The sequence below is a fragment of the Prionailurus bengalensis genome, chromosome E1 (assembly GCF_016509475.1).
Source record: "Prionailurus bengalensis isolate Pbe53 chromosome E1, Fcat_Pben_1.1_paternal_pri, whole genome shotgun sequence".
Taxonomy (NCBI): Eukaryota; Metazoa; Chordata; class Mammalia; order Carnivora; family Felidae; genus Prionailurus; species Prionailurus bengalensis.
The window spans coordinates 54,249,893-54,389,741 of record NC_057347.1 but is presented as its reverse complement, the minus strand read 5'-3'; the positions used below and the strand labels follow the sequence as shown (position 1 = coordinate 54,389,741).

At 50.4% G+C, this 139,849-nt stretch overlaps 6 protein-coding genes across 15 annotated transcripts in view; 3 read left to right on the top strand and 3 right to left on the bottom strand.

Annotated features, from left to right (window-relative positions):
* LOC122484758 (CMRF35-like molecule 5) overlaps positions 1-5,109 on the bottom strand; it is a 6,608-nt gene extending 1,499 nt beyond the window's left edge. Inside the window, exons 1-3 of the mRNA XM_043582697.1 lie at positions 4,801-5,109; positions 3,090-3,419; positions 1,491-1,617 (exon numbers count right to left, since the gene is read on the bottom strand). Coding sequence (XP_043438632.1) covers positions 1,491-1,617; positions 3,090-3,419; positions 4,801-4,840 — 497 coding nt within the window. The 5' untranslated portion in view covers positions 4,841-5,109. The remainder of the gene's footprint in view (positions 1-1,490; positions 1,618-3,089; positions 3,420-4,800) is intronic.
* A 15,963-nt stretch (positions 5,110-21,072) lies between these two features.
* Positions 21,073-30,684, top strand: CD300H (CD300H molecule). The gene is made up of 3 exons (XM_043585181.1): positions 21,073-21,249; positions 25,005-25,362; positions 28,059-30,684. The coding sequence occupies exons 1-3, from the start codon at positions 21,117-21,119 to the stop codon at positions 28,318-28,320; spliced, it is 753 nt and encodes a 250-aa protein (XP_043441116.1). The 5' UTR covers positions 21,073-21,116; the 3' UTR covers positions 28,321-30,684.
* An 11,137-nt stretch (positions 30,685-41,821) lies between these two features.
* Positions 41,822-46,181, top strand: CD300C (CD300c molecule). The gene is made up of 4 exons (XM_043585179.1): positions 41,822-42,226; positions 42,760-43,095; positions 44,592-44,715; positions 45,818-46,181. The coding sequence occupies exons 1-4, from the start codon at positions 42,166-42,168 to the stop codon at positions 45,948-45,950; spliced, it is 654 nt and encodes a 217-aa protein (XP_043441114.1). The 5' UTR covers positions 41,822-42,165; the 3' UTR covers positions 45,951-46,181.
* A 3,289-nt stretch (positions 46,182-49,470) lies between these two features.
* On the top strand, positions 49,471-59,824 carry LOC122485857 (CMRF35-like molecule 7). Its single transcript, XM_043585178.1, has 4 exons — positions 49,471-49,644; positions 56,431-56,760; positions 57,964-58,051; positions 58,863-59,824. Exons 1-4 carry the CDS (start codon positions 49,608-49,610, stop codon positions 58,966-58,968), a joined length of 561 nt encoding a protein of 186 aa, XP_043441113.1. The 5' UTR covers positions 49,471-49,607; the 3' UTR covers positions 58,969-59,824.
* An 11,486-nt stretch (positions 59,825-71,310) lies between these two features.
* Positions 71,311-108,122, bottom strand: LOC122485856 (CMRF35-like molecule 8). Of its 7 annotated transcripts, none has more exons than XM_043585174.1 (10): positions 107,821-108,105; positions 99,326-99,441; positions 99,062-99,125; positions 96,525-97,911; positions 94,200-94,535; positions 93,375-93,540; positions 90,194-90,288; positions 86,280-86,317; positions 85,711-85,818; positions 71,311-71,834 (listed from the first exon to the last, which is right to left on the bottom strand). In XM_043585174.1, the coding sequence occupies exons 4-10, from the start codon at positions 96,583-96,585 to the stop codon at positions 71,661-71,663; spliced, it is 978 nt and encodes a 325-aa protein (XP_043441109.1). In that variant the 5' UTR covers positions 96,586-97,911; positions 99,062-99,125; positions 99,326-99,441; positions 107,821-108,105; the 3' UTR covers positions 71,311-71,660. The 7 variants fall into 7 exon arrangements, 6 of the variants coding, with proteins under 6 accessions (XP_043441109.1, XP_043441108.1, XP_043441112.1 ...); XM_043585173.1 differs by lacking the exon at positions 99,062-99,125 and having other exon boundaries at positions 96,525-96,731; positions 97,802-97,911; XM_043585176.1 differs by lacking the exons at positions 71,311-71,834; positions 99,062-99,125 and adding exons at positions 83,950-84,498; positions 84,713-84,879 and having other exon boundaries at positions 107,821-108,095.
* A 5,496-nt stretch (positions 108,123-113,618) lies between these two features.
* Positions 113,619-136,687, bottom strand: GPRC5C (G protein-coupled receptor class C group 5 member C). 4 transcript variants are annotated; one of them, XM_043585169.1, is made up of 5 exons: positions 136,562-136,687; positions 122,975-124,057; positions 120,048-120,142; positions 117,400-117,549; positions 113,619-115,464 (listed from the first exon to the last, which is right to left on the bottom strand). In XM_043585169.1, the coding sequence occupies exons 2-5, from the start codon at positions 124,023-124,025 to the stop codon at positions 115,432-115,434; spliced, it is 1,329 nt and encodes a 442-aa protein (XP_043441104.1). In that variant the 5' UTR covers positions 124,026-124,057; positions 136,562-136,687; the 3' UTR covers positions 113,619-115,431. The 4 variants fall into 4 exon arrangements, with proteins under 4 accessions (XP_043441104.1, XP_043441103.1, XP_043441102.1 ...); XM_043585168.1 differs by lacking the exon at positions 136,562-136,687 and adding an exon at positions 130,326-131,126; XM_043585167.1 differs by lacking the exon at positions 136,562-136,687 and adding an exon at positions 129,945-130,274.
* Between the last annotated feature and the right edge of the window lie 3,162 nt (positions 136,688-139,849).

The window sequence follows — 139,849 nt, the reverse complement described above, 5'->3', positions numbered from 1 at the left end:
GTAGTCTGGCCTTTTTCTCTCCTTCTACCTGCCTTGAGCAAGATTTGTCATGTTCATTTCACAGGGGGTTGTCTTGAGAGAGAAGACACGATGCTTTGTACTTCCTAGATTATCCTTGAACCCACTGCATTCTTTTCCCAAGCCCCACTTCCTGTGGAGCTGCCGCCCCATCTCTCCACCTGCAGGCTTCCTCCTGGGCCCCTCAGTCCCCTAAAAGTTCCACATCCTCCCCTCCTGACTCCACAGAAAAACTGGTCTTTAAATAGTCACGAGCAGGACAGAGGCCGATTGTGAAGCATGAACCAAGTGCCTGGCTGCACACATAACCGAACACACCGTCCAGCAGGGCAGCTCCAAGGAATAGGACCCTTGAGAAGGGAAGGAAGAGAGACTGTACCAGAAGGGAGGCGGTGAAGGGGGCTTCTGGTAGGAAACGCACCTTCACCCTGAACTCGGATGGGGTGAAACTGGGGCAGGGTGTTTGCCCTTTGAAGAAAGAGTTAATTGATTGTTCTTTGGATGCCTGTGGAGGGGGTGGGTTTCAGATTGATGGCCCAGCATGTCGATCGACCATGTTGGGAATGTGAGAAAGCAGAAATGTCAGCTTCCCATTCCTTCCCAGCATTTCCCTAGCAGTTGGGGAGGGGAGGGCTGGATCCATGGAACAGGTACCTGCTTGACTGTCTGTGGGCAGAATAATGCCCCCCCCCAAAGATGTCCTAATCCTCAGACCTGTGAATGTGTTATGTTACATGACATGGGGGAATTAATGATACAGACGGATTTAAGTTTGCCAGCAGCTGACCTTGAGATGGGGAGGTGATCCTGGGATATCTGGGTGGATCCTATAGAATCGCCAATGTCTTTATAAATGAAAGCACACAGGAGAGCCAGTGTCAGAGTAATGAGGGTGAGAAACACTTGACCACCCCTGCTGGCTGTGCAGATGGAGGGACCATGAGCCAGGGTGCAGCGGCCTCCAGAAGCTGGAAAAGACAAGGAAGCCCTTCTCCCTTAGAGCCTCCAGGAGGAGCCAGCCCTGCCAGCACGTTGAGTTTAGCCCAGTGAGACTCATCCCAGACCTTGTCTCCAGAACTTTAAGATCATAACATCGTTTTGCCTTCAGCCACCAGGGTGGTGGTGATTTGCTCCAGCAGCCACAGGGAGCTAATCCAGAGCCCTTCCCTTCTGGCAACTTGAGGCTGAAAGCACCTGCACCTGTTTTGGCTGCTTGGGGGTTGGGAGGCAGGTCAGAAGACCAGAAGCTTCTCTCCTGCAGCCCAGCTGAACAACTTTGCCTAGGTTTCTTGTGAGGAGGGGGAGCTCTTTAAGGACTCAGAGGAACAAAGAGGGGGCCCAGCGCAGACCTTGCTGTTTCTCCCCAGCAGAGGAAACATCAGAGGGGCCAATGGGGGTCCCTGTGAGAGTGTCCCGAGGAGAGCTGTCCCAAGGCAACAGTGGGAAAGGTCTGTGGGTCCAGCTCTGCTCACCTGGTTAGCGGGCTATTCAAATCCATGGGCTGGCTGCTGTTGATGCCCTGGGGAAATGGACGAGAGGAAGTCCAACTGGGCAGCGTTGTTCTCGCTACAAGCTTGGGAGAGTCTGTTGGATCAGGGGCTAAACACACAGAGCAGAGCATGGTTGTGAGTGTCACAGGTGGCTCCCATGGTCTCCACACCCCACCCCCAGGGGTGCAGAACCTTTCTGTCTTAGTGCCACTGCTCAGCCAAGTTGGTTTTCTCTTGCATCTTTTTGGCATTATTCCAAACAAACGATTACTGATTTGCAGAGAATCACCAGTTTACCGCCATGTGAGATATTGGGGTTGCTGGTTATGTGGGCAATTCCCATTCAGTTTCATCTCAGTGTCCTGCTGGGCACAGCTGAGCATGTCAGAACCATGTTCCCAATCCCTGGAGCCTTAAATCAGCCAGGCAGGCTCCTTTCTGAGTCTCAGCCTGGCCTGAAGCAGGCTCTGTGCCAGCTGCCCTGAAGCGATATGACCCAAGAGCTGGCAGGCCCAGGGTCCCCTGTCTCCTGGGACTGCCGAGTGCCTGCAGCCCCTGCTTCCCCCTGCAGTCCTTCCTGCCTCCCCAGGGCTTGCTTTCTTACTTCTCCAGGCCTGCCCGGGGAAGGTCATCTGGGTCAAGGGTCCAGACTCCAATTCTCTGGCACCAACTCCTCTTCCACTCATGCACACATCCACCACCTTTGTGGTGTTAATTTCTTTTCAGTTAATTTCCAGAACATTCTAAGACCAGCATCCGTCCCCACTGCACATATTTGCACACCATATTTGCATATTCTAAGTTTGAAGAGACTTTTCTCTGCTTTAGAAATGGAGCAATCAGTAGCAAATGTAAACCTCCCTAGTGTCTGTGTGTCTGTGTGTTGGAGACAAGACTTAGGGGTCCAGAGGCAGAGCTGTGGGGTGGGGGCTACAGCCTGACTCTCCTTCCAGGCTTGTCTCCAGGGAGGGCCTAGTGCTTCTGGGGCAGCTGCAGGGGAGCCCAGGGTCTCTCCAAGGATAGAGGCAGAAGAGAAGGTGTCTGCACCATAGTGGAACCTGCTTTTCATTCTCCTAAATATGGGCTCACGGTTCCTCACCTGCTCCCTTGTGCTGATGTTGCCAGAGGAGAGAGGGGAGCAGGGAGGGGGCATGGAGAAGGTCACTTGTTCTGTAGCTGAGACCATCAGGATCATGGCTTTCTAGCACCCCACCCCTCCCTGTATGCCTGATCCTAACCCTAACCTTAACCCTAACCCCATGCAGGCTGGGATGTGGTGACGTGAACGTGACCGGGAAAAGAGGAGCTGCCTTCCCTGGACAAGCCTGTCCTGGCTGAGTCTGCCCTTCTCTGCTCCCTCTGGGGAGACCAGATGGAGACATGCAGAGTTGTGGGGGCTCACACTTTCTTCCAGTCTTTCCCAGAATCTTGGTGTCCCCTACCCACACAAACACGTGCACACGTGTAGTCTCAGGCAAGTTTCAAGACTCCTCTCCCTCCATCGGGGAAGGCAGAGAAACAGTCCTGACTCCTCTGGGGGTGAGTCCCAGGACCCCAGAGCACAGGATGGGTGGTTCTTACCTGGATTGACAATCACGGAAAATTCGATCCCCACGTCAGTGCCAAATTGCTCGATCCCACACCAGTAAGTGTCTGCGTCGTCCTGCTGGAGATCCTCCAAGGTCATGGTGAATGTGCGTCGGCTGTGATTGTCCTGGATGGACACTTGGCCCTTCTTCACTAGTTGCTCTGACCCAGTGGTTTTCACAAGGATTTTGCAGGAATTCCAGTCATTCCCGCGACACAACCACTTCTTGTAGGATTCCCATCCCCAACCGTATGCACAGCGCACAGTCAGTGTGCCCCCCAAGGTGCCTCTCACCTTTTTTCCCTCACAGGTGCAGAAGTGGCCTAGAAAACAGAAACCCAACATACATCTTATCCTTCCTTGAGCCCAGGGCTGACCCGGGTGCCGCTTGGGCTTCTGGCCCTGCCCTGAAGACCAGCCAGGAGCCTCTGCCCTCTGTCTAATTGGCACATCCCGTCTGTCCCTTCATCCCCTGCAGGATTTATTTTCTGTCACCCCTCTTGTGAATCCCCCTTGAGGCTCCTAACTCTCCTAACCAATACAGGGCTGTCTGCATACTCATCATCCTACTGACCACTGTCCCCTGCCCGACCTCAAGCAGCACCTCTCCCAGCAGCACAGAGCGCACACTGCAGCCACAGGTGTATTTCTGAATCCCAGAGCTGGTGAGACAGCGTGACCCCCTCCCCATCTATGTCCCTGATACTCTACCTGCGCCCCCCAACAAACCCTTAGCCTCTGAATCACACAGAACTGGCATGGAACTAAATACACACACTCTCTCTCTCTCTCTCTCTCTCTCACAGGTGATTGCTTGTTTTGTTGTTGTTGTTGTTGTTGTTGTTGTTTTCTTTTTTTTTTTTTACGTATACACCTTGTTCTTCTGTGTCTTCATACCTTTGTACAAGCTCTTCCCTCTACCAGGAATGTGCTTTCTTCTTTGCTTGAAGGAATCAAACTCTTATATTCATCCTTCAAGGCTCAGCTCAAACAGTTTCTCCCTTTCTGTAGCCAACTTGGTCGCTGCTGGTGCCACCAGACCACTTAGTCCCTGTCTCAGGTATCATGCTAAGGACACTAGATGATGATCTGTCTTTAGATCATCCAGAGCAGAGACCCAGGCAGGCTGGTGTGTGGGGATGAGCAACTCTCCAGAGAGCCTGTCACCCTGGTTTTGCTGCTTGCCTTCCTCTCTGTTGTCTGAGGTCTTTGGAAAAAAGGATCCTGGCTCAAGCTATAGTTCAAGACCAAATGTACAGGCTTAAATGATCCAGATGCCTGATCTCCACCTTAACTGAGTGGCTTTCTGCTGGAGCCCGAGCATCTGGCTTCTTCAGAGTTCCTCAGGAATTCATGCATTTATGTGTGTGTGCATATATGTGTGCGTGTATGCAACTATCTATCATCTATCCATCTGTCCATCCATCCATCCCTCCACCCATCCATCATCTGTCTTAGGATCTATCTACCACAAGTTGACAAACTGTGCCCTAGAAAACGGACACCATTTGTGCTATTTATTTTTATTTCTTTCCCCAACACCTAACTTAGTACCTGTCAGATAACAAAACATTAAAAAAATTTTTTAAATGAATAAGTGTCTGGATGAATGAAAGGCTCTGCCACTTCCTCCCATGCAGACCCTGTCTGTGTTGCCCTCCTCCACCCTGCAGGTGCTCGATCCTAGAGCCCCGCCTCACTCACCCTGGATGACAAGAAGGAACAGAACCGGGAGCAGCCACATGTCCTGCTTGGTTGTCTCCCTGGTGCTCAGCAAATGCCAGCTGCCCTCTGGGGACTGGAACAGAGCTCAGAGTCAAACTGCCTTCTATTTCTCTAAAATATTCGTTTTCGTTTCTCTCATCTACTTTTCTTAATAATTTTCCTTCAGTTACTTCCTAATTTTATTCATCAATTGCAAAGTAGTGCTGTCCGTTGGGAGCTTATGGGTGAAGTGATGTGGTGTCCCCTCTCCTTGCTCTGGCTGCTCAACTCGGCACCCCCTGGAGGGTGACCCTGAGGACCTTCTCTCTAGGGAGAGCTCTGCCCCTCCCCTCCCTAGCACCACCTCCAGTCCGTGCACACCTACTTCCTGCCCTCCCCCCCCATCTCCCAGCCTAGTTCTCTACTTCAGTGGTATTGGCCCCTTTGTACAGCTGTCCACCCTGTTAGCGGCTCAGATGTGCTCCAAATGCCATTTCTTGTCATCTGCACTCCTAAAGTCAATCTGTCCCAACATGTGGTCCGTGGGCCTGGGGCTTCCTCTCCACCTGCCCCCACCACACTAGTCTTCCATAGACAAAGAGGATGGGGTCTTCTCCCTGCCACCTGCCACCGTCAGATTGCCTTGCAGGGGTCGGGGGCTTGGTGGGGGTTGGGGGGCTCTGGAGCAGCCCAGGGCTTTGCCAGAGGAGTAGGAGAGGGTGTGGCTGGCCAGCCCAGGGTGGGGGTGGGGGGGATGCAGAACAAGAATTCCTGTCCCTGGGGCCCCCGGGTGACTCAGTCGGTTGGGCGCCCGACTTTGGCTCACGTCATGATCTCACAGTTTGTGGGTTCGAGCCCTGTGTCAGGCTCTCTGCTGACAGCTCAGAGCCCGGAACCTGCTTCGGATTCTGTGTCTCCATCTCTCTCTGCCTCTCTCTCACTCACCTCTGTCTGTCTCTCTCTCTCTCAAAAATAAACATAAAAAATGAAAATAAAAAAAAAAGAATTCCTGTCCCCTTCAAGGTCCTTCTGGTTGGACTAAGAATCAAATTGACATGAGACAGATTAACAAGAGAAAATCGCATCTAATAGCATACGTGCAGGGAGTCCACACAGACATGGCAGTCAGGCAAAAAGAGGTAAAAATGTCATGGTGAATGAAGGAGAAGGGGGTAGGAGTCTGAGATTTCTAAGGGAAGAAACACAATTCACAGGAAGATGAAACCAGAAAGTAAGTGTTTGGTGCACAGATGTTGGCCCTGCCATGCAGCTGCGTTACTCAGATAACACTTGTCCTTCGTAATAACCCTTATTCTGCAAAGATCCTCCAATTGAGATTCTTTATGTCGTTAGTGAGGGGCAAAAGTTTCTCTGGAGCCCACAGGGTCTTGACTGCCTTTACCTCCGAATAATCTTCACATCAAGGTGGCCTACCTGGGGGCCTGCCTTAAGTTCCTATACTTCTGTTTGTGTCCATGTGTGAGGCTGAGCCTTCTTCTGGGATTGGGACCCCAGTGAGCCCTGAATTTATGCAGGGGTGGTGAGTGGGAACATTGGCCTCTCCTCAAAATTTCCCTCCCTCCCTTCCTTTCTCAAGGTCGACTGAGGTGTAATTGGGATAAAATAAACCACATACGCTTAGAGTGAAAAGATTCAAACGTTTTTCTTGTTCTTTTTGCTACTTCTCGAATCTTACATACAGTGCAACTTTGTGGTGCTGTTCGGTTCTATGTGTTTAACACACGGATCATTTCACAGAACCACCACCACAAACATGCAAAGCAATGCTATCACCTCGCGGGACAGGTCTTTCACTCTGACTTCCGTTTCTTTAATGGCAGGCAGTCCAGATGGTGAGATTAGAACTTCAAATGCTAACGTGGCTTCTGTGGACTGTGGTTCCTGCGTGCGCTGGTTCAGCTTTCTGGAGCCTTGCAGGCGCTCCCAGATGCCCCATGTGCGCCATCTAGTGGCCAGTCTGTGACTGGCGATGGCCTTCACCAAGTCTCAAACTCCAGTATTCTCCCCAGGGTCTGATCAGCAGCCCACTGGGGCGCGATCCTGGGAGATCAAGCGTCCCTTTCTTCAGCTGGTTTCTCTTCTCCATCCTCCCCCATTCCCTCCCAGCTTTCAGAACCGCCACCTCCTCCTTTCCTCGTCCTTTGGCTAGGAAGCTTGGAGAGCTGAAGCTTTACTCTCCCCAGTCTGCTGTGTACTTCTTGTGATTGGGTTTACATCTAGGGCCAAGCAGAACAAAGAGAGAGAAGATGCACTGGTATTCCTCTCTCTCTCCCCCCTCTTGGGGCCCAAGCTCTTCTGGGCAGCAAAGACCTTCCCCCTTCAGAGTTCCAGCTTTCGGCCCCCAGCGGCTGCAGGTGGAATTGCAGCTTCTGCCTGAGGTTTGCTTGCTGGGGACACCGTGGGAGGGAAAGAAAACACGAACACCAAGAAAACATGGGATTCCTCCCGCCCCCTTCCATTAGTGCTTCGTTTTTTTGTTCCTCTGGAGCTCTTAAGGTCCTGCTGAGAGTGCACTTTCAGGATGTGGGCTGCAGGGTTCCCGCTCGGGTAGGAGGATATAAAAGGAAATATAATCAGAAAATAATCAGAAAAACTCACAGCCGGAATCGTCTTATACTTGGTCTGGTTTCCTTCCTCAGTCTCTTAAACTAGGGCTCATTTTGCAGAATACTCAGTCGCTGCACATATTCTGCCTGGGTTCTTAGCTGTAGTCAGGGCACGAGGTCTATGGAGTGTTGTTGACTTCATTTTACCTGAGCTGGAAGGTTACTGCATAGATTTTCAAAAGTAAAATGCTGGAAACAGGGTCAAAGGCCGATAATACAGGAGTAGTTCACTGTGCTACAGCCACACAATGGAACATTAAGACAACTATTTCAAGAATAAGTAAGCAGAGGTGTGATGGCTTGGAAAGATTTCCATGATAAAACATAAAACTTTTTTATTGGAGTATAAAATACACACGGAAAGTGCACACATCAGAAGTGCAAAGATCAACACATTCGCACAAAGAAAACACACCCATGCAACCAGCATTGCGATCCAGACACAAATCCAGACACCGCAACCAGCACTGCGATCCACACACAAACAGTCCCATCCTCCAGAAGGCTCTTTAACTTCATGAAATATTTGGCAGTTAGAGAGGATGCTGGAAGGAAACCAAGGCAGTTAGAGAGGATGCTGGAAGTCACCTTCAAAACTCTTTACTGTGGAATTTAGAAGATGCCTCTACCCGCTCATGTGAAGACATAGCCTGTATATCCAGAAGGGATAGACGGTTGAAAGAAACTGGCACCATACGACACACCTATTTCACATGGAGTTTTGTCCCCACATACTCAGAACCCCAACCAGCTATGTTTTGGCTCATTATCAATTACAGTCAGATAACAAACAATGATCAGACATTGAGGCAGGTGTGTAATATGAAAGAGAAAAACCAGAGCAGACCAGACCAAACCAAAGCATGACCACAGAGTGAGGAGAGTTTTTGAAAACATCACCAAGCAGAGAACAAAAAAAAAGGAGCTTTTGAAATAAAAGTATAATGCTTAAACTGAGTATTTCATCAAAGATTACAAGAGAGAATAAAAGCACAAAATTACATTTAAAAAAAAAAAGACCTCCCAAAAGGTAGAACCAAACTCACAAAGTTGGAAAACATAAAAGAAAAACAGGAGACAAAAGAACTGATTCAGAGAGGAGAGGGAAAGGGAGCAGGGGACAGTCAGAGGAGGGGACACCTGAAGGAAGAGGAGACACTTGTGTGAAAGTCATGTAGGAATCATTAGTAAGAAGTTTGGGGCTGGAAAGTGACCAACAGCCCACAGTCAGGGGAAATCTGCCAAGGGTGACCAAGGAAGCATCCAGGGCACAATGAGGCTGATGGGAATGGGCGACTTCTCCTTCCTTATAATCTTCCCATGGCACCTTTGCCTCAGAGGGACTCAGGACTTCCAGGGGACTCTGAGAGGGAGGGGCAACAGGTCAGGATCTGGGCTGGACCAGGACCAAGGGAGGGAGAGGGTGGTCTGGGGTGCACTGAGGTGGGCTGCCCGGAAGGAGGTTCAGGATGGGGCTGTATGACCAGCAAGGCTGGGTGTGAGCCCTGAGCACTGATTCTTCCCACGTGCAAACCCAACGTGTGCCCATCCCTCCCTTGGACCCGGCCCTGAGGTTCTGGTGTCCCTTCCCTGCTGCACTGGGTCACCTGGTTTGCTGGCAGCTGGCTCCCCAGGTCCTCATGCACAATTGCAATAGCACCCTGGACAGTGGGATGCTTTGCTTCCGCAAATCATGGAAGACACATGATGACGTCAGCCATATGCTCCCAAAGAAGGCACTGATTTTCTTCTAATTAATAAAATTAGGAAGTAATGGAAGGAAAATTTTAAGGGAAGTAGATGAGAGAAACTAAAAAAGGAAAAAATTTAAAATAGAGGCACTTTGCCTCTGAGTTCAGTTCAAGTCCCCGGAGGGCAGCTGCCATTTGCTGAGCACCAGGGAGACAAGCCAGGCAGGCAGGACATGTGCCAGCTCTGCTCCTTCTCGTCATCCACGGTGAGTGGCATGGGGGCTTCAGGACCAAACCCCTGCAGGGCCAGGGCAGGACACAGACAGGGTCTGTCCTGGGGAAACGGCAGAGACTTTCACTCATCCATAGACGAATGATAGATAGATGCACACATGCACATATATATATGCACACACACATAAATGCATGAAATTCTGAGGAACTCTGAAGAAGCACAGGTGCCCAACCTCCAGCAGAGAGTCACTCAGTCAAGGTGGGGTTCAGGCATCTGCATCATTTAAAAGCACATCTGGTCTTCATTTGTCGCTCAAGCCAGGAAGCACTCTTCTGAAGAGCTCAGACAACAGGGAGGAAGGCAGGCAGCAAAACCAGGGTGAAAGGCTCTCTGGAGAGTTGCTCGTCCCCACACATCAGCCTGCCTGGATCTCTGCTCTGGATGATCCAAAGACCAGGACGCATCCAAGGTTTTTAGCTCAACTACCAAGACAGGGACAAAGTGCTCTGGTGGCACCGGGAGGGACTGAGTTGGCTGCAGAACTGGAGAAACCATAGAAGAGACTCCATTTGAGCCAAGGCTTGAAGGAGAAGATAAGGGTTGATTTCTTCAAGCAGAGAAGAAGGCACATTGTAAGCAGAGGCAAGAGCTTGTACAAAGGTATGAAGAAACAAAATAGCGAGGTGTGTAGGTAAAAAAATCAATCAATCACCTGTGGGACGGAGTGAGCGTTTGTCATGTGTGTGAGTGTGTGTGTTTAGTTCCATGCCATGTGTCAATTCGGGAGCTGAGGGTTTATAGGTGTGTGGGGGTTAGAGTGTCGGGGGCATGGATGGGGAGGGGGCCACACTGTCTCACCAGCTCTGGGATTCAGAAATACACCTGTGGCTGCAGTGTGTGCTCTGAGCTGCCAGGAAGAGGTGCTGCTTGAGGGCGAGGAGGGGTCCGTGGTCAGTAAGATAGCAAGTGAGCGGAGGCCCCTGTATTGGGCAGTTAGGAGCCTCAGGGGGGATTCACGAGGGGGGTTGACAGCAAAACATATCCTGCAGGGGATGAAGGGGCAAGCAGGATGTGGCAATTAGACAGAGAGCAGAGGCTCCTGGCTGGTCTTCAGGGCAGGACCAGAAGCTCCAGCAGTGCCCAGGTCAGCTCTGGGCCAACGAAGGACAAGGTGCATGTTGGTTTTCTGTTTTCTAGGCCACTTCTGCACCTGCCAGGAGGAAGCGGAGAGAGGCACATATGAGGGCACACTGACCACATCCTGTGTGTATTGCCCAGGATGGGAATCTCACAAAAAATGGTTGTGTCGTGGGAATGACTGGGATTCCTGCAAAATCCTTGTTAAAACCACCGGGTCAGAACAACTGGTGAAGAGGGGCAGAGTGTCGATCCAGGACAATCACAGCTGACACACATTCACCATGACCTTGGAGAACCTCCAGTGGGACGATGAAGACACCTACTGGTGTGGGATTGAGCGGACCGGCATTGATATAGGGTACAAATTTTCAGCGATTGTCGAACCAGGTAGGCACTACCCCTCCTGTGCTCTGGGCCCCTGGGACTCACCCCGAGAAGAGTCAAAACTGTTTCTCTGCTGATGATTGGATGGAGAGGAGTCTCGAAACTCACCTGAGACCACATGTGTGCATGTGCCTGTGTGAGCATGTGTGTGCATGTGTGAGCATGGATGGGGAACACCAGGAGTCTGGAAGGGATTGGAAGAAAGAGTGAGCTCCCAAAACTCCGCATGTCTCCACCTGGTCTCCCCAGAGGGAGCAGAGAAGGACAGACTCAGCCAGGACAGGCTTGTTCAGGGAAGGCAACTCCTCTTTTCCCGGTTGCCTCCACTGTCAGCACATCCCAGCCTGAGTGGGGTCTGTCGGGCATGCAGGGAGAGTGGGGTGCTAGAAAGCCAAGATTCTCCATCTCTTAGATGCTCTCATGGCTCCCGGCTTCTCCTCCAGGACAGAATCGAGCTTGTCTGGGCATGTGTTTCTCTGCACAGCTCATTGTCTGAGTCTATTGCCCACAGAGATCAAGGTGATGGTCCCAGTTTCAGCCCATAGGCTAAAGGGACCTCCTTCCATGGGACCAGAGACCTCAATTCCTTCCAATGTTTTCCTGGACCTCTGGTGCCTTGTGTCCTGCTCTTTCTGGAGTTTGGGGCCAGGACTTCATAGCGGCTGTTCCCACCCCCTGTTCCATGTCGAGTATCAGAGGGAAGGAGCCCAGCACAGTCGGGGTGCTGTGAGGATTCCTGAGGTCCAGAATGGCCTCCATGGTCAAAGTGCTGCTTAAATCTATCAAATACTTTTGCCTGTGTCTGTGAGATGATCATATGCCTTTTCTCCTTTAGTTTGTCAATGTGGCATATTATACTTACTGATTTCCTCATGTTCAAACAATTTTGTATTCTGGGGTCATAGCTAACTTGACAATGATGTACTATCTTGCATATATATCCCTAGGTTCAGTTTTTTTTATTTTTTTTTGTTGCAGACTTTGGTATTTATGTTCATGAGTGATTTTTGCCTATATATACATTTTTTTTTTTGCACTGCCCTTGTCACGTTTTGCTATTAAGAGCATGCTAGTCTCAGGACGGCTGCGTGGCTCAGTCAGTTAAGCATCCGACTTCGGCTCAGGTCATGTTCTCATGGTTGGTGAGTTCGAGCCCTGCATTGGGTTCTGTGCTGCCAGCTCAGAGCCTGGAGCCTGCTTCAGATCCTGGGTCTCCCTCTCTCTCTCTCTCTCTCTCTCTCTCTCTCTGGCCCTCCCCTGTTTGTGTTCTCCCTCTATCTCAAAAATCATTCAATAAGTAAAAACTTAAAAAAAGTAAGGATTTGGTTCATTTGAATCGTAAGACGATTCAGGTTTTCTATTTCTATTTGCGCCTATTTTAGTATATCACATTACTTTTGCTAGAAATTTGTTTATTTTGCTAGAAACAAGTTTATTGGCATAAACTTGTTTAGGTATCTTTTTATTATCACATCCCATTTTTATCTTTCTTTTTAAAATGTGCAGGGTATTGTGTGATATACCTTTTTAGGCCTGGCATCAATTATTCAGACCTCTCCTTTTATCACCAACGTCTTGCAAGGGTTTTGGGTTTTTTTACAAAACAATGTTGGCTTTTTTGGTCTTCTCTATTTTTTTAATGTTGATTTATTTTTGAGAGAGATAGAGAGACAGAGCACGAGCAGGGGAGGGGCAGTGAGAGAGGGAAACACAGAATTGCAAGCAGGCTCCAGGCTCTGAGCTGTCAGCACAGAGCCCAACATGTGGCTCGAACTCACAAACTGTGAGATCATGACCTGAACTGAAGTCGGAGTCTTAACCAACTGAGACACCCACGTGCCCCAGATCTTCTCTATTTTATATTTCCTTTCTACTTCGTTAATTTTTTTCTTTTCTTCATTATTTCCTTCCTTCTCCTTTCCTCTGCAAGTGACCCTGCAATGTCACTATGGCCCAACGTGGGAGACCTACATGAGGTCCTGGTGTCCAGATGCTGATCTGAGTAGCTGCACCATCTTTGTTCAAACCGCTGGATCAGAGCTGAAGAAGAACCTTGTGTCCATCAATCAGAAAATGCACACATTCTCCATGACCATATGGGGGGAGTAAAACAATTTTTGAGAAAAATGACCTGTTGTGTTTCTGAGTTGCTCCCAGGCGTTTTACAGAATGGCATCCCTGTTCACACCCGAAATTTGGAAATTCAGAGAAGGACCCAAGCTTAGAATTCTTCCATAAGTTCCTTCTTTGCTTTTTCTGGGGAACCTTTTAAATTAACCACTTGGATTTCATTCTGTGAAAAATCAGTGACCTCTTCCCCAACCCCCTTGTAAGTCACAGGGGCTCTCAGTCTCCTGCTCTCAGTCTCCTGCTTGTTCGTGGTCCAGGATGGGGGACTGCCCTTCCTCAGGCTCTCCCCTGGATCTGTAAACAATAAATGTTGTGACTCTGCTTCCATCGTGTGGGTGTATTGAAACTGCGCCTTTCATTAAAATGTCCCTGTCCCTGGGTGGTTCGTGTCCCTAAAGTGGGAGTGTGGCTATGGAGGGAGCTACCTACCTGCCCACCCACGTGGGTGGTTGTGCCTCCTCATGCAGCAGGTCGTGATCTGCATCTTCTTAATTCAATGAACCAGCTCTGGCTTCTAAATACACACGGAGGAACTCAGGCAAGTCAATGCAGACACAGGCTGGTGTGGGATTAGGAGGGTTGGAGATGACCGTGGGTCCAAGTGACCATTGACCCAGGGAAGTACTCTTCCCTCATGCACCACTGGCATCTCCTCAGCAAGAGGGAGCTCGTGGAAAAGTGAGCAGATAGGCCAACTTTTATAATTATTTGTGGATTTTTAGAAAGAGAAATTTTATTTTATTTTATTTTATTTTTTAATATGAAATTTATTGTCAAATTGGTTTCCATACAACACCCAGTGCTCATCCCAACAGGTGCCTTCCTCAATGCCCATCACCCACTTTCCCCTCTCTCCCACTCCCCATCAACCCTCAGTGCATCCTCAGTTTTTAAGTCTCTTACGGTTTGCTTCCCTCCTTCTCTTTTTTTTTTTCCCTTTCCCCTTCCCCATGGTCTTTTGTTAAGTTTCTCAGGATCCATATAAGGGAAATTTTAAAAGTATACAAAATGTAGAATAAAACAGTGTGTTCTGACTTCTACCCTACTTCCCTACCGAAGGCAAGGACTGTAATGTGTGTGTGTGTGTGTGTGTCCATGTCCTTTGGAGAAATCCTATGCATCTAAAGCATGTATTTGTGCATATATTCTTTCCCTCCTTCAAAGAAAAATCACACACATTGTTCTACATCTTGCTTATTTTCACTGAATGTATTTTTTTTTAATTTTTTTTTTCAACGTTTATTTATTTTTGGGACAGAGAGAGACAGAGCATGAACGGGGGAGGGGGCAGAGAGAGGGAGACACAGAATCTGAAACAGGCTCCAGGCTCTGAGCCATCAGCCCAGAGCCCGACGCGGGGCTCGAACTCACGGACCGCGAGATCGTGACCTGGCTGAAGTCGGACGCTCAACCGACTGCGCCACCCAGGCGCCCCTCACTGAATGTATTTTGAAAATCATTCCGTATCAGTATCTATAGATTTTTGTTTGCAAGGGCTTTGTAGTATTCCATGACAGCTACATACCATGATTTATTTAATTGCTTCAGGGGCACCTGGGTGGCTCAGTCGATTAAGCATCCGACTGTGGCTTAGGTCATGATATCACGGTTTATGAGTTTGAGCCCCGCGCTGGGCTCTGTGCTGATGGCTCAGAGCCTGCTTTGGCTTCTGTGTCTCCGTCTCTCTCTCTGCCCCTCCCCACTCATGCTCTGTCTGTCTGTCTCTCTCTGTCTCTCAAAAAATAAAAATTAAATAAATTAAAGAAAAAACTTGTTTCACTCATGACAGGCATTTCAGTTGTTTTGGGTACTTTGCAACTACATGCAATTGTGTAGCAAATCTCCTTGCATATGTGGCTTGATGCACATTTACGAATATACCTACTGGGCCATTCCTATAAAAAATAGCTGTGTTAGTGGTTTGTACATTTTCCCAATTTTGGTGGATATTACCAAAGAGGCTGGGAACATTTCTACCCTTGTCTGAATGTGACAATAAACGGCCATCCCCCACCCCCAACATTGGGTGTTGTCAATTTTTTATCTTTACGCTCTGATTGGCAGACTTGGCATATTGATTGCACATGACCTGGGCCCCCAGGCAGTGGAGAATGATGTGGGGGGTGGGGATGAATGAGACAGGGGAGAAGGAGTGGTTCTAGGCAGCCAAGCAGACAGCCACTGGGTAGGTGATGCTGGGTGAGCTGAGAACCAACAGGACACCTGCCCTCAGCACAAGGGGAAGGTTCCAGGCCATCACCTGCTCCAGCTTGAAGACTCTCCCAGCCACCTCCCTCCCCACACTAGACTTTGGCAAATACCAACTTTTATTCAAAAGGGGAAAAGCACCTTCAAAAGCTTATAAGTGAGGGGTGCCTGAGTGGCTCAGTCGGTTAAGTGGCCAACTCCGACTCAAGTCATAATCTCGTGGTTCGTGAGCTCAAGTCCCACATCAGGCTCTCTGCTGACAGCTTGGAGCCTGGAGCCTGCTTCAGATTCTGTGTCTCCCTCTCTCTCTGCCCCTCCTCGTTTGCACTCTGTACCTCTCTCTCTCTCAAAAATAAACATTAAAAAATGTTTTAATTAAAAAAAAGCTTATAAGTGAAAAAAAGAATATAAAGACAAAGCAAACTAAAGAACAGACTTCATGAAAGGATATGTCCAAAGAAACATAGAAAAATCGGCACATAAATAGTTCGACTCAGTCTCAAGGAAGTGATAGACAACAGGAGGATTCTAGAAAAGTAAAGAGAGTGAAGTACAAGATAGGGCGATGGAGAGTCAGCAGGCTGACCCCAGGAAAGAGAAGGAGCGGAAGAGAAGGAGTCAATGTTGCTGGAAAGAAAGAATCAGGGAAAGAACCACAAAACCCAAAGACAATCGTACCTGAAAACGCACAGACGTGGTGCCTTGTGGATATTTCCTGAAGTGACATTTACGTGAACACAGTATAACGTGTGGAGAGGCAGACATAGGTACAGGAGACAGAGAGGTGATGTCACAAATGTACCCCAGCTATTCCCTTGGAGGAGAAAAGAGAAGCCAAAAGTAAACATAATTGAATTGAATTAAAAACTATGTGGAAACAAAGAGATCTTTCAGGCTGTCATTGAAAGCCCACCTGGGGACCCAGGAAAGGAACTGATACAGATGATCCACAATCAGAATGGTATGAAGTTACTGAACCTTGTGGATAAACAGAATCATCTGGGGCGCCTGGGTGGCTCAGTCGGTTGAGCGTCCGACTTCGGCTCAGGTCATGATCTCACAGTTCGTGGGTTCGAGCCCCACGTCCGGCTCTGTGCTGACAGCTCAGAGCCCGGAGCCTGCTTCCGATTCTGTGTCTCCCTCTCTCTCTGCCCCTCCCCCACTCACACTCTGTCTCTCTCTCCTTCAAAAATAAACATTACAAAAATAAAAAATAATAAAATAAAATAAACAGAATCATCTGGGCTGGTATCAGAAACTATGATCACATCAGAAGGTCCTACCAGAAGGATCACATGGTGTGTGACAGAAATACTCTTGCTTCATTACAACACGGCATCCCAACACACAGTGAAGGAGAATCTATATGTTCTGAGCAAATGACAGAATATTCCGGAATGCTCTGACAACTGTCTCGTGAATGCAAGACCTTATGAAATACAGCACCCATGAGCCCTTTCAAAATAGAAAATATACATCATGATCAAAGTCTGCCAACAAAGGGTGAAGTTAAATAGTGAAAAAAGAGAAGCTGTGGTCAGCAATGAGTGTTTTACCCTCAGCATAAAACCCCTAAGCAATGGTGGGAACGATTACAGAAGAGAGTGTATAAGTGTCATAGATGCAAAGAACACCATTCTGAGAAAATCAGCACTGGGAAGAGGACGGTGGGCCATGGGTGAGATGCAGAAGTCTTCGTCTTTTAGGGCACAGAGTCCAGAGATAGTTTTAATGTGTTGTTCAAAATCAGATGGTATTGTGGGGGCTGGGAGTCCAGGCAAGTGCAGAGGGCATCCAAGTGAGAGGCATCTCGGCATGGGTGTCAGGGTCCAAGCCGGCTGAGGAAGCCCTCCCCACTGAGGGTCAGCCCAGGCTGGGGTGGCAGAACCCAAAAGGGGTGAGAAGAGCATCTCCATGGGTGGTGGCTGGGTGTAGGACATCAAATCCCACATGGGGTGAGGCTGGGGCAGAGTGGTGGGGGTGGGGGCGGACATGGGTGTGGAGGCGGGGTCAGACACCATGCTAGGCTCAGCTTTTCATCTCAGCACTCTCTGATCTGTGGAATGCAGGTAAGGACCCCCCAAATCTCCTCCACTGTAATTCTAGACACTTGGAAAGACTTCTCAGTGAGTGGGTCCTTGGCATTACCCCTGATTAGGGCTTCGACATATGAATTTGGGGGAGGACACAGACACGCAGTCCATGGCAGGTGACTAACAGACACCTTCAATTCCAAACCAGAATCTGTTCTTCCTGCAAGCCCAGCTTTGCCCATTTTGGTTCATTGCATTCCCAAATGCAATGGTGCTCAGCCTTGAACTTAGGAGTGGCCCCTGATTCCTCTCTTGCTCATATCTAATCTGTTAAGATATCCTGCTGCTCTGGGCGCCTGGGTGGCTCAGTCGGTTGGGCGTCAACTTCAGCTCAGGTCACGATCTCATGTTGCCTGGGTTCGAGCCCTGCGTCGGGCTCTATGCTGACAGCTGGGAGCCCGGAGCCTGCTTCGGGTCTGTGTCTCCTTCTCTCTCTGCTCCTCCCCTGCTCTCACCCTGTCTCTCTCTCTCTCTCTCTCTCTCTCTCTCTCTCTCTCTCTCAAAACATAAATAAACATCAAAAAAGTTTTAAGCTATCCTGCTGCTCTTTCTTCAAAATATCAATGTCCAGAATCTAACCATGCCTCTACCTGCCCACTGTTCTGCCCACTATTCTTAAGTGAGTGCCTGTCACCATCGATGCACTGAACATTTGCAGACTAAGCAGCCTTCCAGTTCTCTGACTTCCATATGCTTCTCAGCAGCTTCACATGCCTCCATGTGATTCCTCAAACATAACAGGCCTGCTCCTGACTCTTGTGTCGTGACCCCAGCCCTGAGTGACCCTTGTCTTTCCAGCTGCCGCCTCCTCCAGCCACAGGGGAATGGCTCTTCAGGGGCTTTGAGGGGACGTGCACCCCTGCTGTCACCCCAGACCTGCCTCTGTGGGGAGCTGGGACCTAGTCTTTCTCCTTCTTCAGATTGCTGGCCCATGAGCACGTGATAGGCACCATGGTGGGAGAATCTCTAAGTGTGCCCTGTAGGCATGACGAGGAATCCAACACATTTTAACCAATACTGATGACAAGAACCGTGTCATCGGCCAAGGAAGGTTGTGAAGACTTTGGGGCCAGAGGCGGTGGCAGCCAGAGACCAAGTGTCCATCTACGACCATCTTTGGGACCCAACCTTCACAGTTACCATGAGGACGATGCAGGCATTGAATGTGTGGGGTTAAAACGGGGCTTCTACTGTCAGAGTGACTGTCAATTCTCCCTGGCAAGCCCCTCCTTGGTGCTGTCACCGAGGCTTTCTGGAGGGTCCATTGGGCTTCTGGGTAAAAGCCAGTTCCTGTGCACTGCCGTGTCCTTTGCATATGGCCAAGTGTCCTGTCTGTAGCTGAAGAAAGAAACACACAGGGTAGCTGAGTGCACCCTGCAGCCTCTTCCTGCTTTGACCTGAGACCAGCAGGGAGCCATGAAGCCTGTGTGCCAGCGATGAACTGCCAGCTCATAGAAGCCTCTGGTAGTAGGTTTGCTATTCCTGCCTCCTCCCTCTGGATGGGATTGTGTGACTCCATCCTGTTAACATCAGGCATGGCCATGTGACGTGCTGTGGTCCATGAAGGAGGAGCCTAAGAGGCATGTACCTCTCTGAGTGGCTCCTGTAGGAGCCACTCTATTGCTTCCCTCTTCCTGCCACAGACAAGGGCTGCTCCTTCAGGCTGGGTCCCCAAGCAAATGGGGCCCACTACAGACATGTAAGACGAGTGAGAGAATGGCCTTCATGGCTCCAGCATTCTGAGATTTGGGAGTTTTGTTACAGCAGCATCACCTAGAAAAAGCTAACTGATACAGTCCTGTGCACAGCAGGTAGCTTGTCCAGGATGAGGATACCAAGTGTGCCTTTCTGGGAAAGTCTGTAGCTCTGAACTGTCCCCTTCACAGACTCAGGCACTGCCTCCCAAGGGAGAAGTGGTAAGCAGTGCCCCCTGAGTCTGCCTCGCCCCACTGAGGCTCTTGCAGGAAGACTAAAGAGCAGGCGACTCTTCCCTTAGTTCCCAGAGCCGTGAGCGGCTCCGAGGCTCTGCCCTTAAAGGGCCGCTGGTGTCAAGAGGGCAGTGGAGGAAGACTGGCCTCTCACAGGCAGATGACAGTCACAGAAAGGACAGGCCTGTCCCTAAGCACCCTGTCTGAACGGCCCAGACCAATTGCAGACAGAGCCACTTCCGGAGGCCAAAAGAGAGATGCACACATTTGCACACACATGCCTCCCTGCTGCCAGCTGCATCCAGGCTGTGTGAGCTGGGAAGGAGGGGGTGAGTTTGAATCCTGGGCTGAGAGCAATCATGTGGCTCGCCTAAGGTTGCACAGCGAATAAATAGCAACATGGAACTTTCCAGGGCATTTCACAAATCCCACCTGGGGAGGAACAATTTTCTTTAAGGGCATGTTGGAAAGAAAATGAAAACTTGCAGACAAAATGTCACAAGGACTAGTGAGGAAAGGAATGGTCTTTTTATGATGTGTCCAAAGTCAGGGTGGCTTTTGGTTGACCACCCCCCCATCGAGGTGACGAAGGACAGGAGGCATGCAATGACAACAACCATGTTCTTCTCTCCGGGAGGAGAGTTTTGCCCTCCTGGCAAAGGAAAGGACACAGGAGGTCGCATAGCCACCCCACCCCCACCCCCAAGGGTCTGAGCGGGAGCCGCGGAGCCCGAGTAAATGGAAGTTCACAAATTGAAAATTCTTCTGCTTCTGGCAAACTCCTCCCTCCCTAGCTCTGTCTGTTCTGTGTCATCGTTGAACACGTCGGGAGGGGGAGGTGTGTGCCCGCGCGCACACACACACACACACACACGCATCCGTGCACGCACACGCACAAAACCTCAGAATACATGAGATCTCCCTCTGCAGCAAGAAACGAACCAGCAGGCTGTTTCTTTATTTACTGAAACAGCCAGTTAAGAGATGCTTGTCAATAGGATCCCAGAATTTTAGACTTTTCCATTTACGTGAGTCTGGGTTCGTGGATAAGACTTTCCAAATTGGTATCTGCCTTGCTAAGTCCTCCCTGGCTGTTTCCTGTCATGGGGCATAATGCCGGCCAGGTGCACTCGAGTTGCCGTTTGAGATATTGAAAACTTTTCTGTCCGTGGGAAGCTTGGCGGCTCATTTAACCAGGTTAAAGGGGAGGCTTGAGGATAGCTCGGTGCCAGAGCGAAGGGGGCTGGTCGGGAGCATGCGATCAAGGCAGGAGCCCATTCAAGGCCTCTGGGGTCTGGTGAGGCCAGACCAAGAGTTGGGGACTGACAAGAGGAGAGCCCACACCAAAGGTGGCCCCAGCCTCACACTCCACCCCACCAAGAGCAGGAGACGAGGCCAGCTTCACGGGGGGCCCCTCTGTGGTCACACCGTGCCCCACTGAGAAGGGCTTGATTTAATGCTCTGTTGTCCTGCCGGCTCGAAATGGTTGGTGATTCTAGGACAAAGGTGTTTTCATTTTGCACTGGGCCCTGCAAACGGCTGGTCTTGTCCAGAGGAGGCTTCGTCATGCCTGTACCCGCCAGCCACGCCAGCCACAGGACATTTGCTATTCGTAGAGGGAAGGGCTTGCTCGGAAAATCTAGAAGGAAGTCAGCTGAGCCCTTCCCTGTTGTGGCAGGCGAGTGTGTTGGCTGTGGTGGAGTCATGGTAAGGGTGTTATCCTCACAGGAAGCAGAAACCAGAACTGTGCATTCAAATGTTTCTGAGGAAAACTTTAGCAAGTAATCGACTGGTCACGTGATGCCCTGAGCCCCTCGCTTCCCCCATTTTCTGACCAGTCCTGAGAACAGAACCAAGAGGCTGAAGAAGGAAGCAGAGAAATGCCAAGAAATGCAGAAGAGGGGGGACAGGGTGAGCGGCCCCTGGGTGAGGGGTTCCAGCTGCAGCAGGAGAGACACCAGAGGGACGGGGCCATATGGCTGCCATCGGCTCTGCTGCTGCTCTCTGTCCCAGGTGAGCGGGGCTGGGCAGGTCTGGGTGACAATAGTGTGGGGCAAGGTTGGTTATGGGGAAGGGAAGAGATGAAGACACAAGCAAAGAGAGGAGGGGGTGAGCTCGGAAAAACCTCACCCAGACGAAGAGGAAGAGGAGTTGATGGTAAGATGCTTCCCACAGGTGAGCACGTACCGAGCCCTAAAGAAATTGGCTACTTTAATCCTGATGACCACCATTTTGAAAATGAAGCAGGCTGTTTTTTTTAAAAAATGTTTATTTATTTATTTATTTTTGAGAGAGAGAGAGAGAACGGACGTGGAGGAAAGGCAGAGAGAGAGGGAGACAGAATCCCAAACAGGCTTCATGCTGCCAGTGCAGGACCTGACATGGGGCTCGAACCCACAAACCGTGAGATCATGACCTGAGCTGAAATCAAGAGCTGGACACTTCACCAACTGAGCCACCCAGACACCCCCTGTCTTTTTTTTTTTTTAAGTAGGCTCCATGCTGGGTGTGAGGTTTGAATTTACAAGTCTGAGATTAAGACCTGAGCTGAGATCAAGAGTTGGACCCTCAACAGACTGAACCACCCAGACACCCCAGGAATACTGTCTTATGCACCAGGCCAGGGCGAGGGGAGCAAAGAACTAATACTAATTGGGCTAAATGATGTGTTCACCCGGTTTTCCCCATAATCTGATCCAATTTTTATTGCAATCCTATGAAAACAAGAGACCATGATGCAGAGACAGGCAAATAATTTACCCTAGACCAATTCATGCAAGGCAACCAAGGTTCAAAGAGAATATGTTTATTGCCAAGATCACTGCTCTTCTTATAACACTTATATTCAAGGTCATCACTTTTTAAAAATAATACAATGGTCACTTACTACATAAGCCTCCTTGTGAATAGCTGTTCATGTATCCCAGGTGCTGACGCACCCCCCATGGGGGGTTCTGTGCCTCCAACAGGTCTGGACTGGCCCCAGGGGCCCTGCACTGTGAGCTGCTGGATGGTGACACTGCTGGGGACTTGTCCATCCTTGTCTGAGAGTTCCCATAAACGATGTTTCTCTCTCTCTTTTTTGTTTTTGAACACTGGAAGGACAATATTTTATTATAAAAGGGGAAAGAAACAAGACAACTCACCAGTTTGCTCTGATCCTGTGAAAACACAAATGTAGCAATTAGAAATCAGAGTAATCTGATGTCAGCGCTAACCGTCAGAGCCCAAGGAGGAAAAATCTTTATTTCATTAATCCCATTTCCCCACCTCTAGCTGTATTAATCAAGGTGCACCAAAACCCTTAAAAATATCACTCCCGTGAGATTGAGTCCTGAGTCAGGCTCTGTGCGGATAGCATGGAGCCTGCTTGGTATTCTCTCTCTCTCTCTCTCTCTCTCTCTCTCTCTCTCTCCCTTCCCCTCCCCCACTCGTGCTCTTTCCCTGTGTCTCAAAATAAATAAACAACAAATAAAAGCCTTAATATAAATATCACTCCCAAAATAGGACACTAAAACTCAGAACATAAAGATACTCTGCATGATAAAGCTGAACAGAAAAACACACTTTAGACTTTTAAAACTTGACTAACTTTTAAATAATATTGTTTTACAGACATTATTTAATTTAAAAAATTTAGGGGCACCTGGGTGGTTCAGTCAGTTAAATGACGGACTCTTGATTTCAGCTCAGGTCATGATCTCACAGTTCATGGGTTCAAGCCCCCATGTTGGGCTCCGTGTTGAAAGCTCAAAACCTGCTAGGGATTCTCTCTCTCTCCCTCTCCGCCTCTCTCTCTCTTTCTGCCCTTCCCCTGCTTGGTCTCTCTCTCAATAAATAAACTTTAAAATAATAATAATGATAATAATAATAAATTTAAAAACTAATGCACATTCTAAACATCCAGTTTTGGTAGTCAAGATAAAGTAATTTTATTACAAATTTCAGGATCTAAAAGTAATTTGTTACATTTACTAAGATAAATCTGAAATGGCCTGTATCAAGCATGTGTGTCCTGCATAGTGACCCTGTGATCCTCAAGCATGAAAAGACACAGTCCCACCCCTCCCCCTTTATTGATGTGATCAGCCAGATGAAAAAAAAATTATGCTGAGTCTCAACTAGTACATACTGATTAGGATCATTTTGGTTTATCACTCTGGCATTTAGATTATATAGAGTTCAGGGAAAAAAGCCTCATTCTTGAATTCTGGTAAGCCAAACTAAAGTCTCAAGGGTGGCCTCCAGAAATTCAAGGTTCTCTTTTCCTACTTATTTCAATAATACTTAGGAGATTTTCTGTATTTATTTATTTTTGTTTAAAAAAAATTTTTTTTTTAATTTTTTTTTTTCAACATTTATTTATTTTTGGGACAGAGAGAGACAGAGCATGAACGGGGGAGGGGCAGCGAGAGAGGGAGTCACAGAATCGGAAACAGGCTCCAGGCTCTGAGCCATCAGCCCAGAGCCCGACGCGGGGCTCGAACTCACGGACCGCGAGATCGTGACCTGGCTGAAGTCGGACGCTTACCGACTGCGCCACCCAGGCGCCCCTAAAAAAATTTTTTTAATGGGGGTGCCTGGGTGGCTCAGTCAGTTAAGTGTCGATTTCAACTCAGGTCATGAACTCATGGTTTGTGGGTTCGAGCCCCGTGTCGGGGCTCTGTGCTGACAGCTCAGAGCCTGGAGCCTGCTTCGGATTCTGTGTCTGCCCCTCTCCTGCTTCTGCTCTGTCTCTCTCTTTCTCAAAAATAAAATAAACATAAAAACCTTTTTTTTAATAATAAAAAGAGAACAGATCAGACAATAGCTGTTCCTTGGCGTAATGAGGACTCCTCGGGTGCCTGGGACCGGCATGGCTCTCCAGGAAGGAAGCACAGGGTTTAGGGGGCTGGGTCCTAATCACTTCATACTGGAGCTTCCTGGGTGACTGGGGGAGGGAGGACAATGTCAAAACCTTGGGTTTGGCAGAAGAGCTAGAGATGAGGCCCAGGGCATGGCAAGGCTGGTGGGTGGCTGCCGAGGGGTGGGGAAGGGAGCAGTGTGCAGCAGGGAGTCCCTAAAGATGTCAGGTGATGGCAAGTGTTGCCACAGGTTTCTGTCCCAGGAAGGACATCGAGTGTGAATGTCCTTGAATCAGAGCCCAAATGAACCCCTTCCTGATGGTCTCTTTCTACCCCTGGCCGACTCCCATCTCCAGCATGACCCAGACATATGAACAGGAGGTCCCACCTATACAAGCAGGGATTATAAGCTTGGGACTTACAGGTGATCATTTGGGAAGGGGACATAGCCAGAAGCTGAAGGCTTCCTTCTAGCTCTCAATACTGTGCTTCATCTAGACTTCCTTTGTTCCCATTCTTGCTTCCTGTTTTCTATTCCATCTGTCCATCCATCCATCCATCCATCTGTTTATTCAGAATATACTCAGTGACTTCATTCAGTTCTTGGTAATTGATGGACACAGCCATTTCCTCTAGGTACTGACAGGTCTGGGGACCCAGAACCTATCTGAGGGCACCCAAAATCTTCCTCTCCCTCCACTTCTAAGTTGGCTGAGCCCACACAGGCTCTCTGTGTCTCAGAATCTCACACCAGGGAGCTTCAGAGGCCTCCCCCTTGTGTCCACCTACAACCCATACTTCTCAGTTCCTGACCCCTCCCTCCTTGAGCCTTAGGGTGACCTCTGGGTTTCCAGGGGATCTGACCCTCAAGGCCCCTCCAGTCGAGGCTCTTCAGGTGAAGAAAGCACCGATGGTCTTTTTCAGGCTTCTCATCTCTGAGTGGCCCCAGCACTGTGACAGGCACTGAGGGGGGATCCCTGAGCGTGCAGTGCTGGTATGAGGAGAAATACAAGGCATTTACCAAATACTGGTGCCGACAACCATGCTTGCTACTCTGGAACCAGATGGTGGAGACCAGAGGGTCTGAGGGAGAGGTGCGGAGTGGCCGTGTGTCCATCGTGGACCATTCTGCAGACCTCACCTTCACAGTGACCTTGGAGAACCTCACTACAGATGATGCAGGGAAATACAGATGTGGGATCGCGACAATACTGCGGGAAGAAGGACTCAATGGCTTCCTGCCTGACCTCTTTTTCCAGGTTCAAGTGTTTGTTTCCCCCAGGTAAGACCCTACTTTCCTCCGGTGCCCCTGAAGAAGGGATCTGAGCTAATTAATGCCTGCAGAGCACCTGAAGAAATCTCAGCTCGGGAGAAAAGAGCTAGCCCCAGTGTTTGTGCCTTAGAGACTCAGTGGGCGCGCTGTGTGGGTGTGAGTGTGTGGGAAATATGGGTGGGTGGGAGTGTGTGTGTGTGTGTGTGTGTGTGAAAGAACACGTGTGTGCATGCATGTGTGAGAGAGTATGTGTGCAAGTGAGGGTGTGAGGGACAGTGTGAGTGTGACATCCAAAGCCCCTGCTGTTGCCCCAGGTCCTGACAATATTTGTGGGCCTTGAGTGAGGCTGGTGTCGCTGCAGAGGGTCCTGTGACATGTGATTCTATCAGGCCCAAGGGGCTCCTGCCGCCCTCCTCTCCTCACAAGACTGCGTGTCTTCACCTTCAACCTTCCTTGAATCGACCTCTCCGGTGTTCTGCAAAGGGGGACCAGGCAGGATGGCTGCACTGGCTGGAGAGGGGGCACCTGAGGTCTCACTTTTGTGCCAACTTTCAAACACTCCTGTTTCCAGTGAGATGAGGGACACTTAAATGCTTCATGGGGAAGGCGATGGCTCTCTGGTCCTGGTTTATAACCTGTCCATCTACAGAGCAGATTGGGATAGCGTGGGGTGAGGATACGCCATGCTCTGGCCAGGTCTGGGTCTGGCAAAGGGGAGACAGTGGTCCCGGAACATCCAACCCAGTCCCTTCCCTGAGTTCCCCCTGCTTTGTGAACTCAGAACCCTGCAGGTGACAGGTGCCTAGCTAGGGAGAATCATGCACCGGGCACTGGGCCTCTGTTTTTCACCATCAGCCTTCACGATAGCCTCCAGCAGCAAGAGCTCTGTGACATTGGGACCTCCAACGTCCCTGGTAGTGAGCACAGATCCAGCCAACACCAAGGTAACATGCGTGTGTCCCAGTGTCCTTTACCACTGCCTGGCTCCTTCCCTAGGGAGGGGCTTCCTAGATGCAAGTTTCCTCAACTATTCACTTATTCAACAAGCATTTAATTTGCTTGTTATGTGCCAGGAACTGATGTAAATGCTAGGAATATGACAGAGAACAAACAGGCAAGCCTGTGCTCTCAAGGAAGTCCTATTCAAATGGGTGGATTTAGACAATGGGTAGATGGATAGAAAGATAGACAATTAGATGATACGGATAGTTGATGGATGGATGGATGATGGATGGATGGATAGATGACAGATGGATGGATGGATAGATAGATAGATAGATGGAAGAAAGATGTCCGTTAATAATAATTCCTACGGAGGAGAATTAAGCAGGTGTCAAGGATAGGGTGATGGGGCATGTGGGAATATTATGGGACATGATGAAAGGAATCAAGATTCATTGAAAACAAATAACCAAGAGACTGTTTCAGTCTGAGTTTCTTCAAAATCAGATCTTGAGACAAGGACTTACGTGCAATTCATTTATGGAGAGGTGATCCCAGGAAGTATAGTGAGGGAGCTGGGAAGTGGAAAAAACCAGCAAAGTGTAACTTTGACAAAGGAGCTATCACACTAGTAACTGGGCTCTGTCCCACTGGGTGCCCTGGGAGATACCACATAGGACATAGGACATTCCTCAGAACTCTCCCACTGAGTGGTGAAGAAGCTGAGGTAGTGATCCACATACACCTATTCTCATGGTGGAGGAAGATGGCGGGCTTTGCTATTTTCTTAGAGTAACGAAGGAAGGCCTCTCAAATGAAGAGACATTTGAGCAGAGACCTGAAGGAAGCAGGAAAACCAACCAAGCAAGAATCTGGAGAAAGAATATTGCAGGCAGAGAGAGGGTCACTCTTGGGACCATGGATTCTGTGGCACTTCTAGCCTATTCTGCTCAGCAACCACACACTCCTATAGCTAGAGAGAGCCCTCAGGCAAAGAGATGGGCGAGTTGGAAGTGGGAAACCACTGGCGGGTCCAAGACTACCCACAGCTGCCCAGAGCTCAAGCAGGCAAAGAGCACATGAACCAGGGTGCCAACAGGGTTTGCAAGAGGGGCCCAGTGCATCAGTGGAGAGGGGCAGGCATCAGCCAACCCCTCAGGCTGCAAGCCTGGCAAGGGGTTGGGAAGGTAGAGAGTTTAAACAAAAGCCCAGTGTGGGGGAGGGGACACAACAATGGTGAGGAGCTGAGGTGGTGCTAAGTACTGGGACCGAGGGTGTGAGAGGATTGCAATGAGCTGAACTTGGGGGGTGGGGGGTCACTCCTGGGGCTTGATGTTGTTGAACAGTTTCAGCAGAAGAGCTGCTCCCATGATGGACAGTATTGAAGGTGAGTCAAGATGAATTTGAGCGAGGAATTCACTCAAAGGGGGCATTTCATCCTTGAAGTCGGGGCCAGAAGGAGCTGAGTTCCTGTGAGTGTTGAAAGAAAGCTGTTTCCGGGGGTCTCCCTTCCTCTCCATTCTTCACCACTGCATCCTCTTGCGTCTGCTGCATCCTGACGCTCAAGGTCAACTCTTGAGCTGAAGGACAGGAGTCTGTGGCCCTCAGCATGGGGCTGTCTGGCCCTGATACCAACCAGCTTGGACATTGATACTGACTTTTGAGGCAATGGGACCTGAGCACAATAGCAGGTGGGGAAGAGGCAGAGCCTGGGCCTCCTGTGGAGGAGGAAACTCCTGCCAGTCACTGTGTTCCTCCTACAGGTCCCTGCCTGACCGCGTCCACTTCCTGCTCCTCATATTCCTGAAGGTGCCCCTGCTTCTGATTATGCTCAGTGCCGTCCTCTGGGTGAACAGGCCTCAGTGGGCAATTTGTGGGAAACACAGTCAGCCTGATGACGATGGCCTACAGCCCTCCTTGCCCATCGATATCCTGTCCAGAGACATCACTGTTCAGACTAGAGAAGGAGGAACTTCTGCCCCCAAACTTTATTTCTCTTCTCACTTTATTGCCAAAAACTTGTAAGCAAAGCAAAACAAAACAAAACAAAACAAAACAAAAAACCTTGAAAACATGTAATGAAATATATCACACATACAAAAATGTGTGTATAATGTAGATGTGCCTGGTGATTGGCTGGGCAGCACGCGGGAAACATTCCACAGGACCCCTAACTTGCCAGCAGAAATTGGTGCCAGGCACAGACTAGTTGGTCAAGGGATCCCAAAGCGAGGGCCCGCTTTTGGGTGACCTCCCCCTGCTGAGAACCCTCAAGGCAGCCTCTCAACTCAACATTCCTTCCTTTCTTCACTCGCTCACCAAATATTCACCAAGAGCCTATATAGCGAAGACTTATTTCTAGATTATGGGGATAGAGCAATCAACAAAACACGAGCTTTGTGTTCTCACAGTTGGTTTCAGAAAATAAAGAAATAAATAATACTGGTTTGTAATAAGTGTCATGGAGAAGAAAGGGTAAGAGTTCAGAGGATGGGGTGACAGGGGACAGGGACAGCCTCTTGGGTAAGAGCCTCAGGCAGGTGAGGGAGAGAAAGTGGAAGGGCTGAGCAAAAGCAAAGCTCAGGGCAGGTGAGCACTGTGACTGAGGCCAGTGGGGCAGGAAGCTGGGGAGTCAGGTAGATGTGGACAGGCCAGGCAAGCTTTGAGGGGGGGGGTGGGCTGCGTCTTCTGAGAGATGGGGAGCCACTGAAGGTTTTCAGCAGAGGAGGCTCCAGGATCAGATGTGAAGATGCCAAGGCATTCACTTGAGGATTGGTTCCTAAATGATCTCTGACCTCTGAGAAATCACCAAAAACAACCCCAATCTGAGCTGGGTTCCTGGGAGTGTTGATGGCAGGAGAAGGGGTGGGGCTTAGGGTAAAGAAGCTCTTTCTGAAAGCCAGGTCCTGCCCCGGGGAAACCCTCTATCTCCTCTCAGTATCACCCACCTAACCCCCAAAGTCAGCTGTTGAGCTGAGAGGCTAGGGGTGAGTATATCCAGATATCCAAGTCTAGCCCAAATGTGGGTTATTAGGTCTACTGGATCTTTGATCAGAGAGACTTGGAGTGGGGTAGAAAGGAGAGACCTGGGGCCTCGTCTTGAGGAAGCAGCTCACCGTCTGTCACCATGTTCCCCGCAGGCCCCTGTTTAGCAGCGTCCACTTTCTGGAGTTCCTGGTCTTTCTGAAAGTGCCCCCACTCCTGACCGTGCTCAGTGCTGTCCTCAGGGTATCCTCCCCCTTTGTGGGGACCCCAACTAAGAGATGCTTCAGTCCTTTGTGCCTTTTGATATGCTGCCCAGACATACAGCCCTTCAGATTAGAGAAGAAGATAAGATATATTACATCTTATTTATCCATTTTTCTGTTGATGGCTTTGAGTTGTTGCCCATTTGGGGCTTTTCCACAGCCAGTGCCGCTGTGAACATTTTTATACAGGTCACCTAATATATATGTGAAATAAGTTCACTAAGGTAGATGCTTAGGGATGGAATTGCTGGGTTTTAGGGTTTGTGCATGCTCAACCACACTAGACAATGCCAAATGATTTTTCCAACCCCATTAACTGCCCCAGTTAATGCTCCCATCAGCAATGGCTGAGAACCCCCATTGCTCTGCCTCTGTGTGACTACTTGGTTGGTCAGACATTTTAGTTTTGGGGTTTTGCCATTTTGAAATAGTTTTCATTTCACAATTTATAGGATGGCCAGACTGTGCAGCCAAGGTCAAAAGGCAGGTAAGCGTGACCCAGGAAAAAGGTCAGTGCAGGATTCGAGGTCACTGAGAACAGACAACATGCACACCAGGCTCAAGGGGAGCAGGGTTTACTTACAGCACAAGGAGAGAGAGAGGGAGCCAGGCTGTGCATCTGTTCCTACAGCTGGTGCGTCCACTCTACAGCCAGCATGGGCAGTGTGGTCGCATGCACCCCAGTTGTCTTGCACAAGAATCCAGACTCCTTCCCAGTGAGGTCTGAAATATAGGAAACTGGGGTGCTCCTGAGGGCCACTGACTCTAGCACTCAAGCAGAACAAAGTAGCATTCAGTGAACCTGAAAGGGATTTCCGCAAAAGTCAATAAACCCAGCACAGTCCGTGTGGGATCCTATCTCCCGGTGAGGATGTGTTCCAGGCACATTCTTTGTGGGCAAGAAGAAGTCACGGAGGAGGCTGCCATGCCCAACCTTCTTGTGGTTTTAATTTAAGTTTCTCTGGCTGCCATCATGTTGAGAACCTTTTCACTTTCTATTCCATTTCCCCTTCTGTTCAAGTTTTGCCTACCGTTCTTACGTTAGCTCTCTTTTCCTTACTGGATTATAGGACTTGTTGGAATCATACTCTTGTTTGGTAAAATTTTATCAATTATACATTTTTCATATGTGCTCACATAATTTGTGGCTTGTCTTTTCATTCTGAAGTCTTTTCATAAATATAGTTCTGAATTTTAGTGTATTTGAATTCATCAAAATTATTATGGTTTGTGCTTTTGGTACCATAATTTAGAAATGTTTCTTATCCCAAGGTTATAAAAATAACCTCCTATATTTTTTCTTAACAGTCTAAAATTTTTGCAGTTCACATTTTAAGTCCTTGATCCAACTGGGATCGGGCTTTTTTTTCTTCTATGATTTGAAGTGGGAAGCATTGTCCTTTTTCTCCATATGGATAACCACATATTCCAACATATTTATCAGTTTTCCTTCTTCCCCCATTTACCTGAGTTATATCAGGTGTCCAGGTAAAAACAGGTCTGGTTATGGGTGCTCTATTCTGTTTAATTGGGCTACTTACTTATCTGTGTTCATTACCATATTGTCCTAATCACTATAGCCATATAAAGGCCCTCCACATTTTTCCTTTGTTTAAAAACTAGAAATAAGATAAAAAGATAAGAAGAGAGATTAAATAGGGTCAAGAGACTCATAATATAATATCAAAAATGTTCAGGATCTAACAGAAATCATTCACCTTGCCAAGAACCAGCTGTCTATAGATTCAAGGCAATCCCTATCAAGATTCTAATGGGATTTCTTACAGTAGTAGGGAAAAAAAAACTCCTAAAACTTATGTGGAGCCACAATAGACCCTGAGTACCCAAAGCAATCCTGAGAAAGAAGAACAAAGCAGGAGGCATCACACTTCCTGATTTCAAGCTATATTATAAAGCTATAGTCATCAAAACAGTATGGTACCAACATATAGACAGACAAATAGACCAATGGAACAGAACAGAGAGCCCAGAAATAAACCCAAACATATATGGTCAACTAATGCTTGACAAGGGAACCAAGAATATGCAATGGAGAAAAAGCAGTCTCTTTAGCAAATGGTGCTGGGATAATTAGATATTCACATGTAAAAGAATAAAACTGGATTCTTTTTTTTACAGCTCTCACAAAAGTTAACTCAAAATGGATTAAAGATTTAAATGTAAGGTCTGGAACCATGCAGCTCCTAGAAGAAAGCATGGGAATAAAGCTCCTTCACATGGGTTTTGGTAATGATGTTTTGGATATGATACCTAAAGCACAAGCAACAAAATAAAAAGGAAGCAAGTGGGACTATGTCAAACTAAAGAGTTTCTGCACAGCTGATGGGAAACTATCAACAAAGTGAGAAACAACCTATGGAATGGGAAAAATATATTTGTAAACCATATACCTGATAAAGGGTTAATATCCAAAATACATAACGAATTCATACAGCTCAAGAGCAAAAAAACAACCCAATTAAAAAATGGGTAAAAGGCCCAAAGAGACACTTCTCCAAAGAAGCTATATGAAAGGTCAACAGACATGAAAAGATCCTCAGCATCACTAGTCATTACGGAAATGCAAATTAAAATCACAATGAGATATCACCTCATGCCTATTAGAGTGGCCAAAATAACAAAGACAGGATATAACCAATGTTGCCAATGGATATAGAGAAAAAGGAAACCTTCTGGTTGATGGACATATAAATTGGTGTAGCCACTACAAAAAACAACACAGATTATCCTCAAAAAATTAAAAATAGAAATACAACATGATACAGCAATTCCACTTTTGGGAATGTATCCAAAGGAAATGAAAATACAAACTCAAAAAGATATCTGCATCTCCATGTTTATGGCAGCACTGTTTACAATAGCCAAGACATGGAAATAATCTAAGTGTCCAGGGGCGCCTGGGTGGCTCAGTCGGTTGAGCATCTGACTTCAGCTCAGGTCATGATCTCACAGTTCGCGGGGTTCGAGCCCTGCGTTGGGCTCTGTGCTGACAGCTCAGAGCCTGGAGCCTGCTTCAGACTCTATGTCTCCCTCTCTCTCCCTGCCCCTCCCCCACTCATGCTCTGTCTGTCTCCCTCTCTCTCTAAAATAAACGTTAAAAATTTTTTTTTAAATCTAAGTGTCCAATGGATAAAGAAGGTATGGTATAGATTTACAGTGGAATATTGTTCTGGAATAAAAAAATTAGGAAATACTACCATTTGCAAAAGTAAAGATGGACCCTGAAGGCATTATGCCAAGTGAAATAAGTCAGGAAAGGCAAATACTGTGTGATCTCATATGTGGAATCTAAAACAAAAACGAAAACAAAGAATAACCAAATTCATAGTTACCAGAAGCAAAAGTGGTGGGGGGGAACTGGAGGAAGGTGGTCAAAAGGTACAAATTTCCAGTTATAAGGTAAATAAGTACTAGGGATATGCTATACAACATGATGCCTACAACTAACACTGCTCTATGATATATAGAAAAGTTGTTAAGAGAGTAAATCCTAAGAGTTCTCATCAAAAGGAGAAAACATTTTTTCTTTTTTCCTTTCTTTTTCTTGTATCTATATGAGAAGATATATATCAGCAGGGAAAAACTATACTGGGCTGAATGAAAACTTAAAAAAATATATATCAAAATGGGGCACCTGGTTGGCTTAGTCGGTTAAGCATCCAACTCTGTTTTAAAATTTTTTTACATGTTTATTTATTTTTGAAGGAGAGAGAGAGTCAGGGCATGAGTGGGGGAGGGGCAGAGAGAGAGGGAGACATAGAATCCAGGCTTTGAGCTGTCGGCACAGAGTCTGACGCAGGGCTCAAACTCATGGACTACAAGATCATGACCTGAGTTAAAGTCAGATGCCCAACCGACTGAGCAACTCAGGCACCCCAAACGTCCAACTCTTGATTTTGGCTCATGTTATGATCTCACAGTTCATGAGATCAAGCCCCATGTTGGGCTCTGTGCTGACAGCTAGAGCAGTGCTATGAGGGAACTTTATAGCCTCTAATTCCTGTACTAAAAAAAAAGGAAAAGTCTTAAATCAATCATGTAAACTCTTACCTCAAGAGTTTAGCCACTCTGGAAAACAGTATGGAGGTTCTTCAAAAAACTAAAAATAGAACTACCCAACTACCCAGCAATTGCACTATTAAGTATTTATCCAAGGGATACAGTGTGCTATTTCAAAGGGACACATGCACCCCCATGTTTATAGCAGCACTATCAACAATAGCCAAAGTATGGGAAGAGTCCAAATGTCCATCAATGGATGAATGGATAAAGAAGATGTGGTATATATATATACAATGGAGTGTTGCTTGGCAATCAAAAAGAATGAAATCTTGCCACTTGCAACTACGTGGATGGAACTGCAGGTGTTATGCTAAGTGAAATTAGTCAGCCAGAGAAAGACAAATATCATATGACTTCATTCATATGAGGACTTTAAGACACAGAACAGATGAACATAAGGGAAGGGAAACAAAAATAATATAATAACAAGGATGCAGACAAAACATGAGACTCATAAATATGGAGAACAAACTGAGGGTTAAGGGAGGGGTTGTGGGAGGGGGGATGGACTAAATGGGTAAGGGGCACTAAGGAATCCACTCCTGAAATCACTGATGCACTATATGCTAACTAATTTGGATGTAAATTATAAAAAATAAAATAAAATAAAATAAAATAAAATAAAATAAAAACCAGAAACAAAGAACAAAATAAACCTAAAGCAAGCAGGAAGAAAATAATAAAGATAAGAGCAGGCATCAGTGAAATTGAGAACAGAAAAACAGGGGCCCCTGGGTGGCTCAAGTAGTTAAACATTTGACTCTTGGTTTCTGCTCAAGTCGTGATCTCACGGTTTGTGAGTTCGAGCCTGGTGTCGGGCTCTGTGCTGACAGCTCGGAGCCTGGAACTTGCTTTGGATTCTGTGTCTCCGTCTCTCTCTGCCCCTCCCCTGCTAGAGAGTGCACAAATGTGCTCTCTCTCTCTCTCAAAAAAATAAAATAAAACATTAAAAAAAATTTTTTAGAAACAATGAACTTCTAGCAAGACTGACAAAGAACAAAAACAGAATGTACAAATGATATCAGGGGTGTCACTAAGACCCTGAAGCCATTAAAGGATAATAAAGAAATGCTACAAACAACTTTATATCCACAAATTTAACAAACTTAGAGGAAATGGACCAGTTTCTTAAAAGCCACAAATTACCAAAACTGACCCAAAATGAAATAAACAACCTCAGTAAGTCCAATTACCATTAAAGAGATGAAATATGTAATTTAAAAACATCAAAAAAGAAATATCCAGGCCCATATTCACTAGAGAATTCTAGTAAGCATTTAAAGATGAATTAACACCATTTTTGCACAATCTCTCCCAGAAGAGAGAATAAGAGTGAGAACTTCCCAATTCATTTTAAAAGCTAGTATTATCCAGATACCAAACTTAACAAAAACAGTACAAAGAAAACTAAAGACCAGTATGTCTCATGAGCATGGACACAAAAATCCTCCACAAAATATTAGCAAATGGAATCCAGCAATGCATAAAAAGAATTATACACCATGATGGAGTGAGATTTATTCGAGGTGTGCAAGGCTGGCTCAATATTTAGAAATCACTCATTGTAATTCACCATATCAAACTAAAAAAGAAAAATCATAAGATCATATCAATTGACACTGAAAAAGCATATGACAAACTCCAATACCCACCCATGATAAAAAAAACTCATAAAAATAAGAATAGAGGGAATTTCCTCAACCTGATGAATATCATCTAAAAGAAAGGCTAACATCATACTTAGTGATGACAAACTAAATGCTCCCCGTCTAAGATCATGAGCAAGACAGAGATGTCCTCTTTCACCATTGTTACTCATCCTAACATCATTGTTACTCATCCAGAAATTCTGGCCTTTGCAATAGGCTAGAAAAAGAAATAAAGGCATAGAGAATGGAAAAGAAGAAATAAAGCTGTCCTTATTTGCCGATGACATAGCTGTCTATGTAGAAAATCTCAAGTGATCTACAAAATCTCGTAGAACCAATAGGTGAGTTCATCAGGTCATGGGATCCAAGATGAACACACAAAAATCAACCACATTTCTATATACCAACAATGAACATATATGAACCAGAATTTAAAATGCAATTCCTTTTACAATAACTCCAAAGGAAATGAAATGCTTAGGTATAAACTTAACAAAATATGTAGTGGATCCTTACACCAAAAATTACAAAATGCTGATGACAGAAATCAAAGAAAATTTAAACAGATGCCAATCCTTCCCAAATCTGAGTTCTAATCTATTTTGCTGAAAACCAAATTTTTTTTCCCAAGGGGATGGAGACTTTCCCTGAGGCCCAGCTCTCTGTCTGAAGGGATCTGGAAGGATCATAACATGGCCTGATACCCAAATACAGAAGGCATTTCTATTTCCCAACCTCATGGATGAGAACGAAGGAAACAGCCAGAGCACATTTGTTGCAGTTTTTCAAGCCACCACGAGATGGTGATAGTGGCCATTTGCAGAGCTTCTCTGGAGACCCTGTTCAAGGACTTAAAAATAGTTCTACTCTGGGGTGCCTGGGTGGCTCAGTCGGTTGAGCATCCTCCTTTGGCTCAAGTTATGATCTCGCAGTCTGTGAGTTCGAGCCCCGTGTCAGGCTCTGGGCTGACAGCTCGGAGCCTGGAGCCTGCTTTGGATTCTCTCTTTCTCTCACTCTCTCCCTTCCCTGCTCATGCTCTGTGGTTCTCTCTCTCTCTCTCTCTTTCTCTCTCTCTGTCAAAAATAAATAAACACTAAAAAACTAATAATAATGATAATTCTACTCTAACAGGATTGCTTCTCAGTGGCTGAGTCCCTCCTGGGTGATTCAAATACCCTGATCCTGGCCACCCCTGGGTGCTAGAAACAAACCCATTGTACCCTCACGGCCTTTCCTTTTCAGGCTGAGTCTTACATCATCAGCTATGCGTGTGGGGTCACTTTGTCTCCTTTGGGACCAACCAGAGGTGGACCCAGACATTCACAGGTCCAAAGCTCAAGATCCAACCAGGGGTCTGGAGCCCAAAGGGCAGTTCAAACTAGAATAAGTCGGGGCCCTAATACCCTGTGCCTGGAGGATGGAATAGAACCAGGCAGAAAGACAAGACACTTCTGACTCTACCCAGGGCTTCAGCTTTATTGAGAAGCAGCATCCGCAGGACTCTTCTGGAATTCTTACCCTTGGAAAAGATAGAAGGACCCAGTGCCCCCTACTAAACATGGCCAGCTGGCTTAGAACTTGGTGTGGTGACAGCTGGCAATGCTTCCTCTCACCCCCCATGAACAAGGGAAGCAGCTTTTTCAAAGATATAATTGGTACCAGCAAGGTCTGAGGAAAGGCATCTGAGGAGGTGAGAAACAAGGAGACAGAGGTGCTGGGACCAAGAGAGATGGGCAGACATGGGCTGGAGGCTGGGGTGGGAAGGTCTACTTTGCAGCGTGGGGAGAGATGTCTGTACTTTGGCTCTGGCCTGGCATCCCAGGAACAGCCTCAAAAATGGTCTTTAACATTATCTCTATGTTGAATTGTTTACACAATCGCAGGGCTGCATTGAATTGTCTATCCTACGTACTTATACATGTGTTTTATTTCTACCAAAGCACACATACATTAACACTGTAATTCAGGAATCATTTTTATAGCCCAATTATTTATACCTTATGACCATTTGTGTATTAAAAAGTTGATTCATGAACTTCACACATTTAAAATATGCCATAAATTTTTTTTGGTCCCCCGAGTACTCACACTCTCCCTTCAGTCCCAGAGTGGTCAGCACCTCTGTGAGCCCCAGTGCCCACAGCCCAGGGGCCCCTGCTGGCATCCTGAAGACAAGCTTGTGCCATCGGAGCCACCGCACTCGGGGCACCCGGTCCTGGCAGATAGTGGGACTCGGCATCCTACAGGCTGGCATTGGGAGCCAAGCCAAGCTGCCACCTCTTCCAACTCTAAAATACACTGTAATTTTGGGGGCGCCTTGGTGGCTCAGTTGGTTAAGCATCTGACTTCAGCTCAAGTCATGATCTCATGGTATGTGGGTTCAAGCCCCACATTCAGGCTCTGTGCTGACAGCTCAGAGCCTGGAACCTTCTTCAGATTCTGTGTCTCCCTCTCTCTGCCATCCCCTACTCACACTCTGTCTCTCTCTCTCTCTCTCTCTCTCTCTCTCAAAAATAAATAAACATTAAAAAAAATTTTAATTAAAAAAAATATATATATATACCATAATTTTTGTAGCCCTATTTTGGAATCTCTCTTTTCTTAAGATGCTGAGAGCTTCACAAAATAAAAGTGGCCCAGGCTTCTCTGGACCTCAGGGGGACCATGAAGCCAAAGAGGAATAAAAAAGATACTTCTGATTCTAGTCCAAGGAAAGGCATAACATTTGCCTTTAACTTGATCTTTGTTTCATTATTTTTTGCTTGCAAAAGAGAGACCCAATTCACTGTGTGGATGGTTCCCATGCTATTTCATGCTCGGCCTGCTGACCTCCTAGGCTTTTACTCTGCATTTCTCTATAGCAGCCTTTAAAACACCAATGTTCCATCAACTCTGGCAGATGTAGTGGGAGGTGACAGGAGGTGGTGAGTTTTTGGATCCTCCCGTGTTGAGTCCTCACATGGATCTTCCCTCATGTGCAGGCTTGAGGGTTGGAGAAGTAAATCGCCACTGGGTCAAAAACACTTGTGTTAGTCAGGGAAACAGAGAAACAGAACAAACAGGAAAATTATGAAGAGTTCATTATAAGGAATTGGCCCCCATGGTTATGATAGATGAGGAGTACCCAAGAAAGCCAGTGGTATAATTCATTCCAAGTTCAAAGGTCTGAGAGCCAGGAATGCAGAGGGCAGGAAAAGATGGATGCCCTAGCGGAAGCCATCAGGCAGCAAGGGGCAAATTCCTCTTTCCTCTGCTGGTCATTGAATTCTACTCAGATCCTCAACAGATTGGGTGAGGCCCACCCACCCAGGGGAGAGCAACTTACCTCACTGAGTCTGCAGATTCAAATGCTAATTTCATCCAGAAACATCCTCACAGACACATCCAGACATAATGCTCCATCTGAACAGCCAGTTAAGTTGACACATAAAATTAACCGTCACAGCACATACTCAAACCTAAAGTCAAGTTTCTGCTGTTTTTGCCCTGCCCACCCGGTGGACCTTCCAACTTTTCAGGGCAATCAGGAGCTGACAGAAGCTGAAGTGTTTTCAGAAAAAGAAGAAGCACTTGGGAAGTGAGAGAGGAAGAGAGATGGTTGTGGGTGGAGAAGTTTCAGGAAACAGTGAGTCCCTGTCAATTTTCTCAATTTGGGTTACAATGGCCACTGGCTGCCTGACAAATCCTCTCATTCTGCTTCCTGGGTCTGAAGATTGTGCCTCTCCCCCTTGCTGTCTCTTGGCCACCCTCTCCCCACCAGAGTTATGATACGAGGGAAAGACGCTTGAGCAGTGGAACCAGAGGAATCTGGGTTCGGATCCTGACATCAACCCTTATAACATGCTTCTGGTCAGCTTATTGATCCTCTGAGCTGTTGGCAAGGTAGCTAGAAGGGGGAGAGATTATGTAAACTCTTTGTTATACGAAGAAAGACCAATAAATGACAACTGCCCCCCCCAAAAAAATCAAGCAAAGTTTCAGAGCTATAATTTCAAGGTTTGGTTTTTTGTGGGTTTTTTTGTGTTTTTTTTAATTTTTAATTTTTTTTAAGAGAGAGAGAGCAGAGGAGGGGCAGAGAGAGAGAGGGAGACAGGGAACCCAAAGCAGGCTTTGCACTATCAGCACAAAGCCCAACACAGAGCTCAAACCCATGAACCGTGGGACTATGACCTGAGCCATTCGGATGCTCAACCGACTGAGCCACCCAGGCAGAAGCAATAGTATAGGACTTTCAAGGATCAATCATAAATGTGTTGGGCCTTGCTCCTTCTGGGATCACTCACTGTGGGAGAAGCTAGTTTCCATATCATGAAAACACTCATGCAGTTCTCTTGCACAAGGAGCTGAGGTCTCCTGCCAACAGCTATGTGAGTGCGCCATCTTGGAAGCAGATCCTCTAGGCCAGTCCAGCCTTCAGATGAGTATAGCCTTGGCCAACATCTTGACCACAACTTCATGAAAGAGATGCCCTGAGCCCAAACCACCCAGATAAGCCACTCTCAGATTTGCGACTCTCAGGAAGTGTGAGGTAATAATTGTTTGATATTTTTATCTGCTAAGTTTTGGGGGAATTTGTTATGCAGCAATAGATATCTAATCTAGTTGGACTTGCCTGGGGTCAGTGTCTGCAGCCAATTCAGTTCTCGTTTATTTACTCAATCACTCATTCACTCATATGGCAATAAGCCGACCATTTGTCACATACTACAGTTGGGCACCGGGTTATTCTGTGGTGAATACAACGGATCCCAAATGCCGCTATGATATAAGCTATGATATATCCTAATGGGGTGGGAGAGTGGAAAGAAACCACCAAAATAAAACATAATAACAAGGTTTGGTGAATTATGGAGGAAATAAACAGAGACCAGTGATTTAGACAACAAGGTGACCCCTAGGAAGGGTGATCAGGGAAGGCTTCCTGAAGGGGTGACATCCAAGGTGAAATCTAAAGGGTAAGAAGGAACAAGCAATGAGAAGAGGTGGGCAAAGGATCCAAGGAAAGGAACAAGCAAGTGATAAGGCCCTGGGGCAGGACGGGCACTGTGGCTGGAGCACAGGGCACACTGGGGCAGGGGGGCAAGATGGAGTTGCAGAACCCAGCAGTGGCTGAGTCCTCTTGGGCTATGTGGACCAACCAAGAAGAGTGGATTTCATGTGAAGGGCATGGGACAAAGAGTGTACTAGCTACTATTGACTTCTGTTGAAGTACTCTCTTGCTGATGAGTGGGAAAGAGGAAGGTCAAGGCACTGGGGGGACAAGGAAGAACAGGGATGTCACCATCGCACTGGGAAGAGAGAGTACAGTTGTAATGTCAGGGGGAAGAGGGGAAATAGGAAGATGGAAAGTGCTAGAATAAACATTAAACGGAGTGACAGAGAGAGGAATCCCTGGTGTCGTGGTCTGGTTGCAATAACACTGGAAATATTGTTGTCTTTGATCAGGATAAGATAGTGTAGGAGAGGACCAGATCTGGGGAGAGAGTGTTTAGCAGGAAGTTGATAGACTTTGTTGTGTAGACCTGGTTGTGCATGACAATGCTGAGAAGCTGGCATAACCCAGGCAAGATGTTGGGCCCTGAACCTTGACCTGCTTCACTACCATTTCCAAGGTAAACTCATCCCAAATCCATCATGTCATGAGAATGAGCCACTCTGAGTTAAGATAGACTTGCCTCCTCACCTCCAGGCAAGGACCTTCCCCCATCCTGCACCTTGAAGAGACCCCCCAGTCACCACTGTGAACCCAAAAGAGACAGCAGCAACTTGTGTTTGGCAGACCACCATCTTGTTACACAACCACCCCTCTGTACCACTGGTTGGAGAGGACAGGCCCAGCCTCAGCTTCACGTGCCCCCATTTTCTCATCAGTACCTCCAATCCCTGCATCCTCTTGTCCATCCTCAGTACTCTCCCCTGCAAGTCACAGCAGAGTGGACTTTCCAAAGAAGAAAGTAAAAAGTGAGGTCCTCATGTTGGTGACAGCTGCTCCATGTCTATGTCTGGAGAACAGAGAAACACAGCCTGAGGGATTTGTACCCTGGTTGGGAACCCAGAGTCAAAATGAGACCTTTTTAAAAAATTTTTATTTATTTTTGAGAGATAGTGTGTGAGCAGAGGAGGAACAGAGAGAGAGGGAGACGCAGAATCTGAAGCAGGCTCCAGGCTCTGAGCTGTCAGCACAGAGCCCGAAGCAGGGCTTGAACTCTTGAACCGCAAGATTCAAGATTATGACCTGAGCCAAAGTCAGATGCTCAACCGACTGAGCCACCCAGGCACCCCAAAATGAGACCTTTGAAGGAATGTGAGGTCACAGTGCCAACATGTGTGGCTAGAGGAGAGCAGGGGTCCCATGGGGGACTGTGGGAGTGCTTGGAGCTGCAGGTTGGGGGGGTCCTAACACCACTGTGGTCACCACTGATGGGTGCTCTGGCCTTTACCCCAGAGATGGTGCCTCCTGAGCACAAGGAAGTGACGTGTCACAAGGGTGTGGATGGCCCACTGAGGAGGAAATGCTCTGATGTGGCTCCGTAGTGTGGGGGTGAATGTGGATAGTGAGAGGAACAGCTGTGGGCTGTGGAGAGGGATGGCAATCCCACGCCGGCCCTGGACCCGGATTGGGACCTGTCCACAGATTGAGAAGCACCCAGAGCACCAGGTCCTGGGCTCTGCACCAGCCCATGCTCTTCTGTCCCCAAGCTTCCTCCACCCTGACCAGTTCGAGTGACCATGGAAGAAGACTGTGGGGACCAAAGACAGACTGAACAAGGAACCAAAGAGGCCTAGGAAAGCAGAAGTGGGATGTGGAGACCAGACCTTCTGTGAGGAGGCTTGAAAGTGTTCCCCCTCAGGAGCCTGACATTGCTGTGGGTGACGTCTGTGCCATAGAAATGACCCTGGGGAATGGGAGGGCATGGCTGCCTACAGCTCTACTCCTTCTACAGGTCTCAGGTGAGTGGGGCTGAGCCTGGGCAGGGAAGTCGGCCCTTGGTGGGAGGGAGGGCAGGGGGAGGTGGGGAGAGAGGGACCCAAGGGGAAGGAAGGAGGATGTGGGAGGGAGGAGGGAGAATAGAGAAAATTTCAGAGCGGCCAGCTACTGCCTCAGCAGTGACCAGGAAGATTCAATGCATGAAGCAGGTGAATCTTGTCCACTGTCCTGGACTGAGCAGCACCGATGAGAGGGAATCTGTGTCCACCATTAATGTCATTGTCACAGTCAGAAGTGATGTCTTGGAGCATCATGTGCACATGCGGGCACACACACACACACACACACACACATACACACACACACACACCGTGAACAGCCTCTCCTTGTCCACTCTGTGACATCCTCTCCCTTGGGTCTCAGGAAAGGACTGTCTCCTGCCAAGGCCTCCTCCAGATCCTGAGGGCCCTTGAGGGACCCAAGAGGCACCTTGACCCAAAAGCCCACTGACCCAGGCCCATCTGATGAGGGGCCCACACTTGGCTGTGTTTTCCAGGCTGTTCCTCTATAAGTGGCCCCACCTCCGTGACGGGCACTGTGGGGGGATCCCTGAGCGTGCAATGTTCATATGAAGAGCAATTAAGAGAACGTTCCAAATACTGGTGCAAAAGGCCATGTTTTTGGAAAACTGTGGAGACCAAAGGGTCAAACAGAGAAGTGAGGAATGGCCACGTGTCCATCAGGGACCATCCTGCAAGCCTCACCTTCACAGTGACCTTGGAGAACCTCACAGAGGATGATGCAGGAATATATCGGTGTGGAATCGATACATCATGGTTAGGAGGATACTTGGAAGACCCCGCCGTCCACATTGTGGTGTCTGTGACCCCAGGTGAGCTGTACACACCCCTACCCCAGCACCAGTACTAGGGCCCCTGAGACTGGGGCCGGTCACCCCGAACCTTCAGGAAAGTGGTGACACGTAGGCTAGAAGAACAGGGAGAGGATGGGGCTGGTGACGCGGGACACCGGGGAGGTGTATGTATGTGCTCTTGTGGGCGTGTCCACATGTGTGTGTCTAGATGTATGTGCATTCATGTGTGCATGTGTTGTGTTGTCTGCACACTCACACAAGCACACCCCTGGCTGTCGTAGGTGCCTCTGTATGCCACACCCTGACACACTGTCAAGCCTAAAGCTCTCCCGGGAAGGGGGATGGGAGAGGCCCCGAGTCTGAGGTCAGCTGCCTTCCTGCCCTGACAAGAGTCCTGTCTACTCTAAAGGGACCCTAGTCTCCTCCTGGAATCTCTCTATCCTCCCAATGGGAGACAGGACCCCTCAGATATTGCTTCTTCACCCTTATAGGCTGCCCATGACCCTGGGGCCCTAGAGAACATCACTATGTCATGGATGGTTCCTGGGGCCCCAGCCTCACAGCTGTGATTTTCAAGAATGAGCTCCAGACCCTGATCTGGAGCTTCTGTGACCATTTGGGAACCACCCCGCCCTCCAACTTGACCCTCCCCCTCTTCTTCTGGGACCTCGTCCCCACAGGAGGGAACCCAGAGAAACCCCTGAAATGGCTCCCCTCAGACAAAGGAGAAGGAGGAGAAAATGCATTCTCAGGTCTTATGGTCCCAAATATACCAAATAAGTCTTCTTTAATAGAACCCTGTTTTTGTTTCCTAAGAACCAAATGAAGGTCATCCCTCCAAGTCTGTGGATTTTTATCTCGTGTTCTTATTCTGCTTTTGTCCCTGGTTCCTCTGTGGGAACTCTGAGGTCCTTCTTGTGGGTCTTAGTTTGTCTCTCATGCATGAGGCATTTCCCTCCCATGCCCTCTGTTGGTTTCTACTCAACAGTGAGGAGCTGAGTGTCCACAGGCGTCCCTGGGGACCTGAGGGAAAGATCTTCTTCTCATTGGCTTTAAGACAGGCCACTTTCTATGGGGTCCACTGGGTGTGTGTCTGTCTCCCTAGATCGTTCTTTCTGGTCATTCCCTCCCCCAGAGAGGACTGTGCAAGGGCCGCCCAGGTTCGTAGGCCTGGCTGACAGTTCTGGGGGCCGAGTGCACTGAGGGCCAGGGTTTCCGTCACTCATCGCAGACTCTGCTGAATGTGCTCTTTCGTGATCCTCACCCCAGACATCAGCCCTGCCTGAGGATCCTGGCTCCCCCAAGCTCTGGATCAATCTCTACAGAGTAAACCTCACCCCATCCTCTGCCGGGGTGCACATGGTGTGGCTGTGGCTGAGCCTGAAGCCATGTGTTCTGTCCATGCACTGGAATCTCTGAGTGACCAGGACTCTGTGAGTCAGAACCACACAGTTGACCGAGTGGGAGACCCAGGGGGAGGGCGGCAGGCCTGATGTGTTGTTCTTCCCTCTCAGGCTCCACTGAAGCCCCCAGCATCATGAGGTCCACCAGCCCCCCAGGCCTTCACAAGACCCTGCCAGCACCCACGGGGAGCACTGCGATCCAACAAGAGACCCCCAGTCCCAGCCGACATCCCGGGTAAGAGGCTTTCATGGGGACACTTATGACACCTGACTGATTTCTAGACCACACGGGGAGCTGAGGAATGAGGGTGCGTCTCTCTCAGCCCAGCACCCTCATTATTTACCAAGTCCACACCTAACTGTGAGGGTCCCACCTAGTGCCAGGCACTCTTCTGTGGATACAGCCCTGAGCCACTGAGACACATCCTGCTCTGACAAAAGTGGGGGGTGGGATTCACACAAGGACTAAGTCAACATGCTCATCATGATAAGTGCGTATTCATGATGAGTGCTTGGAAAAAATCCGTCAGAGGGGTCGGGGAGGGCACATGCGGGAGGGGGACAGGCAAGCTATTTAATACACAACCACGAGGGAGAGGGCATTTCACTGGGGACCTGCAGGATTTAGGGAGTCGCCACTCAGATGTCTGCAGAAACGGGGCTCCAGAGAGAGGTAAGAGAAAGCATCAAGAGTTTTACAAAAGACGCCTTCAGGGCTCGGCCCAGGCCAGGTGCTCTGGGGGCCGGTGGCCCTGCCCTGTGCCCCCTCCTTCCCCTGCCCTCCAAGCCCTGGCCAGAGTGGCATCCTGTCGAACACCAGGCCTCTGAGAGAGGCGAGAGCTGAGCCATGTCATCTGTCCCTTCTATCATCAGCCACTGAACCAGGTGCCACACAGGTGCCAGATGCTCATTGCGAATAAAGCTAACATTTCCGAGCCCTCGTGGGAGATACTGTTTACGGGAGAGCAGACACCAGACAAATAACCCTGATACTGATTTCTAGTCCACAGACAGGGTAACCCCCAATGCAGAAGGCTGAGGTAGAACCCTCTTCCTGGCCCAGGTCCCACGTCACTCCCTGGGGTCTCCCTCACATCACTCCAGGGGCTGGGCCCTTTTTCGTGTCCACCGTCCTGTCTCAAGGCCACCTGTTAGCCTGAGGGGTACGGGAGCAGTCTCTAGTGTGGGGCTGCCATGCCCATGGACCCTCCTGGGACTCATCTCCGCATGGGTTGTTGGGGCCTCAGGACATGGGCACAGGGACAGAAGGAAAGCGGAGGGTACCAGGGACTCTCCCTGAGGATGTGGCTCACTGTCTGTCACTGTGTCCCCCACAGGTCCCTGCTCAGCAGCGTCTACTTCTTGCTCTTGGTCTTCCTGGAGGTGCCCCTGCTTCTAAGCATGCTCAGTGTGGTCCTCTGGGTGACCAGACCTCAGAGGGGCTCTGGGGGACGGGCGGAGTCAGCCTAATTATGAAGACCAGTAACACCTATTGCCCATTGATGATCTGTCCGGGAACACAGCGCCCCTCATGGATGGGAACGGCCTTCTGACCAATACATCCAGCTGTTGTCCACATTTCTATCAGAATACTCTGTACGGGAATGCAAGCTGGTGCAGCCACTCTGGAAAACAGCATGGAAGTTCCTCAAAAAACTAAAAATAGAACTACCCTACGACCCAGCAATTGCACTATTAGGCATTTATCCACGGGATACAGGTGTGCTGTTTCGAAGGGCACATGCACCCCCATGTTTATAGCAGCACTATCAACAATAGCCAAAGTATGGAAAGAGCCCAAATGTCCATCAATGGATGAATGGATAAAGATGTGGTATATATATGCAATGGAGTATTACTCGGCAATCAGAAAAAATGAAATCTTGCCTTTGCAACTATGTGGATGGGACTAGAGGGTATTATGCTAAGCAAAATTAGTCAGAGAAAGACAAAAATCATATGACTTCACTCCTATGAGGACTTTAAGTAACAAAACAGATGGATATAAGGGAAGGGAAACAAAAATAATATAAAAACAGGGAGGGGGACAAAACAGAAGAGACTCATAAATATGGAGAACAAACTGAAGGTTATGGATTGGGGGGGGGGGTGCTAAATGGGTAAAGGGCACTAAAGAATCTACTCCTGAAATCATTGTTGCACTATATGCCAACTAATTTGGATGTAAATTTAAAAAATTAAATTAAACTAAAAAAAAGACTACTCTGTAAACTTTTTTTCTTGCAATGTATCATAGACACAAAAGAATGTATCCAATAAGTGCATACTCTTTTTAAAATATTTTTTAATGTTTATTTATTTTTTAGAGAGACGGAATGTGAGGGAGGGAGGGAGGGTCAGAGAGAGAGGGAGACACAGAATCTGAAGCAGGCTCCAGACTCTGAGCTATGAGCACAGAGCCTGATGCAGGCCTTGGACCCACAAACCGTGAGATCATGACATGTGTCGAAACCAGGAGTCAGGCGTTTAACCAATTGAACCACCCAGGTGCCTCTCCAACATATTAACAACAACAACAACAAAAAAGCCAAATCACATTATAGAAGTTGTTATTTTTATTGTTGTTATTGAGTTGCATGAACTCTTTATATATTTGGTATATTAACCCCTTATCTGATATATGACTTGCAAATATTTTCTCCCATTCTTTTGGCTACCTTTTCATTTCATTGATTGTTTCTTTTGCTGTGCACAAGACTCTAATATGAGGGGCGCCTGGGTGGCTCAGTTGGTTAAGCATCCAACTCATCACGAGCATGCACACTTATCTTGATGAGTGTGTTGACCTAGTCCTTATGTGAATCCCCCCACTTTTGTCAGAGCAGGATTGCGTTTCAGTGGCTCAGGGCTGTATCCACAGAAGAGTGCCTGGCACTTGGTGGGACCTTCACAGTTAGGTGTGGACTTGGTGAATAACGAGGGCGCTGGACCGAGAGAGACACACCCCCATTCCTTAGCGCCACCAACTCCCCACCCCTGCCCTTGTGGTCTAGAAATCAGCCAGGTGTCATAAGTCTCTTGGTTTCAGCTCAGGTCCTGATCTCACAGTTGATGAGTTCAAACCCCGAGTCAGGCTCTGTGCTAACAGTGTGGATCCTGCTTGGGATTCTGTTTCTCTCTCTCTCTCTGCTCCTCCCCCACTCACACGTGCTCTCTCTCAAAATAAATAAACATTTAAAAAACAAGCCTGTTTTTAATATGCAGCCCAGTCCTACTTATTATTAATTTTTGCTTTTGTTGCTTGCGTTTTTGATGTCATTTTGATGTCATTTCCAAAACTCTGTGCCAAGACCAACGTCAAGATGCTTTTTTCCCTGTTTCCGCCTAAGAGTTTTACAGTTTCAGGTGTTACATTTAGGTCTGAATCCATTTGGAGTCAACATTTGTGAGCGGTCCAAGTCCGTTGTTCTGCACGTGGTTCTCCAGTTTTCCCATCACCATTTCTTGAGCAGACTCTTCTTCCCCCCTTGGCCACTCTTGGCTCCCTTGTCAAAGGTTAGTTGACTTTACGTGTGGGGAGTTTTGTGGGCTTTCAATTCCGATCTAGAGGTTTTTATGCTGGTACCATACTGTTTTGATTACTGTAGATTGGTAATATGCTGTGTGTCACTACAGGACTGAGCCTTCTTCTTCTCAGCCCTTCCGAACGTGCCCCAGACCCCAGGACTTCCAGGAAGACCTCCTGTCTCCACAGCTGGCTCTGGACACCTGGGAAGAAATACCTTCATCTGTTCCCCAAAGTTGTTCTTCAAGGGGCACCTGGGTGGCTCAGTCAGTAAGCATCCAACCTTGGCTCAGGTCATGATCTCACAGTCTGTGAGTTCAAGCCCCATGTTGGGCTCTGGGCCAACAGCTCAGAGCCTGGAGCCTGCTTCAGATTCTGTGTCCCCCTCTCCTGCTCACGCTGTGTCTCTGTCTCAGAAATAAAATAAACATAAAAAAATTTTTTTTAAGTTTAAAAATTTTAAAAAAGGGAGGGGGGTGTCTCAGTGGCTCAGTTTTTTGAGTGTCTGACTTCAGCTCAGATGACGATCTCGCGTTTGTGGGTTCAAGCCCCATGTCGGGCTCTGTGCTGACAGCTCAGAACCTGGAGCCTGCTTTGGATTCTGCATCTTCCTCTCTCTCTGCCCCTCCCTTTCTTGTGCTCTGTCTTGCAAAAAATACAACAAACGTTAAAAAAAATTTAAAAAAAAAAACAAAGCTGTTCTTTAAGAGTTTTAGCTACTGGGTTATAAATCAGGATCCCAATTAAATTAGGCCAGGTTAAGGCTAGAATTTGCTTTATTACTAATTAGAGAACCCAGTTCACCAGCCTTCTCTCAGCCTCCTGCCCTAGGCTTATTATGTCTGACTGCCTATCTAGCATCTAAAGCTTCACCCGGGGCACTAATAATAACGTAGAGTGCTAGCCCCATCCCAGGATTGTGTCCTCAAAACTCTGCATGCCTTTTCTCAATTCCTATAACAACTCTTACGAGCCCAGTTTACAGATACAAAAACTGAGGCTCAGAAAGGTTCAATAGGTTGCCCGTGGCCACACAGCTTGTAAGCAGTGCTTGGGGTTAAAGCCCAGATCTGTCTGATCCTACAGCCTGCACTTTTATGCCCTTGGTTGTAACGCCTGAGCAAATGCATCTCTAAGTGCACCAAGGTTGCTCACCTGACACCTGAGTGGGAAGGAGGTTCTGCTCCCCGCTGCTGGGACCCACTGCTGTGGTAGAGAAATGTTTCTGGAGCTGACATGCAGGCTATTGTACCCCTTGGGCCCTAAGCCCAATAGGTCCGATGCATCCTGCTGAGACCTTTCTGCAGAAACACATCATCCTGCCCCTCCTCACTCTGCACAGCCCTGTCTCCTCTTTCCTACGTAGTGGAGACTTCCGTGCCCTGTGATCTGGCCCTTCTAAGAAATTGCACCCAGTTTGCTGAATAATTAAAAGCAGGAAATACTCTATAAAAGGAAGTGAATAGGTAAGAAACTCAAAGGCGGTCCAGTCAAACAAAGTGCAAGCTGGGGCTCCGGCAGAGCTCTGAGAGTCCAGCTGGGATCCGAGTGCAAGCTCCGGTTGTGGGTCCAGAGGGACAAGGAGCCCAAGAAGCAGGACCATGCCGCTGCTGCTAGTTCTTCTTCTCAGCCTCCCAGGTGAGCGCAGCTGGGGCCCTGGGGACTTCGTACTATTAGGGCAGGGCAGGGGATGGATAGCGACCCCAGGCTGAAGGGGAAGTGTCATATCTGGAGAAATGAGAAGTGGCTCTTTTTCATTTATTCAGCAAAAGCATACTGGGGTCTTACTCTGTGCCAGGCATATACCAGGCCCTGAGGAAGTGAAGGGAAAAGGGAAACAGGGCTGGCCATTAAAAAGAGGACCCCATGGGATGCCTGGGTGGCTCAGTTGGTTAAGCGTCCGACTTTGGCTCAGGTCATGATCTCATGGTTCGTGAGTTCGAGCCCCGCGTTGGGCTCTGTGCTGACAGCTCAGAGCCTGGACCTGCTTCTGATTCTGTGTCTCCCTCTCTTTCTGCCCCTCCCCTGCTCATGCTCTGTCTCTCTCCCTCTCAAAAATAAATAAACATTAAAAAAAATTAAAAAGAGGACCATACAGACAGCATCAGTTTGATGAACCTTGAAGAAAGGGATCAGCCCTTCAAGCAGAGAAGGGAGAAGAGCATGCCAGGGAGAGGGGAGTGCTTGGCCAAGACATGCAGGCTTGAGAAAGGATGGGGCATTCGTGGGCTGAGGGCCCACAGTGGGCAGGGGGCCCATAGTGGGCAGGGGGCCATGGGGTCACTGGTTGGTCGTGAGGTTGGAAACACACAAGACAAGATTACGAAAGCCCTTGGAGGCCAGGCCTAGGAATCAAGCCTTTCAAAGAGAAAATTGCTCAGGAACCCAGGTGGGAGATGGGAGATGGGTTGTGTATCTTTTCCTCCTTGGAAAGCCACTGCACACCGAAAAGACATTAGGGACAGTTCAGAGGTTTGCAGAACAGATGCTGCGTGTGTGGGTCACACAGTCTTCTCTCTGGGCCAGGAGACTGACCATCTGGCAAAACAGACTGGTCCACAGGGATCCCCCAAAAAGGGCATAGCTAGGGAGTGGGGAGACTGGAGTTCCAGTCCTGACAGGGGCATGTGACACGAGCAAGTCCCTCGTTGCTCTAAGACCTGGATTTCTGGTGTGGATGAAAGTCCCTGAAGCCCTTCCTAGCTGTAACGTTGTGGGACCCTGTTATTCGGATCAGATATAAATAGATGAGGACTGTGGTCATTCTCGAATTATTGCCACCATTGTTGATTTTATCCGTGATGAGGAAGCCCATGATAATGCCTGCAGATGGGTGGGGAAGGCAGCAGCTTCTCTGTGACTTTTATGCTCCTTAAGCAGGACTCCAAATGGCCCAGAATTCCCAAAGAACAGCAATTCAGAATGCCTGCATCTCCCCCAGGACTCTACCTGTGCATTTGAGTTCAGAGACCCCCATCTGCTCCTCTCTTAATCCCAACATCCAGCTCAGCAGGAGGCCAAGGGTAAGGGTGAGCTGCCTGGGCTCCCACACACAACACACACACACAGTGGAGTCAGATGCACACACCCCCATTCACATCTGTGCTCTCACACACTCATACAGAGTTAGACACACACTCACATGCACACACAAGCTCACATACAATAAGCCACACACACTGTCTTCTCCCCCAGACGAAGGCTGAGAGGCACAGTGGCTGCTCTGACTTGGGCAGGGCAGTGCCGCAGAGACAAGACAGGGTGTCCCTCATCCTCTTCCAACTCTGCAAGTTAATGAGGGAAGGGGGTGAAGTAGTCAATGATGCAAGAAAAGCCACCCCACTAGCAAATGGCCATTATACACTCTGGGGTTACTTCTGTGAAACAAAGAATGAATGTGGATGGGCTGAGGTCAGAATGACCCAACTTCCGGTAGGACGTTCTTGTCTGCTCAGTTTTGTGGTCCTGCAGCAACATAGAGGAGAAGGCAGGGTGCTGGCACAGATGGGTGCTCAGTAAGCATCTGCACGTAGAAGCAGAGAACCACAGACCTGTAGCCCAGAAATTACTCTTTGGAGCCCGAGCTGGTGCAGTTGCAAGGGGACCCCAGCAGGGACACCTGCCCCATCATTGCAAGGCAAGGTGGGCTCAATCCCCTCTGCACATCCCACACCCACATGAGCCCCTCTGCTCTGAGCCCTGCCCTTGGCTGCCTTTGGCCCATTTTGTGTCATTTGTCACTTGCTATCAACCCAGATAGCAACTGTTTTCTCGATTTTGACACGAGACTATTCACCAAGGATTGTGCATATGGGGCAAATTTCCCTGAGGGATTGACATGAAGGGAGAGAATTTCCATCTCAGAGTCAGGGATAGGAAAAATGGAGATTCAAACAGCTTAGGGTTTGAAAAACGCATGGTCCCACTCCTGAGTCCTCCTCTGAGCTGACTGCTGTCCTTCCTTCACACCAACTCTCGACAAAACACAAAGACTCGATGAGTGGTTCTGCCCATCGCGGGCTGTGCTTATAAAAGCCTCCCACATATTTCTTTTTATTTTATTTTGTTTTAAAAAATTTTTTAATGTTTATTTACTTTTGAGAGACAGAGAGCACAAGCAGGGGAGGGACAGAGAGAAGGAGACACAGAATCCAAAGCAGACTCCAGGCTCTGAGTCATCAGCACAGAGCCCAACGCAGGGCTCGAACCCACAAATGGTGAGATCATGACCTGAGCGCAAGTCAGATGCTTAACCGACTGAGCCACCCAGGCGTGCTGCACATATTTCTTTTTAAAACAAGCCCAATCACATTATGAATGCCTTACTGCCAGATTAAATTAACAAAGCTATGGTCAATGACACTTCGGTTTTGAAGGAGTGGCATCTCTCTTCCACTCTTCCATCTCTCTTCTTTGATTGTTGGCAAATACCATCTACACTGAGTCTCGGCTTTGGATTGTAGCTATATTGTCGATGTCTGACCGCTTCTGCTGACTCTTTTTTTTTTTAATATGTATTTATTTTTGAGAGAGAGAGAGAGAGAGAGAGAGGGCATGAGTGAGGGAGGAGCAGAGAGAGAGGGAGACACAGAATCTGAAGCAGGCTCCAGGCTCTGAGCTGTCAGCACAGAGCCCGACGCGGGGCTCAAACCCACTAACCATGAGATCATGACCAGACACTTAACCAACTGAGCCACCCAGGTGCCCTTTCTGCTGACTCTTGCATCTGATTTTAATTTACATCATTGGTGTCCCTTAGCAACCTTTTTCCTAATTGAGTTCTTCTGCTTATTACCATTTTTTCTTAGTTGTTTTGTTAGTGATGTTGTAAACATTTTCACGTAATAGAAATGTATGATTTAGAAAGTGACATTCTGGGGGCGCCTGGGTGGCTCAGTTGGTTAAGTGTCCGACTTCAGCTCAGGTCATGATCTCATGGTTCGCGGGTTCGAGACCCGCATCAGGCTCTGTGCTGACAGAACCCAGAACCTGGAGCCTGCTTCGGGTTCTGTGTCTCCCTCTCTGTGTGTCCCTCCCCTGTTCATATTCTGTCTCTCTCTCTCTCTCTCTCTCTCTCTCAAAAATAAATAAACTTTAAAAAAAGGAAGTGAAATTCTGCCCTCCACCCCAATTTCAGCACTGACCACTGATAAAAGTTTACAACAACTACTGTCCTGTTTTTTTTTTCCTACGCATGCCAGAATTGAATGATTCTATCCAAAGATCTTGATGTCCAGGTTCTTTGTAAAAACAATCATAAACTTGGGACACTTGGGTGGCTCAGTCAGTTGAGCATCCAACTTCAGCTCAGGTCATGATCTCACCATTCATGGGTTCGAGCCCCACATTACGCTCTGTACTGACAGCTCAGAATCTGGAGCCTGCTTCGGATTCTGTGTCTCCCTCTCTCTCTCTGCCCCTCCCCTGCTCACACTCTGTCTCTGTCTCTGTCTCTCCCATCTACATAGATATAGATGTAGATGTACACTGAGTCTTTATGTGTCCCTCTCTCTCAAAATCTCTGCTCCTCAGTGTCCTAGTGAGGGAGACAGTGAGAGAGGCTGGTAATGGTAACAAAATACCAGTGCAGCACCCAGGTTCCTATAAAGGCATGGGAGCCACGGGACGAAGCAGTTCTGGTTGGGAAAGGGAACAAGGTGAAGTAGGCAGGCTGGGCTTGGAGAAGGGTTTCCAGATGGAAGGAAGGATGTGAGCAGTGACATGGCCCCTGAGAGGGGTCAGAGAAGAGAAAATTGGGGGCATCAGGCTATAAGGTCCAGTGGAGGCAGGGAGGGGTAGGAAACAGTGGTGGACAGAGAACTTGGATATAAATGGAAGAAAGAAAACAATTGAATGCCCAACTAGAGAGTTTTAAATCATCCTGAGACAGTGGCAAGTGGTTGCAGAAGAGATCATGAGATCTGCTCATGACAAGTGCTGCTGAGGACAGGATGGGGACAGTTTTAGCACATGACTCCAGCAGTGATATGCAGAAGGCACTGGAGAAGGGGGTGCAGTGGAGAAATCTTGCTGGATGCCACAGCCATGATCTAGGCACCAGATGAGCTCCTGACCTGGTGACAGTCTCTCACTGGTGGGGCAACCTCCAAAAGATGGTCTGCGGTTTGACATGTACCCGAGTGTTACAACAACCTGCAGAATGGAAAGTACCACAGCCATTTTGCAAACCAAGAAGCAATACCCAGGGAAGTTAAGTAGCTTGCCCAAGATTTCCCAAGTAGCGTGCGGTAGACGTGTCTTTCTGTGCCCACATTCACTCTCTTTCTGCCGTGTCATGCTGTCATCACGAACGGAGGGGAGGAAAGAAGAGAATCATTTTGAGAAACACTTTTGAGGCAGAGTTGACTAACTTGTTTACCAACCAGTTGTAGAGGGAAAAGGGAAGGACAGGACTAATGAAGATGCCAAGATCTCCTTCAAGTGCGTTAGTGGCGCAATTGGTTTTTTTTTTAATTTTTTAATGTTTATTTTTGAAAGAGAGAGAGAAGCAGAGTATGAGTGGGGTGGGGGGGCAGAGAGAGAGGGAGACACAGAATCTGAAGTAGGTTCCTGGCTCTGAGCTGTCAGCACAGAACCCAGTGTGGGGCTGGAACTCACGAACCATGAGATCATGACCCAAACCAAAGTCGGACACTTAACCAACTGAGCCACCAAGGCTCCCTGAAACACAGTTGGTTTGAAAAGCATAGATAGAGCTCATTCTACTGATGGAATACTACTTTTATTTCCAAAGGCTGCTGTAACAAATTACCACAAACTTAGTGGCTTGAAATGACGACATTTACTATCTTGCAGTTCTGAAAGTCAGAAGTCCAAAATAGTCTGACTGGCTGAAATCAAGTTGTAGGCAAAGCTGGATTCCCTCCAGAGGTCCTGGAGAAGAATCCTCTTTCTCACCTTGTTCAGCTTTGAGAGGCTGCCTACATTCTTTGGCTTATGATCCTTTTGTCTTCCCTCAAAGCCGGCAATGTAGCATCTTCCAATCTCCCCCTGACTCTGACACCCTCGTTTTCATCTTATAAGGACCTTGGTGATGACCTCAGACCCAACTGAATAATGCAGGATAATCGCCCTACCTCAAGGCTGACAACTTAATCACATCTGCAAATTCCCTTTGGCCCTGTAAGGTGACATATTCACATATTCTTAGGATTAGGATATCAACGTCTTTGGTGGGGCATAATTCTGCCAACCACAAATGCAAACCTCATGTGACCTAAAATAGCATCAGGGAGAAGATTCGAGGTGTGAAGAGGTTCACCTTCCTGATACCACAGACCTGACTCCCTGTGCCCCATGCAGACGCCCCCACCTCCTTGGCCTGGCCCTGAGGCTCTCCATCTAAGACAGTCAGGAGAGGCTTCCATTGTGTTCCTCTGCTTCTCTGTGATTGTTCACATCCATGTGACCAAGGCACAAGTGATCATTGCCAAGGACAAAGAGTGTCTGTCCAGCCACATATGGTCAGCTTAGCTGGCTCAGTCCCCAGAGCAGAAGAATACCCTTTGCACTTGTGCTTGTCCTTAACCCGCCCACTCCCAGTTGACCTTTGCTAGCATGCTATGTGAGCCCTCCACTAGAAAAAAGAAATACTGAAGAAGACCAAGTTCCAGGTGGATTTAGTTCTGTGACTACTGATTTTGGGGTAGAGATGTATAGTGTGTGTCTGGAAATGGTAGACTGGAGCTAAGGGGAGAATTTGGGCCACAAACATGGGATTTGGGGGACCATTAGCATATTGACAGTAACTGAAATCATAGAAATGGAGAATCCTCCATGAGGATATAATAAAGTGGGACAACATGAGACCTGGAGAGGGGACCCTGGGCTACTGCTGAGGTGTTCTCAGACTGGATCACACTGACTCACAACAACTAACTTGGGGCCTCTCTTTCGAGCTGTGTGGCCAGTGACATTGCCTTGATTGTCTGAAACCAGCCAGGGTGGGAATAGTTACACTACAGAAATTGGAAAAATGCTACAGACAGAGATTTTCTCCCCCAGAGGCCTAGTTGTTAAGTATTTATTTACCAACACACCACTGTCTGCACCAAGATTTAAAGAGGGAAGAAGAGAAATCAGCAGAGGCCTCTGAGATGAGCAGTCAGAGAAGGAAGAGGTTAAATGAGGGCTGAGTTGAGAAGACCAGGAAAGATAGTGTCAGAGGTTTGGGAGTTTTGTTGCTGTGAACAGGGCCCATGAGATGAGGGACCCAAGAGGCCGGGACATTGTCACCAAGAGAGCTGACAGGGAAGCTGGATGGAGGAGGTGGATGTTCAGGGTGAGCCAGGGCGTGGCCCAGAAGGAGAGGACCCTGGATCAGTCCTTGGACACCAGCCTGGGGCCACTTGAGCCCATGGGGCTCATGTAGCAGAAGATGTATCTTGGGATTCTGTCTTCTAGGTTGCCTCTCCATCCAAGGACCAGAGTCCGTGAGGGGCTTAGAGGGCGGATCTGTGACTGTGCGGTGTGACTATAAACCAAGATGGGAGACCTATAGGAAGTGGTGGTGTCGTGGAGCATACTGGGAGTTGTGCAGGACCCTCGTTCAAACCACAGGATCACAGCTAGAAGTGAAGGGAGACCGTGTGTCCATTGGGGACAACCAGAGTCACCACTTCCTCACAGTGACCATGGAGAAAGTCAGGCAAGATGACACAGACACTTACTGGTGCGGGATCAGCAAGAGTGGACCTGACCTCGGGGCACGTATCAGAGTGACCATTGAGCCAGGTGAGAACTTTCTCATGTACACAGTGAGGCCCTCGTGCTCAGGACAGAAAGATTGAGGTTCCTCCTGCCGGAGGGCAGAAGGAAAATAGTTGAGTGCCTGAGAACAGCGTCTTCATCACCATCTGAGGTTCCCTGAGGCATCCAGCTGATGCAGGGAAGGGCTGGCCAACATTGGGGTGGGGGTGGGGATGTGGACCCTGCCTTCGATGCCCACAGCCCAGGCCTGCTTTCCTGTGGACCAGAAAGCCCTGGCAGCCCCCCATTCTCCCATCAGAGTTCTGGCTTGACCTTGGACGCCCGCAGACATTACTCTAGGAAGTGGTCACTTTCTGACAGTCACACTCCAGACCCGCCATTACACAGAGAGGAGAAGGGGAGACACCTGGGGAAACCCAGAGGGCCCCAGCACTGAACCCCAGGAGCTTGGCCAATCCATAGTGGCTGTGGGACCCCAGTCACTCTCTTCTCTATTTTTTCCTGGCTGCATAAGAGGGAGCAGGGAGTTAGAGGGACCCAGAAAGGGGCTGGTGTAACAGTGGATGCTTTAAGGCAAAAGGAAGGCTTTGACCATTAAGCTAATGTCACGGGGCCCCTCTGGCAGTCATGGGGTCTCCTCAGGCCTGGGACTCAACTAAAAAAACAGGTCATGGTTACTCAGGAATCTATGACCAAGTAGGCCACCATAAATCATCTTCATAGTGCCTCATGAAGATGTTTAACTTATCACAACCATTGCTCACGATTGAAGCAGAATGTGCCCTCTGGTTCACCAGTCCTCCAAAGTCCTCCTCCTCCTTACCACCCAAATAACTGGGGCACCTCACTTCCACAACCACCTGTCCTTGAGCCCAGCTCAGGCACCACTTGAAAGAAAAGACCAGGGACTTGCCCCCAGCCAAGAGCCCCACCTAAGAGGGATAAGCAGAGAGAAGGTGGAAAGATTTATCTCTCTCCCCCCAAGCAAGTACAGTGCTTCTTCTTATTTCATTTTTATTTCTTCTTGTCACACTTTAAAGTGATGGAAAGCAACTATGCTGCAATTCTGAAGACTCAGCAGCAAGGGAGAAGCATGGGGACTGTATCCAGAGACGCAATGCCCAGTGCAGGGGCAGGGCAGCTCCCGGGGAGGGCTAGCAGGGCACTAGCCGTGCACGAGTGCCCTGTCTGTGCCCATAACTTGTGACTGACTCTGCCCGTGTCTAGAGGGAACACTTCTGACCACCTTGGCGAACATGCTATCCAGGAGAACCACCAATGGCCGTGCAGGGGTATCGTCTGTCTCCTACAGCAGGTGAGTGGCTGCCGTCCTTACCCACCCCTACTTGGGGCCTCTCCTACTCTGCTTCTGTGCCCTCACATGATGCCAGAGCCGCCACAGCCAAGGTCAAGGCCCAAAGTGCCCCCCTCCATTGCTCCTGCCCATCACTCCTCACCCCTGTCTCCCCATGCCAGCCCTCCCCAGGAAGCCACTCTGTAGAATCTTTTTCTCTATAAACATCATCTGCCCATTTAGTTGTCAACAAAAAAAGCCTGATGACCTAGTGCGTGCCACTACATAGCGAAGTCACAGAAGCAGGCACACAGCCTGTTGTGAGGGACCCTACGGTGCCAAGAGGCACTCTGGGAAAGGGGAGCCACAGAAGGGGCGATTAGAAAGGAACATGAGCCCCTGGGGCACCTGGGTGGCTCAGTCAGTTAAGCATCGGACTTTAGCTCAGATCATGATTTCGCAGTTTGTGGGCTGACAGCTCAGAGCTTGGAGCCTGCTTCACATTCTGTTTCCCTCTTCTCTCTGCCCTTCCCTGCTCTAGCTCTGTGTCTCTTCTCTCTCTCAAAAAATAACGTTAAAAATTTTTTTAATAAAGAAAAAAGAAAGGAAGGTGGACCCAGAACAAAGAAAAACCAAAAAGTTGAAGTTACCTCTGAGATGCCCTTGTGGTTGGGCCATTAAGGTTCATGGCGGCCTTCAGAGTAGGGCTGCGGGGCTTGGCCAGAGTAGGGTCACAGGCTTGGCCAGGCTGGCTAGTGCCTACTGTGTCAGGGAAGCAAGCGTGACAGCGCCTGGGGTGCCTGGGGCCTGACGGCTCTGTCCCCTCTTGCAGGAACCGCTACATCCTTCTGGTGTTCGTGAAGGTGCCCATCTTGCTCATATTGGTTGGTGTTGTCCTTTGGTTGAAGGGCCTCAGTAACGACAGTCTATCTACATGAACTTGTCCTTGATCTTCTCACCAAAGACACAGCCGCTCAGAAAGACGGATGAACAGAACCTTCTGACCCCTGGACCCCATTTCCAGAGGAGACATGGTCTGTGGAAGAATTGCCTCTGAGTCCTTAGGACGTGGTGACTGAGGCTGGGGGTGCTAAGGTGAAGCCCGGGCACCCTCCTTGCTCGGCACAGCTCAGGGACAGAGCTCAGGGCCCTCCTGGGGAGTCAGGGGGTGCCAGAGAGCCAGCACCTGTTCCATTCCTGCAGGCAGCAAATGCCCCTGCCCCACGGGGCTCATGGTCAGAGCTGCTGGCCTGGAGCCCAAGCCCTGTCCTCCCTGACACCAGCTCAGCACACTTTATGTCCAGACTTCTGGTTTATAGGGTTGTTTCTTAAGTCAGGTTGGGTTCGGATGACTTGGGCCCATGAGAACCTGACAGATGCCCGTGTGCGCACGCACACACACACACACACACAAATGGTGGGCTCCTGGTTCTGGGGCATCGCCCCTCTGCCCTGGGAGCACACCGCTCTGACAGCCAAGCAGAAGAGGGACCAGGAGTCTCTCTGGGCCTAGCTCCAGTGCCGGCCTTCCTCCACCTCCACCCCCCATCTTCCTCCTCTGTCCTGGCTCCCCAGGGCTCCCTGCCCCTCATCCCTCCAGGCCTGGGGCTTCCTGGGTGCTGCCTCTGTTCCTCAGGGCTGCTGGGCCTCAGAAACTACCTCAAGGTTGGGGAGGGCATTCAGGAAAACTGTCTGAGGGAAGTGATGTTACCTTTCCTAAATGATGATGTGTAAATAATCTTAATAATTAATTTGTTTAAATAACCTTAATGATTAAAAATGTCTAAGATAGGGTGCCTGGTTGGCTCAGTCAGTGGAGTGTGCAACTCTTGATCTCAGGGTTGTGAGTTCAAGCCCCATGCTGGTTGTAGAGATTACTTAAAAATAAAATGGTAAAGGGGAGCCTGGGTAGCTCAGTTGGTTAAGCATCTGACTCTTGGTTTCAGTTCAGGTCATGATCTTACAGTTTGTGAGTCTGAGCCTCACGTCAGGCTCTGTGCTAACAGTGCAGAGCCTGGTTGGGATTCTCTCTCTCTCTCTCTCTCTCTCTCTGCTTTACCCATGCACTCTCTCAAAATAAATAAATAAACAAAAAAATATATCCACCATCAGCAAATTTCAAATATACAGCACAGTATTATTAACTATAGTCTTCATACTATACATTAGAGCCCAGAATTTATCTTAAAACTGAAAGTTTGTGCCCTCTGAGCAACATCTCACCATTTTCCCCATGCCCCAGCTCTTGGTTCTATGAGGAATATTTCCCTCTGAACACCTAGGGGACTTGTCCACCCTGCCCTTTGTGCTAATAAGTAGGCCCTGGTTCTCAGCCTCAGGAGGCCAAGGGAAGATGCCTCACCAGTGGATAAAGGAGAAGCGAATTCCTGTGCCCAGCCTGGAAGCTGGGAAAAACCCCCACCCACTGGGAAGCTATAGTGCCTTCCCTTTGCCCTTCAGCCAATGAAAAACCTTCTCCCACTTGATGCTTGGTTTGGAGCTCTGGTCAGTGGCGGGCCTGAAATTCCACTGTGCCCAGAGAAGACAGACTTTGAGTCAGACTAAGACCCAGTGAGTCACTCTTTTGGGGACCAAGGTCCACAGTCCACCAGCTCCAAAGGTCCACCTTTGTGAAAACTTCCCTGGATCCAGCCTCCTCAAGGTGCAACCAGATTCAGGTGACAACCAGCTCTTGGGGGGCAAGGCCAGCTGGCCCAAAAGGGTACAAGGCTACTGACAGTTGCTGCCCTGATGCCAGCTTTTCCCATAGTGCCTTACTGTTGATATTCAACAACCTCTATGTCTTTGTGAAGTTTCTGTGGTTGGATTGCTATTCTCAGGACTTCATCCAAGAGAATGCATTGGAGTAGGCATCTGTTGTCTGTCCTGAACACCTCCCCACCACCACACACACACACACACACACATTTCTGGGAACCCCTTTGGTTCCCATGAAAACTGTCAAGCAAAACTTGTCTCTTACACCCACTGTCCAGGGTACAGAGAAAGACAGAAATTATAAATTAGGTACTGGGGCCGGGGAGCATTTTCCAGCAAATGTGTTTCCACTAGGAGCCGGGTGCCAAAGCCCCCATGCCCTTAAACAGCTCTAGACTGGCACAGTTCCTCATGTGTTCACTTTAGCACATGTTGTAACCCAGAATTAGTGGAGACAGAGAAGTGGAGAGCACAGGGACACATTGCTCTTCTAAGAAGGAAACACGGCTGGGGCACCTGGGGGGCTCAGACAGTTCAGAGCCTGACTCTTGATTTTGTCTCAGGTCATGATCTCATGGTTTGTGGGTTCGAGCCCTGCATCAGTCTCTGCTGGCATTGTGGAGCTCCTTGGGATTCTCTCTCTCTCTCTCTCTCTCTCTCTCTCTCTCTCTCTTCTCTCTATCTCTCTGCCTCTCCCTCTCCCTCTCTCACTCTCAGAATAAAAAATAAACTTAACAATGTATATATTTTGAGGCACCTGGGTGGCTCAGTCTGGTTAGGCATCTGACTTTGGCTCGGGTCATGATCTTGGGAATCGTGAGTTCGAACCCCGTGTGAGGCTCTGTGCTAACAGCTCAGCGCCTGGAGGCTGCTTCGGATTCTGTGTCTCATTCTCTCTCTGCCTCTCAAAAATAAATAAACTTTAACAAAATTAAAAAATATATATATGTATCTATATTTTAAAAGTATGTTAGAAAAAAAAGAAAGAAACACAACTTCTCCTTCCCCATGAGTCTCCTTCTCGTGGATCCTTACTTCTTTTTTTTTCTCTCTCTCTCTCTCTCTCTGGAGGGTCGGTACTTCTGAGAAGCTTTGCAAACACAGAGGAAGTTCACCAAGAGCAGGGTGAAGCTGGTCAGAGCAGGAGAAGCTGTGGCAGCCCCACCCAGAAAGGACACCACATTGGGAAGGGCCCTGCCAGCACCTGGGGCATTGGGTTTGTTCTGTTTGATGCCAGATATGTCCTGAATGGAGTTTTCTTTTCTTCCTTTTTTCCCCAGTATTTTTCAATGCTTATTTATTTTCGAGAGAGAGAGAGAGATTGCACAAGCAGGGGAGGGACAGAGAGAGAGGGAGACAGAGAATCCAAAACAGGCTCCAAGCTCTGAGCTGTCAGCACAGAGCCTGACGTGGAGCTTGAACTCACGAACCATGAGATCATGACCTGAGTCAAAGTCAGATGCTTAACTGACCAAGCCACCCAGGTGTCCCCTGAATGATATTTTCTTAACCAATGAGGCTAAAGGATGAAGTTTCTAGCACTTTCCCTGCCTGGTCTCTGAAGCATCTCTCCCTACAGCTTACCGGTCTGGCTTGTTCCACCTGCCTTGGGCTTCCAGATCCTCATGGCTGGTCTCCTTATGTGCCCCCTGCGCCCCAGCCCGGCTGTCTGGAAGTCAAGTCTCCACCCAGAATGGGGTCCAGATTCAGCCCCAACAGCTCTCCTGGGCTCCTCCTAAACCCATGCCATGGAGGCTAACAGCGAAGAGGCCTGGGGGCTGGGCTTCCTCTGGGCACCACTGTCTCATCTCATCTTGCTGGAAGGGGACCCTGAATTCCTCCACCCCAGGTCCTAATTTGCTGGTCATCTTTCTTCAAATCTTTTCTTAGCTTAGGAACATCAGACCTACAGCTCCCTGCCCACGTCCTGCTCTGCCAGCTCCAACAGAGGTCATGAATCACCCTTGAATCTGTGCAGCCCCAAGACTGGGGCCAACTCATCATGGCCAGGACAGAAGGTGTCCTGAGGGTAGAGGTCAGCCTCAGTCCCCGAGAGATGGGACCACCGTGCAGTGGGGAGCTGCAGAGATGACTTTGGGGGAATGAGGGCCAAGGCTACTGTTCCCGCTGAAAACATGGGTCTGGGGCCAGGTCTGATCCTCACGCCCTCGTTTATTCATCCACTCATTCACTCATTCATTCATACATTCAACAAATGCAACTAAATTACCTACTGACTCCAGGCACCGTTTTCAGGGCACATTGACTATTGTATGAATGAGGGGAGCCCCCCGGATGTCTCCTCCTGTACATTTGGCTTGAAATGCAAGAACCTGACCTCATATCAATTGCCCCCCTTTTATCACTGAATAGAAAGGTTTCAGGTGAGAAGGTAAATCATGGGTTCTCCTCTGGCAGCCACCATTGGAGATGATTTAGAAAGCACAGCTTGGGATTCAAACAGTAATGAGATACTGCTACCCACCTACTAGAATAGCCAAAATCCAAAACATCCACAACACTAAATGCTGGTGATGGTGTGGAGCTATAGGAACCCTCGTCCACTGCTGGCAGGAATGCACATGGATTTTTATAGCAGTTTTATTCTCTTTTGTTTTCAATATTTATTTATTTATTTATTTATTTATTTATTTTGAGAGAGACAGAGACAGCATGAGTGAGGGAGGGGCAGAGAGAGGGAGAAAGAGAGGGTCCCAAGCAGGCTCTGTGCTACCAGCACAGAGCCTGACGTGGGGCTCGAACCCTCGAAACTGTGAGATCATGACCTGAACCGAAACTGAGAGTCAAACACCCAGGAGCCCCAGTAAGTCCCAAATTCTAAAAGAACTATGGAGGCCGCCCCTCGTTCCTCTGGCTGACCCTGACCCTCCTCTGGGGTGGGACCTAGCCTCACTTGCCCCCAGGCTCCTGGGTCTCCCTCCACCTTTGTGAGGAGCTCTAAGGGGTGACACAGACCGCATCTGATTCCCAAAGCTTCTGTCACTGGAACCCTCAGCACATCATCTAGGATACCAGAAACACTATCCGTGTCATCAGCCAGTCATCTGGTATACCCACTCACGGTGTCTGCCACTTTCAACAAGAAATAAGAAGCTAGAGGAGGCTGCATTTAGAATGAACCAGAAGCTTACCAACAGGTTTTAACAAGTTACCAAGAAATGTTGACCAGGATAAGAGGGAAGGAAGACAACTCTAGTTCAGGCACAATGAATAACAGATACCTGAAGACAGGAAGTTGGGGAGGGAGACACCATAGGGTGATGGTTAACATGATGGCATCTGAAACTGGACAGACCTGAGTTCACACCCCAGCTCTGCTGTTTCCTTGCCTGCCATCTCAGACCTTTTGCTCTCACTAACCATCAATTTCCTCACCTAGAAAATGGGGATGAACACAGATCCTGTCTCACAAAGCTATCATGACCACGGGGATTAAAGAACACCCTGCAGGCCAAGCGTTAGCTCAGAGCTCTCAGTCCACTCTTGGAAGTGCTTGGGGAAGTCAGTGAGAAACCAGGACCACTCAGGCTCTTTGAGACATCTTTCCAGGCAGATGAGAGAGGAGACCCAGAAGTTCTGGGCAATGGGACAGCTCCCTCAGGACACTAGCTCCTCACAGAGGACACAAGATAACACTAAATTACCTGAAAGCAGACCAGAAAGGACCTGGAAAGGGACTCATAAAAGAGTTTATCTGGTTTGGCAGGTAAAGCAAAGTACATTAAAAAAAAAATTCTTCTTGGGAATGCAAGCTGGTGCAGCCCTTCTGGAAAACAGTATGGATGTTCTTCAAAAAACTAAAAATAGAACTACCCTACGACCCAGAAATTGCACTACTAGGCCTTTATCCATGGGATACAGTGTGCTATTTCAGAGGGACACATGCACCCCCGTGTTTATGGCAGCACTATCAATAACAAAAGTATGGAAAGGGCCCAAATGTCCATCAAGGGATGAATAGATAAAGAAGATGTGGTATATATATATACACACACACACACACACACACACACACACACACAATGGAGTATTACTCGGCAATCAAAAAGAATGAAATCTTTCCATTTGCAACTACATGGATGGAACTGAAGGGTATTATGCTAAGTGAAATTAGTCAGAGAAAGACAAAAATCATATGACTTCACTCCTATGAGGACTTTAAGAGACAGAACAGATGAACATAAGGGAAGGGAAACAAAAATAATATAAGAACAGGGAGGGGGACAAAACAGAAGAGACTCATAAATATGGAGAACAAACTGAAGGTTGCTGGAGGGGTTGTGGGAGGGGGGAGGGGCTAAATGGGTAAGGGGCACTAAGGAATCTACTCCTGAAATCATTGTTGCACCATATGCTAACTAACTTGGATGTAAATTTTAAAAAATAAAAAATAAAACTAAAAATATTCTTCTGAAAAACATAAAATTAAATAAATTCTTCTGTGCTAGTTGGTCCCCAAGATAAAGCTTAACTCCTGGGAATTCACTATGTGGTTTAAACCTGGGTTTTACTGAAAGAGCCTCTTCCTTTTTAAGAAGGAATTAACGGTTTGGATGACTCACTAGACACAGCTGGGTGGCAACAGAGCCGAAGTGAAAGACAAGCTCCTAGATCCCTCAGGTGGAAGTGCACAGTGGTGCCAGCCCAGAGTGAGCCACCTGAGTTCACACCCAGAACTGGGAACTTGAATCTTATGTAATCCACCTCTGCAGGTAGCAACAAGAAGGGGACAAGAGGGGCGCCTGGGTGGCTCAGTTGGTTCAGCGTCCGACTTTAGCTCAGGTCATGATCTTACAGTTCATGGGTTCGAGCCCTGCATCAGGCTCCGTGCTCACAGCTCGGAGCCTGGAGCCTGCTTTGGATTCTGTGTCTCCCTCTCTCTCTGCCCCTCCCCTGCTCACACTCTGTCTGTCTGTCTGTCTCTCTCTCTCTCTCAAAAATAAATAAACATTTAAAAATAATTAAAAATGAAATAAAATAAAAAATAAATTAAAAAGAACAGAAAAAGAAACCTAGCCCCTGGGGCAAATCCAGACTTGCCCTACCATCAACCCAGAGTGATGTGATAGATGCTGCAGATAAGGGAAGCTCCCTGAGCCACTGCTGGCACCCCTCTTGGGAAGCTGGGCCTGGGCCCCTCAGCCAATCTCTGGTCCATCCCTTGGTCCTGGCCCCGACGTCGTCCCAGTCAGAGCCTGGTGGAAGGTGACCCGGAAGCCACACGCGGTCACCAGTCCTCTTGTGTACCATCTCCCTTCTGGCACATTCGGACTCTCTCAATCTCAGACACTCTGCACACCGGTATTGTGCACTAAGCAGGCAAGAAACACTGCAGGGGACACCGTGGGGGACTCCAGAGGAAACAGATCCCAAAGAAACCTGGCCACACCCCTCTCACCTGGCGAGAGGATAAACAAGTCTTGCTCAGCAATGAAAAAAAACCCACAACTGGGGCACCAGGGTGCCTCAGTTGGTTAAGCAACTCTTGATTTCGGCTCAGGTCATGATCTCACGGTTCCTGAGTTCAAGCCCTGCATCGGGCTCTGCGCTCACATCTCACAGCCTGCTTGGGATCCTCTCTCCCCTCTCTCTCTGCCCCTCCCCTGCTCTTTCTCTCTCTGTTTCTCAAAAATAAATAAATGTTAAAAAAATGTTTTTAAAGAAACAACCTACCAGATGCACTAGAGCAGGGAAGGGTCATGCTAAGTGAGAGAAGCCAGGTGCAAAAGACAAAGTCTACATGATTCCCTTCAGATACAATTCTGGGAGGGGCAAAAAAGAAGCAATAATAGAGACAGAAAGCAGACTGGTGGTTCCCCAGGGCTGGGGTACAGGGGGATGGGCAGTGACCATTGTATGGGGTTTCTTTTGCCGTGATGAAAGTATTTTGGAACAAAATCAATGTGGTGATTGCATGACATTGTGAATGTACTAAAAGCCACATGAAAATGGTTCAATTTATTTTGTGTGAGTTTCATCTAAAATTCACATTTTAGGGCACCTGGGTGGCTCAGTCAGTTAGGCATCTGACTCTTGATTTCAGCTCAAATTTTGATCTCAATGTTTGTGGGACTGAGCCCCACATTGGGCTCTGTGCTGACAGCATGGAGCCTGCTTGGGATTCTCTCTCTCCCTCTCTCTCTGCCCCTCCCTGCTTGTGCTCTCTATCTCTCAAAATGAATAAATAAACATTTAAAAAAATAAAATAAAATTCAGAACCAGAAAAGACCCCGCATAGCCAAAGCCATCTTGAAAAAGAAAACCAAAGCAGGAGGCATCGCAATCCCGGACTTCAAGCTGTATTACAAAGCTGTAATCATCAAGACAGTATGGTACTGGCACCAAAACAGACACTCAGATCAATGGAACAGATTACAGAACCCAGAAATTGACCCACAAATGTTTGGCCAACTGATCTTTGACAAAACAGGAAAGAATATCCAATGGAATGAAGACAGTCTCTTCAGCAAATGGTGCTGGGAAAACTGGACAGCAACATGCAGAAAAATGAACCTGGGCCACTTTCTTACACCGTCCACAAAATTAACTCAAGATGGATGAAAGATCTAATGTAAGACAGGAAGCCATCAAAATCCTAGAGGAGAAAGCAGGCAAAAACCTCTTTGACCTCAGCCACAGCAACTTCTTATTCAACACGTCTCCAGTGTCAAGGGAAACAAAAGCAAAACTGAACTATTGGAACCTCATCAAAATAAAACTCTTCTGCACAGCGAAGGAAACAATCAGCAAAACGAAAAGGCAACCAACAGAATGTGAGACGATATTTGCAAATGACATATCAGATAAAAGGTTAGTCTCCAAAATCTATAAAGAACTTATCAAACTCAACACCCAAAAACCAAATAATCCAGTGAAGAAAGGGGCAAAAGACATGAATAGACACTTCTCCAAAGAAGACATCCAGATGGCCAACCGACACATGAAACAATGCTCAACATCACTCATCATCAGGGAAATACAAATCAAAACCACAATGAGATACCACCTCACACCTGTCAGAATGGCTAACATTAACAACTCAGGCAACAACGGACGTTGGCGAGGATGTGGAGAAAGAGGATCTCTTTTGCCCTGCTGGTGGGAATGCAAACTGGTACAGACACTCTGGAAAACAGTATGGAGTTTCCTCAAAAAACTAAAAATAGGGCTACCCTATGACCCAGCAATTGCACTATTAGGTATTTATCCACGGGATACAGGTGTGCTGTTTCAAAGGGACACATGCACCCCCATGTTTATAGCAGGACTATCAACAATAACCAAAGAACAGAAAGAGCCCAAATGTCCATCGATGGATGAATGAATAAAGAAGATGTGGTATATATATATATATATATATATATATATACAATGGAGTATTACTCAGCAATCAAAATGAAATCTTGCCATTTACAACTATGTGGATGGAACTGGAGGGTATTATGCTAAGTGAAATTAGTCAGTCAGTGAAAGACAAATATATGACTTCACTCATATGAAGAATTTAAGATACAAGACAGATGAACATAAGGGAAGGGAAGCAAAAATAATATAAAAACAGGGAAGGGAACAAAACAGAAGAGACTCTTAAATATAGAGACCAAAGAGAGGGTTGCTGGAGGAGTTTTGGGAGGGGGGATGGGCTAAATGCGTAAGGGATATTAAGGAATCTACTCCTGAAATCATTGATGCACTATATGCTAACTAACTTGGGTGTAAATTAAATAATTAACTAATTAAAAAATAAAGAAATAAAATAAAATTCACATTTTAGGTGAATCCCACATAAAAAAAGACAAAAAAATCTATAATTTTTTAAAGCAGCTCAGTGGTTGCCAGAGACTGAAGGTGGGGTGTGGACTGACAGCAAAAGGGCACGAGGGAACTTTCCAGAGTGATGGAAGATTTCCACCTTATGAGTGTGGTAGTAGTTTCACAGTTATATCCATTTACTAAAACTTGTCCAACTGTGTACTTACAGTTAGGGATTTTCATTTTACTATAAATTACACGTCAAAGAAGCTTTTTAAAAAAAGTTCTCAAATGGAAGCACCTGGGTGGCTCAGTTGGTTAAGTGTCCAACTCTTGATCTCAGCTCAGGTCATGATCTAGAAGTCCGTGAGTTCGAGCCCTCCATCAGGATCTGCGCTGCCATGAGGAGCCTGCTTGGGGTTCTCTGTCTTCTTCTCTCTGCCCCTCCCCTGCTCATATTCTCTCTCTCTCCCCCCCCATCTCAAAAAGAAATAAGCAATAAAAAAAAAAATTGCCTCCCAACATTGTCAAATGTTCTCCGAGGGCAAAATCCTCCCAGTGGAGAACCACTGGAGCAGGCGCATAGTAGATCTTCCGTTGTGGCTTCTGTACCTCATAGCCTCACTTGTGTGTCATCTGCTGGTCTCTGCCTGCCTTCTGGGGGACCTGTCCAGATCACAATGTCCCCTTCGGTCACAAATCTGCTGTTCAGCATGATCATTATGGGGTTTTTTTAAATTAGTTAATTTATTTATTTTTTAATGTTTTACTTATTCTTAGAGAGAGACAGACAGAGCATGAGCGGGTGAGGGACTGAGCGAGAGGGACACAGAATCCGAAGCAGGCTCCAGGCTCTGAACTGTCAGCACAGAGCTCCACATGGGGCTCGAACCCACAAGCCCTGAGATCATGACCTGAGACAAAGTCAGATGCCTAACCGACTGAGCCACCCAGGCACCCCCAGTATGTTTTTTTAAATTTTTTTGACATTTATTCATTTTTGAGAGACAGAACACAAACAGGGGAGAGGCAGAGAGAGAGGGAGACAGAAAATCTGAAGCAGGCTCCAGGCTCTGAGCTGTCAGCACAGAGCCTGATGCGGAGCTCAAACTCACGGTCTGTGAGATCATGACCTGAACTGAAGTTGGACACTCAACCGACTGAACCACCCAGGCGTCCCTTTAATGTTTTCTTTTGTTAAGCCCATCCAACAGACTTTATATTCTTCATCAGATCATCTCAGCAACAGAAGTCTCCAGAGAATTAAACCTATAGTTGGTTCTACTGACTTTTATGGTGGCTTGTTTCCTTCTGTGCTCAATAATATTATAGTGGGAGCTTGCATTTGGCTAAATTTAATGTGGCCAAATGTGGATTGAGAATGGCTTCCCTCCGGGAAGTATTTATGTTTGCTTCTGCTGGGTATCATTTTAATTTAAGTTTTCCTGCTTTGGGTTTCCCTACGTGTGGGAAGGGTAAATTTGAATCCCAGCCTCATGCTTACAATTCTCAAAGGATGCTATTCATATTATCATGATTGTTCATACCGTTTTCTCCTTGAAGCTCCAATAAAAGCAGGTTATAGTTATCATTAATTATTATTACTATTACTGTTTGAATCATTTCCCTTTGTTCACAAGCAGGTAATTCCTAATCTACTATTTTCCTGAGGACGCAGACCCTTTAGGGATTCTGGTCTTAAATCGTGTCTTAAGTACAGCTCCTCCCTTTCAGTGGCCTGAGTCTACTGTGCCCCAGACTCTGAGTTCATTCCAGAACACTGACCTCCCTGTAAGAGCACTTGGCGGGAGTAGCCACAAGCTTCCTCTCTGGTTTCACTGGTAACTATTCATTTTGGAGTTTTAGTTGCTTTGTGTGGCCTTTGGGGATGCCCTTGGAGTTGGCTGAGGCAAGTTGCTTCCTACTCTTTGCATCATGGTCTCAGCATTGCCTTCATCGTGTGGCTGGTCCTCCCCCAGAGAGTGTGAAGTAAACAGTGATCACACCCAGACTCAGGGCTTCTGGGAAAGAAAATCGGGTGATCGCTCTGAGAAACCTTCCAGGAGCCCTGACCACCAGCTCTCCCATGACATCTCATTGGCTGGTTGAGACAAAGGTGACACCTTGAACCGATCACTCATTCACATGGGGAGGGGGGAGGACAGCCAGACAAGATGGTGGCTCCATCTTGGGGGAACAGAAGTTGTGTAGGAGGCCATCCAGATGTCTGCCACAGAAACCTTCCTAGAACCCACTCTATTCTCTGGCCCATCTGGTATCTTCTTGGATCCCTGTGCCTTGGTTTATGTAAACAAGACAAACTCCCTGATCTCACACCCACTTCTCAAGGCCTTGGGCTCTCTGTGAGCTGAGCTTTGGGAAAGTGACTCTTTCCTCCTCTCCTGGGTTTCCCAAATCAGTTTCCCCCTGGGCAATAGCAACTCCTTTTTTTTGCAAACAGAAGGCTCCTCGAGGGCACAGACTTCTCACAGCTCAAGTCTTGCCTTAGCCATCCTCTCTTTCCTGCTTTTTTTTTTAAACATGTATTTATTTTTGAGAGACAGAGAGAGACAGAGCATGAGTGGGGGAGAGGCAGAGAGAGGGGGAACACAGAATCCAAAGCAAGCTCCAGGTTCTGAGCTGTCAGCACAGAGCCTGATGTGGAACTTGAACTCAGGGGCCACAAGATCATGACCTGAGCCAAAGTCGGACTCTTAACCGCCTGAGTCACCCAGGCGCCCCCTCTCTTTCCCACTTTTAAGGATAAACCCAGGTGATTGTGGCCCTGGTAACAACAACTATTAATACTTTATTCAGCTGTTAATTTCTCTCTGAAATTTTTCCAGATTTCTGAGGGAACAACTGCCCTTTCAGGGCTAAGGCCCTTTAAGCTAGCTCAGCTCTCCTCCATGTTCCCAGGAAGGGTATGTCCTCAGGGCATCCTCACCTGGCATCAGCAGAAGAAAGATGGGGCATTGCTGGTGTGGGCCTGGGAGCAGGAAGAATCCGAAATTCTACGAGGCACAGACCAGAGTCCCCAGTTAGGAGGTCCCCAGTATATGGTGGTAGAGTTTAGTCTGATCCTTTGCCAGAGACACCTAATTGAGCCTCATTGACATCCCTGCTCAGCTACTGGTGATCATCCCTTCAGACAGAGCAGCCAGAGACAGCACAAGATGTCATCTGACATCTGGCCCTCAAGTTTATACAGGAAGTGGAGGACTTTTGGATGTGTCTTCCGATGTCTCATTTGGTGATGTGCACCTGCTGTGAGCCCTTGGTGTGCTGTGATTTGCTCCCCGCTCCAATCAACCTTGGGAAAAAACAAACAAACGTAGATTATATTACCAGGATTATAAAGAACTGACAGTCCCTCCCCATGTTGGTAACTCAGAGGCTACCGCAGAATCATATGGGTCTCCACCACCCACCATTTGATATCATGTTCCAAAGATAAGATGAATACCAGTGAAACTGATCCTAATAAAGCAAATATGGGAAGGGGAAAAAAATCCCTCGCTAACCAGAACCTAATTTTCAAACAGGAAACAGGGGCAGAATGGTCGTCTTTGAGACTTTTATTTAGGGCACAAAGAGAGAAAATGACAGCCTTGGAGAGGAAGGGTGGCTGGCCATAGGCAGAAGTGGTAGTGCAATAAAGAAACTTGCAACATGTAGAACATCCGGTGCATTCTCCTTATTAACTCACCAAGACAAAGCTCATGGCCACGTTTCCAAAACTCGACCCAGCTCTGTACATTTCTGGCACCGTTACCTTTTTTAATACATGAAATTAAGACGCAGCTGGAGGGGTGGAAGGAGAAGGTAGATGGAAAGGGATCTGGGCTGGGAGCTGGGTAATTAGCAACCAGACCAATATGGTAGCCCCAAGCCGCATGTGGCTACTGAGCATGTGACGGTGTGGCCGGTGGGCACTGAGATGCACCGTAAGCATCAAATATACACCTGGTGTTGAAGATTTATTATGAAAAACCAATTTTTAGTATCTCCATATCATCAAATGATAATATTTTGAGTGTACTAGGTTAAATCAAATGTACTACTGAAATTAATTTCACCTTTTTAAAAAGTTTTTTTAACATGGCTCCTAGGAAATTTAAAATTACACATGTGGCTCCCATTAGAGTTCTACTGGACATTGCTGGGGGTAAGATCCACATGAGGTTGGGATTTGCTGCCTTTTATACGTCAGGAGAAGCAGGAGCTGGAGAGGAAGGATTCTGAGCCTTCCCCAGCACTTCTTGGGGAATTATCCGGGGAAGGGGGTGCTTCTTGATGGCAGGAGGAGGGGACATGAGGCTAGAGGGACAGGTTTGGGTCAGAGTTCATCCCGCTAAAAAGATGATGATCTGAGAATAAAATCAGGATGGGTACTGTACAGATTTTCTAGTTTTTCCTCTCTGGGTAAATCTCTTGAATGCCGTTAGCCTCAAAAAGAATAATAATTTTTAAACACTAATTTTTAAAATAATAATTTTTTTAAAAAGGAACAAATAACTCTGCCTTGGATTGCACATCAGTTAATAAGGCTGAGTTCATCAAGCACCCTGAGAAAGCCTGGGGGGGTGGTGATCACATCAAGACAGACACCCCCAGTCCTGGGTAATGGGAGCCAAAGAGCGCTATAGTGAGGTCAGGACATGTGGATCCTGCTCCTGGTGCTGATGTGACTGTCTCCTTGATCTCCCTCCTCCTTTCCTGCCAATGTCCCATGTGCAGTGAGGGCATAGATGTGATGGCTTCTGACAGACTTTTCATCTTAAATTTCTAGAACTCCTGATCCCTCTTTCTGCACATCAGGCACCAACAAATGTTTGTCATTGGTAGCAACGAGTGGAAGGAGGAAGAGGAAAGCTATGAATCAGGAACTTTGTTTCAGTTACTTCCACATTCCCTGGGTGCGGGCAGCCCCTGGTACCTAAAACAGTTAGTAAATAGATGCAAAATAAGGATAAGGGAATGGGGAAATGACAGAAAATGGGGTGCCTGTTTGTACGAGGGCGGTCTGACTCTGAGAAGGACGAGGTAATTTATTAAGCTTTTATTTAAATTCCAGTTAGTTGGGGTGCCTGGGTGGCTCAGTCGGTTGAGTGTCCGACTTCAGCTCAGGTCATGATCTCACGGTTCGTGGGTTCGAGCCCCGCGTCGGACTCTGTGCTGACAGCTCAGAGCGTGGAGCCTGCTTTGGAGTCTGTGTCTCCTTCTCTCTCTGCCCCTCCCCTGCTCATGCTTTGTCTCACTCTGTTTCTCAAAAATAAATAAATGTAAAAAAAAATTTTTTTTAATAAATAAATAAATTCCAGTTAGTTAACATGCAGTGTTGTATTAGTTTCACGTGATTCACCACTTTCGTACATCACCCGGTGCTCATCGCAAGTGAGCTCCTTAATCCCCATTGCCTGTTCCACCCACTCACCACCCACCTCCCCTCTGGTACCCTCCAGTTCCTTCTCTATAATTAAGAGTCTGGTTTGGGGGGGCACCTGGGTGACTCAGTCAGTTAAGTGTCTGACTTTGGCTCAGGTCATGATCTCCCCGTTCGTAAGTTCGAGCCCCACACCAGGCTGTCTGCTGTTAGTACGGACCCCACTTCAGACACTCTGTTCCCCTCTCTGCTCCTCTCCCACTCATGCTCGCTCTCAAAAATAAACATTAAAAAAAAAAGTCTGTTTCCTGGTGAGAAGGGAAAGGTAATTTAAATTATATCTCAGCACTGGGGAGACAGAGAGAGGAAGTTTAGAAGGACACATAGAATGTTTTCCAGGACCGACGGATGAGTGTCATGATTTAACTTAACCTTGATAAGCCAAACCAACCCTCTAAACAAGAGGCTGTCAACCAGGGACAATTTTTCCCCCTAGGGGACATACTCCATTTGTATGCAGTGTCCAGAACAGGTCAGTCTATAAAGACAGAAGGTAAATTAGTGGCTACCAGAGATGAGGGAAGGAAAAGTGGGGTTCCTGGTACAAAGTTTGTTTGGGAATAAAAAAATGTTCTGAAATTAGATAGTGGTAGTGGTTGTACAACTTTGTATGTATGCTGAGAACCACTGATTTGTATACTTTCAAAGGGTGAATTTATAGAATGTGAACTGGATCTTCAAAAGCAATCACTCAACAACATCGAATAGTGCCAAGTTTGAGAGACTCTAATCTAGACAAAAATGGGAAGCCAATAGTAGGTTATCTGGTGATGGGACCCAGAGGAAGGGAGAGACCAAGGGGGCCATTGGAAGCCAGCCTGGCTGTGGAAGGGGAGCCCCCAGTGCAGGGACACCTGCTCTCACCCACGTTCCCGAGCTACCTTCTGCCCACTCAGGCAACCTGCCAGTGAGCTGACATCAGAAAAATGGGGGAGGGCAGGAAGGCATTCAGATCCCTGGGAAGGAATGTTCCCCAGATAAGTCCCTTGAGTTGAGTATCATAAAGCTGAGCCTTTCCACTTGCCTGGATGGAGTCTGGGTTCTAGATTTGCAAGCCTGAGGACCAGACTCGGGCAAATTCACCAGAGTGATGTTTCTGGAAAAGACTGTTAAGGACTCCAAGCCCTCATCCTACTCACACACATTCTTCTTTCCTCCCACCGCTGTGTCCCCCCTGCATGTTAAATGGCTGTGCTGTGCCTGAAATTCACAAGGAAGGAGAAGTGCCTACAAGAAGCATTCAGAAAGAATCCATGGACAGGTGGTCAGGGGAGGGAGGGGAAGTGACATCACAGGTCACCACTAACATTGGGTAATGTGAGCACACCGCGTTGACAGCTGGCACGCCTCAATCAATGCCCATCCCACTGTCCCTCCCGCAGCTGTAGCTGGTGGGTAAGGCTAGTCTCAAACCCACTTGGCTGGTGAAGGAAGTCAGCTTGAAGAAGGTGACTCATGGGGCGCCTGGGTGGCGCAGTCGGTTAAGCGTCCGACTTCAGCCAGGTCACGATCTCGCAGTCCGCGAGTTCGAGCCCCGCGTCGGGCTCTGGGCCGATGGCTCAGAGCCTGGAGCCTGTTTCCAATTCTGTGTCTCCCTCTCTCTCTGCCCCTCCCCCGTTCATGCTCTGTCTCTCTCTGTCCCAAAAATAAATAAACGTTGAAAAAAAAAAATTTAAAAAAAAAAAAAAAAAAAGAAGAAGGTGACTCAGGCCTATTTGGAGCCTGGTCCTGAATCCAGGCTCCGTAACAGTGTAGACTAGGGTGCGCCCCTTCACTTCCCCAGACCTCAGTTTTCACATCTGTGGAATGGGTGACGTCTGACCCCCTCCATCCCTTCCAGACAGACTTCTCATGAGTCTGAGTGAGGACAGGATACCTGTTTCCAGACACCTGGCCAGGCCTCTCCAATGATTGACTGGGCTGTGATTTTTATTATCTGTCCACCCCCTACTAGGGAACAAGGTAGAGAAGGAAGGGACACCATGTATCTTCTTCACTGCTTTCTCTCTGGTGTGAAGTACAGGATGCCCTCCACCCCTGCACATAATAGGTGTTCAATAAATATTTATGAAATGAATGAAAACAATGCAACCGTATATAAAAGAATGAGGTAGGGGCACCTGGGTGTCTCATTTGGTTAAGCATCCAACTCCTGATTTCAGCTCAGGTCATGATCTCACGGTTCATGAGATCAAGGCCCGAGTCAGGCTCTGTGCTGACAGTGCAGAGCCTGCTTGGGATTTTCTTTCTTTTCTTTCTTTCTTTCTTTCTTTCTTTCTTTCTTTCTTTCTTTCTCTCTGCCTCTCCCATGCTTGCTCTCTCTCAAAAAACAAATCAATAAAAAGTAAAAACAAAAAAGAATGAGGGGCACTTGCGTGGCATGAGTTGGTTGAGCGTCTGACTTCGGCTTAGGTCATGATCTCACAGTTTGTGAGTTCGAGCCCTGAGTCGGGCTCTGTGCTGACAGCTCAGAGCCTAGAGCCTGCTTCGAATTTTGTGTCTCCCTCTCTCTCTGCTCCTCCCCGGCTCATGCTCTCTCTCTCTCTCTCTCTCTCTCTCTCTCTCTCCTTCAAAAATAAATTTTAAAAAATTTTTTAAAGTTAAAAAAAAAAACAGAATGAGGTAGATTTATACATGCTAGTGTGGAAAGGTCACCCACATATATGCAGTGAAAATAGTGATCTTTTCAGAAAGAAATACTTTTAACATAACAATAAATTTACTGAAGGCTATGTAATAAATAGAAAACAAGAGTTACTTTCATGGAAGATTAGTATACTGGAGCCTGGGAAGGACAAAGAGAACTTTTCATTATATACTTTCTTGCAGTGTTAGAATTTTCTGAGCACTCTATGGACTTTTTTCTTTTACTTCACCTTTCTTTTTCCTTTCCTTCTGTATTTTTATGTTCAGAGACATTATCTGAGTATAAAATTATACGGTCTTTTCTGAATTAATGATATTTTAATTAAAAGCAATGAGATCTCAAGAGGCACCTGGGTGGCTCAGTCGGTTAAGCGTCTGACTTCAGCTTAGGTCGTGATCTCACAGTTCATGAGCTCAAGCCCCACAGGGGGCTCTTTGCAGACAGTTCAGAGCCTGGAGCCTGCTTCAGATTCTGTGTCTCCTTCTCTCTCTGCCCCTTCCCCTCTCTCTCTTTCTCTCAAAAATAAATAAACATTAAAAAAAAAAAGAAAAGCAATGCGATCTCATTTCTCTCAAATTGGCAAAAGTTTGTTTAAATAATTTTTTTGAGTACCATTCTCAGTAGCAATGGGATATGCTAAAGCATACTCATTAAACAGCTATGTGTCTGGCTGGAACCTGGCCACCATCCTTATGATTTGTTCTAATATGTTACTGTAAGACACTGGCTGTTGCAAATTGCATAAGGCAGCTGAGGTTGACCCTGTCACACCATCACTCTGCAAACAACCAATGTGCTCTGCTGGGCTCTATTGGTGGAGAGGGACGAGTTAGGCTCCCTCTTATAATTTATTAAAAGAAAGGTCACAAGGTCGGGGCGCCTGGGTGGCTCAGTCAGTTAAGCGTCACTAAAGCTCAGGTCATGATCTCACGGCTCCTGGGTTTCAGGCCCCAGATGGGGCTTTGTGCTGACAGCCTGCTTTGCATTCTCTGTCTCACTCTCTCTCTCTGCCCCTCCCCCACTCATGCAGGTGTCACATGGGTCTTATAGACTTACTTAACAATTACTATAAAGAAGAAGGAAGGGGCGCCTGGGTGGCGCAGTCGGTTAAGCGTCCAACTTCAGCCAGGTCACGATCTTGCGGTCCGTGAGTTCGAGCCCCGCGTCAGGCTCTGGGCTGATGGCTCGGAGCCTGGAGCCTGCTTCCGATTCTGTGTCTCCCTCTCTCTGACCATCCCCCACTCACACTCTGTCTCACTCTCTCTCTCAAAAATAAATAAACATTAAAAAAAAAACTTTGGGGCGCCTGGGTGGCGCAGTTGGTTAAGCGTCCCACTTCAGCCAGGTCACGATCTTGCGGTCCGTGAGTTCGAGCCCCGCGTCAGGCTCTGGGCTGATGGCTCAGAGCCTGGAGCCTGTTTCTGATTCTGTGTCTCCCTCTCTCTCTGCCCCTCCCCCGTTCATGCTCTGTCTCTCTCTGTCCCAAAAATAAATAAACGTTGAAAAAAAAATTAAGAAAAAAAAAAAAGAAGAAGGAAGGAAGGAAGGAAGGAAGGAAGGAAAAAGAGAAAGAGGGAAAAGAAGGGAGGAATTCACACACCTGGAGAGCAGGTTTTGGTTCAAGGCCTCTGCTTGGTGCATCACGGACTCTATCAACAATCCCGAAAGTAGACACTGTCAGCCCTTTTCCGCTTTCCTTCCCAGACACATGGGGCCCAGGATTTGCCCTTGGCCTGAATGTTAGGATGTGTTGTGGTTCATTTGCCCCAGGTGGCTCAGATTTGCATGTAAGGCAAAGGGGAGTCCAAAGGGTCAAGTTGAAAGTTGCTGAGGACTAGCAAGCCATAAATCAAAGGAATGGCAACAAAGAAGTCTCAGCAGTGAGAATCCAGGAGGGGGTGTCTGGAAAGAGTCTCAGAGGCAAAAAAAAACAGCACAGAGGATTGGGGTGGGGGTGTGGTGGGGGAGTGGCGAGAGCCTTTATAAAGAGCTTTCTTCTGACCAGCCTGGCGAGGGAGAAAAGCACCAGAGGACAACTAGGCCATCCTTGGTTATGGTTGAGCCAACAGACTGGGGTGGCCTTGAATGCCAACCCCAGAATGTGGAGCTGGTAAGGGCAGATGTGAGATTTAACACCTGTTCTGTCTGACCCCAAATCTGCCACACCGGCTACAGGTGGGGTGACTGCCCTTCCCTCTGACATGCTGAGGTCAGGGTGGGAAGAATTCAGGAACTGAGAAGAGGCAATTGGGTGCTAAATAAGGGAGCTCAAGTTTGGGGAGGAATGGAATCTTCAGCACAATGACATCCACGGGGTGGATGGTTAGGGGAACTGCAAAGCAAGCAGGAGTCTTCCCGTCCTTACCCTGTTTCAGGCCCTTCCCCTGCTCAGCCGCACTGACCTGGAAAACCCAGAATTCCCTCCAGATCGGCCTACCAGCTGGAGCAAACACGCCCCGCTTGGAATCCAAGATGTGTGATTCCAGACGCAGCCACAAGGTGGAGACATACAGTTGTCCAATCCCTCTGTCTAGCTCCAAGGCCAGCTGCACTAAGGGGTTCACCCAAACAGCCGACTTGTTGGGCTGTAAGGTTTAAAAACAAACAAACATAGTCTTGAAATCATTTTCTAAGCCCGGGTAAGTAAGCCCTGGGTCATCTTTTGAAAGGACTCAGGCTAATGTAGAAATACCTTCCACCTCCTTGGACCAGCTATGAATATACGGATACCTAACCTAATGTTTTTCATCCTGCAAATGTTTATCAGGCTGGCAGTCTGTGGAGGGGAATCTGAACTGCAGAACAAGGGCCGGGCACCATGGGGAGAGGGCGCCATCCAGCACCCCTGGACACACAGCAGGACAGAACCTGGGTGTCCCAGGCTTACTCCAATGGAAGCCATGTAAGCAGCCTACTCACTGAAGATTCTAGAAAAAAATATGTACAGATATTAGCATATTGAGAAACCAAATGTGGCAAAATGTTTTCAAAAAATAAGTGAATCTGGGTAAAGGATATATGGGACTTTTGGGTACTGCTTTCACATGTTTTTTGAAATTATTTCAAAATAGAGGGTTTTAAAACACTAAGAATCCAGGAGCCCTGGATGCAAGATTCAGACTTTCTTTTTTTTTTAATATTTATTTATGTATTTATTTTGAGAGAGAGAGCATGAGCAGGGGAGGGGCAGAGAGAAAGGGAGAGAGAGAATCCCAAGCAGGCTCCAGGCTCTGAGCCATCAGCACAGAGCCTGAGGCAGAGCTCGAACTCACAAACCCCGAGATCATGACCTGAGCTGAAGTCAGATGCTCAACCGACTGAGCCATCCAGGTGCCCCTAAATCTTGGTAGATTAAAAAAAATAGATATCATACGAAGTATTTTCTCTAACCACAACAGGGTAAAGCTAGAAATCAATAACAGAAGTAAAACTAGAAAATTCACAAATTTGTGGGAAACTAAACAAAACAGTCTCACACAACCAATGGATCAAAGGAGGAATTACAAAATACTCAAAGATGAATGACAATAAAAACACAACACATCAAATGTGGAATGTAGCAAAAGCAGTGCTGGGGGGGGGGGGGGTATTTATAGCTGGAAGGGCTTATGTTAAAAAATGAGAAAGATCTCTGGAGCGCCTGGGTGGCTTAGTCGGTTGGGCTTCCGACTCTTGATTTCAGCTCAGGTAGTGATCTCACAGTTGTGGGTCCAAGCCCTGCATTGGGCTTTGCCCTGAAAACGTGAGGCCTGCTTGGGATTCTCTGTCTCCCTCTTTCTCTGCCTCTCCGTCTCTCCCTCTCTCCCTCCCTTCCTCTCTCTCTCAAAATAAATACGTAAACTTACAAAAAAATTTTTTTAAATGAGAAAGATCTCAAAAAAAACCCTAACTTTACAACTCAGACAACTAAAGAAAAAAATAGAACAAAATAAACCAAAATCTACCAGAAGTTTGGAAATAATGAAGATTAGAGCATAGATAAACAAAATAGAGAATACAAAAAAAATAGAGAAAAATCAATGAAGCCAAACTTGTTTATTCAAAAGATCAACAAAATTGACAAAACTTTACCTAGATGGACTTAAAAACAAACAAACGAAACAACAACAACAAAAAACCCCAGAAAACTGAAATTACCAAAATCAGAAGTGAAAGTGGAAGCATTGCTACTGACTTCACAGGAACAAAAAGATTCATGAGATTGCTACAGTTGTTCAACCGTACACCAACAAAATGGATAACCTAGGTGAAATGGGCAAATTCCTAGACCCTAGCAAGACTGAATCAAGAATAAAGACTGTGGAGGAGCACCTGGGTGGCTCAGTGGGTTAGGCGTCTGACTCTTGACTTCAACTCAAGTCATGATCTCACAGTTCATGGGATCGAGCCCTGTGTCAGGCTCTGCACTGACAGTGTGGAGCTTCCTTAAGATTCTGTCTCTCCCTCTCTCTCTGGCCCTCCCCTGCTTGCACTGTCTCTCTCTCTCTCTCTCTCTCTCTCTCTCTCTCAAAATAAAGATACATTTAAAGAAAAAAATGAACAAAGAGAAAGACTGAACAGAGCAATAACAAATAAGGAGACTGAATCAGTAATCAAAAATATCCTGACAAGGGGAACCTGGGTGGCTCAGTCGGTTAAGCATCTGACTCTTGACTTCAGCTCAGGTCATGATCTCAAGGTCTGTGAGTTTGAGCCCCACATCAGGCTCTGTGCTGACAGTGTGGAGCCTGCTTGGGATTCTTGCTCTCCTATCTCTGTCCCCCTCTCAAAATAAATAAATAAACTTAGAGAGAGAGAGACAGAGACAGAGAGAAAATGAAATACTTAAAAAAATATATTCTGAAGAGACAAGCCCAGAACCAGATGGCTTCTCAGATTAATTCTATTAAACATTTAAAGAAAAACAAATACCAATCCCTCCTATACTCTTCTAAAAAACAGAAAAAGAAGCAACATTTCCAGACTCATTGTATGAGCCCAGAATCATCCTGATAGCAAAGCCGGAAAAGACACTGCAAGAAAACAAAACTAAAGCCCAATATTCCTGTGAACATTGATGCCAAAATCCTCAACAAAATACTATCAACTGAATTCAACAAAATACTAAAAGGGTTATGCACCATGACCAAGTGGGACTTATTTTTGGAATGTAAAGATGGTTCAACATAAAAATTGATCAATGCAACACACCATATTACCAGAATGAAGAAAGAAAAAAAAAAAACATGATCATTTCAATGGATGCAGGAAAAACATTTGGCTAAATCCAACACCTTCCCATTATCAAAATACTCAACTAAGAATAGAAGCAAACTATCTCAACATGATAAAAGCCATGTATGAAAAATCCACAGTGAACATCATATTCAACTGTGAAAGACTGAAAGCTTTTCCTCTAAGATTGCAAACAAGGCAAGGCTGCCTACTTGTGCTTCTTCTATTCAACATAATACGGGAAGTTCTAGCTTAGCAATTAGCCAAGAATAATAAATAAAAGGCATAAAAATTGGAAATGAAGAAGTAAAAAAAGAAAAAAAGAAAAAAGAAAAGGAAAGGAAGAATTAAAATTATCTGTTTGCAGATGATATGATCTTACATGTAGAAAACCCTAAAGACTCTACCAAAAACAAAAAGTTAGAATAAATGAATTCAGCAATGTAGGAAGATATAAAGACAACACACAAAAAAGAAGTCACATTTCTATACGTTAACAATGAACAATCTGAAAAGAAAATTATGAAAACAATTCCACTGACAAGAAAATCGAAAGGAGTAAAATACTTCCTGAAACCAATATTATACCATATGTTAACTAACTAGAATTTAAATAAAAATTTGGAAGAAAAGAAACAAACAAAAAAGAGTAAAATACATAGGAATTAATTTGACCAAGAGGTGTAAGGCTTGTACAATGACAACTACAAAACATTGCTGAAAGAAATTAAAGAAGACACAAATGAAAAGACATCCCATGTTCATGGATTGGAAGGCTCGATATCATTAAGATACATCCCTATCAAAATTCCAATGACATTTTTTTGCAGAAATAGAAAAACCCATCCTACAATTTATACTGAATCTTGTGGGATCTCGAGGGAATAGACAAAACAATCTTGAAAAAGAGGATCTGGAGGACCCACGTTTCTGGCTCCAAAACTTGCTACAAAGCCACAGTAATTAAAAGCCAGTGATGCTGACATGAAGTCAGGCATAGATACCAATGGAGTAAAAAAGAGTCAGAAATAAACCCTCACATGTGTGGTCAAATGCTTTTCAACAAGAGAGTGAAGGCCATTCAATGGGGAAAGGACAGTCTTTTCAACCAACAGTGCTGGAAAAAACAGGATATCCACGTGGAAAAGAATTAAGTTGGTCCTTTAACTAGCAACATATACAAAAACAAACTCAAAATGGATCACAGGTCTAAATATAGGAACGAAATCTGTAAAAAAAATTCGGGGCGCCTGGGTGGCTCAGTCGGTTCAGCGTCCGACTTCAGCTCAGGCCACGATCTCGCGGTCCATGACTTCGAGCCCCGCGTCGGGCTCTGGGCTGACAGCTCAGAGCCTGGAGCCTGCTTCCGATTCTGTGTGTCCCTCTCTCTCTGCCCCTCCCCTGTTCATGCTCTGTCTCTCTCTGTCTCAAAAATAAATAAATAAACGTTTAAAAAAAAATTCTTAGAAAGAAACACAGGTCAAAAGCTTCACAACATTCAATTCAGCATTCAATTCATGATAGGACATGATGAAAATTTTAAAGTTTTGTGCATCAAAGACACTACCAACAGAGTAAAAAGGCAACATACAGAATGAGAGAAAATATTTGCAAATTATACATCTGATAAGGGATTAATATCCAGAATATATAGACAACTAACATTCTACCAAAAAACCCAATTCAAAAATGGGTAAAGGAGTTGAATAGACATTTCACCAAAGAAGATATACAAATGGCCACCAAGCATGTGGCAAGTTGCTCAGCATCACGAATCACTGGGGAAACATAAATCAAAATTACAGTGAGATACCACCTCACCACCATTAGGACACTGCTATCAAAACAAACAGGGGCACCTGGGTGGCTCAGTCAGTTAAGTGTCTGACTTCAGCTCAGGTCATGATCTCGCGGTTTGTGGGTTCGAGCCCCGCATCGGGCTCTGTGCAGACAGCTCAGAGCCTGGAGCCTTCTTCAGATTCTGTGCCTCCCTCCCTCTCTGCCCCTCCCCCACTTGCACTGTCTCTCTCCCTCTCTCTCAAAAATAAATAAAACATTCACAATTAAAACAAACTAACCAAAAAAGAAAAGAAAAGAAAAGAAAAAGAACCAAAACAAAAAACGAGTTTCAAAGAGATATTTATACACTACGTTCCTAGCAACATACTCACAATAGCTAAAACACAGAAACAAACCAAGTGTCCATCAGCAGATAAAAAGATAAGCAGAGTGCAATATACACTCACAGTGGAATACTATTCAGCCTTCAAAACGAAGGAGCTTTCTTTAATAGAGGATTGCAGACACATAGCACGCATTGCTTAAATAACTTTTTTCTTCTCTCTCAAGAGATTTTGCACTTTATTGATATGTCTTAATATTAAAAATAAAGTCATCCAAGAGTCCAGAGAAATGTGCCACTGGCTCTGGAGCCATGGGCGAGCTTCTGCTCTCTCTGGGCCTCAGGGTCCTTGTCTCTGAAACCAGGGAGACTCGATCATCAGGGCCTTTGCCTTCTCCCAGTCTCTCTGCCAGTGCTCCCCATGCCGTGGCAATCCCACACTCTTCCACAGAGCTGTGATTTATAAAGGTATTCAGAGGTACCATCCTACATGGGTCACATCTTTTCCTGGAGCCACACAGGACTGAGCCTCTGCGCTCCACACACAGCTGAAATGAAACAAAGAGGAAGGATGTGCCAGGAGCCGGGTAGGGGGGTGGAGGGTTCTCTACAGGTCCTGCTCCTCCCCAGTCAAGCCAGCCAGGCTGATGGCACAAAAGCAACAGTCTGAGGGGGGCCCAGTTGCCTTGCTGGTGACCGTTGAGAGGAGCAGGCTGAGGGGGACATGGGTGAGGGTTCAGGGGGCCTGTGGCCCACAGAGACCTCCAGATGGTGGGGCCAGAGACACAGGCTTAGGTCTTCTTAATCACGCTGTACTCTGGCTCCTGTTCCAGGGTCCTCCAGGAGGGAATCCTGTTGGCCTTAGAATCCTGACTCTCAGGGTCAAATGCCACCAAAGAGTAGTGAAGTTCTTCCAGAGAAGGCTTCTTCTGCAGAGAGAGAGACTGGAGGCTCAGGGAGAGGCAGGGGAAGCACTGGTCCCCAGCTCAGGATGGAGACAAGGGACACCTGAGGAGACCCTGAGGGGCTCCATGGCGGTGGGTCCAGGCTTCCCCACTGTCCTGCCCCACCCTTGCTTCACCCCACCTGTTCAAACACAGCACAAAGTCCCAGGCATGAGACCTGGAGACGGGGCAGGGGGGGTGGGGTGCCTGGATCGACTTTGAGATCATTAATCACCAAGTTAGAAAAACAAGGATGCTGCTAGTCCCAGGGCCACATGTCTGATGCTTTTCTCCCTTCATCTTCTCCAACAACAGGGTCCCCAACCTCTCCCCGAACTCTTCCGCTAATGGGTGGGTCTTGACCCCTGCTGGAGAAGCTTCTTCCACGCTGCACTTTACAGTCACTGTGCCTAAGGGTTGGCTTGCAGCGGGGTCATTGATTAAAAACCTGAAACGCAGAGTTGATGCCAAAGAGATAATGGTACCAAAACAGTGGGAAATCACAGGCTTTAACATCGGTGTGTGGTATATAGTGGGTGCATAATAAATGCCCCGCTTCACTGACTGTTGACCATCACTGGCCACCCCAACAGCCCCTTCGTCTCTGCCCCAGCCCCCAGCCACAATGGCACCAAGCTCTGGCAAGGTCTACACTTGACCTAGGTTCTGTGTGGCCCTGTGTTGGTGGGGCACAAGGTCACCAAGTCAGCCCCTCCCTTCCCTCTCTGCCTGCTGCCACCCCCCAGGGCGGTGCCTCTCACAGAGCCCAGGCCCTCCCCTCCCCCCCTCCGCCAGCTGCCAGGCCCTCACACTCACCACAGTGCTGTATTCTACCTCTTCCTGTCTCGGCTGTGTGGGCTCTCCCTGAAGCGTCCTTGCCTGCAGCTCCAGATTCGCATAATAGAGCTCACCTTGCAGAGTATTCTGGGTGGGCAGAAGGTGTGGAGATTTAGCGGGTGTCCACGGAGCCCCTCCATAGTCCAGCTCAGAGGGACCTCTGTTCCTGCCTGCCTGCGGACATCTACCCCTTCTCTCAATGTTCTGGGTGCCCCAGCCCCAGTCTCCCCACCGTGCCTCCCCCATCCCCCACTCTGGTCCCCTCTGGGCAGTATTTGAATGCCCCCCCCCAAGTCAGCATGGAAGGACCCTCCATCATTCCACTTTCTATGGGGGATGGGGGTGGGGACAGACTAACCAGAGCTAATTAGCCAGAGACCCAACCACCAGATGTCCCAGAGATCATTCTCCCTGCTCTTGGGCAAGCACCCAACTCCATCCATCAACAATGCACTCAGACCTCCACTGGCCAGTGGGACTGTTGAAGCCCCCAACGTCCTCTGTTCTCTCCGCCAGCCACCCCGGCACACCTTCTGCCTGTGTCTTACCTGACTATGGGTCCGGAGTGGCTTTGGATTCTCACCAGCTAAAGAGAGAAGAGTTAGGAGTCTGAATCCGAGAACAAAACAGGGATAAGGATCCCCTATGATCCAGCTGGAGGAAGGACTTTCCCTAGAGACTTTGATGCTGGGGACCTGTCACTTCAGGGTAGGAATTGCAGAGAGAGTGAGTGGGTGAAGAAGGAAATGAAAAATGAATGCACGAGTGGAGGAGAGAATAAATGAACCAGCGGGAAGGCACAGGCTTGGGGAGAGTGGCCACACAAAGCTAGGTCTCGAAACAGTCACTCATAAAAAATGCTCTCAAGTGGGAGTAGACTGGAGAAGGACACCTGTTTACAAGGACCTATCCGCAGGATGAAACAGTTCCAGAGATTTCTTTCACAGCATCACCAAACTGTAAACTTAAGAATGGTTAAGATGGCTGGGCATCTGGGTGGCTCAGTGGGTTCGGCGTCCGACTTCAGCTCGGGTCGTAATCTCACAGTTCGTGAGTTTGAGCCCCGCATTGGGCTCTCTGTTGACAGCTCAGAGCCTGGAGCCTGCTTCGGATTCTGTGTCTCCCCCTCTCTCTGCCCCTCCCTGCTCTCTCTCTCTCTCTCTCTCTCTCAAAAACAAATAAACATTAAAAAAAATTAATGAAAAAAAAGAAAGGCCAAGATGGCAAATTTTACGATACGTGCTTTTTACCCAAATAAACAAATCGCAGATCCACAGGCCCTCCCCTAGACGTGTGGAACCAGAACTTCTGGGGATGAGTTCAGCAATCTGTGTTTTAAGGAGCCCTAAAAAATTTTTTTAATAAAAATAAAAAAGGAACCGTCCTTATGGAGACCTTAGTACTGCATCAAACCATGAGAGGTCACCGGGGTCATCTGCTCTGATTCCCCTGGCTTGGGGGTCTGTCCCTCACACACAGGAGGCCCTGTGGCTCCAGGGGAACCATGGTTCAGGGCACACGACCTCTGGCCTGTGGCGTCTTCAGTGTCGCTCTGCAGGAGACCTGCCTCTGAACACGGCTCTGTGCACCCCTGGCCGCTGGAACCCAGAGACCCAGGAGCGGGCCGGCAGTGGGCATTGTGCACACAGCCGGAATGCCTTTAGTGTAGCTGCACGGCTAGGCAACCCCAGGGCCCCCCCCCCCCCGCACTAGATGCACCAGGGACAGACTTTGCCCACCCCTCATAGAGCCCCAGAGTCGAAGGTGAGACACCGACATTCAGGAGACACACAGGATGGAAGTGCTAGCTGAGTGCTCTCGGGTGGCTTAATGGAACACCACCCGGGTGCTCTGAGGTGCAAACACATTCTGTTCCAAATACTGCGTGCAGGCTCCTGCCACCCTCTCTCTCCGCGGGCGACCTGGTGGCTGGTGGAGAAGAGATGGGTGGACATTGCTGGGGAAGGAATGTGGCAGTGAGAAAGTTCGGCCAGAGCCAGCTGCACAGGAAGATGGAACCCAGTCTCTCCTGGTCACGACTGTGTCCCCCAGAGCCCAGCAAGGGCCCGGTGCCACGGTAGGTGCTCCGGACGGCTGTGCTGTGTGCGTGAGCAAGGGAATGAATGAACTCATCATGAGAGGGCGGAGGGGAAGACAGGCCGTGTGTGACAGGCAGGCACCAGGCTGCAGCAGAGCAGCAAGGACAGTGTGGGGACAGGAGCTGAGACTTGCAGGGATGGGGAGGGAGTGTCAGCATCTTTGAACACAAGGCCTTTCTCCTGTGACAGAGGGTCCACGAAGCAAGGTGCAATCCCCCACACATCGTTAAATTCTGCAGTAAGAGACTTCTAGAACATTGCACAGCAGGGAAAATGATAATGGTAGGTTAAGTGCAAATATGTGTGTGTGTGCATTGTGTGTGTGTGCATTGTGTGTGTGTGTGTGTGTAAGAGGGATTGTGGTAGAAGCAAGCCATAAGTAAGAAATCATATCTGCATAAATAAACATTGAGAAGCAAGAGAAGACATGCCCCAAATGTCAGTGCTTGGTTTTCTCCAGGTGCTGGGAGTTTTCTTTCTTATTATATTATTATGGACAGTTTATTTCTTTCTTTGTGCTTTTGCTTATTTTTTGAATGTTCTACCATAATCTTTAAAAAAAAATTTTTTTTAATGTTTATTTATTTATTTTTGAGAAAGAGAGAAAGAGCACATGCGAGCAGGGGAGGGGGAGAGAGAGAGGGGGACACAGAATCCAAAGCAGGCTCCAGGCTCCGAGCTGTCAGCACAGAGCCCGATGCGGGGCTTGAACTCACGAACTGTGAAATCGTGACCTGAGCCGAAGTCAGACACTTAACGAACTGAGCCACCCAGGTGCCCCTGTTCTCCCACAACCTTATATCCCCCTTTTCCAGAAGGGAGGTTCTTGGGGCGCCTGGGTGGCTCAGTTGGTTAAGCATCCGACTATGGCTCAGGTCACGATCTCACAGTTCGTAAGTTTGAGCCCCGCATCGGGCTCTCTGCTGTCAGCACAGAGCCCGCTCGCATCTTCTGCCCCCCTCTCTCCACCCTTCTGCTGATTGTGAGAGGGCGTGTGCACTTGCTCACATTCTCTCTGTCTCTCAAAATTAATAAACATTAAAAAAAAAAAAAAGGGAAACTTTCTAGGTGAAAGGGCAGAGAGGGCTGGGACCCACGGGCCTGAGGCTGAGAAAATCCCAGAGGGAGGCCTGGCCTGGGGTAAGGAGGAGGGCACTCAGAAGTGATGTGGGGGAAGCAGAGGGGGAAGGGGAAGTGGTTTTCCTTCCCTGCATCAGGCACACACGTGCTGAGGTCGACTCCTCTTCTAAAGGCCTGACCAAAGGCCTGACCCCCACGGTGGGCCCCCGCCCCGATCCCCAGGATGCACGGGCTCCAGGAGCACCCACCGCCAGTTGTGGGGCATGCACCCCTCCTCCCATACGGCCGGGCAAGGATTCCCCTTCGAGGCAGCTGCTCATGGAGTCCAGAAGCTTTAGAGCAAAGAAGGCTCACCCTGCAACTCGGGCAGAGACCTGCGCCCCGTGGGTGACAGCTGGGCCTCCAGCCAGCAACAAGGTCACATCTGCATCCTTCTGCTCTTTTTATTGAATTCGCTCGTTTAGAGTCAACTGAGCACCTACTTCCTGAGTGCCAGACAGGGTGCTGGGGGTGCCACATGTGTTCTCTCTTTGTGTCTAAGCCCAGAGGAGAGCAAGTGGGCCCCAGGATGCCCGAAGCATCTGAGATGCCCTCATGGCTCGAGATACTAAGCAATACATTAATTCAACAAAAACTGACCGGCTGCCTTCTTGAGTTCCAGTCCCTGATCTTGAAGGAGAAGCACAGGCCGGCGGGAGACAGGCGAGGAAGCAGGCGGGGAGAGTCTGGTGTGAAAAGGGCATGAGGGTGCGTGCACACAGGTGCAGCCAGGAGGGGCCCCCAAGCTGCTTTTGGGGAGCCAGGAGAAGGTCCCAGGGGAAAGGGAGTCTGAGAGCCCCAAAGCCCACCAGGAGCAAGCCAGGGAAAGAGGGTAGCGAGAGGAGGTGCCCCCGGGGCCCAGAGCAAATGCAGAAGCACCCACTGATGTTACGGTTCCCACCATGTTATAGGAAGTTGGGAACAGCTGTCTTCGAGAGTGTGAGGATGGGCAGGGGCTGGGCGGGACAACACCCTCAAGAGTATGGGAGGTTCCAGAAGGGTATCAGACAGAAGAGGGTGACCGCTTCACGGACAAGCTTCCAGGGAGCCCCCTCCACGGCCTGTCTCCGCCATACCAGGGACACCTCCTCCGGGGCCTGGCCTCGAGGGTCACCCAGGACATGTGGTCCGAGGATACACTCCCGATGCCCATTCTGGGGAACAAGGACACAGAGCCTCAAAAAGGAGAGGGAGGTGCTGGGGGCCTGCCCACCCACCCCCCACCCAGCAGGGGGCTGACTCACCTTTGACCCGCTTGTGAACTATCCTCCAGGCCAGGAACAAGCTTCCCCCCAGCAGAAGCAGCAGAAGCGCCAACAAGGAAAGGAGTACTTGGAGCCTGGGGAGGACACGGCAGTGTTGAGCAGGTGGGAGCTTGCACTCCCCCCCCACCCCCACTTATTTGCAGTCGATAGAAAAGGTCACATTAAAAAAAAAAAAAAAGGAGAGGGGCGCCTGGGTGGCTCAATCGGTTGAGTGTCTGACTTTGGCTTAGGTCATGATCTCACAGTTTGTGAGTTCGAGCCCTGCATCGGGCTCCGTGCTGACAGCTTGGAGCCTGTTTTGGGTTCTGTGTCTCCCTCTCTCTCTGCTCCTCCCCTGCTTGTGCTCTCTCTCTCTCTCAAAAATAAATAAATAAACATTAAAAAAAATTTTTTTAAAGTAGACAGTATATCAGTGTACTTAAGAACGTTCCAGGGGCGCTTGGGTGGCTCAGCTGGTGGAGTATCTGACTTGTGCTCAGGTCATGACGCATGCATGCATCACAGTTCCTGAGTTCGAGCTCCACATCCGGCTCACTGCTGTCTGTGCAGAGCCTGCTTCGGATCCTCTGTCCCCCCTCTCTCTCTGTGCCCCCCTCAAAAATGAATAAACGTTTATTTAAAAAAAAAAAAGAACCTTCCAGAAGCTCTTTATTCAGATACAAGAAAATAGAAACATACATTATTTTCCCCCTTCTTTCACACAAAGGAGGTGTGATCCAACACTATTTTTGTTACTTAGCAACACGTCTTCGACATCTCTCCACGTCTGTGAATAAAGAAGACCCTCACTCTTCTCCACTGCTGCATAGTATTCCACTGCATGAACAGACCATAATTTATTTAAGTCTTGCTTCTGACTGGCATGTCCCCCAGCCTTTTGCAGTTACAAACATTGCCACACAAAAAAAAAAAAAAGTCGCCTTGTGGCTCTGCCATTTCACATACGAACAAGCCACAGCAGAGGTCGTGGGAAGCTGACTTCAGGTCCCTCGCTTGCCAGCCTCTTCTTTCCTGTCTAGCTTGCATTCATAATGTTCTAGTCTTTTTCTTTTTTAAAAAAAAATGTGTATTTACTTTTGAAGGAGAGAGAGACAGTGTGTGAGCAGGGGAGGGGCAGAGAGAGAGGGAGACACAGGATCGGAAGCAGGCTCCAGGCTCCAAGCTGTCAGCACAGAGCCTGACTCGGGGCTCGAACCCATGAGCTGTCAGCACAGAGCCTGACTCGGGGCTCGAACCCATGAGCGGTGAAATCGTGACCTGAGCTGAAGTTGGACACTCAACGGACTGAGCCACCCAGGCACCTCATGTCTTTTTCTTAAAGACGTAAGTCCCCCCACACGCATCAAAATGCATAGGCTCCAGGCCTTACAAAACCTAGTTCTGCCTCCTGTGTGTGCATCTGCAGTCAGTTCTGGAAGTGGTGTGTTTAGGACCTGAATTTCACCTTGCCTGATGTTAAGATAGTCACTTGGGTTGATGGAAGGCCTGTGGAAGGGTTTTGGGGGGTCATAGAATAAGGAATCTGAATGGGGGCACCTGGCTAACTCAGTCGGTAGAGCACGTGACTCTTGTTTGTGAGTTCGAGCCCCATTGGGGTACAGAGATTGCTTAAAAAAAAAAAGAAGAAGAAGAATCTGAATGGCCTTTGCCCCTAGCTTGTGGAAGGGAGACTCTAAATCCTAAGGATTTCCCCAATAGTAGGCTAGCCTCTGTTATTGAAGGACCCCTCGGATCACACCTGAGTTTATGCTAAGAGATGAATGGGTCAAGACTAGGGCTGGTCACCAGAAGGCCCACCCCCATGATTATGGAGACTTGGGGCTCTGAGCCAGCCTGAAACTCAGGAAGTAGAGGGGGTCTGGGGATGGAGTTCAATCATGTGGCCAGTGATTCAACCAATCGTGCCTAGGTAATGGCATGTGCCCTGACGTGCCCTGACCCTCCTAGGAGTCAGCAGGGAAGTTCTGTGCCCAGGACCCTCCCAGATATCACCCCCTGTGTCTCTTCATTGGCTGCTTCTGGCCTTTTTCCTTTATGATAAAACCATACTCATAAGCACTGGGCTTTCGTGCATTCTGTGAGCTATCTAGCCAATTATCAAACCCAAAAGGGTCATGGGAACCCCCAAATTCATAGCCAGTGGGCCAGAAATGTGATGGCCTGGGGATCCCCAAACTGCTCTGGCATCTGAAGTCAGGCAGTCTTGGGGCGCCTGGGTGGCTCAGTTGGTTAAGCGTCCAACTTCAGCTCAGGTCACGATCTCGCAGTCCGTGAGTTCGAGCCCCGCGTCGGGCTCTGGGCTGACAGCTCAGAGCCTGGAGCCTGTTTCAGATTCTGTGTCTCCCTCGATCTCTGCCCCTCCCCCGTTCATGCTCTGTCTCTCTCTGTCTCAAAAATAAATAAACGTTTGAAGTCAGGCAGTCTTATGGAACTGAGCCCTCAACCCACAGGGTCTGTGCTAACTCCAGGTGGTGAGTGCTGGCATTGAATGGCAGGACGCAAGGTGGAGCCTGGTGAGGGAGTCTGAGATCCTCAGAAGTGGTTTACAACTACACGCGCTTTTCTAAGGAGTCTGTAAGCATTGTCGGATTCTCCTGGGGGCTTGTGACCCCAAAAGACCAAGAATCACAAGCTTAGGGGTGCTTGGGTGATTCAATCAGTTGAGCGCCCGACTCTTGATCTCGGCTCAGGTCGTGATCTCACGGTTTGTGGGTTTGAGCCCAATGTCGGGCTCTGTGCTGACATGCAAAGCCTACTTGAAATTCTCTCTCTCTCTCTCTCTCTCTGCCCCTCTTCCCATTCAAAATAAAGAAATAAAGTTAAAAAAAAAAAAAGAATCACAGGTTTAGAAGGAGGAACCAAGACTCTGTAGTCAGGTAAACCTGGGTGGAAGCCCCCCCACCCCCCCGCCTCCCATAGCTATGTGACCTGGCAGATCACTTAACCTCCCTGAGCCGTCTGCGCCTACGTAACATGAGGGTGGTGACGGCCCAGGGCCCTAGTGACGTGTAGGGCATTTAGCACATCCCTGGTAGGAGCATCAGCCCTCATTAGAAGTTCCTTTCCTGCCATCCCCACCTCGAGGCTTCCCCTGGCCCTGAGCAACTCCTGAGGCGAGGGCCTACCTCCAGGACAAGGGACAGGGGACAGAGGACCTCACCCCACACCCTGGCTTTGCTGGAACTCCTCTTGGCTGCTTGCACTGTGGGTGGCTCCCATGGTGATGGGGACAGTGGGTGAGGATGAGGACGACGTGGTCGTGATTCCAGCTGTGATTGTTGAGATCTGGGTTACAGTGATGTTTGCGGGTGGGGCGGACGTTGTTGCTGGCGCGGAAACACAAACGAGACCCGGGATAGCGCTATCGGATTCTCCCGCTACTTGCCAATACCTTTTTGCACAAAATGCTCACTCAGGGTGGAGGCAGGACCGAGGAACCCCCGGGGCCACAGCCTCCCTGGGGCCCGGGACCTGGGGCACTGTGCACCCCCAACAGCCCTGATCCCATCCTGTGGAGGAGGGTCAGGGCCCTCCGGAGAGCCCATAGGTCACCCCTGTGCTCCAGATTCATCCTCCTCTAGCCACAGCCAGACGCTGCCCGCCTGGGATCTCTGTCTAAACTCCAAGTCTGACTGCAAGTCTGGCTGGAGGCCCCCCTATGCCCAGCACCTTCACCTTCGCCGTTTGGCCCCACCTGCCTCTCCATTCAGCTCCCACCGTCCTGTAGCATGGCTCCCTCTCTCCTTTGCACACTCTGCCTTCTCAGCTGCCCCTTCCCAAGACTGAGCAGAGGGGCCAGCTTTTCCAGGAAGCCACCCTGACTCTCTTTCTCCACCTACCACCCGCCTCATACACACACACACACACACACACACACACAGAGTTTGCTCCAAGCCTCTGATCTGCTTCCTGCCTCGACTATTCCCGCCTGAGACCCTTCAGGGGCCCTGGTGCTGGCGCTGGGGGAGGGGTGCGTACAACTCACCTGGGATCACAGACACCACAATGTGGACGGCGGGGTCTTGCAAATATCCTCCTAACCAGGACGTATCGATCCCACATCGGTATGTTCCTGCATCATCCTCTGTGAGGTTCTCCAAGGTCACTATGAAGGTGAGGTTTGCAGGATGGTCCCTGATGGATACGCGGCCGTTCCTCACTTCTTTGCTTGACTGTTTGGTCTCCACAGTTTTCCAAAAACATGGCTTTTTGCACCAGTATTTGAAATGTGTTCTTAATTGCTCTTCATATGAACACTGCACGATCAGGGAACTCCCCAAGGTGCCCGTCATGGAGGTGGGGCCACTTATAGAGGAACAGCCTGGAAAACACAGCCGAGTGCAGGCCCCTCACCAGATGGGCCTGGGTCAGGGGTGCCCTGGGAGTCACCCCCAAAGTTGCCCCATCTCACATTGGCCACCCCCCGTCAGCCAGAACCTTCCCTTCCTCTGCTTTTCTGTCACTCCCAAGATTTTTATCACAGCAGCCCCTTCTTCCAGACCCCAGCCTCCCTTCTGGCTGCTTATGGTCACCAAGTCCTATCCCTGAGAACCCCAGATAAGCAAGTGAATCCCCCAACTCCAGAGGTCAGGAGAGGAACACACGCATATACACCCCACCCAGGAGGAAAGAAAGAGTAAGGTCAGAGCAGAAATCAGCGAATTAAGAAACAGGAACACAGTGGAGTTAGCGTATACGTTGGAAACTTGATTTTTCGTATGGAAGATACCAACATTCTAGTGATAGCCAAGTCAAGAAAAATAGGAGACGCACATACACAAGTCATAAGAAAAATAACCAGGGTAATTTACAAGCCTCTACAAACAAGTCTGTAAACTTAGATGAAACAAATGATTTCCTATGTTTTGGAAAATATTGGCTGGAATGTATTTCTTTTTTTTAATGTTTATTTATTCCTTAGAGAGACAGAGCATGAGTGGGGGAAGGGCAGAGAGAGAGGGAGACACAGAATCCGAAGCAGGCTCCAGGCTCTGAGCTGTCAGCACACAGCCCAACTCAGGGCTTGAACTCATGCACCCCAGGATCATGGCCTGAGCCAAAGTCAGATGCTTAACCGACTGAGCCACCCAGGTGCCCCCTGTTGCTTCTGTTTTTAAAAACACTTTGTGGGGCGCCTGGGTGGCTCAGTCGGTTAAGCGGCCGACTTCGGCTCAGGTCATGATCTCACAGTCCATGAGTTCGAGCCCCGCGTCGGGCTCTGTGCTGACAGCTCAGAGCCTGGAGCCTGTTTCAGATTCTGTGTCTCCCTCTCTCTCTGACCCTCCCTCGTTCATGCTCTATCTCTCTCTGTCTCAAGAATAAATAAACGTTAAAAAAAAATTAAAAAAAAAAAACACTTTGTAACGAGACACAAGCAGACGCCTTCTTCACACTTAATGGGAAACAGTGGACACCTGCCCTCGTCAGAGACAAGTCAAGGATGGTCACTGCATCATTCTGGCTGGACCAGCCTGTGGCCGATGAGAGAAACAAACGGGACAAACGGATATCCAAAAGGAACCACGAGCTCCCACTGCAGGCAGATTCCATGAAAACACAAGGACGCCCCAGAGGGTGATGGACAGAGTAGCCGTGGGAGGGTGACCCGTTGCCAAATTAATACACAAAGGGAAGAGCTTCCCCGTGGCCAACCAGTTAGCAAACGGAGTCAAAGAAAACATGCAATTTGTAATCAAAACGACCAAAAGGATTTTAGGCACCCCAGGGACAGACCTGTCTAGGCGGTGCGTGCCTGTGTGCAGAGAGCTCCGGAGAGGCATGGAAGCCGGATCCCTGGAAACGGGAAGTCCTCTGCTCCCTGGAGAAGCTCTCCTCCCTGTGACTTCTCTGCCCTCCCCTTCCTCCCCACCACCGTCCCCTCCCCTCTGTCCCCATCTCTCTGCCTTGAGGACGCTGAGCCCCTCGCGCTGCCCTGGCTACACACACCTCAGTGCACCCCAGAGGGTGGTGTTCCCGCCAGTCGTCACCCCTCCTCCACACCTGCACAAAACACACCCCCCTCCCCTCGGTGTGCTCAGCGTCCGCCGCTCTCCCACCCGCTCTGCTGCCACCTGGTCGCCCCTCCTTCTTCCTGGAATAATCCACCCGAAACTGCCCTCAAAGCCCCTTCTGGGCGCCCCAATGTGGCTCATGGAAGGTCAGGTGAATGCCCTGTCTCACGTTTCCAGGGTACGATCCATCTTACGTGGTGGACACAGGGTGCCCCTCTCCCAGTGCCCCTTCCTGTGCTCCCCTGTCCCCCACAGCCTCCCTCACCGCTGAGCCTCCCCCTCCTCGGGCAGCCCCTCACCTGGGACCCAGAGAAGCAGCAGAGCCAACGGCAGCCACACGGCCTGGTCCGGCCACCTCATCTTCTCCGCACAGACGTCACCCTCGGCAGTGCCAGGCGGCTTCAGGCCCCTTCAAGGAGGAGGGTCAAGTCTCCAATGTTTCCACTTCTGCTTTTCTTTGCGCCTGCTGCTTCCTTGTTCGGTTTCTTTAGGTTCTGCTCCTAGGGCTGGTCAGAAAATGAAGGGCACAGAGGGAACACAGCCACCGGGGATGGGGACCGGCTGAGACCCGCTCCCCCCCACCACAACCATGCACCCTTCTACCCATCCCAGCTGTGCCACAGATGCCACAGATACTTCCAGGGGTGAGACCCCTACTCGCCCACAGCGCCCCAGACCTGAGCCACCCCTCCCATCACACCCCCAAAAGCACAAGGCCAGCTGGGCTCAGAAACACCTTGCAGGTCCAGGCGAGCACCCAGTGGGGAGGAATCAGGGCCAGCATCCTTCTCCAGCCCTGATGAGGCCACCCCAGGGAGCTCCCCTTCCGTGAGCCTGCAGCTCAAGGCCCAGACCCCTAAGCTAGCACAGTGACCTCAGAGTCTCTGAAAGGCTCTCAGTCTTAGAAACATCTCCTCAGGCTGTGACCTTCCTTCCTGTGCAGCCCCTGCTGGTCCCAGCTCAGGGCTGGGCACAGAGTGGGCACTTAGCAAGCTTTCAGGGACCCCTCCTTCCCTGATCCACGTGGAATTCAGACTCTAAATACACACACGCACACACACCTGTATACCCTGTGACAAGTGCCCTCAGCTTACACAGAATGGCCACACGCACATAGGAAGCCAATCCTAATGTGTGACATGTCATCTGATAGCCTGCACTGAGTGCCACCCACAGGGAGCCCTGTGCCATCTCTGGAGTCCCAAGAATGCCCTTCTTTCTCTCCCTGCTCCTTTGGGGATTTTCACTTTCCTCCTCCCTTCTGGCCACAGGAGCACCTTCCCTGGGAAGCTACAAGGAACCAAGGAAACTTGTCCATTCTCCTCTGGAAGCTTCCAAGCACAGAGTTTGGTGGGCATCAGAAGAATGTCTATGGCAATACAGTCATAGACTAGCTGAAGCTCATGAGGATTCAAGATCAAGGTCTTGAACTGAACATGAAAATGTAGGAGAGGTATACTTGGTGGTTGCCTTGGTCTAATAACCACAAAGTTTCTCCAGAAATGCATATTTTCCAATTCAACCACCAAAAGACACTGCTACAGTCTTGAATGTCAAGGTTCAGAGGGGGACGCACCAGACTGAGAAGCAGGAGGCCAGGATCTCCCGTGGCTTGTCTGCTTAGCGCTGGTACAACCGTTGGTAAAAATCTGTGTCTCCTGCAAAATGTCAATGATCACGGCCAATCTGTGGGGATGAACAGCATAATAATTATAAAAATATTTTAAAATGAGCTAATAATGTCCTTAGGTCAGGTTTTTTTCCCGAGGGAATACATCTTTACCCTAAAGAAAGGCGGGGGGGGGGGTCTCCTGGGTGGCTTGGTTGATGAAGCGTCTTATTAACCTCAGGTCATGATCTCATGGCTTGTGGGTTTGAGCCCCGCATCGGGCTCTGTGCTGACAGCTCAGAGCTTGGAGCCTGCTTCTGTGTCTCCCTCTCTCTCTGCCCCTCCCCCACTGACGTTCACTGTCTCCCTCTCTCTCTCTCTCTCTCTCTCTCAAAAATACATAAAAACATTTTAAAGAAAGGCAGTAGGAAGATAGGATTCAATAGAAAGATGTATGCGTCATGAATAGGCTGTGAGCTATGGAGTGTGATTCTTCTGAGGGGCACAGAGAAACATCGAGACTACTGAAAGAGGAAGGGCAGGGGCCTCGATCCCCGCCACGTCCACCTTGCTGGCCCCAACCTGTCCGCAAACGCTAGGGAAGAAAGGAAATGATACAAAATTGCCACGTGATGTTAGAAAATGAGGGAGATGACGCCTTCCCCACCACCGATAACCACTAGCAGACGCGATTTAGGGGAAGACCAAGGCTGAGAGCCGCAGGCCTGAGCCCCCACCTTCCCAGGCGGGGTCCTGCAGCTACAGAACCTCTCATCAGCTTCGGAGCCTCTTCCCAGCATGGACACATGCACTCGGAGGCCAGCGGGGACAGGAGCGGACACTCTCTGGGCAGACACAGTGGCAGCAGCCTCCGCACTGAGTCCTATGAACGGTAGGGGTCCCAGGAAAGATTTGGGGGTGGTTTAGCTGTGGGGCCATTCGGGAGAACTTCCCTTTCTAAGGGGGCACAATCTCAGAGCCGCCCTCTCCCTTGGGCAGTCCGTGGCTCCCATCAGTCTGCCTCTTCGTCTCCAGAGCTCAAGGCCCACGGGGGTCTCTGGGAGCACCTCGCCCACTGTGGGTACCCCTCAAGGGTGGCCAACAGGCCAAGGGGCTGGGCACCGAGGGCCACACAGCAGTTAGTGGCCACATGACTGGCTGGTGGTAGGAAGGGAGCTGACAGTTGGGCGAGCCTGGAATGAGAGGGGAGAAGAAACCAGCACCTACTATGGGACGAGTGCTTTGTCTCCAGGGGGTCAATGTCTTCGGGATCCCCAAGGCAAACAGACCACTGTGCATGAGAGGCAGTGGGGGCAGGGCGGCCAGGAAGGAGGATGAAGCAAAGGAAACATCTGGTTGCCCAATCTGGCCCGGACTGTTTCTCCGCTGGACTCCCCGAGACTGCCCGCACCCCAGCCTCCTCCTGCCCATCTCAGGGGAAGCTACTCCAGCATGGCTGGACCCTCCAGGGTCCCAGGCAGCTTGACCAACCTATATTCCAGCGCATTCCACAGTCCCAGGGTCGCAGTCCATCACCAGCTGGTCGTGGCCTGTAACACGCTCTCTTGCTTGGCCCCGGGCATGCTGTGGTCTAGACTGAGCGGAAACTGTGGGCGAGCAGAGGAGTGTCAGTGCTGGCCAGAGGCCCGAGAGTGTTCTCTGTCCCCCAGAGGGCTTCCTGGCCACAGAGCCCCTGCTCCATGAGGGTCCTCTGTAGAAAAGGTGCCTGGACCTGTAGAGAATGTCTGCACCTGCAACCTAGGGTTTTGCAGAGCTCAGCGGGAGCATCTACCTGGGGCCTGCTCCTGGCTCTGCCCCGAGGGCAGCCCTGGGGCTCCGCAAAGTCCCAGTCGTAGGGACGGGATCAGCAGCTGCGGGAGGGGACATGGGTCATTCCTTCATCTTCGACCTCCTCCATCGTTCCAGGCTGCAGTCAAGCCATCCCCTCAGAAGACATCCCTGCCTCCTCCAGGCCCCTCTGAGCCCCCTCCTGCATCCCCGGCCCCTGCAAAGTCTGGTTCTGGGTTTGCTCACCCACGCTGGGGTGACACTGAATGCCTCCCTTCTCATGGTAAGACTCCATGGAAGCAGGGCCCCCGCAGCCCCAGGTTCATGTGCCCACCATGTTGCCCAGGGAAGGGAAACCAGATCTGGGGACAGGTAACAGGGAGGCCAGGGCAGCAGGGCCCCTCTCATCCTCTTGCCAAACTCCATCCTCAGGAAGAAGAAAGGGCTAGAGCTTAACACGGTGTGAGCATGTGATCATCCATCCAACTGAGCACTTAAGACTTGTGCCCTTACCCTAAACTACTGCTCAACAGAAACTAGGTGCAAGCAGAGGCCAGCAGCCTGCACACCGGGCAGGGAAGACAGGGGCAGCATCCAGGGCTCTGTGACTGTCCTCTGCCAACCCCCCCAGGGACACACAAAACTGGCGGGTGGGTAGGGGCAGCCTCCCCCAGCACCTGCCTCGTGTGTCTCCTGAATCACAGCTGATAACCTGGGAGGTGGGTGCAACAACCCCAAGCTCTGTGGGCCATACTACACCTGTCGAGTGGGTAACTGCTCGGGGCAGGGGGAGAGTGAGTTCTAGAAGGCAGTGGAGGGCACCAAACTGCTGACCCAGGAGTGTAAATGGGGAAGAGGATGTTGGGCCCCCGAGTCCTCACTCCCCCGGCCTCCCCCCTACCCATCACCACCTTCTGCTTCTTCTTCCTTCCTCTCCCAAGAGCAGCCCCAGGCCTCTTTCCATGTGGAATGACACCAGACGAACCTAAAACAGTCTCTGGGGGCTCTTGCCCCTGCGCTGACAGGGGGTGGGTGGGGGTGGGATGAACCTGCAAACCATCCATCCAGAAACGTCTAAAATTGGCTTGGGAGGGGGCACATTTGGCCTCGAGCTTGAATATCTGAGTGTCTGACACTCTGGGAATAACCCCAACTCAGGAAGGTCAGACGCTTCCTCAAACACATGCACACATACCCCTGTAACCACCTTGACCGCTCCACTCCCCCCACCCCACCGCTGCCGCCCAGCTCATCTGTCCGTCACACAGCAGCCTTCCCACAGGCATTTCCAGAAGCTGGTAGAATGTGTGTGTTTCAAAGGGCCACCTCCGGCCAGCCCAGAGCTCATGGCACCTTGCCGTGGGTGAGCGCGAGCTATAGACACGGCCACGCCTGTTCTGACACAGCAGGTGAGTGTTACATGCGCCGCCCGTCCGCAGAGGTGAAGCCAAATGTGTTGCCTCAACTTGCCTGCGTCTCGTGTGTTCTTTTTAATTTCTTTCAGGTTTTCTGTGCCTCCCTGAGAGCCAGAGAGGTCTGGCCATTTCCATTTTCTGAGTCACTTAGTATATTACAAAATGAAGAGAGTCCAAAAGAGGATTAAAGAAAATTAGACATTTAACAATTCGAGGCTTTTGACATGCAGCACACACACACGCACACGTGCACACACATGCGCACACACACGCGGCAAGAAATTGAACTGTTCCTCAATTATGAGGTTTATAAAAATATTAACTCACAGTGTGGGCTGGCGGTGGGACCCAGGTGCAGAGCAATGGGAAAGATACCTTCTCTCCTTCCCAGCAGGGGATGTCCCATAAACTGTGACTTTAAGAACCAACTCACTTAGCTTGAGCCCTGCTTCAGGTGAACCCCACTTCTCTCCCTCTCCCTCTGTTTCTCTGCTCCTCGCTCACTTGTGCCCTCTCTTTCTCAAAAAAAAGAAGAAGAAGAAGAAGAAGAAGAAGAAGAATTGACCATATAGAACTTCGGGGCGTCTGGGTGGCTCAGTTGAGTGTCCAACTTCGGCTCAGGTCATGATCCCACGGTTTGTGGGTTTGAGCCCCGTGTGGGTCTTTGTACTAAAAGCATGAAGCCTGCCTCGGATTCTCTGTCTCCCTCTCTTTCTGCCCCTTTCTTACTCACACATACTCTCTCTCTCTCTCTCTCTCTCTCTCAAAAATGAATAACCGTTTAAAAATTTTTTTGAAAGGAACCAACTCACTTAGGAATAATGTCAATCCTATCCAGATGGCCAACAGGCACATGAAAAGATGCTCAACATCGCTCCTCATCAGGGAAATACAAATCAAAACCACACTCACATACCACCTCACGCCAGTCAGAGTGGCTAAAATGAATAAATCAGGAGACTATAGTTGCTGGCGAGGATGTGGAGAAACGGGAACCCTCTTGCACTGTTGGTGGGAATGCAAACTGGTGCAGCTGCTCTGGAAAACAGTGTGGAGGTTCCTCAAAAAATTAAAATAGATCTAACCTATGACCCAGCAATAGCACTGCTAGGAATTTACCCAAGGGATACAGGAGTGCTGATGCATAGGGGCACTTGTACCCCAATGTTTATAGCAGCACTCTCAACAATAGCCAAATTATGGAAAGAGCCTAAATGTCCATCAACTGATGAATGGATAAAGAAATTGTGGTTTAGATACACAATGGAATACTACTTGGCAATGAGAAAGAATGAAATCTGGCCTTTTATAGCAACGTGGATGGAACTGGAGAGTGTTCTGCTAAGTGAAATAAGTCATACAGAGAAAGACAGATACCATATGTTTTCACTCTTACATGGATCCTGAGAAACTTAGCAGAAGACCATGGGGGAGGGGAAGGGGGAAAAATTATAGAGAGGGAAGGAGGCAAACCAGGAGGAGTCTTAAAAACTGAGAATAAACTGAGGGTTGATGGGGGTTGGGAGGGAGGGGTGGGTGGGTGATGGGTATTGAGGAGGGCACCTGTTGGGATGAGCACTGGGTGTTGTATGGAAACCAATTTGACAATAAATTTCCTATTAAAAAAAAAAGGAATAATGTCAATCCTAAGTTTGAAGAAATGCTCTAACAAAATTGGGTTCTGGTAATGGTCGTACAACTGTAAATTTACTAATAATTATTGAAGCACACATATCAAATGAGTAAATGTTACAGCATGATACCTAAAGTTTTAAAAAACAAATTTAAAGCCCGTTGTGGCTATGAGCCCACAGGCCTTCTGTCCACCACCTCCCCACCCCCATCTTGACCTGTGTATGTCCTTCTTCTTGATTTTTTATTCCCTCATCTGCCCCAATCTCCCTCAGATCCTTCCTGGTGCTGATCAGATGTTAGCATTTCAAAGAGCTGGTTCCCTCCTTCCTGTAAAGTGAAAGGAAACAGGGAAGGCTGCTAACGAATCAAGTACCAAAGTAGCTAAAAACTTCCAGAAGAGGGAGTGGGTGTCTCTATCTCTCCCAAGGAAGCGAGGAACCTCGTGGAGTAGTGGCCGGGCCGCTTGTCAGCAGTGCTGAAGGCAAGATCCGCTGCCCTGGCCTGGCCTCTGGTATGCCCAATTCATTCCTATCTGGCTCCATTGCACCCTGAATCCCGACACCTTCCATGCTTCCACTCCTGACTGCACCCACCTCCCCCCCCACCACCCGCCACTGGCTGCACCTTGGCTCTATCCCAGCCCGGCCCTGCCTGTCTGTTCTATCTCTGGTTGGCCCCTGGGGACACATGAGGGCCCTAGAGAATGAGGTAGTGGGGCAGGGAGTGAGCACGGGCTGGAGAGAGTAAGGCTGGGGTAGGTCCGAAGGCCAAACCTGGCCTTAGGGCAGGCAGGCTGTTGGACCAGGGAAGTCCAACAGTCCTGGTCCTAATTCCCAAGGTGGCTGGAACTAGGGAACACAAATCAGGCAGCGGGTCCCAGCAGGCCAGAGGCAGTGCAGTCTGCTTCCAATAGAGAAGTTGCTCTCCCTAGAACCCAGGTAAATTCAGAACTGACGGGCCGAGCAGCCCTTATCGCCACCCAGGGGTGGTGGTTGGAACTGTCGGCTTTCTTGGACGGTAACGTTGTTCCTATCTCTGCAAACCAGGAAGTGGAGAGGTTTCCGTGCACACGTCCAGGCGTGTGGCATTGATCCTTCCAGATCCTCCAGCCAATAGACCAGGAGCGAGGGGAAGGCTCCAGCCCCTTGGAAAGAAAGTGTGGGGGCTTCTGAGAGGCGGGGGGTCCCTCTGTGGTGGAGGAGGGACAGGGGAAGGGAGGAGGGGGAGAAGTATGGAGAAGGGAACAGACAGAGAGCCCAGCTCTCAGACCAGGCCGCACAGGAGGGCTGGGGGACGCTGGAACTCAGGCTCTGGGGTCTCTCGGGTGCCTGGTTCCCAGCCAGTGAGACCCAGGGGACGCTCAGATGCCCAACCAGACGGTCAACTGAGGCTCACCTGGGACTGCCCAGCTGCCTGTTAGGTTGAGTAGGCTGGTTATAGAAGAGGGGCAGGGCTGAGGCTGCAGGTGGGGGAGGGCAGCAGCCTCACCTCTGGGACTGAGAAGGCAGAGGCCGGAAGGAATCAACCTCCCTGCCCTCTACCGTAAAGCTCTGAGGTCAAGGCCCACGTACCCTAAGGCTCCCTGCTGACAGGAACTCCCTTCTAAATGTGTGTTTTGGCCACAGTTGAGGAAGAGACCCAAGATGAGACCTTCAGTGCTGCAGAGTTTCCAGCTCTAGAAAATAGGAAGCTTGGCTTTTGCGGTGGGCGGCTTCAGGGGTCCGAGTGCATGAGCCTGTCCGTGCAGGGAGGGGATGGGATGTGGAAGAAACAGCGCTTGGGGGGTCCGTCAGCGAAGCAGAAAGAGGTGTAATCCTGAGACAGCTTTCCAGCCCTACAGACCGCATTGGTTTATGCAAAAGCTGGGGTTCTCAACCGTGGATGAACATCAGACTCGCCTGGGGAGCTTTTTAAAAAAATACCCATGCCCGGGCCACCTTTCCAATCTCCTTCCCCTTTTCCCCACCCAGGTGCATCTTGAGGTTCTGACTCAGTTGATTTGAGCAGAGCCCTGGGACTGCCTGCACGCGCTGAGGAAGAGGGAGGGTGTGGGAGGTGGGATGCTGCAGGACAGAGCAAGAAATTTAAGACAAACCCTGGACGCACCCAGGAGCAGAGTTGTAACACAGAAATCAGCTGAGCATTTGATTTCAGGGAGCCACTCTCTAACCCCTGGATCACCAAAACTCTCTCCACAGACAGGGCGTTTGCACAAGGGAACTCGACATAACAACAAAGCCCCAAGGCTGTGGGATCTGGTGTCCCAGCCCCAACCCTTCCGCAAGATCAGACCCACAGAGTTGGCTCTGAAAGTAAATGGATGCTGACTGACAGTGACGACGAGCAGGGACTCTGGGTCTCACGGCCTGACTTTGAATCTCAGTCCTGCCACTGACAAGCTGTGTGATCTTGGCTGAGTTATTAACCTCTCTGAGCCTCAGCTTGTCCACCTGTATGTAAGACGGGGACAATGATGGCACTACTCCCCAGTGTCCACGCTCCATAAAGTTTTGAGGTTGCTGTCTACACTGGCTTTATCACATCACCATCATCCTGCTGTGTTGGGGAGGGGGGCGGGGGGGAGTGAAGTGAGCCTCAGCCTGTGCCTCTTCCTTAATATCCAAAGCCAACAGAACAGCCTTCCTGGTCCTCACTCTTCTACAGAGGGCTAGGACATGTCCCTTCAGGTTGACTGTTCCAGCCAAGATCTGAGACACCGCCATGCTTCTGAATCCACCAGAGGGCACTCTATGCCCAGTTTATTGGTTTATTTGACAGCTACTTAAGGACTACCTACATTGTACAAAGCGCTGGTCCCGAAGATAGGGACAAGAAGATAAAACCATGATAATTCTCCTTTCTGGGGAGTTCAGAGTTTGGTGGGTAGCACATAAAAAAAGACAGGAAAACAAAGAATTGCCTTAAATGGTAGAAGTGATACTCAAGTCAAGGCGAAAATCCCAGTGGCCAGGGTGGGAAAGGGCCTCTCCCTTCTATCAGACACAAGAAACAGTGCAGACAAGTGGCCTGGGGGTCCTGGACCCCAGCTCTGTGACCCTGCCCACATCAGTCAGCCCCATTTGATTTCTGTCCTCCAAGAATTCTGGGAGAAGGATGAAGAGTCCTTGAAAATTCCAGAAGGATGTCCAGCCTGACCCCAAAGAGAGCCTCAGTCATGGGACGACAGACCTTAGGTCATCTGGCTCCTCCCCTTTCTACCTCACACACCCTGTCCCCCAAGGTAGTCCCCACCAGGTGATTGCAAGTTTCCCCGCACTGTGGGCCAGTCACCCAGCTGTCCCAACGCTCCCAAGCAGCCTTCACAGGACCCTCAGGGGAGTCAGGAGTAGGGACAGTATATAGCTTATCTGGGTTTCCACCACAGGGCCCCAGGCTTGGTTAACTGTCACAGCCACTGGGGTCCCAGTTAGGAATACAGATTTCTGGGGCTCATCTCAGACCTCCTGCATCCAGATTCTCCAAGGCTGGGACTGGGAATCTGTCATTTCAACAAGCTGCCCAAGATGATACCTACAATCAAACAAGATTAAGAAGCTCTACCATGCAGAATTGGGGATGCTTGGGATTCTACTTGTGCTCAGAGGCGGGGGATAGGCTAAGCTAGATTAGGACAGGACAGGACAGGACTGTGCCTTGCACTTCCCAGCCAACTCCATAATATTTGCTGAATGACATAAGCCAGTGCAACTGGACTTTAAAGAGCTCTCTGGCATGAACGTGTGCAGGGTACAGAGACAGGAAGCCCTACAGCTTCCCCCAGACAGCCTCTGGATTTCTCTTGGCTCCCGGAAGAGGTCGGGGACATGTCCCATCCAGAAGGAGGGCTTTGGAGTCCTGGTGAAGAATTCCCTGCTGCACTCACTGTGCCTCTACATCCTTGAGCATCAGAAGTATTTGTTAAAGCATCGTGTGAGCAACAGAAAGGTATCTAATGGTTGTGGCAGTCCAGATCCTTTCAAAGCTGTGTTATGAATAGTTCAGGGAAAATTTTTAAAGGAGAGAAAGAAGGAGAGAAAGAAAGAAAGAAAAAAGAAAGAAAAAAAGAAAGAAAGAAAGAAAGAAAGAAAGAAAGAAAGAAAGAAGAGAGAGGGAGAGAGGGAGAAAGGAAAGAAAGAAAGAAAGAAAGAAAGAAAGAAAGAAAGAAAGAAAGAGGGAGGGAGGGGAGGGAGGGATGAAGGAAGAGAGAGAAGGAAGGAAGGAAGGAAGGAAGGAAGGAAGGAAGGAGGGAGGGAAGGAAGGGGGGTCTGAGTGACTCAGTCAGTTCAGCTTCCAACTCTTGGTTTTGGCTCAAGTCATGATCTTATAGTTTCATGACTTTGAGCTCCCTCCCCACCCCCACCCCCAGTCCCTTGGGCTCTGGACTGGCAGCATGGAGCCTTCTTGGGATTCTCTCTCTCCCTCTCTCTCTCTCTGCCCCTCCCCCATTCACATGCACTTTCTCTCTCTGTCTCTCTTTCAAAATAAATTAATTTTTTAAACTTTTTTTTTAAAAGTTAAAAGAAAAAAAAAAAGAATAGTTCCAGCACAGGATGGGATAGCTCAGGCCACCTTTGTGTCACGGATGAGGTTGTGACCAGCAGGATCCCGGTTTACAGCCCGGCGGGTCCCCCCCGTCGCCGACTGTGGGTTGGGAGGAGGGACTGGGAGACCCCAGTGAAAGAGAAGTAAAGCCCAGGAGAGAAGGTGGAGATGACGAGGTTAGGGCCTCTCTAAGGATTTCAAGATTTAAAATCTGCACGTGGAGGAAGGTCCTAAAGGAATGACCCTCAGAAAGATAAAACACAGGGAGGAAACAACAACAACAACAAAAAAAGATAAAACGCAGAACTTCTAGGATTAATGTCAAGATTCTTCCAAGAAGCCCTGACTCTGTTCCCAGGTCCCCCCCTCCTGGCCGGCCGAAGGGTGGTCAGAAAACCTTCTCTGGTCATGGGACAGCCGAGGCAGGATGGCCACCTGAAAAGGCATTTCCTTGGCGTCTGGTACCCGGGAATGCCGGGGTGGGGGACCTCCCTCCCACCCTGCAAGGCTGAACTTCCTTGAGGACCCCGATGAGCCAGAAACCAGTCAGGAGTAGCTGTCCCTCTTGCCCTCCAGTGGGAACACGACACTGCATTTGGGTGTTACCTCCGGCTCGTGTGTCCTAGGAAGACGGGATTCTCCAACCTCCTCCCAGGTGGTCTTGGGCCCAGATGGGCTGGTGCTGCTCACTCCTGGGGGTGGCTGAGGCAGCGGTGTCTCTGTGCCCCGAGGTGGGCAGGTGCCCATGGCTTTTATGGCTTCCCTAGGGGATGACTGTGGGCCCATGGTGACATCCAATCACAGCTCTGTTGCCTCATCTGGGATGCTGGGGGACAGATGCTTTTATTGAAACATGAAAGACAAGAAAGCACACTGTCTAAACAGAGGGACTTCACTCTCCCCGTTTGCTCCTTGCCCACCCACCCTTGACCCAGATCTGTAGCCCATATCTGGGAAGGGGGCACACGGATCTCAATGTTCTTGGCCCATGGACAACAGATAGTTGTCGCCGCTTATTAATGCCATCTGCTTTCCTAGGGGTGGGGAAGAATCTCAACCTGGTGCCAGGGAGACTCAGCCCCCGTGTGGGGGTGCCCCATCGTCCGCCCAAGAGAACCAAGACTGCGTTTGTGAATGATACGCTCCACGGCCTCTCCCCAGGGCGCTCTGCATTCCTCAAGTGGCCTTGGTTACTGTCTGCGCCGACAGGCCCACCCCCTTCCCACCTCACCCAAGAACCCCTGGCTGTTAGGGGCCGAATTCCCTCCCAACCCCATTCCTTATGGTGAAGTCCTAGTACCTCAGAATGGGACCTGATTTGGAGATGGGGGTCTTTACAGGAATAAGGTACAGTGAGGTCATTAGGGCAGGACTTAATCCAGTATGACTGGTGTCCTTATAAAAAGGGGACATTTGGACACAGAGACACACATAGAGGAAAGATAACGTGAAGAGCCACAGGGACAAGACGGCCATCTGCAAGCTCAGGAAAGACTCCGGGACGGACCCTTCATTTGGGGAGCCTCGGAAGGAGCCAACTCTGCTGACACCTTGATTTCGGACCTCCAGACTCCAGAACCGAGAGGACAGAACACATTTCTGTTGTGTAAACCACTGGGTCTGTGATGCCTTGTTAGATGGCCTGCACAGATACACCAGGTTCCCTGCCCACTCGTCCCTAAGGGGAAGGGACCTTCTGATGACTCAGACTCCGCCTCCTAACTTCCATGACCCTGACCAAGGGAGAGATGCTCATCCAGCTCAGGCTGCCCCCTCCACTCCACCCTGGGATCTGAGACACAGCCTCTCCCACGTGAGCCCCCATCTCCCAACATGGGTACACAGATACTTGCACACACAGGGTGTGGCTTTGTCCTCGCAGCCTGAGAACAAGACGGCACCTGATGAGATAGTAAAGTAGCTGCAGAATTCACGCAGAGGGTGGACAGCCCCTCCCAGAGATCCCCGGGGCAGGCGTGTGGCTGAAGTGCCCCGGGAGGTGGAGTTCACAGGATCCCCGAGGAGGAGGGAGAACTGTGTGCCGGAGTTCAAGGTGGGACCTGACGTTCATGAGCGTGATGGCAGGGAGCAGCCTTTAATAAATATTGAGGAAGGACTGATGAGCGAATGAATGAGTCAGAAGTCATTCCCACGTCTGTATTCTCTGCAAATCTAACTCAGTGTCCTCAGAACTGCAGCTACTGAGCAAGGTTGGGGTGGGGAGTGGGCGTGGAGGGGGGGGTCCCATGCACCTACATGCCATGAACACACTCTGCCTTACCGGGCCCTCCATCTACAACCTCCTCAAAAGTCCTCCCAAGGGGAGAATGCTCTGGAAAAAAAAAAAAAAAAAAAAAAGAAAAGAAAAAAAAACAGAGGCAGGGTGAAAGCTGCCTATTTTTCTCGGAGGGCGGGGCGTGAGAGGTGCGGCCAAGGACCGCTGAGGTCTGGCGGTTGTGAAGGGTGAGCACTGACAATACCAGTGGGTGGGGTCCCATCCGGGGAGGGGGGAATGCTACAAGGTGAGCTCACCTTGGGGTTCCTTTTCTTTTCTCAGAGCAATTTTTTTAAACATACACAATTTATTTTCATGGAGAAGGAAAGAGGAAGGGGAAGGAGGGAGGGATAGAAGGAGGGAGCAAGAAAACAGTCAAAAGTTCTCCTGACCTTCAGGAGCCTGGCCCCGGTGACCCACCCCCTCCACCTTACACTGGTCTGGGGACTTGTGACTCTCTGTTTTGTTTTTAAAGTTTATTTATTTATTTTGAGAGACAGCATGAGCAAGGGAGGAACAGAGAGAGGGGCAGAGAGACAGAATCCCAAGCAGGCTCCGCGCTGTCAGCTGAAACCAAGAGTCGGACTCTTAACCGACTGAGCCACCCAGGCGCCCCTGACTCTTTGTGCAAATACAGGTAGATATGAATCTCTATGAGGAGGGGCCACTGTTAAAACCTTCCCCTCTAAGTATGGGATTGGATTCTTTTGGAAACTCTACTTTGCGTGGGGGATGGGGGGCAGATGCTGCTGGAATCTGATGCCAACATCTTGATGTTGAGGCCATTTTGATGACCACCCCCAAACAGCCCTGGTTAAGGAACAGAACGAATCTTCTCCAGCTGGGACTGATTTATTTCTGTCCTTTAAAACCCTGCTCCCCTACCTGGCCCCCCAACCTCCATGTGTGTGCACATGTATGCTTGTGTGTGTGTGTGTGTGTGTGTGTGTGTGAGAGAGAGAAAGAGAGAGAGAGTGCCCGGTTTTTGCCTCCCTTGTGGAAAGAGAGACTGAGCCCTGCCACATCTGGTCGGCCCCCAAGAGTCCACATCTGAACCCCAGCTGACCAGGATGCTCCCCTAACCCTCAGACCTGACAGCCCCTGGGCTCAGTTGGTGGCCTCAGCCCACTGCGTCCCCTCCCCCACCTCCTCTCCACCAACCCCTGAGGCTGCCTGACTGACACAGACACACCCTGTCTCTTTCTGGTGCCCAAATACCGGCTGCTACAGAGGAACACCCGAGTTCACGGAGTTTCTCTGTCCCTGGTCTCCGCCAGCACTCACATCAGGGCAGGGGCCAGAAGGTGTTTGCACAGCGAGAGGAGCAGGCTGGTCACCATGCTGCCCAAATGCTGTCAGGCCAGCGGCCACAGTCCCTAGGTTGGCCACAGGCATCTGTAAACCCTCGTGGAGAAGGGGATCCAGGAATGCTGTCCCAGAGTCCCCGCTGGCAGAAGTCCCGGCTCAGGACCCCCTGCTCTGTGGGCAGCAGGTTCCATGGCCACTGTAATACCCCAGGGGAGTGTTTCTCAACCCAAGCCAGTGTGCCCCCAGGTGACACTGGGCGATGTCTGGGGATATTTTTGGTTGTCACAACTAGGGGGATGGTGATGATACTGAGTATCTGGCAGGTGGAGGCCAGGGATGCTAGCATCCTACAATGCACAGGGCAGCACCCACCACAAAGAACGATCCGGGCCCAATGTCAGTGGTTTGAGGCTCAGAAACTCTGTTCTGGAGGCAGCCCCGAGGCCGCGATGGTGCTCCCAGTGCGCGGGGCCCCATCGCACCCCGCAATGCAAAGGTAATGAGCCCAGCGCTCCTCCCGGAAGGGATTCCGCCTCGTGGGGACAAAGACCTACTTGCCTGGGCCCCGGCTTCGTTCAGGGCCCAGAGACACCGGGATGACCGCGACAGGTATTGGCCTGCGTCTGGGGCCGAACAGACCGGGAGGGCACAGGAAAAAAGTTCACAAAGGACTGCAATCAAGGGAGGGGAGGCTGAGCGGAAGCAGAGGGTCTGGGCCAGGCTCCCGGGCTGGGGAGGGGCCACGCTACCGCCCACTCCCCGCCGGCGGTGGAAGCGGAGCCAGCCGGTCGGGGCCGGCTCGTCCCGGCGGAGGGGGATCGGGTTGCAGGGAGGTCGGGGCGGGGCGCGGGAGGCGGCCTGGGGTTGGCTGGGGGCGGCCCCCGCGAGAGTGACGTCAGAGCCCCGAGTCGGTCCCCACCCCCACGTCCCAGCAAGCCAGGTGGGTTGGGTGCGGTGGTGGCGGCGGCCTTCCGCCTGGAGCCCCGGAGGGCAGGGCCGCGGCGGGAGCGCTCGGCTAACGGCTCCCTAAAACCTTCGCAGGCCCCCGGCCCCGTTGGCGCCGTCGGATGCTGAAGCCTTCGTGCTCGCTCTGGGCGGCCGGGTCAGAATCGGGCGCCCCCGGCCGTGGCTTGGAGGGGCCTGGGGACCGAGCGGAAAGCCACTGGGATTCGGGCCCCCGCATCTCTGTTCCAGGAACAGTCCTGCGTGCACCCAGTTCTGCGCCAGACCTTGAGGACGCGAGGGCGTGCCCTCAGCACAGCGTGTGCTTTGGGGTCACCTCTCAAACTGCCAGGGGCCTCACCTCCACGGCTTAAGCAGAGCTGGAGGCTCGGGGTCCATTTTACAGATGAGGAAAGTGAGGCAGAAGTCAGAGGAGCCAGTAAGAACCAGGTCCCACCTGAGGAGCGTGGAGCCGTGTTGGGGTGCGGGGAGCGGCCGCTGGTGGAAGCGTGATCCACCTGCTTAAGGCCGACCGACCGGTACGGATCCAGGAGGGACCCCGCTGCCACCAGGTCCACTTCAGCCCTCGCGTCTGACTTGGCAAAGGAGGAGTTAGGCTGTGAGTCCCCAGAGTTGGAGCTCGGTAAACATTTGCTGTGGACTGAAAGCAGTTCAATCCCCCCTCTTCAGCGTGGTTTCTTGACTTCCGGTGCCCCAGGTGACCCTCTGAAAACCTGGATTGACAACCGCTGCCAGTGGAGGTCTGTCCCTCTCCTTAGCATCCCCCTCCAATCCAAGCAACCCGCTATCCCAACCTCCCTGGGACCTTTGGGGGACAGCAGAGAAAAGGGAAGGTGGACCCTCTGGAGGACAGCATTCAGCGAAATCTGGCCTAGAAACCATTGTGTCTAGGCAGAAAACACTAGACGGCTAGCTCCTGGAAGCTCTGCCTTGGCTGTGACTTTCACAGAATGAACTTGAGGAGCTAGAACACTAAAAACCAACTCGGGGTATTAGTACTTCCGTTTTACACGTGAGCAAACGGAGCTGCCCAAGGTCACACAGCTACTTAAGCAAGCAATGGGATCGGAAACCCATAGCTGTCTGATACCTGGGTCACGCTCTCTTTGCGGAACTGCTTCCGGCTGACAGGGCAGTTGGTTTCTGGTCCTCATTTCCTTCCCCGGACCTCTTTCATTCACCCGCACCCCACAGAGGGGTCCACCACCACCCCAGCCTCCACCCGTTAGTATCCCTTTTTCAGTGAGGGGAAGGTCAGAGCCGCGCCCTCAACCCAAGGGTGAGGGTGAGGTCAGCATTACCCTGCCAGGCGCAGGTACTAAATAATTCACGTGGCGGCTGTGAGGCGGGGGCTGCAGCTTCCGGGAGGGCCCAGGAGACACACGGCAGACCGGAAACAAAATCTGGTCACTTGAACTTGAGTCCGATCTCTGCAGACCCCATGGAGCTAGAGAAAAGGGCTAGGTTTGGTGAGAACGGGTTGGAGGACAGGACCCCAGGCAAGTCACTTCGCCTGTTTGTTTCTTGCTCTCTTATGTGAGGGGTAAACAATTACAGGGAACCAAAACTGCAATGTGCCGGGCTCCGCCCTTGGCAGGTTCTCAGGGGAGGTACTGATCATCCCCTGGCCCTGTCTGCCTTCCCAGGAGCTCTTGTATTTCAGTGATGGCCTCCAGCATACCAGGCTGCCCTCCTCTGTCGTCCCATCCCTACATTCCCAGACCTTGTGGGGGTGCGGGCGGGGCCACGCATTTTGGCTGTTTTGGGAGGCTCAGTTTCCTCCCTTAGAATAAATCCCTAGCCAAGAAAAAGTTCGTTGGAATCAAACAGCCTCGATTGGTCTAGAAGGCAAAGAGACTAGGTTACAAATATGTATTATGAAATCCCAGAAAAAATTCTCAAGGAACACACCAGGTTTCTGTGGTTATAATTCCTCACAGAGGATGAGGTCATCTGATTCTGAGCAGTGAGGGTCCAAACTACTCTGCTTCCAGCTGACTGGCTGGTCGGTGTGAAATTTACCAAGGTCTGATGTCACCGGCAACAGGTTCTAGACTCTTCTAGTTTTTTTTCCATTCCAGGCTCGTTTGTGATGTAGCTGGACCACTTGGGGGAAGGCACCTTTCTCCTAAAAACACACCTATTGTCTCCACTTGGCCAAGGACTGGAGGGAGCAGGGCCACTGGGTGTCCCTAACTAAGCCAGGGTGGCCTGTATCTTTCAGGAGCCCATCTTCCCAAGCCTACGCATGGATCCCTGGAGGACTCAGGCTATGAACAAACCCACATTCACCGCAGGCTGCTCTTCGGGACTGCCTGGCGGGGCCAGGACTCACAGGAGACTATCACTTTGAAAAGCAAAGACAGTGCCTTTATTCACTATGAGGGATCTTGGGGCCGCTAACCTAGATCAAGAGAAGCCTGAGGTGCACAGAGCTCCCCCTTCCCCTCCATCAGAGGGACGTAATGCTCCATTCATGGAGGTAAGTAACCCAGTACAGGGATCGGTAATGGGGGGGGGGGGGGCATGCTGTCACACACAGTCTATGGCCCTACTCTCTCTGCAGGACCTGTTAGCCCAATTTAGCTCCGGAAAAATATTCCAGTTAACAAAGGCACAGCCTGCTTAGGGGCAGGAGGGTGGCGCTGGAGAGCTGTGGGAGGACTACAGGACAAGGTCGGGTCCTGCTCTGGTTCTAGCCCTCACCCTGGGCCCCCAGAGGCAACTCTTGCCTGAGGGGCAGGACCAAGTCAGAAGACCTCGTCTCCAGCTGTACACATCTCCGTCCTGGTTGCCACCGTCATCAGGTCCTAAAGGATGCCCCCCCCTCCATTCCCTCTGGACCATCAGGACCCTCTAGAGCATGTCATGGGAGAGAACACTGCCAGCAGAGATCTGTACCTCAGCCAAGTCCCAGTTCTGTGAGCAGCTGAGAGACCCCAACCCACGTGGCCTGGGACTCTCAACCGGCCCCTGAGAATGCGGCCCCAGACCCCACCTTGTGTCTCGATGCACCCCGGTCGGTTGCAGGTGGGGAAGGCATGGGGCTGTGGCGTAAAGGGGCACGTGAGGGAAGCACCAAAGGGGCTGAGACCCAGCACCCACAAGCCGCGAAGAGGAGTGGTGTCTGCGTAGGCCTCGGGCTGAGCTCTGTCCCAGCTCAGGGGCCTTCCAGGTCCGGGTGGCGGCAGGAGGCCCTGATGAGAAAGACGGGAGCCAAGTTCCACCAGGGCTCTGCTCCCAACACTCACGGAGGAGATTCACCCAGGCGCAGGCGGGGCAAGCTGATGTTGGACACCAAAACAGCCGGAAGGCCCAGGGCGTGAAGACGGGGCATCTGAGGATGGCCATCTGGAGAACCACAGCATGGGGACACATGGGCTGTGACTGGGGGGGGGAAGGGTGTTGACGGGGGATGGAGGCAGGCCTGGCAGTTCTGCAGATCCTTGTGGCCTCAGTCACTTGGGGACCAGGAAAGGCTGGGCTGGCCCTGGGGCCCCAGCCACACACCTCGGGGCTTCACAGGTACCCACTCAGTCCACTGCTTCAGGGTGGTGGCCTCCGGTCCCTCCCAGCTCCAATGACAAGGGCGGGAGAGGTGCTGGGCCCTGCCCAGCCTGGACAGAGGCCTGAGGACATCAGGACGGCGTGTGGTTCAGGGAGGAGGGCTTCTACCATCTTGTTTTATTTGGCGGGGACTGAGCCTAAAGCAACCAGAAAGAACAAGAGTCAAAGGGGACCCCCCTACCGCTCGGGGCCCAAGCACCGACTTTTACTAAAAAAAGTGCCTGAGGCCCCGGGGAGGGCTGGTGCAATCTGACATAGAAGGGAAACTCTGGGAGAAGTTTGTTTTTCTTCCGGCAACCTTTCTCTCCCTTCCAATAGAGACATTTGTTTTTTCCCTGCAACCGGTGTCAGAAAATAGCTTCTGACCAGCTGGGGAGAAACATTCCCAAGCTTGGGAGGGGCGGGTTTGGCAGCCCCTTTGCAAAGCCCTGAGCCGGTGTTCAAGGGTCAAAGCACTGCGCTCATCCAGGCCCCGGCCACTGGGGCCCACTGGCCATCCCAGGGTAGGCCTAGGAAGATGGGTCTCAAAGACAACCTGGCCGGTCTTGGGGTGGCCACTTCTAGAGGCTGTGTGGCCTCTCTGGCTCAGTCTGTTTACCTGTGAGAGGGCCCAGGACCTCGAAACCCCTAACTTGCCTCTAAGGCCCTGTCCAACCCTACAATGGCATGATTCTGGGATGCTGACTCCACAAAGAGGACAGAATACTGTCCTGTCCATCTTTCTGGACAGCTACGAGGTTTAAAATGACCTGATGTGGGGGCGCCTGGGTGGCTCAGTCCGTTAAGCGTCCGACTTCGGCTCAGGTCAAGATCTCGCGGTTCGTGGGTTCGAGCCCCGCGTCGGGCTCTGTGCTGACAGCTCGGAGCCTGGAGCCTGCCTGGGATTCTGTGTCTCCCTCTCTGTCTGCCCCTCCCCAGCTTGCGCTCTGTCTCTCTCTGTCTCTCAAAAATGAATAAATGCTAAAAAACATTTTTCTTTAAATAAAAAATAAAATTAGCTGAAGTGGAAAGGCTGTGTTTACAGTAAAGGACTGAGCAAGTGAACGTGTTAATAACTGCCCAGGGATGAAACCAACCAGAACCAGCCGACTGACCCTTTCCACCTTTGGAAACCCACTTTGTAAACAAGTCCCAGTGCACAGCGCGCTCTAATGGCACGGGGCGGTGATTCTCCACCTCGTCCCCTAAAGGACCTTGACGGCCATTGCCCCGAAGAGGGTCTGAAGTCGGCCTAGCTTCCCTTACCCACACCTTACCCACAGAGCTGCCTGATGGCGGGCCCCTGCCTTCCCTGCTCTGGCCTCACGTATGGCAGGTGGAGGGGGTCCCGGAGGAAAACTGCCTGATTTCAGATAAACCCAGATGCTGGACTAGACCCCACACAGGAGCTGGGCCCCGAATTCGTTCTAATTGCACGCGACAGGGTTACCCAGGCTCAGCTGCAGACTCCTTCCCTGGGTACAGGCGTCAGCTACTTGCTTGCATGGAAGGAAACATCGGCAGCAGCTTTCACACGAACTGGATTTGGAGGGAGAAAGAGGAACCACCCACAGCCCGTAAAGGAGGAGGCCCATTCGGTGACCACGAGCCCAGGTCAGAAACGACATTCCCAGAGGAAGGGCTAATAAAGCAAAAACGTGTTTATTAGGCACCCTTGCTCCTCACAGAGGAGCAAGACCCAGGACAGACGCTCCTGAGAAACCTCTCGAGGTTGCAGGAATCTCTTGGAAGATTCCAGAAAGTGGTGGCACGGACTGGCCACCACCCCCAAGAAGAACACTATTTGGCTGGAGCGTGAAGCTAGAGTGAGCTTCTCAACTCCACAAACACCGAGGAGTAGGGGGGGAGAGGGGGGCCCTGGGACACCCCCTCCCCTGCACCCGCCCAAACACTGGCAGACAGGGAGGGCTTTCCTGGCTCTGGGGCACAGTCGCCCGGAGCCACTGAGGGGTCAGTAAAGTAGGAGAGCAGTGGGCTCTTCTCCCGGGCCAGGTCCCCGCAGGGCCCTCCCCAAATCTGCCTGCCTTCTCCTGGCCGCCGACTCAGTCCCACACGTAGGGGTTTCTAAAGACCTGGGAGTTCTTGACGTCTTTCGGCGATGTGGCTGCCTGGTGGCTCTGGGCCGCATACATGTCTTCGGCCCTCAGGGTGGAATTGGCACTGCCCATCACCTGGCTGTTGGCGGTGGCTCGTGGGAGGATGACGTCGTAAGCTCCTTCAGACTGGAAGGAAGGACAGGAGGTCTCACAGCCAGGTTCCGCCAGGGCGGACGCACAAACACTCTGCTTCCTGCGGGGCCGTGCCTGCCAGCTGCCCCCTCCCTGCTCCCCCCACCGCCTCCCCCAGCAGTGTCCCCACTTCTGGAAGCGGAGGGGCTGGCCTCTGACCTCAAGCCTCACCCTGCAGAGCTCCAGGCCTCTAGACACAGAGGAGGCGCCTGTCACCTCAGACGGTCCTGGGGCTTCACTATTATTCTCCGAAGGACCCTTTGCTCAAGCCCCCTCCCTCCTGCTCCCAATGCCTTAGGGAAATCCTGGGGCCCAGTGGAGGGTGAACCACATACTGAGTGCAACTGCCTGCCTGGTAACGCTCCCAGGCGCCCGTCTCCCCAGACTCTTCCTGGAGGCCTCCAAATGGCACTACACCGCCCGGCAGTCTCACAGCTGCTGTCTGCCTGGCCGAGGACGGCCTTCGGTTAGCCCACGTTTCTCATCTTAAAGCCTGGGCCAGCTAGTCAGATGTGGAGACTTAAAACCCAAATTCTCGGGGTGCCTGGGCAGCTCAGTCGGTGAAAGTGTCTGACTCTGGCTTTCAGCTCAGATCAGGATCTTCAGGATCTCTGGATTCGTGAGTTCGAGCCCCACACTGGGCTCTGCACTGTTGGCACAGAGCCTGCTTGGGATTCTCTCCCTCTCTCTGCACCTCCCACATCTCTCTCTCTTTCTGTCTCAAAATAAACTGAAGAACAAAAAAGCAAAACAACAAAAACAAAAAACCACACACACACACACACACACAACAAATTCTCTGCCCGGAACCTGGCTAGAGCTGTGATGGCCCTATTCCTGTGGGGGGGAGACAACTGTGGGGTGAGAAGGGCCCAGAGGCACCCGGCCCAGCTCTCACCCTGGAGGGAAGGTGAACTCCTTGCCCCACCTGCCTTACCGCTACAGAAAGACCCGCCACGAAACCCCTGCCGCTTCAGGGTCCCAAGCCGCCTTCTGTCTCATCAGACCCGGCTGGTCCTTCCACTCGTTTGCACCCAGGTTCGGGCCCCGGGTGCTGCTCCCACTGGTTTGCAACCCCCAGCTGCCCTGGGGGGACATCTAGCTCCACAGACATCTAGATGGGTGGTTCTCCAACCTGGGTGTGCAACAGAATCACCTGGGCAGTTTGTTAAGCCACAGCCAACACCTAGTCAGGATCCAACCCAGTGGTGGCCTGGTAAATGTTTACCTGGGGTGAGGAGGGAGGGAACCTTCCACTGATTTCTGTGGGCGGGTACTCCCCATGTGGCAGATTCCAAGTTATCAAGATGATACCACTGAAGAGATGCTAACCACCAGCCCCATCCAGGTTGCATTTATAGCAAGTTCCCCGGTGATGGTAATGCTGGGGGACGGGAGGGGGGGTGGTTAGGGAATCTGGAGACCACGTTTTGAGAATCACCACATCAGAGAAAATATCCCTGTCCGTCCAGATCCTACCCCCAACTCAGGGAAGCAGGACTCAGGTGCACAGGTGAGTGGAGGGTGGCAAGGTTGGGGCATCCGCTGAAGGAAGGATCCAGGGGTGGGGGAGAGGGACGGGTTCCACAGCCTCGGAGGCTGTAACCAGCAGACTCGGTGTCCTTCAGAGACTCCCTGCCCCTCCCAGTGCCCGGCTGCAGGTTCAGCTTCGGGAGAAGGAAGGGTCTGGGACTGTAAGTTTCAGATGCTCACTGCACCCTGCCCCCCACCCCAAGGGCTCACGGCAGGGAAGGGGGGCGGAATGAGAACACCACCCCGCTGACCTCCCTCGTTTCCGGTTCCCAGCATCCTGCCAAGGCGGGTCACTGACCTCTCCCCACAGTGACTGCCAGCCCGGGAGAAGGAACATATATGGAGTGAGTGAGAATCTAAACCCCTGTCTTCCTGTTCCCACCCCCCGCTGGCTAATGGAGCATCTGGTTTCCAGAACCCACTGTTGGGGGGGGGGGGGTGGGGGGGTGAGGTTGAGAGCTGCCTCCTCCTGCCTGTGGGGGGAAGGGAGCCTGGGCTCTCTTGGGACAGCTGTGGTTGAGGAGTTAATACTAACCTGGATCTGCTTTGGGGTCCTCTGTGCCTTTGGGGGCACCAAAGAATGACACTTACCTACCTACTTGGCTGAGACTTTCCTCTGTCCTTCCCTAAGCTGCTTAGGGTAAAGCTGGCACCTCCACCAGCTCAAAGAGGGCCTATTCTGCATTCTCCACAGCAAGGGACCTCAGTCACCGTGCGACGCTCCATGACACGGGGCAGGTCCCACTGCGGTGAAGCTGAGGGCGGTGTATACAACTCCGGAAAAAGGGCATCAGGAGCCCCGCTTGGTTCCCTGAGCCTGATGCATCAGAGGGAGAAGCCAGCCTTCTCCATCCATACCCCACCCCACCCTGCGCTGGCCACACGGCCTCTGCACCTGCCCGCTCAGGCTGGGCTCCGTGACCCCAGCAGGGTCACAGAGACCCTGGGACTCCACTCACCGGGCCTTTGTGCATCAGGGCCATCTCGGTGGGCTGGTACACACTGGTCAGCAGCTGCCCGTTGTACCCGCTGTATGGGGACACCGGTCTCTTAGCTGCAAAGAAACACAGGAGCCGTTTGGAGGCTGGACTCTCAGGCAGGGCCCCCAAGGGGAGCACACAGAGGGAAGAGGGGGGTCTCACCTGCCCAGGGATGACATCGAACCCAGGGGGGAAGCCTGGCCGGGGTTGGCCAGGCTGCAGGTGTGGGAGCCCCTCAAGAGCCCAGCATGCCTCTGTCGGAAATCAAGGCAAGCAGGATGTTGCCTGCCTTCCCCTCAGGCTTCCCTGCCGTGTGAGGACCACCCCCTCCCCCGACTTCAGCAAAGAAAACTGCTCCTGTCAGCAACCTCCACATCCCCATCCGCCCTGCGGGGCCAGAGGCCAAGAGGGGCACATGGGCCTTCGTTCGGCCGCCTTCCAAGATGGCCAGGCTCCAACGCTGGCCTCTATCACTGCAGGCCAGCTGCTAGACACTAGGGCAGGCACAGCAGAGACCCCACAGCCTGAGACTCCTCACGTCGTCACAAAGCAGAACTGGATGCTGACCCTCCAGGACCCCACAGCCCAGAGCCCCACCAGGAGGACTGAGTGTACCTCCTGTCCTGTGGCACGCTGGCAAGTTTCCAGAATGATTTTCAGTTCCAGGAATACCTAGGAATACCTCCCCGGGCCTCGGCCCGGCTGGCATCCCGATCTGTTCTCTCCTGCTGGGGTTCCCAGGGTGTCGGAGGAAAGCTGCTGACCAACCCCTGGGGCCCGAGAGCAGGCTGTGCCTCAAGGAGAGGCGGGCGGCTGTCTGTCTCCTGCAGACTGATGGCCCGCGGCTCTGAGGGACCACAACTATACATGGCTGGCTTCCTAAGTGCTGGGCCGGCTCCATTGATTTTTCCATTTAGAAAAAAAAAAAAAAGAAAGAAAAAGAAAAACCCTCACAGCCCCAGAAGTGTTTGCCTTGAGAGGACAAAGGCTGAGTACTGCTGGGGCCTCCGGGCCAGGCAGCAGAGGTGAGCAGGGAAGGTCCTGCCCAAGTGTGCACACAAGCCCCGCCCCCCGCCAGCCTCGCCAATTGCCTCCTGCCCCATCCCCTTCCCCCGAAAAGCGCTCAATCGGTCCTGCTCGGGTATGTGCACCTGTGCCCGGGGCCACCCCAGTGGGCAGATCAAAGATCAAGTGCCAGGCAGGACAAGGATCACTCCTTTCCCCCAGATCGAGATTATGGGCATCTCAGTTTGTAAAGACACAGGTTGTTCTGATTCTAGAGCTTTCCCTGCCTCTGGCTCGCACCTCTAGCAGAGACCCCAGAGCTGGTGACCGAGAGTCAGGCATTAAAGCCTTAAGCCCCCAAACATCTTAATCAGCCCAGTCTGGGCTTGGGGGTCAGGGCTCTGTACCTCCAGTTCCTGGTCATGTCGGGTGAAGGGGCTGTAGCCAGCTGGCTAAGAAAGCACGCGAGACCGCACGCCACAGGACACATCAGGAAAGGCGCGGCTCGTGGCACACAGTAGGTGCTCAGTAAAGGCTAGACTAACAAATGCCAGAGAAATACTCTTCCCTTGGGAAACTGGGAACTCAACTGGCCAAGGGTCCCAGAGAATCATCCCCACCCCACCCCACTGCCTGCTTCTCCAGCTACTCCCAGAGGGGGCTTGGCACAGGCTGCAGAAACCTCACCCACCCCTGCCTCTTCCAATTCCAGAACCCCCTCAGCCCGACCCCTCCAAGGCTGTATGGCTGGCCGGCACCCCTAGTGCTGGGCTCCAACAGGACAGCCCCACCTCATTAACAAAGAGCCGTGACAGGAGCTTGGGGACAAGCCAGCTGGATAGAGGGTGCTGCTTAGATTGGTATGTGGCACAGAGCTTTTATTAAAATGAACAGAATCCTAGGGTGCCTGGGTGGCTCAAGCGGTTAAGCGTCCGACTCCTGATTTCGGCGCAGGTCATGATCTCACGATTTGTGAGTTCCAGCCCCATGTCCGGCTCGATGATGTCAGCTTGGAGTCTGCTTGGGTTTCTCTCTCGTTCTCTCTCAGCCCCTCCCCTGCTGGATCTCTCTCTCTTTCTCTCTCTCTCAAAATAAATAAACATTAAAAAAAAAAAAGAAGAGGGGCGTCTGGGTGGCTCAGTCAGTTGAGCATCCGACTTCAGCTCAGGTCATGATCTCGTGGTCCGTGAGTTCGAGCCCCGCATCAGGCTCTGTGTTGACAGCTCAGAGCCTGGAGCCTGCTTCAGATTCTGTGTCTCCCTCTGTCTCTGCCCCTCCCCTGCTCACGCTCTGTCTCTCTCTCCCTCTCTCAAAAATAAATAAAGATTAAAAAAAAAAGAAGAAGAAAATCTTAGCTGGGAAGACTTTTAACAGAAACCAAGACTATGAATGTATACCTAAGAGAAAAACAAGTCCTGGAAGTGTACTAACAATAGTAAATTAATGGCAATACACACAGCTAATAGCTAATACTTCTAGAGTACTTTCCTAGTGCCGAGCACATGCATGAATTTACTCCTCGTAAGAATCCTATTTAACAGGAACCATTATCAGCCCCATTTTGCAAGTGGGGAAACTGAGGCCTGTGGAGGTACACGATCAGTGGTTATCGTTCTAAAGACGGAACAGGAAAGAATGGAGTAGAACTGGGAAGACAGCTGGGTGGGGGAGGGGAGTTTTATCCGTGGTGTTTGCAATTTTAGAGTGAAAATACATTCATGAACTACAGGAGTACAGGAAAAAAAAAAAACTTTTCAAATCTGGAATTCAGGGAGTTTCAGGCAGGAAATTACAGATAAACCCGAGAACCTTCCATTCTGCCCAGGAGACCAGCCCCGTGTCCTGCCACAAACAGTGCAGAAGGAAAGCTGGGCAGGTGGGGAGGGGATTCCTCCACTTACCTGAGGCTGGCTCGTCCATGGAAAAGGCCTTGTTCTCCACAAACATGCTCTGGCCCTTCTGCTCCTTCAGGATGGTCTCGTAGCCTACGCCCCGGGTCGGGTACATGTCCCCCTGGTAGCTTTGCTCTGGGCTGGCCTTGGTCACCTGGGAGACTTCAGGGATGATGTAGAAGAGGACAAAGGCCCAGGCATTGGCGGCAAGAGCAATGGCCAGCGTGGGATCGTCCCAGGTGGGACTGTTGTGCTGCTTGTTGCCGTAAGTGTACATGACAATCCACACCACCCAGATGGCGATGGAGGTGGCCGTGGTGAGCAGCACGAAAACCCCGTGCTTGCGCCAGCGCTTGAAGCGGCCACACAGGGCTGGCCAGGCCCCCGTGAAGGCGCACAGCAGCAACAGCATGACGTAGATGAGCGCCATGACAAAGTCCATGTTGGCGATGGCACACGGGGAGGCCGTGGTCCAGGCAGCGCTGCCGTTGCCCGGAGGGCCGCCCTCGCCACCGCCCCGGACCAGCGTGATGATCAGCCACTCGGTGTTGATGATGACCTCCACGAGGGTCAGCAGCACGGCCACGGTGAAGATCACCCAGCCCCGGGGCCCATGGTTCTTCCGGGCCAGGAAGTTGAGGGCAAAGACGTGAGCCACCAGGCAGGAGAAACAGATGGCGAACAGAACTCCAAAGAGGAACCGGCGAGAGGCACAGGTGGAGAAGTCCGGCTTCACCACGCAGGCAAAGACGAGGCAGAAGAGGCCCAGGGTCCCCAGCAGAAAGAATACCTGGGTCCCCAGGAGGCTCCGCTTCTTGGTGTCCTGCACAAAGGGGAGGCTGGCCACAAGGATGATGGTGAGGACAAAAGTGGTAACGACGCCCGCCCCAGCCACTGCCTCCAAGACAATGCCCCAAGCCCCAGAGCGGTCACACAGGTTGTAGTAGAGGGGGTTGAGGTCCGGGCTGCAGCCGGGTGGCACATGATTCTGGGCCTGGGCCCCTGAGCATAGGAAGAGGGGCAGCCCCAGGCATGTCAGCAAGGCTTTGGGGATGGCCATCCTGGCTCCCAGGCCAGGCTCCAGCTGGGTCCCTAGAGATAGAGCAAGAAAAGGTAAAATCAGTCCGCCAAGGCCGGCCAGATTCGGACACACGGGTCTCTTGCTTTCCCCTCTCCTGAACCAGGGCAGCCAGTGCAAGCTGATGACGAGACTGTCCCCTGAGCTTCAGAATCCTTCTTGACACAGAACTCCCGGGAGGCATATCGACTGACCAGAGAGGCAAGTGAGATGAAGCCCATTTGTCATCTCTGTCCCTCGTCATGGAAGAGGAGGAAAGTGTCACTGAATTTTCAGGTTCCCTGTTCCCTTAGCCTATCCAGCATCCGAATATTCCCTGAGCTCTGGTAGCTGGTGTGAGGGTTTGTGAGCAAGTCAAAACCAAGCATACCACCCATTTAGCAGTTTGTCTCTGCCCTGAGACTCCCAGAGTTCAACAGGCCCGATGCCGTGCCCCTCAACTCTGCCCCTGTGACGCCCACGTCCATGGCCAGTCTGCCACGCACTCATTCACGCAACGCGTACTTAACGAGCACCCGTGACAGGGTGCAGCCTGCGGCCAGAAAAGATGAAGAAGCCAGTTCCCTTGGATTCCTCCCTGTCACCTCCCTTTTCTGCCCTTCTTCTGCCCACTTTTCAGGCCAGCTCTCCTCTTCAGAATCCAAACTTCTTTGTCTAGCTCAGTTGCTGGAGTCAAGGATAAAATAAACGAATTTCTCAGCTAGGGACTTAATGACTTCATGCAAAAATCCTCCTATGAGGCATTAACATTTTAAAAGCAAGAACCAGACAAGGGCAATGCAAGAACTCATCTATCATGGAAGACTTTAAGGCGCAGTAGCTAGAAGGCAAAAAAGAGATTTTTCATTCATACCAGGAAGGTAACTGATTACTCTACGTACTCCGCATCGGACCAGTCCCAACAGCGGCTCTACCAAGTGCTAAGCAGCAAAGAAAATGAAACCCCGCTCTCAAGAACAGCTGGATGTTCCCTGTGTGAAGTGAAGGTCAAGAACGTGTCTGGTTCTTGAGAAATGAAACATCCAATCAGTGAGCTGTCCAAAGAGAGACTTTACATTTACCTGGAGAACAGAGAATCTAAATGTTCTAGAAAGCCAAGTTCAAGGGCCTGGGTGGCTCGGTCAGTCAAGCCTCTGACTCTTGATTTCAGCTCAGGTCATGATCTCGAGGTCCGTGGGATCGAGCCCCGCATCAGACTCCACACTGACACCGCTGAGCCTGCTTGGGATTCTCTCTCTCCCTCTCTCTCTCGAAATAAATAAACTTTAAAAAAAAAAAAAAAAGCCAAGTTCAAAAATACTATGAAACGTAGGTACTGCACATCATATCACCCGTTATGTTCAAGTAACTAGTTGTAACCTTGCCTCTTCCTCTCTCACTTCTGGGGTCCTATAGAACCCTCCAGAAAGACAGCAACCAAGCTTTCCTGGGCTGACAATGACCGCTAGTGACTCGTGGGGGAATGGCATGATCCATCTCTTCCCACTTCCTTTCTTCCTCCTTTGGGGGTGGTGATACCTACCCCTGTATGTTTTCACCATCCCTGGTTAACCTGACCTCTCTTTTATTTATTTATTTATTTATTTATTTATTTATTTATTTATTTAGAGAGCGGGCGAGCGAGCAAGGAAGGGTCAGAGAGAGCAGGAGAGAGAATATCCAAGCCGGCTGTGCACTGTCAGCAGAGTCCGACGTGGGGTTCGATCCCACGAACCATGAGACCATGACCCGAGCCAAAACCAAGAGTCAGATGCTTAACCAACTGAGCACCCAGGTGCCCCCCCCACACCCCGTTACCCAATTTCTAACAGGTGAACAAAAGTCCTGTATCCCAGTCAGTAGAAACGTCGTCTCTCCATAATTGAGAAGTGGAAGAGTATTGTTACTGGATCAGGGAAAATAGAAACTCATGGAGAAAGTGAAATTGACATAATAAAAGCGCATCAATTTTCCAAGTCCTTTAATACATATCCTACAAGCCCCTTGAAAATACCGTCGATATCTCGACCTTCTGAGCTACTTCATTTTTCAGTTAAGCTTGCTATTTCCTTCCCCCAGATACCACCTATCGTTAACTCTTCATAAACTAACATCTTTACTGCGTTCCTAAAAAAACTGCACGGTCACAGAGCTCAGTTTCTCTTAACTTGTAACGCAAAAGCACTGTGCCTTCCCCTGCATCGACATTTAAATAAGCTTTTGTAGGAGACTTTGTGTAATCGTAAATCAATAACGCATAAACCATATTTACAAGTGCCGGAAAGAAAGAGCAGAGGATTCATGGGTAAGGAGGAACAGTGAACCACTCCAGGGGATATAATTTGCAGATTACATGCTATGGGTTCCTAAGCATTTAACCCCATCTTGGGCGTTTGGGGCTCACAGCAAAGCAGCCAGAACTTGTGGTAAAGTTGGAGATGTGGAAGTGAGCCCTGAGAAAAGCCACTCCGATTTGGCCCCCAGGTATTTGCACATCTTCAAGCACTGCTCCCCCCTCCACCACCTTGTGCTGGGTCCCCATTTAGAACAGGTGATTATTCCAAATCAGAAAATATTTACTGTGCATCTGAGGGGGGAGGGGCCGGGGGAGGGAAGGGGAACAGAGCCCAAGCTCTGGAAACTACAAAGATGAACAAATACAGTCCCTGACTTGATGGTTTTTAAAATCCAGTATGCGAGGGGCGCCTGGGTGGCGCAGTCGGTTAAGCGTCCGACTTCAGCCAGGTCACGATCTCGCGGTCCGTGAGTTCGAGCCCCACGTCGGGCCCTGGGCTGATGGCTCAGAGCCTGGAGCCTGTTTCTGATTCTGTGTCTCCCTCTCTCTCTGCCCCTCCCCCGTTCATGCTCTGTCTCTCTGTCCCAAAAATAAACGTTGAAAATAAAATAAAATAAAATAAAATAAAATAAAATAAAATAAAATCCAGTATGCGAGATAAGGTATGAGAAAATATGAGCCATAATAAGGTATGAGAAAGTAAGTGCCCCACAACAGAATTTGCCTCTGGGGAGAAAAAGGTGTGTCACAAGGCACAGAGGAGGAAGCCTTGCGCTGAGGGGTCAGAAAAGACAGAATGGAGAAGATCTTTCAACAGCGTTTTATTCAGTATTTCATCAACTTCAAGTATGAACTGAGTTTTGTAAAGGGAGACAGCAGGTGGCTAGCGACAGACTAGAAATGCTACAGGGAAGGAGTTTGGGGCATTTTTCTGAAGGCAATGAGGAGCCACGGAAGGTTGTTTTTTTGCACCAAGGAGGCATAACCAGGGCTGTGCTTTACAATTTCAATCTGGCAAAAAGCACAGGCAATCGATTTGTTGAGGACACGGTTCACCCCTGTTGAAAGATCAAGGCCAAAGGTAACAAGCCATAATGGACAGGTCTGGGAGATCGTTTCCAAAATAACATCTAAGGACTGGTTGGAGGTGAGGGGAAAGGATACCAATTCGCTACAAGTTCATATCTGATAACAGCCATATCATTACCAGAAAAAACCCCAAGCCCGGTCCCATTTAGCTCTGCAACCCCTCTGTCACTTATTCTTCTGGGTCCATCTTGCTTTTGGAGTACATGCCTTTACCCTGATGGCATCCAGCAGCCTCCTAGCTTCTCAGCACTGCCAGTGTGGGAACTTCCAAAGAAGGAAACAGGAACTTGTTTCCTCTCCTCCTCCCCATCGAGGACCAAACTGCCCAGGTGCCCTGAAACGTACCAGCCCCAGATGAAACAAACCATTCCCACCCTGATACAATCCATTTCTCTGATTCCCCTGGAAATTCAAGGGTGAGGGTAGACATAGGAATACAGCAACTCAGGCCTAGGGCAGCGATCCCTGGAAGCCAGCAGATTTAGAGCAAGAAGCTCAAAAGAGTTCAGCACTGGTCCTTTGACCTCCAGGAGTGCAGATTCAGCCAGTCAACCCATGCCATCTTTTAGATGGTGGAGAAGGGGGAAGGACTTTTTAGAAATGGACCCAGCTCTGCCTAGAGACTCTCCCTCCACCAGGTCCCTAAGCCCTGCACTTCCCGGCTGTCTTCTGAGCCTTGATGGTTAAAATTCCGTGTGTATGTCTCCCCTACGAGGCTGGAAGGTTTGGGAGGGCACTGGACAAGACCTGTTTATCTTAGCATCCTTGCAACACCTGGCACTGTGCCTTGAACACAGGAGGCATTTAAAAAACATTCGCTGAACAGACTCGGTGCCCATTTCTCCCCTGCCTTCTTCATTCTGGAGTCACATCTCCTTGCTTCAAGATTCTCAGTGGGACCAAGGACGGGAGGGGGAGGGGGACTTCTTTCTGCCCCATGAATTTCTCCTACACCACCGCTGCGGCATAGCCCAGTCTCAGATTATTTTCTGGACAAAGGGGCCCTTTTGCTTCACCTCCCTGGAATCAGTCATACAAATATTTTTAATCACCTCTGAAATCGGCCTTTCCCCAGCTGAGCTACTCAGCCCCCAGCTCTGGTCTGAGTCAGCCCAATCCAGTTCCAGAATCCCCTTCCTCCCTCTTTCCCTCTCCAGGGGGAAGCAGAGAGGCCTCCAAGGCACCGGTGGGTTCAGAGGCCCAGCTGGCCCTGACTGGCTTGATCAGAGGCGGTCAGGCCCTCTCACCTTTCTGGAACAGCCCCTTCCTCAACCCCTACCGTTCACATCAGAATCTGAGAACCTCTAGGGCCTGGGAGACCATCCTGAAGAGGGCACCATGGGCTTCTCACTGCCCGGGTCTGAATCTCCTAGGCTCAAGGATACAGAGTAAGATAAAGACACACAGCCAGTGGTTACATTTAAGGATGCCATGACCTTTGATAGCCCCCTCAAAGGCACCTAAGCTCACCCAGGGATACTACAGAACATCCTCCTAACTCCCCCTCCCCGTCTGCCAGCACTGAGAAGACCAGCAGGAGAAACGCTAGGACCTACCTACAGTGCTCCCACCTCCTTCCCTTCTCCCCACTCCCCTCCCCCCCTTTCTGGAGTCCAGTACTTAGGTACTTAGGCCATATCATCTTACTCAGGTCCAGGGGTCTCCAGGTTGGGGAGGGAGGGGCTTCTGGGAATCTCATCCTTGACTCCACATCAAGTGGGCCTTTGGGCCAAAATTTCCTGAGTATTCTGAAACGTGGAAGTCTTCAATCCAAGGGTCTGCTCTGGAATGCCACTCTGGAATGTGCCCTACTTCCCAACACCCCCCCCCCCCCCAAAACATAGAAAGACACAAGGTGGGGACCTCCAGAAGCACAAAACCCTATTGTGACACATTCTGGTCCCTGTGCTTTAGGATCAAGATCGCGACCTTTGAGATGACAGGCTTCTCCGGGGTGTAGAACCGCTGGCGGGTGGATGGAGGGGCGCTACCCAACCCCTGCGGCTGCAAAAGGCCCTGGAAAATCCATGGGGGTGGGGAGTGGAGCGGGGATCTAGAAGCCAAGCTGCCAGTAGAGAGGCTCTTTGATGGTCTGATTGCAAACTTCCTACAGGAAGATTCGGAGAATTTCCCTCCCCGCTTCCTGGGGTCTACACCGGCGCTCCCCCGGCCTTCGGAACAGAATGAGCAGGGACCCAGCCTCTCTCACCGACTCCCTCTGGCCACAGAAACCTGCCCTCCCCATCCACGGGCACCGGAGAGGGCGCCGGCCCATAAGTCACTGCTGACGGTGGACTCACGCAGAGAGGCGGCCGGAGTGGAGGGGGCACCGATTGTGGGGTTCGGGACAGCGCCGGGCTTCCCCCCACCCCCGTCCCCCAGCCGGCTCCGGTTTGGAAAGTTTCTGCGACCGAGCGGAGTTGGCGCTGTCCTCCGCCCCCGGTCCTCCGCCCTCGGGTTTCTGCCCGCACCCACCGCCAGCCAGCCCGACCCAGGCGGCGGAGGGGAGGGCGGAGCGGGAAGGCAGGAGTCCTTACCTGGGACGCACCGCCCGCCCGACTCTGCCACCTCCGGCGCCAAGCCGGGCGCGGGCGGGGGGAGAGGGACTCGGCGTGGGGCGCGGAGCCAGGCGCAGTCCTGGCCTGGGGTGGCGGGGCCCGGGCGGGGGGCTCGGGGCTCGGGGCGCAGGGCCTGCCTCTCCCCGGGACCTGGGTTGAGCTGGCCGCGCTCGGTGTCTCCTTCTAGCGCTGGCCTCTCCCCGCACTCGGCTCCTTTCTCCGGGCGAGGGTGGGCTGGCGCCGGCATCACCGTGACATCACCTCCATTCAAGCGCTTATCGGGCAGCCGCAGCGCTCCAGGTATGTGCAATCCGTTTGCACAGTAACAAAGCCCGTCCGGCCCTCCCCCAGCCGACTCACCTCCAGGCTCCGGCGAGGCGCACTTTCCGGCCGAGGAGGGAGCACCGAGTTTCTGGCGGAGCTGGAGTGAGTGTTGTTGCTGTTTACTGCCACGCCCCCGCCCGCGGGCGCGCGCACTCACGCGCACTCACTTTCCGGGCTCGGCTCTCGCTCCGGAAAGCGGTTTGGGGGGCAGCCCAGCACACCTCGCAGGCGGGTTCTCCCGCCCCGCATGTCCCAGCGCGCACACACGGCCAGGCGCGGGGGCCACCTCGGTGCGTCTCACCTAGCCTCCGTCACCTTCGTCCTGGCTCGCCCGAGAGGCACACGCGCCGGGCACAGCGCGCTGCTCGCGGCTGGAGCGAGGCGCACACTCAGACACAAAGTCCGTCTTTGTCACGCCTTCTGCGCCCCCTCCCCTCCCCGAGCTTGAACACGTGGACACACCACACACCCACTGTCCGCCTCCTCCACGCGCGGCCCTTCCCCGGCCCCGGGGTCACCAAATGTGCGTGGGAGGGCCAACCGCGAGCGTCCCTGCTGCGTGGGCCGGGCCCAGGTCCACTCGGGACAGTGAGCAAACGTCGCCCTGGGCCCGACTCCCCTGCGCCTGGATTTCCTGCGATCGCCCCAGACTCAGTCCAACTCTGAGCGCGCGCTCCCCTCCCCGCGTCCCCGTTCCCTGTTCCGACTTGTCCTAATTAGCCTTCACGGTCGTGTTCCCCGAGGTACAGTGTTTAACCCGGCCCCCGCGGTCCCTGCGCTCCGGGACACAAAGGCCCTGACTCCGAGTCCACCCCTCGGGACTTTTCCACGAGTTCAAATACCCTCCGCCCCTCTCCGCGCCCCACCCCCCACTCCCTGCCTCGGGGTGGGTCGGCGGGTTGCCACCCTTTCCCCTCCGGCCCCAGGAATCAGCAGAAAGGGAACTGCAGAAATGGGGAAGCGAAGCCAGTCTGGGACGTCCCTGGCCCAGTAAACAAGAGGAGATTTTCCGGCCGCCTTCCCCTGGGGCTGCGGGCTCCGCGGGCGCCCAGAGGGGCCTAGTTAGCCGGCACGGAAGGCCCGGAGGGGCCGCGGCGCACCGGGAAGGGAGAGGTTGTTGGACCTGGCTAGGGCCCAGGGGACGCGGAGGGAGGGCAGGGCGCCGGGTCTCCGGGGTGCTGTTCTCGTGACGCCGAGTTGCCTGGGGGATCGCCAGCAGCGCGCGGTCGGAGCCAGCCTGTGGCGGGGCGGGCGGCGGGGTGTGTTTGCACAGCCTGGAGCGCCCGGGAGGAGGGGGAGCGGGGGGGAGGGGAGGCAGCGGGTGTCCGGCGGTGGCCAGGTTGGGGGGGGGGGGGATAGGGCGCGGGGAAAGGTGAGGGGGTACCTCTGGGGCTGTTTGGGTGCCTCAGTCTACGACCAGCAGGAGTCAAACTCCATGAATCACCGGGAGCTGCCCGAGCGATAAACCTCAGGCCTGCCCCTCCCCTCGCGCACCGGCTTTTCCGACTCCAGGAGGGAATGTTTGCTTAGCGGCCGGGGCTGGCGGTGGGGCCCTGGTTTTCTAGAACCTGCCTCCGTCCCTGTGCCTTGCCCTCGCTTGCAGGTCTGGGGAGTGTGGTGATCACTGAATTGTTTCCGTTCCTTTTAAATATTAAGAGGAAGAGCGCGTTCGGCTGCAAAGTTTGTACCCTACTCCGTGTCTCCCTCCCGTGACTCCACCCCTGCCCCACGTCTCCCCGACCCTCCAGTGTCTGAGGGCGAGCCCAGAGTGACCCAGCAAGTTCTTCTGGCCTCTGACCAGTAGCTTTCATTAACAAGACAGCTAATGCCCAAATCAGTTTGCTGGGAGGGTTGCTCATTAGCATATGTGAAAAGCCAATTCTGAGCGCGAGTCGGGGGGCGGGGCTGGGGAAATGGGCTGGAAGCCGGTGAGCAGTGGATCCAACCCAACATCTCAGTTTGCTTTCAAGTTTCTGGAACTCCTTCCGGGACGGAGGCCTCTCCCAAGAGGCAAGTCTACCCCCACCTCATTTCCTGCCCAGGCAGGGGTAAGGTTGGGGTATGGGGTGCCTGGCCACCCGATGGGAGTTTGGGAAGAGGCCTGCCAGCCTTGAGCAGTGGATAGCGGTGGAAATGTAGCGCAGTTTTCTGGGAGCGGTTTGCTGGGTCCCTTTTCACCCCATCTCACTCTGGAACAGGATCTGCCTTAAAAACAAGGCAAGGCCCTTGGGGCAGATGACCTGGCCCTTTCAGCCTCTAGGATCCCTGGGGCCCTCAGCTTGAGTCCCTTGAGCAGGGCCTAGCTGGATGTAGGGTGGCTAGATGGGAGGTCCAGATCTTGAGTACCGCCCCCACCGCCGTCACTGCCCACCCCGTGAGTCACGTGGTCGGGGGTGGGTGCTTCCAGACAGGACCAGCCAGCATTGGCTAGAAGGGAAGTTTTGCTTTCCAAGACTCCAGTACAGGGTCCTCTGCACCCCACCCCCCATATGCCCTTCACCCCGTTTAATGACCCACAGGCATCTAAGCCTTTATGAACTCCCGGTTTTCACCAAAAAATAACACTTTGGGAAGCCATCCCTGGTGGATACTGCCCACCCGCTGTTCAAAGAGATCCGGGATTGATGGATTGTGGGGGAGTGTCTAGCTCCCCGCCTCCCCTAATACAGTGCTTGAGTTCCTGCTGGGCCATCAGAACCACTTTTATCCATGGCCACAATTGTCTGAGGGACTGACAAGGCCCGGGGGTCAGAGGCAGCTTTGCCACCTGCCAGCTGTGTGACCCGGGCAAGTCACCATATCTCCCTGTCACCCTGCCTGCACTTTCCTCTCCATGGGCATGATAACCCCTCCCCCACATCTCGCTGTAACATCCAGATGAAGCCCAATCTAGAATGTTCCTCGCACAGCCTGCCTCTCACAGGTGTCCAGAGGTCAGCCTCTCCTTTCCTGATGCACCCCCTCTGAACCTTAGTCCTGTCAGCTAAAAGGGCCCAAACTCTTCTAGAAGCTGCATCTCTGACCTTTCAATTCTGTTTTACGGTTATCAGAATAACCTTATGCTCTGGGTCTTCACCTCTGCTTTTCCTTCTTCCAACATCCTGTCCTTCCTGTGACCAAAATTTTTACAAAATCAACCCTGCCTCAAAGCTCAGCTCCCGGCTCCCTCTGTGAAGCTTTCCTCACCTTCCCCAGAAAGAACCCTGGGCCTTGCCCCTTTACGCACAGCCCATCATGCATCGTTGATGTATCATGACCCTAGTGTACCTTCATCAAGCTTGTTAACCGTTGTCCACCCGCCCCCCCCCCCCCACTAGACTGTGCCTTTCACAAGAGGGAGGCATGTCTCACTCATCTTGGGTCCCCAGGGTCTGGCCCAGAGTCTGTCACGTGGTGGTGGCTCCATCGTTTCAAGGTCAGGACAGTAGCAGCAGGAGTTGAGATGCAGCCCCTGGAGGGTGGTTCCCTGCAGACCTTCCCCTCACAGCAGGGGCCTTGCAAACAGTGTGCACCTTCCCTGCCCAGAGCCAGAGGCCTTGGGAAGCAGGCAAGCCCCAGTGCCTTCTGGAAAAGTCCGTCTCCCCCCAACCCCCGCCCCGGGGCCAGCAATGCCCTACATTCCATGTCCTGGCTTGGGGCACCGGGTGGTCAGGGGAGGCTAGAGGTCAGCTGTGCTTCCTAGAGAGACCCGCTTGCATGGGTAGCATGAGTCCTGGATGCAGCTTCAGCTGGTGGAATCACTTTCAGCAGTCATTTCGTCCCTGGGGGTTGAGTGCCCTTGGTCTTGTGGCCTGGCCCCAGTGAAGCGAGAACAGTTTCTCACTGAGCTGGGGGTGGGGCTCTTGGATCCCTGACAGGTAGGGACCTGGATTCTTGTGCCAGGCGGCTGGGTGCCCCACAACTGGCTGATAAACAGATTGTGCGTTTGACTTCTCCTTGCTCCCGGGCCCCATATTAACTGGTTACTGCCCAGGCTACTCTGTCTGGCCAAGTCTCCTTTTCTCTTGGGCTTATAGGGATGGTGCTTGAAATAGTAGGTGCCCCCTGGGTTGGTTTGTTTGTTTGTTTGTTTGTTTGTTTTTAAGGACCCAGGTACCAAGGTAGCACCTTAAGAAGTAGGAAGCCAGGGTCCTGGGAGCAGGCAAGTTAAACACTAATTCACCACCACTGGCTGCCCATGGATGATCCCTCTGGAATTGTACCCGGAAGTGGGCTTTGGGCAGAGCCTGCTGGAATGTCACCTGACGCCAGGCCCATCCACACTGGCCACAAATCTGCTTCTGCCAACCGCCACCTCCCCCGCCCCCTCCGGCCATGGCTCAGTGGCCACTAACCAACTCCCAGTGGAGAAGAGAACTGGATTTTCTGAGTGCCCAGGTCTGGACAGTAGCTGTCAACAGGCAGTAACTCTAGGAACCAGGGTCAAAGCAGAAGGCCCAGGGATTCAGGCCCCTCAGCCCACCCATCCCTTCCGAAACCAAAAAAGAAACGTCTACGCAGTGCCCCATCTAGCTCCCTCTTACCTTCAGGAAGGGTCTCCCGCCCCCCACATCTGAGAACATTTCAGGGACAGGACATCCTTCACCTCCTAGCAGCTAAATGGCCCCAAACTGGTGACCTCACTTGCAGCCTTCCTACCACTCCCCAACACCTCCAGTCACCCTGCAAACCCCTGTCCTTTGGGGGACATTCCCTGCCTTCATCCCGGCACTCTGCTGACACCTTCCCTGGTTCCCACTGCCTTGAAGTGAAAGACTAAACTTGCTCGCTCGGCATTCAAGGCCTCTGCAACCTGCACTCAACCCAGACGCCAGCCTCATCCCCTTCCTTTCCCCCATAGGAAATGGCCAGTCCGGCCTGAGAGGTCAGCTCCCAAGTCCGGTCAGCTCCAGATTTGCCTTCCTGTGGCTTTACTCAGGCTGCCCCCCATTCTCTGTCCGGGATGCCCCCTCTGGGTCTCTCTGAACCAGTCCCCCTTCAAAGTCCTGTGCTCCTCGCAGAATGTTTTGCGGGTGACCCCACCCCATGGCTCCCCTAGAGCTCCCCATCCAACTTGAATTTGCTAATCTGGCACTGCTCTGCGTTGTTCATTATATCTTCTGCATAAACATCTTGCCTCTCTAACCCCCGATAGGCTTGGTGGGGAATGGCTTCTGATTTCATTCGAAGCCCCAGGATAGTGCTTTATACACACAATTCAAAAAGGCAGTAAATATCAGCAGAATATTGGGTTGACTGGCCAGCAACTCAGTGAGGCTGCCTTCTTGAAGAGAGAGGTCAGGCTCAGGGTTTAGCCTCGGCCTTGCCGCTGTTGTGAACCATGTCCTCAGATCCCCGCCTCCCTCTGGGCCAGAAATCCAGGCCAGGAAGTTCAGAGGAAAGCTAGGTGGTCTGATATCGCAGTACTCATAATGGCTTGCTCCTGTAGAACACTGTACCACTTTTAAGTGTCTTCTCTGTATATTTGATCCTTGCAGCTTGATGAGTTCAATTGAGCCGATATCATTACCCCCATTTTACAGATTTAAAGACTGAGGCCAAGCCCGGGATTAAAACCCATTTGTTGGAACGCCACTGGATTGCCCGTCTCCGGGCCATGCCGCAGAGTGCCTTTGTCACCTCTCATACGGCTCTTCCCTCTTCTGCCTTAGTAATGAACGCATCTTACGGGTAGAAGCTCTTTGAAGGAAAGATGGGTATCTGACCCATCTCTGTTCCCTTGGTGCCTTGCCCATAGTAGGGCTTCAATAAACCTTTGGGAGGGAATAAATAGACGAAGGATCTGGACAGGCCTGCACAGGAGAAGGACACTGGCCACAGAGCACCTGGCATCGAGCGCACGGCCAGCCTCTTCTCAGCTACCCTTTCTTCTCGGGACAGTCCCTTCGCTTCAGAAGCCAGCCTCATGGCAATGCTGTGCTGAGCAGTTGCCTGGCCTATGGCAGGGCCACGTGTCTCCCTCTCGAGGCCTTTCTTCCTTCTCCAACCCTGTTCTCCGGGTGGCTGCTGGCCCCTACAGTCACTCACATCCCCTCTGCACACAGGGCAGCCTGCCTTCGGAGCCACTCAGCCCTTCACCAGCTCCCGCCAGCCACCAACACAATTCATTCAATAGCATTCAAAAGACCCAGTCGTAGCCCCCAAGCCCCCACCGATTCCCCCCCCCGACCCGCCTGGGATTTGAGGGCACCCTGACTCTCGAACTCAGCCAGGACCTGGAGGTGAGGGAGAAAGCCAGGGTGCCACGGGAGCGTCACACACGCCGCACTCACCACGGATGGCGCTCCCGCCAAGCTGGCTTCTGGGCAGCGTCCAGTCCCCGCTGATCTGCCCTGCGCTGCTGGGGCCTTGACTCTGTCTCCCTTGCCGGAAGCCCCGCTGCGGTGCGGCCGGAGGCTGCCGGGAACCCAGCCCGGCTATTCTGGGAGTGTGATGGGGCTCCGGGCCGCCTGGCAGCAGCTGAAATTTCAGCCCCTTTGGTTTCCACACTGTTCTTCTCCTCCCCTCTGATGATAAGGCAGAGTTCGGTCATTATGCCAAGTTCAGAACCACTGATGGTGCATTTGAGGGTCTTAAGAGCAGCTGTGGTTGTGCTAAAGTGGGACCTGGCCATAAACCACCGTACTCCAGCCCGCTGATGCAACGGCCTGCGTTTTCGCGATCAGTCATCCAGACCGTGGCCCTGCTCGTTCACTTTTACAACCGGCCTCATACCCACCCCGCCGCATCAACCCCCTGCTCGGGCTTTCGGACACAGTCCCTCCCGATGAAAGCCAGTCGTGGAATCCCTCCGAGTGCCTGTTTCCTTCCTTTTTTCTTTTCTTTTAAAATCGACACTGCGGGATTTGATTCTGCAATGTAAGCAATAAAGTATGAAGAGTGAGTTTGGGTGACAGAAGGTTAGAGTCATAATCAAACCCACTTACAACAAAGTTAAGCCCCCTGTGATTAACCTGTGTCTCGATAGACCCTGTAGAAGCCCCCGGAGATGATGGGGCCGGCTTTATTATCCTCGTGTGGAAACTGGAGGCCAGGATAAGAACACAGCCCGCCCAAGGTCACGTGGTAAGGGACAGAAGGCTTATGTGTGGCATTTGACCTCCTGTCATGAAACTGTACTTTTAGGACTAGAAAGAGCCGCAGAGTTGTCCAGAGAGCACAGAACTTGCTCACCTGTGACATGGGGTGGTCATCCCTGCCCCGTGGGATTGCTGTCAAGATTATGCTAAACCACACATCCGAGAGAGCCCTCGGCTGGAATGCCCATGATTGGGGACGTTCTGGCCCCAGGCTCATCTCCCTCCACTCCCCGATCGCGTAGGGAGAGAGCATCTTACAAAAACAGTGGTGAGGCTGGTTCTTAGACTTTCTCCAACCTTGTGTTGCACTGTTCGTTTAAAAAGCAGATTTCTGTGGGAATGCAAGCTGGTGCAGCCACTCTGGAAAACAGTATGGAGGTTCCTCAAAAAACTAAAAATAGAACTACCCTACGACCCAGCAATTGCACTACTAGGCATTTATCCAAGGGATACAGGTGTGCTGTTTCGAAGGGACGCATGCACCCCCATGTTTATAGCAGCACCATCAACAATAGCCAAAGTATGGAAAGAGCCCAAATGTCCATCGAGGGATGAATGGATAAAGATGTGGTATATATATATATATATATATATATATATATATACGACGGAGTATTACTCGGCGATCAAAAAGAATGAAATCTTGCCATCTGTAACTATGTGGATGGAACTGGAGGGTATTACGCTAAGTGAAATTAGAGAAAGACAAATATATGACTTTGCTCATATGAGGACTTTAAGATACGAAACAAATGAACATAAAGGAAGGGAAACAAAAATAATATAAAAACAGGGAGGGGGACAAAACAGAAGAGTCTCATAAATATGGAGAACAAACTGAGGGTTACGGGAGGGGTTGTGGGAGGGGGGAGGGGCTAAATGGGTAAGGGACACTAGGGAATCTACTCCTGAAATCATTGTTGCATGATATGCCAACTAATTTGAATGTAAATTTTAAAAAATTAAAATTCAAAAAACATAAATAAAAAAAATTAACAAACTTATTGAAAGCAGATTTCTGGGTCCCACTCTGGATATCGAACCTAAGTCTCTAAGCCAAGAAGCCTAAGAGTGGTTGTCCAAGGTGCACACCCCCCAAGTGCACGCTGACCTTAAGAACCAGTGAGGCAAGGTTAAACCGAGAATTGTTCAAGTCAGCTATGAGGAAAGGAAGGTGAAATACAGGCAAAACACAGAAGGCCTGCATGCTCCACGAAGGATTGGGTTCACTGCTGCTGGGGAATGAGGGACTTAGGAGGATGAACTTGGAAGGGGCGGGTGTGGGGGGGTGATAGGGAAGCATAGATCAGATCCCCAGGGGAAGTGTTCCAGGAAACAAGCACCTTGTGGTTTTCTCTATTCCTCCCCACACCCACCCTTGGCTCTTCCTGTGTTAAAGGCATGATTAAGGGTCAGAAAGTTACTATGGCGGGGGGGGGGGGCCCTGGGTGGCTCAGTCGATTAAGCATCCGACTCTTGGTTTTGGCTCAGGTCATGATCTTGGGGTTCTTGGGTTCGAGCTGAGCTGACAGCATGGAACCTGCTTGGGATTTCTCTCTCCCTCTCTCTGCCCCTCTTCTCTCTCTCTCTCTCAATAAATAATAAATAAATAATAAATAAACTTAAAATAAATAATAAATAAACTTAAAAAAAAAAAGGAAGTTACTATGAGGCTTTGCCTCCTTTGTCTTGCCCTCCTGCCCTTTCCCCTAATATTTTCCAACCCTGTCTGAAGTCATTCCAATTAGGGTGACGTTCCTCAGTGTTTAAGGCTCATTCCGATTCTCTTTTAACTAGTACTCCAGACGATGGCTGTGCTAATAAAGTTTAAGAGCCACCAAAATACAAATCTATCTTTTTTTTTTTTTAGTTTATCTATTTTTGAGAGAAAGAGAGAGACAGAGTGCGAGCAGGGAAGGGGCAGAGAGAGAGGGAGACACAGAATCCAAAGCAGACTGCAGGCTCTGAGCTGTCAGCACAGAGCCCGACGCGGGGCTCCAACTCATGAACTGCGAGATTGTGACCTGAGCCAAAGTCGGACACTTAACCAACTGAGCCACCCAGGCGCCCGGCCAATAAGATTCTTAACACGGGCAATTTTTAAAAGGGCACTTTTGGTCCCTGTTAGGACCATCCAGCATGCACAGAATGAATGGTGGTCAAGGGATTTAACTGACTAAGCCATCCAGGCGCCCAAAAATGCAAATCTATCTTGAATACAAACACACATTTACTGGAGAGAAATGTGACGAGAAGGACTGGGGGACGAGAGGCGGGAGCCACCGAGGGCATGTGGTCACACAACAGTCTGGTTAAGTGGACGCAACCCTGGGAACTGGGTCTCGATGGAGAGACAAGCAGTGAGAGTGCAGGGCATGGGGTCCCCAGTGAGGGCAGCGCTACAGTGAGGAGCTCCTCAGGTCGCTGGACTCTTGTCTGTTGGAAGGTGAGGATCCCGGAGGCGGGAAGGGGGCTCAATGT

Coding starts and splice junctions, on each gene's coding strand:
- GPRC5C (XM_043585167.1), bottom strand. CDS start 130,212: ATGCCGGCGCCAGCCCACCCTCGCCCGGAGAAAGGAGCCGAGTGCGGG. Junction 124,058..129,944: donor GGGCGGGCGGTGCGTCCCAG/GTAAGGACTCCT, acceptor CTCTATCTCTAG/GGACCCAGCTGGAGCCTGGC. Junction 115,465..117,399: donor AAGACGTCAAGAACTCCCAG/GTCTTTAGAAAC, acceptor TGGTTGCTTTAG/GCTCAGTCCCCGCCAAATAA.
- CD300C (XM_043585179.1), top strand. CDS start 42,166: ATGACCCTGGGGAATGGGAGGGCATGGCTGCCTACAGCTCTACTCCTT. Junction 43,096..44,591: donor TGTGGTGTCTGTGACCCCAG/GTGAGCTGTACA, acceptor CTTCCCTCTCAG/GCTCCACTGAAGCCCCCAGC. Junction 44,716..45,817: donor AGTCCCAGCCGACATCCCGG/GTAAGAGGCTTT, acceptor TGTCCCCCACAG/GTCCCTGCTCAGCAGCGTCT.
- CD300H (XM_043585181.1), top strand. CDS start 21,117: ATGCCAAGAAATGCAGAAGAGGGGGGACAGGGTGAGCGGCCCCTGGGT. Junction 21,250..25,004: donor GCTGCTGCTCTCTGTCCCAG/GTGAGCGGGGCT, acceptor GGTCTTTTTCAG/GCTTCTCATCTCTGAGTGGC. Junction 25,363..28,058: donor CAAGTGTTTGTTTCCCCCAG/GTAAGACCCTAC, acceptor TTCCTCCTACAG/GTCCCTGCCTGACCGCGTCC.
- LOC122485857 (XM_043585178.1), top strand. CDS start 49,608: ATGCCGCTGCTGCTAGTTCTTCTTCTCAGCCTCCCAG. Junction 56,761..57,963: donor CAGAGTGACCATTGAGCCAG/GTGAGAACTTTC, acceptor GCCCGTGTCTAG/AGGGAACACTTCTGACCACC. Junction 58,052..58,862: donor TCGTCTGTCTCCTACAGCAG/GTGAGTGGCTGC, acceptor CCCCTCTTGCAG/GAACCGCTACATCCTTCTGG.
- LOC122485856 (XM_043585174.1), bottom strand. CDS start 96,585: ATGAGGTGGCCGGACCAGGCCGTGTGGCTGCCGTTGGCTCTGCTGCTT. Junction 93,541..94,199: donor TGTGGTGTCTGTGATCCCAG/GTGAGTTGTACG, acceptor TTTCCGCGCCAG/CAACAACGTCCGCCCCACCC. Junction 90,289..93,374: donor CAGCAAAGCCAGGGTGTGGG/GTGAGGTCCTCT, acceptor TGTCCTCCCCAG/GCTCCAAGTACTCCTTTCCT.